Source organism: Cydia strobilella, chromosome 20 (assembly GCF_947568885.1).
Source record: "Cydia strobilella chromosome 20, ilCydStro3.1, whole genome shotgun sequence".
In the NCBI taxonomy this organism is placed as follows: domain Eukaryota; kingdom Metazoa; phylum Arthropoda; class Insecta; order Lepidoptera; family Tortricidae; genus Cydia; species Cydia strobilella.
In genome coordinates this window covers 11,919,104-12,050,919 of record NC_086060.1, presented here as the reverse complement: position 1 = coordinate 12,050,919, position 131,816 = coordinate 11,919,104, and the positions used below count along the sequence as shown (strand labels likewise).

The window sequence follows — 131,816 nt, the reverse complement described above, 5'->3', positions numbered from 1 at the left end:
TTTTACGGGATCACAAAATTCGCAACGTTGGCATACCGGCAGCCATAGAGACTACTCTAGGTTATTTAATTATGGGAGACAGCAATTGGCCGTCCTCACCACACTCCGAGACGCGCGCCTTCTGTGCGTTCACGCATGAACCGCTTAACGAAAGTTTGGAAAAGTTTTGGGCTCAAGAAGAAGTTCCAAATAAAAGGTTTTTAAGCCCTGACGATCAGGCATGTGAACAAATATTTACCACAACTACAACGCGTAACGATAATGGTTCTTACGCTGTGGACCTTCCTTTCAAAGAAAGTCCTAACGCTTTAGGCAATTCTTTTCTAACCGCAAAAAAGAGATTTTTAATGCTCGAAAATAAGTTTTCTCGCAACCCGCAACTTCATAAAAGTTATAATGAGATTATTCTCGATTATTTGGATAAGGGAATTATTTCTCTGGTTCCTCCTGAGGAGCTCCTCGGTCCAGGTTTCCATCTACCGCATCACCCGATAATTCGCAACGACAAAAGCACTACTAAAGTGCGCTTAGTACTGGATGGAAGTTGTAAGACGGACAGCGGTCTGTCCTTGAATGACCTTCTACATACTGGTTGCAACTTGCAGGCGGATATTTTTCAGATTCTTCTGAACGTCCGCATATTCCGCATTGCCTTTTTCGCCGATGTTCGGCAAATGTACTTATGTATCGAAGTACATCCTCCGCACCGCTCCTTTCAAAGGATATTATATCGCTTTTCGCCCGAAGAACCGCTAAATACCTTCTGTTTTAACCGTGTCGCTTTCGGTCTTCGATCTTCTCCATTCCTTGCATTGCGCACACTTCGTCAGCTCGCTAGCGACGAACGTGATAGGTACCCGCTCGCAGCCGATGTCCTCGAACGAGACGTTTACATGGACGATCTAGCTTCTTCTGCTTCTTCCCACGAGGAAGCAGTTACGACAGCGACCCAGTTAATTAGCCTATTCAAGGCTGGTGGGTTTGATTTAGTTAAATGGACTAGCAACTCTCCTCAGTTGCTAGAACACATTCCCGCAACCCATCGCCAGCCTGAATCCGTCTCTTTCGACGACAGCGGCTCTCTTAAGATACTTGGCCTTCAATGGCTTCCTGGGTCTGATGAGTTCGTTTTCACTGTCTCACCTCCTCCGCTTACAGGCACGAAACGAGCTATTCTTTCTGCCACCGCCCGCTTGTATGACGTTCTTGGCCTAGTAGGGCCCGCTATTCTTTATTCGAAACTCCTCATAAAGGAGTTGTGGCTGTTGAAACAAGGCTGGGATGATTTGCCTCCTCAGCACATTTTATGTTTATGGCACCAGTTTGTCAGCGAGCTGCCTCTTATTTCTGACATAAAATTTTCTCGACATCTAGGCATTGAAAAAACCTCAAAGGTAACGCTTATTGCTTTTGCTGACGCAAGTGAAAAGGCGTATGGCTGTGTCATCTACGCACACGTCGTTACGGACAATCAACATCCCGTCATACGCTTAATTTGCTCCCGCTCGAAAGTAACACCGGTGAGGACGGTGACTGTTGCGCGTCTGGAACTTTGTGCAGTTGTTTTAATGTCAAAGCTGCTTCGTGTCGTCCATGACACATTATCAGAACGCCACAGCATTAATGATGTCTACGCATTTTCAGACTCAGAGGTCGCTTTATGCTGGGTGCACTCGTCACCGCATAGGTTCGCTACCTATGTAGCCAACCGCATCGCTCAATGTCAGGCAAATTACGCACCGGAGCATTTCTATCATGTGTCCGGATCTGAGAACCCGGCAGATTGTTTGTCTCGTGGACTACTTCCCTCCCGCTTAAAGGACCATAATCTCTGGTTTAACGGTCCGTCCTGGGCATCCTTACCAGTTAACGAATGGCCTATAACTAAGTTCTCGCCCACAGCTAAGGCACTTTCTGAGGAAAAGGTTGTCTCTTTTGTTGCTACTAATGAAAGCAACAGCAGTCACTGGTTTCTGGAGTTGGGTGAAAGCTTTTCTTCATGGCACCGGTTTCTTAAATCAGTTGTCCATGTCTTAAGATTCATCAAAAAACTACCTCGAGGCGGCGAAATCACTGCCTCTGACCTGGACGCGGCAGAATTGTTCGTGGTCAAGGTCATTCAACAAATTTCATTTGCTGATGATTTACGCAATATTAAAAATGGCAAGGTATGCTCACCCTCACTTCGCAAATTATTTCCTTTTGTCACTGATGACGTTCTACGAGTGGGAGGACGTCTAGGCAACTCTTCTCTGGATTATTGTAGTAAACATCCCGCAGTGTTGCCCAAGAAAGGGCACCTTATTGAAATTTTAATTGATTTTTTCCATCGCGAACACTTGCACGCCGGCCCGCACCTTTTGCTTTCTATTTTGAGACAGAAATATTGGATTTTGTCAGCACGTCGAATTGTGAGACAGCGCTTTCACAAATGTAACGCTTGTTTCAGAGTTAATCCGACCAATACATTCCCTTCTATGGCAGACCTGCCAGAGTGTCGCGTTAATGAAAGTAAAGCATTCACGCATACGGGGGTAGATTACGCCGGTCCTTTCAACATTACCATGGTCAGAAAGCGTGGGGAAAAAAGCCAAAAGGCATGGCTGTGTCTTTTCATCTGTATGGTGACAAAGGCCGTTCATACTGAACTCGTCTCGTCGCTCAGTTCTGAGGCATTCTTAGATGCCTTCAAAAGATTTATTTCCCGCCGTGGGCCGTGTCAGGTGTTATATAGTGATCATGGAACAAACTTCGTAGGCGCTAAGGCTTATCTTAAAGAACTTTATTCTTTTCTTAACACCGAAGAATATTACAAAACGTTTCGCGAGGAGCTCTTAAAGCATCGTATAACTTGGCGCTTAAACCCTCCCAACGCACCTCACTTCGGAGGCGCTTGGGAAAGTAATATTAAAAGCTTTAAAACGCATCTTCACCGCGTCATAGGCAAACAAATTCTGACCTACCAGGAACTATTGACGGTGACAATTCAGATCGAGAGTCAGCTGAACAGTAGACCTCTTTACGTTTTGAGTTCCGATCCATCGGAACCTACTGCTCTGACCCCCGCTCATTTCATATGTACTGCACCCTTGCAGCACTTACCCGCAGCCGATTTGAGTCAGGAACGAACGGACCTTTTAACCCGGTATTCGTTGTTAGATTCAATTGTCCAATCTTTTTGGAAGCGTTTCCGAACTGAATACCTTCACAACTTGCAGAGCAGGGAAAAATGGAATACTCCAGCTAAGCCATTAGCCGTAGGAACTGTCGTACTTATCAACGTGAATAATGCACCGCCCTTGCAATGGCCTATCGGCGTTATAACGCGTGTTTTTCCTGGTCGAGACGGAGTCGTACGAGTTGCGGAGGTGCAAACGCGAGGAGTTAAATTGGAACGACCTATAGTGCGGTTATGCCCACTGCCTACTCAGTAGAGTTCCTTTATGTTAACTTTATTAGTACTAACTGTTTTTATTGATACTTAGTTTATAGTTAAGTCAAGCATAACTGGGTGGGTACTTAGTATTCATTTATTTCTATTTTTATATTAAACTTCTATTTTTTTTTGAAGGGAATCCTTCAAGCCCGGGGGGATGTTAAGTTTCGTTTTAGTAAATAGTTAGATTTTGTACGCCCTTAAAAAATCCTCCTATACCTCATCCGCTCCCTCATATTCACACTCTTGTGTATTGCTGTTTCGCTCGCACTCGTGCTGCGAGCGACATCTTGCGGAGCAATTGTCTCCAATCCAATATGGCGATTTGAGCGTTCCGTGTCGAATCCTCTCGTCTCTAATCAAGAAAAATCTGTGTAATTTATGTGTTAATCGAACAATCCGTATAATGAACGTGTGTGATGAGTGTTTTGTCGAAGACAACGAGAAAAGTCCAAGGCCTTGGTGAAAAGTCAGCTCTCATGTGGTGATCGCAAGAAACACACGTGCCGGCATTCCCAAAACGAACATTTTCAAGTAAGTGAGTGTGAATTTCCCATTTTCCCCTCTGTTTTTCCTTTCACTATTTTACATCCGCAGAATCAGTCAAATACAGTCCACTAAACGCGCTCGTGACTGAAAAGCACAAAAAAGCGCACCGCAAAAATAAAATTAACTATATGGGAAAGATTTTCAATATTTTGATTTAATATCACCCAGAACGTAACTCTGTCTGTGTCCGTTAAATTTTTTCAGGCGCAAATCGCTGAACAGATTTAAATGCAACTTTGTATGATAATAGTTTCAGTCCTGGCATAGAGTAACTTATACTAGAGCGGTACTGTCATAGTAAATTTTGTAACCAGTAAAATCACTGCCATCTGTCAACACACTTTAAAACTAAAAATAAATATTTATAAAAATACGATACATTTAAATATGGATGAATGATTTTTTTATTTGCATAAATTATTTTTATATGATTTTGACCCATGTTCTTTCACTGGTATGCGTTAAAATTATAAATAACAAACGAAACAGTCAACGCCCTCTATACGAGTGTAGGCCAAAACTAGTGGCGCCATCTGATCGAGAATCAAATTTTAGTGATTTTCGAGGCACGTTTTTTCCTTAGACTGTATCCATCTATTACGGAGTTACATCTATCTTTGGTCCAGAAAAGGATACCTAGGACGATTTTTGGATCGGATTGGTCTAGTCTGTAGTGACCTATGAAGCCGATGGTCCTAGGATCGGATCTCGTGGAATTCCGTAGAATAAAATCTTGTAAGGTTTTGATATTGATATGATACGATTGCTCGAGATTTTATTGCTGCGCGCGAGATGCACTGCGAGTCGTGTCAATGTATTATAACAAGTACAAATCAAATTGAGAACTTTACTTAGAATCGGCCTCTACGGCTGATTCTGTTGGTCCTTTCATTTCGTTCCATTTATTTCATGCAAAAAACCATGTTATAAAATGTGTTACATAGAGATTTACACCACATAAAACACATATTTTCACTAACACACACACACACACACACACACACACACACACACACACACACACACACACACACACACACACACACACACACACACACACACACACACACACACACACACACACACACACACACACACACACACACACACACACACACACACACACACACACACACACACACACACACACACACACACACACACACACACACACATTAAATGTACCTAACAATATTGGTGTTAGCTATAATAGCCACAGGGCGGACACGCTATACATCAAAAATCACTTGCGTTTCTATGTGTGAACGGACCGTCTGTACACGCGGCATGCGTCATAGTGTGAGTAAGTTTTTTTTTTTTTTTTTATACCACGTCGGTGGCAATCAAGCATACGGCCCGCCTGATGGTAAGCAGTTACCGTAGCCTATGAACGCCTGCAACACCAGAGATATTACACGCGCGTTGCTTAAAAATAGTACTGAGCGGCCGGCGTACGGCCGTCAATCTGGTGTCGCGGGGCGAGGTAATTCGAGTCAGAGCGGACTATTACTAATTCTACTATTATTATTTTTTATTAATTTTTAAGTTTAGGAAATAAGAATTGTTTGCGATACACTCACAGGGTTCATGTTTGAAGCTTCTATTGTAAACATTTGGTACATGGTCACCATGCAAGGGCGTAGCACTGTTTTAAAAACTAGTTTAAAACTAAAAAGTTTATTTATACAGAACAAGATATATTTTTTAAACATTGGCACTTGTAGTGGAGATATCGAATAATTTAATTTAAGTGGAGATATAATAATAATTAAGTCGTAACAGCTTGGGCTCTGCCCTGCTGATGGCAGCAGCATTATAAAAAACCTTACCTAGGGTTTAGGTTTTTATAATGTGTTTATATATATTTTGTATTGTTTTATAAGTGTTTTTATATTTTACTTTTATATACATATTGTAAAAACCCTAACCTAAGAAGTAAAATAAATAAAGAGAACCAATTCTTAATAAATATAGAACATTGCTGATTTATCGAGAAATAATTATAGTAAATTATAATTTATGGTTACATAATTTAGATATGCCCGATACCTCAGCCCAAATCTAATTAAAGTTCTAACTCGATTAATTCATTAAACTCTTAGCATAATAACTATTCTAGTCTTACTAACTTTATTATTTTCATATATTATTTTAATATAAACCTTATTTAACGGTTATTAAGGTAGGTAATTAAATGGGTTAATCTGTCAGTGGTGTTTTTCTATACATAATTGAAGGAATTCACTTAAGCACACGGATATTCTGATTGCTTAGGGCCACTTAACCGTTAACCATGGTAGCTCCAGGTTTAACTGGTTAACCCCGGGTTAGTGGGATGGTGCAAGTGGCCATTATAGAACGAAAGTTGGCACTGACATTGGTGCTTTATTGGAGCGCGCGAGATTGACGGCGAGTAGTGGCCAGGTCGTATCATAACAATTACAATCAGGATCAGATTTTATACTTAGAATAGGCGTCAGTTTTCGTGATCAATCTTAGGAATTGTAATTTTGGAGGTCAATATTTGGAATTAATTTTTGGACAGACAACCTAGGAGGTGTTTATCGAGTTAGGTAAAGGTGTGAGAATTAATTGGAAGAAGATCTTATAAAATATTAACCTTAAAATAAACAAGCAAAAAATTTCTTCTTAGTGCTTGAAATAAAAAAAACTTTGGTGGAGCTTCACCAAATTTAAAAAATACTATGTGTTTTAACTTTCAAGGTCTTACTCGTAGTTAATAGGGCTGTCATAATAATTAATGTAGGTTTGTAGAAAATAAAAATAGGTAGCATACCTAGGTATATTTTTATTTTCCGCCAGGATAAATTGCATTTCAAATATTTATGTGGCACATGCAACTGCAACCTACTCTAAAAATACAAGAAGTGGGTCTAGATTGAGAGCCACTTATACCATGGATGAACTCCACCAAGGAGGAGTTTTGGCCGAAGAGTGTCAAGTTTCGGCGGTTTCGCGGCCCACTCCCTGACACAGCGGGGTTGCGAAATCATCGTCATCGCAGCCATAATGTGTGTTTTAGTTTTTGAAATATATTGTATAATATGTATGCTAACTAGGTCAACGTATGGGTCAATAGTAACCTGAAAATAAAGCTTTTCCTTTTTTCTGACTGGCGAAAGCGTGCCATGAATATATGCCATGGCTCTCTAAACTCACTTTTTATATTTTTAGAGTACCTCACCTGGTGTCCTAGCTCACCTTACCTGCATATTCTATTTATTTGAGACTCCCTAAATAAAACGAAATAAAAACCAGTACAGATTTAATACATCCAATTATATTTAATCAGGAAAATGATTGAAGTCGTCGCTTTCCGTCCGTCTCGTTTCGTTCCAGTATTAGTCCAGAGTGGGATGAGGCGGGAAGCGTAGTGTTGCAACGAAAGTGCAGTACAGAATTCCCGCCACAGTCAATCAAATCAAGTTAAATATCATTTACTATGACATAATTAAGGCCCATAGATAATCCAAGCACGACGATGCCTGGTTCTCCTTACTAAAAGAGAAACGCACGAGGCACCACGAGCAGGCCTCCAACCCCCGCCCACCTGGGGGAGCATATACCTGCTGCGTGTGTGGCCGAGGGATCCTCTCTCGTATAGGGCTTTACAGCCACGAACGCAAGTGTCGTAACACTCGTAACCGCGATGCTGCTTGAAACATCTGACACAGATGACAAAGGCCTATTTATTATAGATACATATACATATCTTACAAACTAGCATAGGTAGATACCTACAGTAAAATAAAAATCTAAAGGGGCCCACTGACTATCAGTCCGCCGGACGATATCAGCCTGTTAGTTGTTCGGAATTGTCTGATTTTTGTTCTAACTGACAGGCCGATATCGTCCGGCGGACTGATAGACAGTGGGCCCTTGATAAGCTAAAAATCATGTTGGCGACACAGTTTTTTGTTGCGGTATAGGATTAGGTATGCATTGAATGTATTTTTTTTTTAATTTAGAGATATTAGAGTGGCTTTAACTATTATTTAGATAACTATACTAACTATGCTGGAGAGACGAAGTGCAGGAAAACCTCAGCGAACTCGGCGCCGTCGACTGGACAGAAACGGCTTTGGACAGAGTAGCATGGCGGTCTTTGGTGTCGGAGGCCAAGATCCACTTCGGGTCGTCGCGCCACAGCAGTAAGTAAGTAACTATACTAAAAATAACGAAAATAAAACCGCTGATTATGAAACCTCTAAAGTTTTTATATAAAGTAGGCTCGTTGAACTTAACACCGCTGTGTACGTGATAACGAGCCCGGATATTAGTGCCTCAGAATGCCTTCAAATCTAGATTTCAGGCCCTCAGACCAGATAATTTACACATCATTACTGAAATGTGTCTTACGGAGATTTGAGCGACGCTCATTAGGAAGAATAAAATTATAAATATGTTTTGAATTTTTCTGGTTTATTTCTGACTGTGACTTAAGGGGCCCACTGACTATCAGTTCGCCGGACGATATCGGCCTGTCAGTTGTTCGGAATTGTCAAATTTTTGTTCTAAGTGACAGGCTGATATCGTCCGGCGGACTGATAGTCAGTGGGCCCCTTTATTGTTGACGCCGCTCCCGGCTTTATTTGGGGCAATGTTTTACAACTTTAGGGATAACTATTATGCGCATGATTTCTATATAGAAATCATAATCATATTTTGTTATGTTAATCATTGATAAGTTAGCATGTGTCTTATTACTTTTGATAATTTATCTGTTTTCCTAGCATGTAAGTTAATTAGAGTTTTGAATGATTCACGGTTAGTTTTACTAGACTTATATTGACCGGGATATAGACCGAAGCCGTTGAAATTCACAAATACAAAAATTTCAACCGTGAAGATGGGTTTAAACTGTCAAATGTGTGGAATCCTGTGATTTGTTTGTGTAAAAAACCAGTGATATCCGAATCAAACACGCGTAGTGACACCGTGAGTGTAGTGTGTTTGGACAGACCAACGAGTGTGTACGCGATCGGACCAACAAGTGTGAATGCGACCGTTGGTAACGTTGAAAGTGAACGCAGCCGACGCGCAAGAATGAGGGTAGACAGAGCGCTGTCTACACAACTTTGACACCCACCCGCTATCTTCAGTAACCCGTGAACATGATGCATGTAACTGCGTCGAAATATCGGGAGCTCACAAATAATACAAAAGGTAATCACGGTCTATATCCCGGTCAATATAAGTCTAATGTAAGTTAATTGGTCTGAAACTGAAAGCTTGTATTGTGTTTAATCAATAAAATAAAATAAAGTATATACCGACTTTTAATAGTCGTTCGCTCTGCTACGCTATACTAGTGTCACGCGAGTGACTAAAACAATTGAGTCTAAATCGTGAAATTATTTAGGGTGGCTGCTATAGTTATTGGCCACTGCGTAGTAATTGGCCACTTCTGTAAGGCACTACAATAAGGCTTCAATTGGCTTGTGTCTTTCTGATTTCTTAGGAGTGGCCAATTACTATGTTGTGGCCAATAACTCACCCTACAAGAATTCAGAATTAAGTAGGGACATATAATTTTCAGGCAATTAACGCTGCGAGCTAGACTGTGTATTTAATTTTGTACTTTAAAATATATGTGATATTCATTTCGGGCAAAAAGAAAAAAACATGCAATTATAGGTTAAAATATATTTTACTGCACTGCACCGTGAAGTTTTTGTTCAATTCAAAGTACTTACACAAGCATTACTTCTGCAGTATTAGCTGCAAAAAGGTCATTTTATCGAGAAATTTATAACACAGTTACTTTTCCTGCAGTGTTGCAGTCAGCTGCATTGCTGCAGCAGTATTATAGCGCGAGATTGCTGACTACATTACTACCTCAAATGTCAAAATCAATATTGCTGGCCGGATATTTGACATTTGCGACAGACGAGCCGCCAGTCGGCAGTAATGTTTGCATTACTGCTAAAGTAATGCTGGTGCAGTCTAAATATGAACGGTACCTTTTCTCAGTATGACCAAAGAAAAGGAGTACCTAAAAAAAAACAACACTTTCTGACCTCTATAAAATTTTATGTTCTAACGATTCATCCATCCCAATCCAATTAAAACCAGATATCTCCACAAATACAAATTCACTAAAAACTTACATTATGTCACGAAATAAGCGACCAATCCTATCTGACCTTAATCTCTACCACACCTCCATATAATTGGAGTTCAGGGTAGACTGGGCTACGGTGCGCAGGGGTACGATCATTCAGTGTTGTATAACGCGCAGTGAGGCTTGCACGTTGCTTCTCGCCCCGCTCTCCCCACAAAAGTTTCACGAGTTTTGGATTTTGACTTTGGTGGTGTGAGTTGTGGTGAAGTTTTGTGGTTTTGGTAAGTTTTTTATTTGTATTTTTGTAGTAATTGTATTAAACTTATGTGTACTTTTAAGTACAAATTGATTGAGGTATGTATCATTTCCCTCAATATTACAAAATTGCCTAATTAAAAATTTATTCATCAGTATGTCATTGTGTAGTGTAGGCAATTTTGTAATTTTTTTTTTAAATATTTCAATTAAAAAAATATAAAAATGTTGAATTAAGTATTTGACCAAGAGGTTAAGCTTAATTAGTACTTAGATTCGGAAATATTTATGGAGTTTAGAGTTTTGTCGTCACCACACCTAAGTAGGTACATCATTCGTTAACCAACTAGCGCCCGTGACTTTGTCCGCGTGTGTCGGGATAAACCCATTATACCTAATAGTTTAAAAAGAAATTTTTAGGACGTTGAATATATATATCAAATTATTTTATTTATCTAAAAAACGAAGCTTTTACAATTATACATTAATAATTAAATATACGAAATATATTATACATTGCAAAACAAACCAGAGGCTGCACTAAAAAAAACAATTTACATTGCTAATAATGCTAATGCCTTAATCGATTCGTGTTCATTTATTTAATTCATTCTACTTTTTTTGAAAATCTACAAATTAAAATTGTATTGTACCTTTTTTCATACACATACTTAAATAAAGTAATATATATGTAAGTTTATTTAATTATAGTATGTATATGTAAGTTTATTTTCGTTAGTGTGTATTATTTATCGCTATATTTTTTGTTTTAAGTTACCTATTCTGCTTTTTTTTGTTCAATGCCTGCACCTATCACTGTTTCTGTTTAGCCTGATGGTTGACTGGTAGAGAATGCCTTTAGGCATTAAGTCCGCCATTTGTACTTTATGTGTTATATTGTGCAATAAAGTTTAAAATAAATAAATAATAAAATACTTATAAGTTTACTGATTACACCATACAATTACAAGCATAAAAATTCTTATAAAATATTCGGATATGATATTCAACTCTATTGACAATTGAACAAGTTTGGGAACAAATCAAATTATTTTATTAAATATTTTGATTTGTGTTTTTTAAGTAGTCACACTACTATATATAAATTAAAAATTGTAATAGATGTTATATATTAAAGAAAAAGTGACGAAGCCCTCCAGTGGTGAAGGCCGGATCCGAACCGGCGTCTTTAGCTATCGCGGCTAACGCCATGAACCCCTAGGCCACCTCGCCACATCTCTCGCCACAGCTCTATTGACAATTATTAAAGTTCAAATTTTAATAAATATTTTTTATTACATGCAGCATAGGGTTAATTTATCATTGTTATAAATACGCTAGCGTCATACATTACATCAAGGTTTATGGTACAAGAGCGAATGGATTTGATAAGACTACACATAAATAATTGTTTTTTTCTTAAAAATTGCTACAGTTACTACGTTTTAGTAGTACAAAATCTAATTTTGCCCTGACTATCATAAATTGTTCATAATCGAAGAAATCACACGAAATTTCTGTATATCCCAATGGTATTAGAGAATAAGTCAAGGCCTTAAGTCCGCCTTTTGTACTTTTTACTTGTTTTGGCGCAATAAAGTTTAAAATTTATAAATAAATAAATATGTTGAGGTAACCGCACACAAGTACACAGGCAAAAAAACCACAACAAAATGGTAATTTTACATCATAGTCTATTTAAGAGTTGGGCTCTTGTCGTTGTAGCAATTTCCATATATTTCCATGTCAGTCCCAAAACCTTTTCTTTCATGTTTTTAGAAGGCTCCTCTTATAATATTTAAAACTTTCGCGTTTTGAAATCATACTAAATCACATTTACAATCGGGGCATGGGTCTCTATTGTTTGACATAATTATTGAAAGTCATAATGTAATGATTGTCATATTATCATTAGTGGTAGTAGTGGTAGTAGTATCAGCGGTCCGCGAACGCTCGCTCTAATATAAAGATCCCGCTTTCTTTACATGATAAAGATAAAGATAAAGAAATATTATAATTCAAGTAGGCATATAATAATGCGCTTATGCACATAATGCGCATGACATGTCGTGTGCATAACCTAAACTTTAGAGGCCGATACGTACACCTTTGTAGATGGAATACTACTGTACATCCAATCCGTCGAAACTTAGCCAAACCGGGACTTATTTGATGACTGGCTGGTTTGCCTTTTGCCTGACCCAGATTTGTTTGTGGGCTCAAGTTTCTGGCCGATTCTTCAAGTGCTCTTCTAATGGTGAGAAGTTAAATAGGTTCAAAGTAAGATAAGTACTTGTCCGTATATTATGTATTGCTGCGAGCGAGACGCACGATAGCTATGACATCATACAGATATCATTTTGACGTTAGTGTATGTTCTAATTGGTCTGATAGTAAGCAAAGAAATGAACAATTGTTATAAGAGTTTGGAGCTTTTAAATTTTTGTACGGAATTTTTGTTTCGCTACTAACTTTTATAATAATCAAAAAAAAAAATCCAACGAAAGGCATAGCTGTGGACACTATACAATAAAATTATATAGAAATATTTTGGAAAATGGGGACTACCTTTTATGGAGAACCGGTCATCCACTATCCGTCTAAAGTTTTCAGCAGTAAGCTTAAAAAATTATGTAGACACGGACAGGCCATTTTTACTCGCGGCCATCTTGTATTCAGCATCTTGTTTGGGCCGTTAGTTTTTACGAAACGTAATGAACAAAATTTCTGTAGGGGCTTCGCATTGTATATGGTGCTATTTAAAATTGAAAACGGTATTTCCGGACCGACACGACCTTCAAACTTGCAAGAAAAGACCGTACTCCCATCTTAAATGCCGAAAACGCATTTACAACTCCTCTGGTGCTGCGGGTGTCCATCGGCGACGGTAATCGCTTACCATCAGACGATTTGTCTGCTCGTTTGCCTCCTTGATCTGTGATAAAGATTATCACAGATCAAGGAGGCAAACGTTTTTTTAACGTAGTTTTCAAAGTCATTAATATAAACGTACATAGGTATTACGTTTTATAGATAAAAGCAAATTTATGCCCTCTCTTTTTTAACTTAAGGATACAGAAGTATTGATTCTGAATGTGACTTTTACCTTTACCAAGTTGCAAAAGTGCATGTACACTTTTTAATGACACCCATTACACACATACAAGCCGGACACAACGTAGATTTTAGCCACAGACAAAAAGACAAAACGAGGACACTAAGTTTGTGTATGGCCCATAATAGTTATAAAAAAACCGGCCAAGTGCGAGTCGGACTCGTGCACCGAGGGTTCCGTGCTTTTTAGTATTAATAATATATATAGCTACAAACCGACTGATTTCATATATAGATGTTTTATTTGGAAACTACGAGGGTTACACCAAAAAAAAAAAAACTATTGTATAGAGCTCGGAAAACTTAGGTCCGGAAAAATATGGATTTTTTGGACAAGTGGAAGACGAGGATTCTGCATAAGAGCACGCCGAAACGGTAAGACTTAGTGGGGGGGTGCTCGACCAAATGTCATAGAGGACCCTGGGCAGTTTTTGAAGCCACCATTTTTTTTTCAAAATGGCGGATTCAAAATGGCGGCCAATTTTCAAGTTGGTCCTAGCGCGCTCAAATTTTGGTCACGGAATCTCGGGGTCCCCTAGATTGGTATGGAAAAAAAAAATTTGGAAAAAATTCAAAATGGCGGAAAAAATGGCCACTTTTTTTTTGTATGGAAACTTTTAAACGGTGCGAGATGGGTGGGGGGTGCTCGACCAAATGTCATAGAGGGCCCCGAGACAAGTACGACTGCATTTAAAATTTTTCAAAATGGCCGACTTTTTTTTTTTTTTTTTTTCAAGTTGGTCCGAGCGCGCTGAGATTTGGCATGCGGCGAGCCTCGGGGCCCGAGATTAGTATGTCGAAAAAATTTTTTGGAAAAATCCAAAATGGCGGCGGACAGAGGCAAAGTCAAATTTTCGAGTAGGTTAAGCGAGCCCGAAGGGCGAGCTGCAGGCCGGGAGGCCGAAGGCCGACCCCGCGACGGGCCGTCAGGCCCGGAGCTTCACCCCGAATGGCCAGGCGTGCCCAAACCCCAGTAATTTTGGGCGAGGCCGAAGGCCGAGCTGCGTTAAGGACGAACAAAGCAAAATCATATACAAAAAGTGTGTTAAGCGAGCCCGAAGGGCGAGCTTCGGGCCGGGAGGCCGAAGGCCGACCCCGGCGGAGGGCCGAAGGCCCGGAGCCTTCACCCCGACTCCCAAGCGTGCCAACCCCGAGTAATTTAAAGCGAGGCCGAAGGCCGAGCTGCGTGAATGCAGTGCTCCCAAGCGTTCTACCAAGTCAACTGTCTCGATAAGCGAAGCCGGCGGGCCGAAGGCCCGACGGCAAAGCGTCAAGGCTCGCGAAGGCCGAAGGCCGAGCTCCGCGTAGGGCCGAAGGCCCGAAGCGTCACACGAGAGGGGGAAGTTGGAGCTTAAACACGACCCAATAGTGAAAATGTCTTAGACGAGCGAAACGGCGGGCCGAAGGCCGAAGGCCGTAGGCCCGACGTGAGCTTGTCAAGACATTTTTACTATTGGGTCGTGTTTAAGCTCCAACTTCCCGCTTACCGCCCAAAGCAGAACCAACCCTCCCCAAGTGTCTTAATAAGCGAAGCCGGCGGGCCGAAGGCCCGACGGCGCAGCGTCAAGGCTTGCGAAGGCCGAAGGCCGAGCTCCGCGTAGGGCCGAAGGCCCGAAGCGTCACACGAGAGGGGGAAGTTGGAGCTTAAACACGACCCAATAGTGAAAATGTCTTAGACGAGCGAAACGGCGGGCCGAAGGCCGAAGGCCGTAGGCCCGACGTGAGCTTGTCAAGACATTTTTACTATTGGGTCGTGTTTAAGCTCCAACTTCCCGCTTACCGGCCAAAGCAGAACCAACCCTCCCCAAGTGTCTTAATAAGCGAAGCCGGCGGGCCGAAGGCCCGACGGCGGAGCGTCAAGGCTCGCGAAGGCCGAAGGCCGAGCTCCGCGTAGGGCCGAAGGCCCGAAGCGTCACACGAGAGGGGGAAGTTGGAGCTTAAACACGACCCAATAGTGAAAATGTCTTAGACGAGCGAAACGGCGGGCCGAAGGCCGAAGGCCGAAGGCCGAAGGCCGTAGGCCCGACGTGAGCTTGTCAAGACATTTTTACTATTGGGTCGTGTTTAAGCTCCAACTTCCCGCTTACCGCCTAAAGCAAAACCAACCATCCAAGTGTTTTAATAAGCGAAGCGGCGGGCCGAAGGCCCGACGCTGAGCTTCGAAACCCAGCGAAGGCCGAAGGCCGAGCTCCGCGTAGGGCCGAAGGCCCGAAGCGTCCCTTACGAATTCCCAAGCACGCGAGGCCGAAGGCCGAGCTGCGGGTATGAAGTGCTCGCATGCGGATCTTTTCTTTCTACCATAAGTACAACTTTATTACTTTTTCCATTGGAAAACAAAACTACTGCACCAACAACAGCAACAACAACAACAACACATCAACAACAGCAACAACAACAACTACACATCAACAACAGCACCAACAACAACAACACATCAACAACAGCACAAACAACGGCACCAACAACAACAACTACAGCACCAAAACAACAGCACCAAAAACAACAAGACAAACAACAACACAACAACAAGACCAACAACAAGACCAACAACAGAACAACAACAACACGATGACCGCGGGGCCCTCGGGCCCCGCGCACCGCGCAAAAAACTAGTTTGTTGTTATAGCGGCAACAGAAATACATCTGTGAAAATTTCAACTGTCTAGCTATCACGGTTCATGAGATACAGCCTGGTGACAGACAGACGGACAGACAGACAGACGGACAGAGGAGTCTTAGTAATAGGGTCCCTTTGGGTACGGAACCCTAAAAAACCAGTTGGACCCCAAATGAGTATAATAAAAAAGTAACGTTTAACAGATTTTCTTGCACCGAACATTTTCCCCACTGCATTTGATATAGGCCAGTCAGCCGCAATCTTCTCCAAGTGTCTTGGGAGAGTAAATCACTTGATACCCTTCTCAAGCCGTTCTTACCACAGACAGGGTGATTTTTATATGGTTGACCATATACTTTTTAGGTGAATATGTAGGTTAAATATGAACAACATTTACTATTTAAATATATTAAAACGAGCCACTACTTCCTGTTGTAATGTATGGATCAGAATTCTGGGTGACGAAAGTGACGGATGAAAGAAATGAAATGAGAATGTTGAGATGGATGTGTGGAGTGACAGAAAGGATCGGATTAAGAATGAGTATATTAGGGGAAATTTGAAAGTAGCACCGGTAACGGAGAAGATGAGAAGTAGTAGGTTAGCGTTGTATGGGCATGTGATGAGGAGAGATAAGTGCCATATAGGTAAAAGAATGTTAGGGATGAATGTCAATGGACGGAGAGCGAATGGTAGACCCAAAAACGATGGATGGATTGTGTGAAAGAGGATATGAGAAAGAAAGGAGTGCTGAGGTGACGAAAGATAGAGGAGAATAGAAGAAAAACATGTTATGCCGACTCCACATAAAGTGGGATAAGGGCAGGAAGAAGAAGAAGAAGAAAATGAGCCACTACTTATTTTAAGCCGAAAATTGCAAACTGCGTCGCGTCAGTCCGCCAACTTGTGCTTCCGATTATGCTTCTCGGTATGGAGTGAAACATATCGAGCAATTTTCGACTTAAAATGCGTGAGTATTCCTTAATATATTTCATATGTATGTGTTTGGAAGTTTTGTTATTCAAACATTATGTTCAAGCATTATGTTTATGGAGCCAACCAAGAAAACGCGAAAAAGAATTAGCTGGTTCATACATAGACATCGAAATTTTGGGGGCAAAGTTTAATGACAAGGTAGGGAGTTCCGATATTAATAAAACTCACGATACTTGTTCCTAATACTAGTGACCGCATTTTTTCATCACCCAGTTAACAGGCAACATTTTTAACCTCTTCTTGTCCTAAGCCTTATCCCATCATCTGGGGTCGGCTCTCCTTGTCTGCATTTTCCACTGTTCCCGGTTTTGGGCTACGTTGTTGTCTATTCCTATCTCTTTTAGGTCCTTCTGGACCGTCGTCAACCAGGTGGCGGGCCGTCTTCCGGCGACATTTTAACCGACTTTAGAAAATGTTTACCAAAAGTATACAAGATACAAGACATTTATTGGTAAAAGTTAATGTTATACAGGTCAGTAAAATAGGTAGGTATCGGTTACGTAACAGTGACAGTGACAGAGAGAACAACGGAAACAACCAGGGCTTAACGCAAGCTTGACAGTTGACACGTCTCGTCTAGCTCCACGCGGCCTTACTCGGACTTATATCGGTCCGGATGTTAATTTATGGCTCGGTTAATTAAGTTGAGGCCGGAAAAGTTTGGAAATGTCTAGAATCCTACTGAATATACATGTCGGAAGATAATGTCATGGTTGATCCCACTGGAAACATGGTGTAAGACATGAAGCTCAAGTCAGCTCCAAATAAAATAAGTAATGTTCATTAGGTACTCTTATTCCTTTATTACTCAGAAGATTATTTTATTGTATTTTATTATGAGCCCATGTTATTGCTTAAAAAAGCTCTATACATATTTCTATTTATTTCGTTGTTGTCTAATTTTTTCCTGTCTCAAAAAAATAGGACGGAAATCGAGGTTAGACACAAAGAAACAACACTACTATGAAAATATGTTTCGTACATCGCCATCTCTCAGGATTTAAAAGCAATAAAACACTTAAAATATATTAACGATCAACTCAAAACCAATGCCAACAAACTGTCAACCGGTTTGGTGAAAAAATATGTCTACTGAATGTTACTGTGTATTTTTATTGAGTAAATATTACTTTATTAAAAAAAAAGAACTGCTCTGGAATAAGTAGAACTCGGATGATAAAATCGCCTGTTGTTTGTTATTTTAAGGTATTCTTTACGAGATAAAAGTAAGTACGCTATTATTATCGTGAATGGCCTTCATACATCACTTGGGCCTCCATTTTGTAAGTCAATCAATTCTACTTGGATCTACAAAAGCCAAGCGTTACTTTTACATTCAATTACAAAAGGGAAGAGTTGATTTAAAACTTTCATCAACCTGGGAATCTGAATGGGAATCTAGATCTCTCCCTGGCGACGTCTTCAAGCCTAATACCAAGACTCGACCTGCTGGCTTTGAGGAGCCCCGACGCGTCTGGTGCATGCTGAATCGGATAAGGACCGGAGTTGGGAACTGTGCTTACTTATGGCACAAATAGAACTGGTGCGAGTCACCAGTATGCCGCTGTGGAGCACCCAAACAGACCGTACACCACACGGTATTTGATTGTCCTCTAACCAGATACCATGGGCAGGTGGAGGATTTCACCACCTTAACCAAGGAAGCGGTACAATATCTACAAACTGTAAATCTCTGAAGTAGAGTAACACAAAAAGCCATACGAAAAAAAAAAAAAAATATCCAAATGTGTCTATGCAGTTTTGCAGCTGGATGTACATGCAAACCTTGCCTTGTGCTGTAGATACTTGTGTGTGTAACTGAATTGTAATTATATTTGATCTTTGTATATTTAATTTTTTGGGAGAACCTGTAATTGGCTCTGTAATTCGTGGTAATTCTTTTGTAGCCTATAGAAATGTTTATACCTGTTGGTTTTCCATGTATGTAATAAAAAATATGTGAAATCGTAATTTGTAACGGGTGTAACCTGCGTTGAAAAGTCGGAAAAAAGAAACAAAATTTTGCAATAGACCCGTTACAAACTACGATAAAATAGAGAAGAGTCCAGTAAGGTAATTTAAGTTTTATATTATTTATAGCTACAAATCCTTCGCAAATATATCACCTAAGAGTAATTGGTCAAAAGCATCAATCTCGAGGCAGCTTGGGGGGGATTATTTCGCGTTTCAAGGGACGACGTTGATAAAGTTATGTCAAAGATAGATATAACTCCGTAATAGATGGATACAGTCTAAGGAAAAAACGTGCCTCGAAAATCAAGAAAATTTGATTCTCGTTCAGAGGGCGCTACTAGTTTTGGCCTACAGTCGTATAGATGGCGTTGACGGTTTCGTTTGTTATTTAACAATTTTAACGCATATCCGTGAAATAACATGGGTCAAAATCATAAAAATAATTAATGCAAATAAAAAAATCATTTATCTATATTTAAATACATATTATCGTATTTTTATAAATCTTCATTTTTAGTTTTAAAGTGTGTCGACAGATGGCAGTGAATTTACTGGGGTTACAAAATTTACTAAGACAGTACCGCTCTAGTATAAGTTACTCTATGCTGCCGTCTCAAGGAAAAAAACCATAACTGACAAAAAGTAAGTTTCGAGAAAAAGCCAAAAAACTTTGCGCTCCTGTTCAAATAGGTTAAATTGTAAGTACAAAGTTGAAACTTTTGTTAATGACAAAGTAATAGTGTAGAATTTTTATGCATTATAAATTATTCGATTACCTATTTATTTAAATAAGTTATTTAGAAAAAATAGTTACTACCTCGTAAAACAAATAGAATAAAAATATCTTTACTAAGATTAAATGACATAAGTGCGTACTTATGTTTTTTGTGTTAGTTTTGCACTACGATGTCTAAGAAATAAAAGCACAAGTACACAGTTGTGCTTATGTTACTAATCGATCTAGAAGCTGAAAAAGCACAATTGGGTACTTTGTGGTTTTTTTTGTTTAGTTAAAGTAATCAAATTATGATTTATCTCGTTAAAGGAATTCATAAAAATACGATGAGGAATCAAAATTATTTATTAAAAGAAAACAAATAAGATACTTTTAGAGATCTTTGAGTAATAATGTAACACAAAACTAAAATTAACCACAATTTGATTGCACTAAGTAATTACTAATTCTTTGAGATACCCTTAATAATCGCAACTCATAAAACAATTACGATCATCGCCAGGCTCAAATCTGAGTATCGTCGACTTACGAAAATTGCTTCCAGAATAAGAAAAAACCAAAAACATTAAGATGTCACACCAGTCATGCTCCCTATTATGAGTTTAGAAATTTTTTGTGGTGGAAATTGGAGGAGTTACGAGGAACAAATGAATTGTTATAATTACAAGTTATTACTTGACATTTCGGAAGAAAAAAAGGTCTCTCTCTCTTGATAACAAAATTAAATAGTAACGTTTATGACACATTGCCATTAGGTGCTCCAAATATATCCAACCCAAATTTCGTACTCTAGATGAGCTAAGGGGCTTGATTAAATGTGCCAATTTTCATATGTGCAGGTTATATAAAGGTTTCAAGTTATGAAGGGGTCAAAAGTAGCTCGAAATGGTTCGTGTAATATTACACACGGTTGCTGCTTTTTCTTTTAACTTGGCTGGACACACTGCCGCGTGTCTAGATGTTCCAACTAAACAGCTAGGCGTATCCAGAGAAAATAAAAAAAGAGCTTTTTTATTTGAACCAGGCTGGGGTAGTTTTAAAATGGCAAATATTTATAACCCTGAAATTGGAACCAAATGCCAAGCCAAAATTTTTACCTGCAAAAATGTCCTTTTGTATTAAAATCTAAGGTTGAAACAGAATGCGGTACACCAAATACACGTTAACACTTCTCATGTTTTTCAAAATAGGCAGGAGTTAATACGTGCGTACTGCGTCGTACTCGCAACCTCTTCCAAAGGAAAAAAACCGATCAAGCCGCGCGCGCCAAGTGAACCGCCTCAAATCTGTCTTTGAGGAGACCGGAGGGGGACTACCTACTAGCCTGATAAAGCATAACTGACAACAATGTTTAAGAAATAAACCACAAGTTCACTGTTTTTTAAACCGACACTAAGCAGAAAAAGCATAAGGAAGAGTCATACGAGACAGAAAAAACATAACGTGCAACTTATGTTTTTTTAGGTTCCAAGAGTTATGACTAATAATATTTTTTTACTAACAAAAATGAACATTTTTGTCAACTTAAGGGTTTTTTACATAGAAATTTTATGTAATACTAAACTATGGTTTTTCTTCTTATGAAATAGATGTTGGGCTTAAATTCAACACAAAAGGGAAAAAAAACACAAGTCGTCACTTTAGTACTTTTCTGTCTATGAATATATACTTATGCTTTTTCTTTCTCAAAAAGGAACTAACTTTACCAAAATGGCGTGTAGTTATGCTTGTCTAAATCTTGACCTGTTAGAGATAAAGAAATAACAGCTAGATAGAAAAATCACATTTTTCTTCCTGATTCCGAGGGTGTCAATAACTCAATTTCGCAAAAATTGTCACTTATGGTTTTTTTCCTTAAGGCGGCAGTATGGTTATGTATATCTGATGGGGGCTATTCTAAAGTCGTCGTCAATAGAACTTGCAAACAATATAAACGAACCGATTTACCTTCATTACTTCGTAATCTCGCTCTTTAAAAGGACAACCATGACCTTATCAACAGTTTATATACTTAAATATTTTATTTATTTAAATTTTTAGTTAAATTTAAATGTTAATTATTTATATTTCAGCGAAAATAACCTTCGTAAATATGTTAGGTTATGTGTCAAACGCTAACAAAATCTGTCATATCTGTTTGCAAGTTCTATTGACGACGACTTTACGGTCGAATGAAAATGTGCAGTGCTTTAATATTGTCCACCAGAGACAACTATAATTTATTTCTTCGTATGACATAATCTCCAACGAGATGAAGCGACGACCTGGTGAAGGTCGCGGGAATTCGGTGGTTGCGAGCGGCACAGGATCGGTCGGAGTGGCGAGCGTTGGGGGAGGCCTATGTCCAGCAGTGGACGTCTATCGGCTGACATGATGATGATGATGACATAATCGTTCAGTCGTTTATTAAAGTTTTGTCTAACGATTTAATAAACATGTAATATAATAGTTGACCAGTAAATATCATAATATTGTCTTCGGTTACCGCGATAGTTACTCATGAAATAAAACTATGAAAACGGATTATATCGCGTATATTGAATTTATAATACATCCCGACGTTTCGAACCCTTTACAGCGTTCGTGGTCAACGGGTGACTGAGGAAAAATTACAAAGTGCAAAAATACCCACATACTAAAATAATGAACAATCATAGACTATAAAATAATGAACAATCATAGACTATAAACCTTAAAGTCCTTAAAACCTTAAACCAGCCTTAAAGTTTATAGTCTATGATTGTTCATTATTTTGGTATGTGGGTATTTTTCCACGATGTAATTTTTCCTCAGTCACCCGTTGACCACGAACGCTGTAAAGGGTTCGAAACGTCGGGATGTATTATAAATTCAATATACGCGATATAATCCGTTTTCATAGTTTTATTTCATCAGTAAATATCAGTTTACTTAAGGTGTTTTTTCTACTTACTAAAAACCTAGTGGTAGGTACAAACATATTTGATGAAACCAAGATTAACGTTAAGAAATATACGCTACGCTACGGAGACTGCTTAACATTACGCGGGCCGTATGCTTGTTTGCCACTGACGTAGTACAAAAAAGTTGTAGAAAATATTGTCTTCGGTTACCGCGATAGTTACTCATGAAATAAAACTATGAAAACGGATTATATCGCGTATATTGAATTTATAATACATCCCCGAAAAATCGGGATGTATCCCCGAAAAATCGGGATGTATTATAAATTCAATATACGCGATATAATCCGTTTTCATAGTTTTATTTCAAGTTGTAGAAAGTTGCGCTTTCAATTATTTTTAAACAGTTTTATTCAAAATATTTAGATCAGTACGGTTTTTACTCACTATTATTTTTAGTCGCTTTTGGCGACAGTATTATTCAACTTTACCCCGTATATAATATACTCGTAATATGTGTGCTTCAAGTCTTGCAATCGCTTTTGCGATCACTTTTCTACTTAACCGATTCCGATGTGATATGCGTATCAAGTCCCCGTGACAAAACCTTTTTATGATATTTTTAATGATTAAAAACTATTCAGTTACTTGTAACTTTCTTTCGCCTCAGGGCTTCCTGAAAATATTCTATTAGAAAATAAAGGTCTGACGGATAACTAGTCCATATACAAGTTACATATTCTATCTTTAAATTATTGTCTCTGACTTTAATAATAGCCACCCGATCACAAACCCGCGTAATGGAAAGATGGCATCACTGTAGAATTTATTTTCTAAATTCAACTTTATCGCTACGTACGGGATGTTTCTAAAACATGACGTAGTTTTCGTGACATCTTTATGCGGCTTTGGTAGCAAGAACAATGTTGTAAAAAGATACCAAAATCCAGAGGCCGATTCAAAGTTCAAAACCTCAATTTCGTTTATTATTGTCATTAATACGACCTTGACACACTGGGCATCTCCCACCACCAATATGCGCAAGCGATCATCAGATCATAACTGATATGATTGATGAAAACTATCGGAATCAGCACGTACTTCTGACTTATTAAGACCTTAAACCTTCAAGAAAGGAGCATACACCCATCTTAAGGGCCGGTAACGCTCTTGCAGCCCCTCTGGTATTGCAGGCGTCCATGGGAGACGGAAATTGTTTATCATCGTGCGATTCCTCTGCTCGCTTGTCTCCAATATCGTTAAAAAAACCAGCCGTAACAAATTTTAAAACCTAAGACTTACCACTACCACCAGTTTTGACATTGACACATTCGCTCACGTCTACGTAACTTACTTTCTATGCATCTCGCTCGCACTCGCATATTAGTGCAAGCGAGATGTGTAGAAAGTAATTTACTAATTCTAATTTACTAAGAGGGCTATTCGAGCAATATATAAAATGAACCAGAGAGACTCACTTAGAGATAAATTTAAGGAAATTGACATAATGACAGTGCACTGTCAATATATTTATAAGAATATTCTGTATGTACATAAAAACATTGCCGGTTTTAAGAAAAACTGTGACATACATAACATTAATACTAGAAATAAGCATAAGCTTGCAGTACCCTTCACTCGGCTCCATAAAATTAAAAAATCATTCATGGGTAACTGTGTAAGATTTTATAATAAACTTCCAAATATCATCACTGAATTATCTGTTAATAAATTTGAAAAATATGTAAAACGTAAACTTATCTCTAAAGCCTATTATAGCACACAAGACTACATGAATGATGAAACACCGTGGGATTGTGATTGAAAATAATTAATTATTTATTATTGTGTTAATAATGATGAAATTGATAATTCAATGAATACCTATATTAGGTAATCCGTATTTTTTGACATTTAGATTTTTATTCTAGAAAGTTTCTAGACTAGTATTTTTTATACAATTTCGGTGTTTGACGATCCTTTTGTGAATTCTTATTATTAAGTTTGAGATATCTATAGGTATAATAATTTAATGTTTTTAAGAATAATAATAACTGCATCAATAAATTGCTCTGATATTTAGATTAAGGTAATATTTAAAACTTGACAATTTAAAAGTGCTTGTTGCTAGGCCTATTTGAATAAAGATTATATTGACTTTGACTTTGACTTTGACTAAGTAAGGTTGCCAGAGCTCAACGAGGGAGAGGAGTCTTACGGTCGGCAACGCGCGTGTAATATCTCCGGTGTTGCAGGCGTCCATAGGCTACGGTAACTGCTTACCATCAGGCGGGCCGTATGCTTGATTGCCAACGACGTGGTATAAAAAAAAAGCCATACCGCTGCTCAAAATACGGTGATTGTATGGAAATGCACGTACGTACGCGTAAACGTACCGTAAGCGTCACGATATTATCGGATGCCCTCAAAATAGGCTTACGGCACGTCAATGTGAGTCCGTACCGTCGCCGTTTTTTGGGAAGCAGTGTGACCGATCCTCATCATCATCATCATCATCATGTCAGCCGATAGACGTCCACTGCTGGACAAAGGCCTCCCCCAAGGCTCGCCACTCCGACCGATCCTGTGCCGCCCGCATCCACCGAATCCGACCGATCCTACAACCAAGAAATCGCTGAGATTTGACGCTGATGTAGCGAATGTTGTGAATCAGAATATAAAACAATTCGTATTGAATTGGTTTCCGCTTATTTGTTTTGGTAAAACAACAATTCATTGGCTTGCTAACAGACTGGAATATATTTTTGTAGAGAAAGTTTGAGTTTATTTGTTAAGGATTGTTTTAGGGTTAACAGACTTGTAGGTTTGGATAGAGTAAATAATAGGAAAACTTTTAGGCCATTATTTAACAGAGTTGTTACGAGACGAGGTCGATGAATAATTCATCAACATTTCCTATAGCTTTCGCTTCACATGATGGTTTCTATGACAGTTCCTTCAAGTCTCATTTTGGTTGAGCGTTAAAAAAAAAATTTTTTTTTTTGAAGATATATGTTTTTACTTATCTTTCCTGGCTTACCTATTTCCTAATAATGCTCAGAGAAGTCTGTTGGCAAAATCAGAAAGTTTTAAGTGATGAAAAAGTTCGTCGAGGTTCGAATGTGCGTGGGTAACTTAAGTTATTGGTTAGAGTGGTAGTTGGATCTTTGCACCGATGTACCTAAAGGTCGGAAGTTCGAATTTTGCTTGATGCAGGTTGCAGGGAGTTAAGACACTTTCTTTTAATTTTTAAAAATAAATATAGACTGCTGTTTAGTTTTTGTGTCACTTTTTGCCTTGTACAGTCACCTGCAATAATATGTTACACAACGAAGACTGTAAAAATATCTAACACGATTTTATTTGTAGAGCCATAAAAGCGTGTCACATATTTTTAGGGCCTTCCAAGAGTAACATATTATTGCAGGTGGCTGTAACAGTGACAGTTATTAAGATAAACCCACTCAAGGTAAGAAGTGACACAAAATTCAAATTCCTTGACGATACGTATTTCAAAAATAACTTAAAACTGGAAACCGCTGAATTTCTTCAGAGTATTTTCGTCTCTAATGGAATGGTGGTCTAAAAGCCCGCGAGGCCTACTTTTCAGTTTAGAATTTTAAATGACTGCTCAAAGGGATACATAACGGTCAGTGCCGCAAATAAGAAAATGGCGTATTTAAATTTTTAGAGCGCTCGTGGGAAGGTAAAAATTGCCGAATGTTTTAGGCACTAACATTGTGTAAAACACAAAATAATTATATTGCAGCACAACGAAACTGACAGCAAATAGACAAACGTTTTGTATTTTAGCAAAGTATTCTAAGCCATAAATTATAAGCTCGACGTTTAAACCATTTAAAGTCAGTTGTGCAATATTTCTGCTCACTAGAAGCAGCAATTGAATTTTTCAAATTTAATATTGTCTGCGGTTATCGCGATAGTTACTTATGAAGGTGATTTTTACAAATTTGTTATTGATGTGCTAGACGCAAAGCATCAGATCTGGCTAGTACTAATAAGTATATTATTATAAATATATTAAGGTTAGCTGGAAGAGATCCCTTAAGGGGATAAGTTCGCCTTTGTACACATTTACTGTATCCTCTCTGTTTTATGTACTTGTTTTGTGCAATAAAGTGTTTACTACTACTACTATTACTAAATATGAGTAAAATGCAGGACAAGTCGTTTCGAAATTAGTATCAATTTGTGGGCTCGAATCGACCTCGAACTATTTATTTTACGAGTTTTGGTTTCTAACTTTTTTGGAGGAATCCGTAGGATTTGACTAGGCTAGATTAAAACATTGTCACAGAATAAGTAATAGTATTATCATAACATTGTTTATTAAAAGTGCCAAAATTAAAATCAATAATGTACAAATGTTTCAAGTCTCCCATCTTGTTAAGTCTACTGAACTGATACATAAGTAATTATAATTAGCTCCATGCATGTTTTTTTTTTAATTTTTGTCATCTTAATTTATATCGTTTGAACACCGGAAAAAAATTAAATACTTTTGTAAACCTTCACATTATTTTATTAGAAAAAATTTAAAATGTTGAAAAAGTTTGAGCGGTTGAAACGCTCATAATTTTTGGCGCGAATTCGACAGAGCGTGATGACGTCACACGTTGGACGGTCCAACTGACGTTTGCTACTAATGACACTTATGTGAACTAATTTGTCGAACGCGTGACTTCACGTGACGTTTCGCGCGTTTTGCTCACTAGCTTTTCGCGGGCAAATTTTTGTACTTTTTATTTATTATTTGAAGCAATTAAATGGCAATTTAATAACGGAAATGCATTTGTAACATGATATAACGGCAACAAACATCTGAATGGAAATATTTCGTTCAAATGTAAACAGAGTTGATAGATTTTTTTGATAACAGAAATACTGAACATGTCCAGTTTAAAGAACAGGATTTAATTTTAAACATTAAAACTACGTATGTTGATCGTTGAGTTTACGCAGGACTTAAAATTTTAAAACTTTTAATTAATACATTCCGAATTTTTCCTGAATGTTTAATCAGAAAATTAAGTCAGATTTATTAGCCTTAGGTGCGGTAGGTATCGAACATTTTATTACAGTGCAAATTCCTAGTTTGGCCTTAATTCTAGATAATATTTTGTAACAAAAGCAGAAATCACAACAAGCGGACATCTAAAATCGCATCCGAATCAAATCTATTTTTATTATTCGACCTCAATAACAACTTGATGTTCAGCAATGATAAACATTACAATATAGGGCAATGTTACATCTCATCCCCTCATGTGTATAGTCGCCATCAGATATATCTGAGCGGACAACGTGTTCACAATATCTGAACACGCACTCTAACGCCCTGACAATAGAGGCGTGTTCAGATATTGTGAGCGCCTCGGCCGCTCCGATATATCTGATGGCGACTGTAGGAGCAAAATGTGATCTTTGATTATCTTCTCAATAGTATAATATATTTTTGATGTGTTATTTGAACGTAGAACTGAAACAGACAGTGATTTGGATAGAAGGTGTAAGTTAGAATCTGTCTAGTAGAATCTTATTTTCATAGAAATTCGACAGATACTATTGCCACTCCTTGTCATTGCAAATACCTACTATGCAGTTAGCTTGGTCTGACTCTAATACTGCTCGCCCTTTATGTATGTCCAAAGGCGTTTAACGCGGCGGCAAGATATCAGATACATACTCTTTCTTTCTTTTTCTTGATGGACTTCAATACTCCAATACTCCAATCCAATGGATTTTACGAGAAGCACGTGGACTACCGGCCGTTGACTCCAAAATGGTGGTTAAACACGCTTTGAGATTAATTCTCCATTCACTGCACACTACCACATTAGATTATTGTATAATAAAGCTATCGATATTACACTTTAAACAATATTAATGAGCAAAAAACAAAGGAATTAATCACGAGGCTACTAAGTCCAGATACATACTCGTACCTTCTTAAAAATTTGGGACAGTTGATTTAGTTAGATGATTAAAAAAGGATGATAGTAGTAGTAGTAATCATTTTATTGTACACAACACACTGTAGTTCCTTCTAGAACTTAAGTTCCAACTAAATCAACGGAAATAGAAAGCCACATGTAACTCCAAAATCAGAACAACAAAGTTTAAAGTTCCCCCGAGACTTGAGCGATTGCTTCGTCGAACCACGTCCAACTAAAATTACATCGCTCCCAAGAGATGGCGCCTTTATCAGTACGAAATTGGAATCTCAACTGCCAATTGTTCTTTGCAATGGACGTTTCGATTGATTCGCATAACTCAAAATTTTATCAAGGCATTCAACCGTATTATTAAAAGGGGGTGTAAAACCAGGAAATTTAAAGAAAACAAAAGATATGGTGCGCCGCGCACACAATGAAAGATTTAGCGATTGTGCGACTTTTAACGATTTCTGTTTAAAATTTTGGTTGTCAAATCCCTTGATCACTACCCATTTTATACTAAAATTATACTGGTATGGCATGCAGGATAACGATATGCAAATGAAAAAAAAAACATATTTTTGTGATTTTTGTTCTGTCGAGCCAATAATAATATTTAAAGGTTTTTCTTGAAATCTGCCAATGGTTTTGTTTCGTTTTAAAATCGAGCGAAACGAAACGAAAATAAAAAACACATTTATTAATGATTCCAATTTCAATGAAGCCAATTAGTATTAGGATGATGAATACCTAGATGATAGAGGATAAATAAACTTATTTCGAGCACCCACCTGCCGAGATAAGAAACGAGCAATGCGACGAAATATTCAGGCGTAAATTGAGAAACCTTTTGTTGAAAACCCTCTGTAGTCAACAAGTTCATGAAAATGACATTTTGATTCATTCTTATTGTTTCTTATTGACATTGTATTCTTTATCATAAAGACGATCCTTATTGGGAGATAATACTATTTCATTGTTTCTATTATTGTGTGTTGACGATTCTTATTGGGAGATATTATTTGTTCTATTTTATACCTACTGACACTGTAAGTACTGTAACCATTGTTCCCATTTGGGATTAATTGAATTTTTATTATTTGTTTCTATTTTTATTGATCTTGTGTGTTGGGTTTTTATTGTTTAGTGTAAGTTTTGACATTGTAAATTTACTTATATTTTGGATTTGTAAGTATTTACATACTTGCTTTTATTCTAATTGTGTTGACAATCCTTGTTGGAGCTATAATTTTATTTTCATTAGTATTCTTGTTATTTTCATTTTTATTTTTGCGATCATGATAGAAATTCTAATATTTTTGACATTAATGCAAACTTATAATGTAATTGTCTTTCATGAAATAAATCATCTAATCTAATCTAATCTAATGAATCAAAAACAAGAATGCATAACATGTTTTGCTCACAGCTAGTGTAAAATTCAGTACTACATAATACAGATTTCCTCAATTCAATTCAATTACAAATACAACACTAACGGTACAAATACTAAACTAAATTAATAACTAGCCTAAATCTAAAATTAACTTCAATTAGCAATTAAAATAGGATATTATTTTTAAAGACTAGGTAATACGCTGTGAAGGTTTACCTAAATCGGATTATTCTGAAATATTAACTGAGAAAACTCCATTTACCCTGGACAGTCCTAATTTTTACTAAATTCATTAATTACTCTCCAAAATACCCTAACAGAGGACCAAAGGATCGTCTCGACGTTTATTTATAAATTAGTCAGAAAAGAGGATTCCAAGAGGCTAATACGAGTAATGGCTTTTTCAATGTATTAACGCCCGCGTTCCTTATTCGAGTACCCGTACCATGAGTCACTGACAGTGTCAAAACTGACATATACTCTAACGTCTACGTAATTTACTTTCTATACATCTCGCTCGCACTAATATGTCAGTAAGAAACGAGATACATAGAAAGTTATACCTAAGTTACTATGGAGTGTAGAAGTAAAAGGAGGAAAATCTCTATATATGAAAAGTGTCTATCAATAAACAGTAAATAGGCGGCGCCACCATACACCGAGTATTTTATATAGATGTGCGCCCGTGCGACCTTGAGGGACAGAACATACGCAATGTGACAAAATTAAAAACACGTTTTAACATTCCTGACAACATACCAGAAACAACCTACGTAATTTGGTCGGGTTATTTGCTGCGCCTCCCCCATTTCATCTCTACATTATTATACCTCCATGGTTCATGTCATAGTCTCCTATATATTACAATACTCTTTGGTCTCAGAGCCTACCTAGCGCCACCGTGCACCGGAGAGATTAGTAACTATTATAGCTGGTCACTTTTGCAACAATTCTGCCGTAAGAGATTGACATCCTTTCTATACCATCCGTACCTTCAGGTGTAACCAGCTTTCAAGCTGGTCACTTTTGCAACAGTTCTGCCATAAGAGATTGTCGTCCTTTCTATACCGGCCATATAAGTGTGTGCCAAACTGGTGGTAGCGAGACAGGACGAGCCCGATTCAGATTAAAAAAACATGTTACGGTTTTGAACTGGTTCTGACACGACCTTGACGATAGTGATTGGTTTGCATCTCATGACTTTCACTTCATTTCGCATGCACTTAAATCTTTACAAAGCAAGAAATAGGTGAAAAGATACTCTTAAATCATTTGGACAAAACGTCCATTAAGAAAAATTACAAACGCCCAAAAAAAACATGAAAATCAGCATATTTCTCGCACAACATTAATTTCGTTTAAAAGACACTTCCAAAGAAATGTTTTAGCATTAAGCAGTGTTTCTTTACACATAAATGATTGTACACAAAAGTTTGTGGATGATGGATGTAATATTGTAATAAGTCATTTTCTCAACTGAGAAGCAGGTTTTAGTTATAGTGTAATTAACATAATATAGTTTGTCAAATTATACTATCTTTTTGAATGCGCTCCTTGCATCAGCCTCTCAGTGTGATTTGTTTGCAGGCAGACAGGTGGTTGTGCGTGATGAATGTTTGAGGTTTTGTGAGAAGATGGATGCACGTCCTTCAACTGTTTAAAATGTGTTAATTATTTATTTTTAAATGTTAGTATTGTAATTTGTGATTAATTGTATATTGTTTCTTTTTATTTTGGTATTTTCTGTGTAAGTTAGCAGTGGTTTGGTATTTTACTGTCGTACTGTTTAACTTGTTTGATAAAATAAATAAATAAAAATCTTTTTCTTACACTGGTACTAGCACCCAAAAGAAAACTGACAATTTGGCTTGACCAACTATACCAACGAACCAAATAAATATAATATTATTTATGTTCTCGTAGTGTGTGCATTTTTCCCATTTAAACCCGAATGCACTCAAACTCCCAAGCTGTGTATGCTGCACTTGGAAACGGCGTGCATTTTACTGGAATTGAAAACCGATTCTGCATTTATAATTTAAGATGTAGGTTATTAATGCATATACATTTTTTTAATTTAGCATTAATTTTTACACGAGATAAAACTAATAAAGTACCCATTATATAACCTTGTACAAAAACCTCGTTCTCCTCTTGAATAAACTGTTTGCTGTGCCCCCTACAGGGGGTGTCATGTTTTTTTTTTTTTTTTTTTTTTTTTTTTTTTTTTTTTTTTTTTTTTTTTTTATTATTATTCGTATATGTTGTACACAATTCTATGTTAAGTATAGGTTAAGATACAATGTGATATGCGATAAAGATTATGAGTATGAGTATGAATAAACTAAGAATAATAACTATAATAAGGCAGGGCACTTTACCTTGTTGGTAAAAAACCTTTACCTTCCTTTACGAAAGGGTTGAAAACGCTAAAGTATTGCAATAATTTCAAAACCAGCTGCGTTGTTTCAAGGGAAGGTATTCCGTACACCACTTATATTTTGCGGGACAAACTTTTTATGAAATGCCTCCGTGAATAATAGCAGTGTTTCAAAGTGTAATTTATGTACGCCGCCGTAGGAAAATAATGTTAAATACTTAAATTCCTCTTATGGAGGTTTCTTGGAAATAACGTTGTTTTTGTAAAACGTTTGCGAGAAAATAGAGGAATGTTTAAAGTAATTGAATTCAGTGGCCGTGTTTTAAGTTGATTTATGAATGTTTATTTTTGAGCTAGAATTTTTCGGGCAAATTAATGATAGGTATAATAGCTTGATAGGAATCCAGATTGCATTTCAAAATACGTTAGGTCGAAGAAAAGTTGCTCTATATTATGAAGTAAATTAATTTATTAAAAATGAAAATTTGCTTATTGTTCAAAAATATTTTACGGCAACGCAGCGAGCGTGATAGGCACCTTTATGGGACGACCCTGGGATATATGAAATTTTGTAGTTATGTATAAACATTAAATTTTGAATAGTATCATTTACATACATAAATCTTGGTTCTAGTTTAGGCACCCTTACGCAGGGATCAGATCTGGGGGACTATTTTAGTTAGTTTTAATTTAATTGTAATTTATTCTATAAGGTTATAGTTTTATGTTGTTGCGTAATTAATGTAATGATTTTATGTAATTGATGTATTGTAAAATGACATGTGATAATCTTAAGCTTAATAAAAGAAAACATTGGTTTAGGTGTGCTAATTTAAATCCAAACCATTTAGCGTGATTAAATAAACATATCAACGAGCATATTTAGTCCGTGGACCATAAATAAAGGTTATTCATACATTGCGTCCGATCAAATATATGAACGTCCAGCTTGTGGTTTGAAAATCCATACTATTAATATTATAAATGCGAAAGTCTGTCTATCTGTCTGTCTGTCTGTCTGTCTGTCTGTGTGTTCCCTCTTCACGCTTAAACCGCTGAATCGATTTAGATGAAATTTGGCATAGAGATAGGTTGAGTCCCTGAGAAGGACATAGGATAGTTTTTATCCTGAAAATCATCCCTTAAGTCCACGCAGTCGCGGGCAAAAGCTAGTAGGATAATAATTATGAAAAGTTGAGGTTAATATCAGAACTCGCATACTGAAACAATTTACAACACAGGAGCCATAATAAACAGAAAGTTATTACTCCAAAGTTGAACAAAACACGACGGAATTTAATAATCCGTGGCATCATAAACAAAACAATATAAAATGCCATTAATTTAAGAGACCACACTATTATGAATACTTAAACCTGGAGCCGGATTCAGATTTAACAACTTGTTATGGTTTTGATCTTATTTTGATACGACCTTGAAGATCGACCCTGATTGGTGCATACCATAGACATGGTATAGTAGTTATAGACATGAAACCGAGCGACCAGGGGTAAGAGAAAGACATGTTCATGTATTTACAGGTTAATGTATGGCAGCATAATCCTTTTTCTCTTTCTCTCTTATAAATTTGGGTATTTCGCCATCGCCTCCTACCTATGCTGCCATAACCCGACCATGAAAAATAACCCGGTCGGTGATAAGGACAAAGCATGGCACTATTTTCTCTTTCCTCTTATAGGAATCTCATTAAGACTATCTTTCTCTATCAAAGGGTGTCAGGCCCTTGGTGCATGCGCAATGAAGTGAAAGTAGTTCCATGAGATGCGCGCCAATCGTCAAGACGTTTCACGGTCACGTCAAAACCAGTTCAAAACCATAACAAATTGATAGATTAGAATCGACCTATTTAGGATTCGGTGCCCAAAGGGTAAAAACGTGACTCTATTACTAAGACTCCACTGTCCGTCCGTCTGTTAGTCCATATACTTGGCTGTATCTCATGAACCGTGATATTTTCACAGATGATGTATTTCTGTTGCCGCTATAACAACAGGACGCCATTTAGGGAAAAGGATCCAATCCACAAAAAACTGTCAATAGAATTTGAACTTTCTGTCAAAACGAAAAGAAATGGCAAATTTAAGAGAATGGATCCTTTTCCCTGTGAAGCCGATGGTCCTGGGTTCGAATCCCGGTAAGGGCAATTATTTGTGTGATGAGCACAGATATTTGTTCCTGAGTCTTGGGTGTTTTCTCTATGTATGTAAGTATTTATATATTATATATATCATTGTCTGAGTACGCATAACACAAGCCTCCTTGGGCTTACCGTGGGACTTAGTCAATCTGTGTAAGAATGTCCTATAATATTTATTTATTTATTTATTTATTATTTATTCCCTAAATGGCGTCCTTTACAAATACTAAAAACAGAATAAAATAAATACCTAGTTAAGTAAGTGGGGCTCCCATACAACAAACGAGATTTTTTGCCGTTTTTTACGTAATGGTACGGAACCCTTCGTGCGCGAGTCCGACTCGCACTTGGCCGGTTTTTTTATGATATAGGAGGCAAACAAGCACACGAATCGCCTGATGGTAAGCAATTATCGTCGTCCACCATCTGTATCGCTTGTCACCATGCCTGTCAAGTTCTAACAAGTATGTAAGTGAGAAGGTGACGGGCATAGTGACAGGCGATAAAAATGGAACCATGCTGCGCCCGCAGAAAGGTCGACCTTTAGAATAGTAATTTTGTCGTATCAAATAGTAAACAAAACATAAAACTACCATCAATTTGTGAAGCCAGACCTATAGTTTATGAATACTTAAAACTTGTCATTATAATACGAAAGTCATTTTAATCAAGTTACAATGTTTTAGTGCCTACATTAACCCCCGTCAAGTTTGTGACCATTGCTGAAATACTACACATTAAGTAGTAATGATTATTGACGATACAAAAGCCACAGAAAATAATTTTGCAGTAGCTTAGCTCTATGTAAAATTATGAAAGTACTTGCAAATTATTTTCAGCCCCAAATTATTCCAGCTGAAAGTCTAGAGTCTGATTTAATAAATGAACATTGGAATTGAAAAAAAAAATAACACACCAGCTCGTCAAGGCTTTCTAAATCCATCAAAAACTGATGAGAAAGTTGCTTTTCAGTTGATGCGTCATGATGGCAGGTAAAATTGACTTTTGAAAGGTTTATTTTGTTTGTTGATTTGATTTATAATATTGGTGTGGTGAAAATTTCGTGTTTCACTACTCAGTAGCAATTTTTTTAACCCTCATGCATTGAAACCCTCGCCACGCTCAAGTTATAACTATATAGTTTAACATTTGAGAATATTCGTAATCACAAGTCATTAAAATGAGTTTGAGCTCAGCTCAATCTTTACGAATACAAAATCACTCATTAAATGTTGAATACAACATGTGACTTGGAGCGGTGTTGGCTGCCAAGTACTCTACAGTCAATGATACTTCAGACACAAGTGGTAAAACTAAAGCAAAACAAAACGTGTGGATAGTGTACATTATGAAACTTTGAAATGTTTGTTATTATTCGAAAATTTTAAGGAAGTTTTGATAGCTCAGCTGGTAATCAGATGGGCCCGTGACACAGAGCCACACACACGATTGTACGATGTACGATAGTACACACGAGTAGGTAATGCAAAATGTTAGCTCATTTAGTTTGAGAAATTTTGAATTGAAAAATTGTTAATTTTGTTGTTTAATACTTATGCTTGGGTATAAACACACATGAATAAAGGGACAGATTCAATAAAATCAAATATATTACAACTATTGACAACACTTTGGTATATAATTGAAAACAAAATCGGGATAAGGGCCTATTTTTATTTCGTTGTAGATTTTTTTCTTTAGGTTTGCCGCCAAATTTTAACGAAATCTGAAGCTGAAAAAATTCAACAACAAAATAAAAGTCGGCCCATAATCTATTGTCCAGTAGCTTATAGATAAGGCTCTGGTATTATCAAATTTTCTGTGATGCCAGCCACTACAAAGCATTTGCAGAACAAATAAAAATAATTGATGTATGATAAGAATGGCCGTCACAGTAAACTAGTCGTATCCATCTTCTATAGTCTATGAGTAGAACATCAAAACATCATTATGCTGTCCTCGGCAAGGGCTACATTGCGCCGTTCGGAGTCGAAACTCTGGGATCGTGGGGGCCCAGTGCGAAATTATTACTTATATTTAAAGACATTTGCGTCTGTCTGTCTGTCTGCCTGTCTGACTGGCTGTCCGGTAAACGGGGGACGCCGGTTCGATTCCAGCTCTGGACACTGGAGGCTTTGGTCATTTTTTCTTTCGTATATGACATTTATTTCAGTTTATAGTTTAAATAGTAGTGTGTCTACTTGAAAAAAAAAACAAATTAAAATATTTTCATAGAAAATAATTTAATTTGTTCTTAGACGGATAGCGTTATTCATCAATTAGCAATTACTCGTTTGTATTATTCTGTTATATTGACTTAAATATTTGTAATAAATTTGATTTAATGTTTTATGAATAAGCAGGTTAGGTGAAATGTATTTTAGGTATAATACAGTTGCTAACAGAGAATTGATCTAGCCAGGTTTAATTCCTGAGCAAAATCACTTTTCCAAGTTACCTAGATATTTAGCTCACGTAGATATCACTTAATTTATGACGTAACTAAAGTTACTTTTATCCCTCGGCCTACGTACAAAGACGATAAGTAGTTGCCAAAAGATTGTATCCAACATTTTACCGATTTCAAGAAAGTTGTGGTCGTTAGGTGTTTGCGTGTTTCAATATAGTTACCGGTGAGGAAATTGCGATATTGAACTTACGGATACTTAATGAGCGTTCCATGACCCCACCTGAAATAAATGACAGAGAAGAATTTTACTGACAAAAATGGGAGGGGAAAGATTTTTAGCGTAATTATGTGTTAAGTTTTGAACCTTATATAAGTGGTCGTTGTACCAGATGAAATACGGCGTATCGTGAACCAAACATTTCCTCTGCAGGATTGGTCCCAAGGATGGGTTTAAGAAGTTGAGCCAGGAATATTTTTTATGGGGTCTCAATTTTATCTTGATATATATCTACATCATTTAAGCTACTAGGCCATGTTTCGTATAAATTGGGGATGCTGAAATTTAGTTCAGCGGGCGCAGCATGGTACCATTTTTATCGCCTGTCACTATGCCCGTCACTTTCGCACTCACGTACTTGTTAGAAAGTGACAGACATGGTGACAAGCGATAAAAATGCGACCGTGCTACCGCCGCTGGTATCATATTGACACCATTTCGAAGTAAAAATATATTATACTGATAAATATCCACTAAGTTATGTTATGAAAACATAAAGGTATTTTTGTAATTTAACGATTAACGCATTGAGTGCTGGGAAGTGGGAGCTCGCTCGGCGGCTTCTCTGTTCATAGTCAATATTTTTGTCCCACGTTGGCATTGAGTATTTATTCCGCCCAGAAGAAGTAAATGCCATAACCCGGATTCGAACCCGGGAACTCCTGCTTACTCCTAATACGATCTCCACTTAGCCCGGTAAAAATATTCTCAGCTTCAAGACAATTTTAACGAACCAACTAATTAAGTTTAACTAACTGCAGAAAACCATTTCAAATAATTTAAAAAATTTACCCTCACTAACGGATTAGCTCTCGAATGGAAACGAAACTTTTTCGTTCCTTTAAAAGGGCCCGTGTTGGTTAAAAACGACAGGGATTTAAGACTTTTTGTAGATGTGACATTTTGTAGCGGAAAAATACTAATGAACCAAGATTGTTTCTCGTTGCCAAACGAGCATTTGCCTCTAATTACTTAGTATTGACTAATCACATGGTAATCGAATTTAAACTATCGTGAGACATACTAACTTAAAGCTAATTAGGATTTAGGCTCTCCGAAACATGTCGCGAGGGGATTAAAGCGAAATACGTGAGTGAAACCGCAAAATTAGCTTATAATCACGTGGTCTTCTTTCCGCCTACGCGACATTTCAATCTTTACCACTTAGATAATGGCAGTCCTGATCTGTGACGATAGAAGATCTGAGATGATAGAAGATGGAGCAAGCGTGTCCTAGCGTGGAGGCCTCGCTCAAAAAGACCAGATCACAGACCTCCAACAAGATGGGAGGATGATATTTAAAAATATTGCGGGCCCACTCTGGAGGAGAGAAGCAGCAAATCGGGCTGCTTGGAGGAGTTTTAGAGAGGCGTATGCTCAACAGTGGGCGCATACTCGCTGAGGAAGAAAAGAGAAGAAGAGAGTCCTCATCTGTGCATATCTCCATAGACTTTCTGCCGCGCACAGCTACGAGCTGACAGATTTATGAAAACGAAACTTAATAGTTTCGCCATCATGTCCGGCTGTCCATCCGTCCGTATGTCACAATTTACTCAAAAAGCTATAAGGTAGGTATAATAAACTGTGAAATGAACTAAAGACCGCAGTATTTCCGGACAGGTACCTTCAAATCTACAAGATTTTTTGTAGCTTTAAAGGTGGTATCAGATCTGGTGTTGCAGGTGTCCATGGGCGACGGTGAATGCCTACCATTAAGGATGACTCACGTTAGACCGGGCCGGGGCCGGCCCGGAGGTTCCAGTGCTTCGTTTTCTATGAAAAGCACCACGTGATCACCGATCAGCCGTCATAGAAAAAGGACCCGGGTATGTCCTTAAACTACGTCCAAAAGAGAGGCATGGGCACTGTGAATGACCTCTCGCTTTGTGTGGTAGGGCACAGGACAGCGGATGTCATTCCAGATGTAGAGCAGAGCCCAACTGGGGAAGTACCTCCATCTTACAGAAAACCGCAGCCAAATAACACTAAACCCTACTCATAGTGTTGTGTTCCAGCCGGTGAGTAAGGTTGCCAGAGCTCAACGAGGGAGAGGAGTGTTAGGGTCGGCAACGCGCATGTAACTCCTCTGGAGTTGCAGGCGTACATAGGCTACGGAGACTGCTTAACATCAGGCGGGCCGTATGCTTGTTTGCCACAGACGTAGTATAAAAAAAAAATTCATGTCGGACGCCTCGGCCCGGGCCCGGCCCGGTCTAGCGTAAAGGGGCCCACTGACTATCAGTCCGCCGGACGATATCGGCCTGTCAGTTAGAACAAAAATTTGACAGTTCCGAACAACTGACAGGCCGATATCGTCCGGCGGACTGATAGTCAGTGGGCCCCTTAAGTCATCCTTTAGAGGATTCGTCTGCCCGCCTGGCTCCAATAATGTCATAAAAAATTACGAATTACTGACCTATTATGGTTGGTTGACCGTAGGTATGGTTTTACTGAGACAAATACGCGCTAAGCGATATAATATCTAGCGGTTTTTCTAGTGTTCGGAGGTAATTGGTCGCCGGAATTACTTCTTTTGTAAGCCTTTTTCTTTGGGCATTTGAATGTAACGGACTTTGCGACGGAATGCGATTTGGCTGAATGTGAAATAAAGATACGTTCCGGTAACTGCTCTCTGTGTTTGTTTTTCATACCATCTCGGTGGCAAATAATTATATAATATATTTACGGGGTCCCTTTGTTTGGCATAATTATTGAAAGTCATAATGTAATGATTTTAAGGAATGTGTCTTAGAAATTAAGTTGTTTAAGTAGTACGAGTAGTAAGGCTGATCACACACTGCGATTTGATGCAGAGAAGGAAGCAAGAGAAACAACAATGATGTCACCGTTAAAATTATTTTTCGGTGAACACGAGTTTTGCCTATAGTTCGTTTATTAGCATTAGAAAAAAAAAACCGGCTAAGTGCGAGTCGGACTCGCGCAACGAGGGTTCCGTACTTTTTAGTATTTGTGGTTATAGCGGCAACAGAAATACATCATCTGTGAAAATTTCAACTGTCTAGCTATCACGCTTCATAAGATACAGCCTGGTGACAGACAGACGGACAGACGGACAGCGGAGTCTTAGTAATAGGGTCCCGTTTGTACCCTTTGGGTACGGAACCCTAAAAAGGTAAACAATCTTGACGTGTCTTTTTATTGAAAAATATTGAAAAACGCTTTTAAAAAAATTGTTTATATTGCTTATGAAAGCAAAAGAATGTAAAAAAATCGTATATGATTGTAACATATTTGCTGTGATTTATTTTTCAAAAGTGATTTTTAATAAAAAAACACGTCAAGATCGCTTACCTTCTTTCTAATTCAAAAAGAAAACTATGGATGCCAATCTCTTATAGCAGAATTGTTGCAAAAGTGACCGCTTTCAGCTTTAAATAATAGTTCCTAATCTCTCCGGTGGCGCTAGTTAGGCTCTGGGACATGAGTATAACATGAACCATATAAGGCAACAAATAACCCGACCAAATTACGTAGGTTGTTTTTGGTAGTATTTCGGTGTATGGTGGCGCCGCCTAATTACTGTTTTTTGATGGACACTTTTCGTACATAGAGATTTGGCTCCTTTATATATTATAGTCTCCATGAAGAAAACGAACTACAGTCAAAACTAGTTTTCCGTAAGACCTCGGTGAAAATTCGTTTTACCTAACTGGCATTTTTCAGTCAAAACTCGTTTTTACTAAGTTCCTTGGTAAAAACTAGTTTTCTCTAATAGTAATTATGCAAAATAGTCATGACTACGAAAACTAGTTTTGACTAGGGAAACCGCGTTTTCGCTGACGCGATACTGAAATCCTGTTTTAACTTGGGAAAACACGTTTTCACTATAAATGCGTTTTTACGGTTTAATAATACAGATTAAGTAGTAACCCGATTCAAAATTTAGGAAGGCTTTTTGACCACTTTTACCAAGTCAAATCAAGTAAAGTCAAGTTTTTATCAAGTTCCAGAAACTTGTTTGTTAGGATTTAAGGCATTATCGTTTTTTCGAATTAATATAACGATTGTTATTTACGAAAACGGGACATAATCCGTATCTGTACCGTATCTGTATCATAACATCTCTATCTATATTCTATAGATTCTATAACATATAATAAAGTCTCGACAGAGATTTCTGTTATCGCCACCAATTGATTTAATCGTAATGTGAATAGCAATTGCTTGCTACTGTTATATTTTTATCTGTCCTCGATTTGATATATTGGAAAAACTAAAAATGACCGAAGAGCTGGCGGCTGGTGACCGAAGAGCTGGCGGCTTTCTCGCACAACGTATCAGCATTGCGATACAGCTGGGAAATGCCGCCAGCATCCTTGGTACAATGCCTCAAGGGCCTATTTTAGATTTAAGCTAGTTATTAATTTCGTTTACGTGGTACCAAAATTATTAAATAATTAGTGATAGATAGAAATCGCATTAATTTTATTTCAATTAGGATTATCAATAAAGTATGTAGTATGTTATGTACACCTCTTTGACAATACTAAACAATCCGTTATGCTCGGTATATGCAGAAATTGTACCTAAGTATATAATTATGCCACAAAAATTGTGTAGTTCTTTTTATACTGCATTGAAAAACTACACTTTTTCACCAGCTAAATAGTAAATTAAAACACATTCTAACTTAAATTAATTTTTAACAAGCAGAAACGTCTGCGATCGATGCTATTAAGCTTAGAATAAATTTAAAAGTGGAAAAATTACTGCCTTGGGTGAGACTTGAACTCACGGCCTCTGGATCGATACTCCAGCGCTCTGCCAACTGAGCCACCAAGACCTCATCCATAGTCAGCAAATCTTCCCACTATATGGGTCTAGGGGACCCTAGCGACATTACATTCTAACTTACATAAGAGCATACTTATTATAAAAATCAGAGAGCTGGCGTTGTTTTTTAATTAAGAGTAGTTTTGTTTTTTAATTTTTATTATTTATAAGTTGTTATTCTTAGTTAGTTTTAGTTTTACTTTTTATTGAATAATATTATGGTAATATGTAGTTAAATAAATTTTGAGAATTATAAAAACAAGATTACAAAAGGTACAATTGAGCTTTTATACGGTAAATGTTCTCCTGGGAATAAAAAGGGCTTGAAAAGAGTCTAAAGAGTTGCCACTCGGTGAATATATTTCCTATTCTCGTAGCTTACCGAGAGTTCGCAAGTTAAGCGAGCAGAGAATATTATTTATGAAAAAAAATCGAAACATTAACAAATATTTATGACGTGACTTATTGCTACATCTATTCTGTCATGAAGATTAAATTTAACTTTTCGATTAGCGTTTGAGTCCTTTAAATCTGCCGAATTGAGCAGAATAAAAATTTACTCAGAATTTTAAACGAAAATATAAGATCGCATAATTCAATCGTTCTTTCATCAATCAAAATATTTTTCAATTGCCATTTGTGTTTGATAAACATTGCAACTTGCAAGCCAGGTTGTAAACAGTAAATCACGAAGTAACTGTGATTGAAAATCACTTCGATCTCGGTTAACAGTTAATTGCGATTATTAATCACATTTAAAATCGGGTCTATCGCGAATTTATTTTGTTACCTTTATTTACCGACGTTTTGACACAGCTTTCACTGGTCGTGGTCGCGGCTAACTGATGTCTCAGCAAAATGTCAAAACAGAGATTTGTGTACTACCCGACGAATAGTGTATTTAAAGTTTGGGGTACATTTTCAAACCACCCACTGAATTAATCGCACGTCCTACCTCTACGTCCTCGCATAGCTAAGTTATATAATGAACAAGTCAAGGTATTTCCGACCGATACGTCAAACATTTAAGAAAATAACGTACTTGTACAGTGAGCTGCGAAATTGCATGGAGAAATTATGAATGGATTCATTTATAAAGTCGCCATGCACTTGGCGGCTGATGGTACGTTGCTTCTTATATGATAAAAATAGTACTTGACAATTTACCTAATTCATCGGGGTCGCAGTAAAGTTATTTAGTAACTTCAATTACCTAATTGAATTCCTTGAGCTCTTAACTCTGTTGCGCTTAGTAGCCATCGCGAATAGCAAGTCAGTTATATTCTTCTTTAATGTTCTGGAAAAAAATCTAATTATTATGTCTTTCTTTTCTGCTGTTTTTGCTGACTGTGTTGAGCATAATTTCATTGAAAGTAAATGGTTTGAGACTTTTTCTTGTGAGTCTGTTAAATTATCCAGATTAATTTCCTTTTTTACAATTTTTCCAAGATTTCTTAGCATAATTAAGTAACGTTTTATAGATAAAGCCACTAAGTACCTACTATAATAATTGATGTCAAAAATATACGAATTTTTATAATGATCGTCAAAAGAAAAATAGAAATAAAAATTATAATCGTAATTGTAAAGTAAACAATAGGTAAAATAATACAAATAAAATTCAAATAATATCTCCCAATAAGAATCGTCAACACACCACAATATAAAACAATGAATAAGATTCGTTTTTGTGATGAAGAAAACAATGTCAATAAGAAACAATAAAATAAAACAACTTCTGAATCAAAATATCATTGAATTTGTTACAAGATACCAAAATACTCTTATAAAAGTTCTACAATAAAATTATTACAAGCTCCCATTTAAATTTATTCAACTAAAGAACCGTTTTCAACCTGGGTTCACTCAGTTTCACGATTAAAAATACATGAGTCGCCTCAAAGATGTTGCTGTTTTAAATATTTATTTACAACACCTGAGTCATTAAAATTTCAAAGAGTCCAGTGGCTAGTTTAACTGAGTCTACCAAAGCAGCTAGTCTAATATTATAAATGCGAAAGAAACTGTCTGTCTGTTACTTCTTCGATGAAATTTGGCATGGAGAAATTTTGTTTCGAGGATCAATATCAACATTTCCATCTTCAGAAATCAGAAATCAGAAATATTTATTGTGTAAACTGTGTAGGTACAAGAAGTATAACTAGGTAAATTTTTTGATGAGTATCAAGTTTTACCCTTTTCGGGCATACAATTTATATTATCTTAAACTTAGTTTTTATATTTAATCTTAAACTAAATTTTAATATACACTAGGTTCACCACTATAAGTCACCATCTAAGTCTTAGACGGTTTGCAGTCCTCAGCTGTGCGTTTCTCCAGAAAATTTCTGTCTCGCACAACTAAACCGTGGAATTAAATAAATGGTCTGCTGTATTTCGTACCTATCGGCGACTTTCGAACTTTCAGAAAAGAACGTTGAAGGCCAGCCTCACACTTGCAATCTCTCTGGTGTTGCATGGTGTCTATGGGCGATGGTGATTGCTTACCATCAGGCTCTCATATTATGGGGGTTACAGTTTAGTACGAGAAGAGGGGTGGGAGGCAATTTAACGAATTCTACGTAAAGTCGCGGGTAGATGCTAGTATTGACTAGCTCGTATGTGGAAGGGGTCAAGCTTGAGCGGCTGCAAGTTTGAGGACTCAGATGGATAAGTGGCCACAAGTAGAGTACGCCGAAAACATTCTTTTCTTGAGGGATTTGAACTAAAAATATTAGCGATATTGCCTTTGTGGCCCCGGAGAAAGACTGTCAGAAGTTGATATCATAAATATATTTTAGCTGCCCGAGTTTTTAAGTGGTCATCAGCACTGATTCCGTTTATCAACTTTACTTATACATTTTTCACACTAGAGGGAACGTTAGAAGTATTCTTCAAGCATATTTATACACATTTAGAAACTGTTTTTAGTTATCAATAATAATGAGTAAAAATCGTAGAAGTTTTAGTCAGTGGGAACATTTGCTTTTCGTGGTCACGAGTGATACTTAATGTCACCTTAATTCGTTCCAGTTCGGTCTAAATGTCGGGATGCATTTCAATTCATTATACGCGGTATAATTCGTTTATATGCTTTTATTTCATTAAACATGTTAGCCACAAATACGCATCACCAGAGTTCCAAAGATTCAGCGGGATCTAAGCTTAAAACTTTGTCTACCATTTTGTTTCGCATTACCAAAGAGCATGGAACTTGTCTCATTGGCATTTTAATAATGTGCTTTATAAAGCCTGGCGAGTTAAAGTTTTCTTACTTAGTTCGTGTTAGCTTTTATAAATCAAACTCGTTATAATCTTTAGTGCTGGTAATATTTATTGAAGAGTATTAAGGATGACTCACGTTAGACCGGGGCGTGACCGGGCCGGAGCTTCCGGCGCGTTGTTTTCTATGGAAAGCATTACGTCATGACCGGGGCTCGGGAGTGCGACGGTGCGGGCACGGTACGGGCCCGGGCCGGTCATGCTATGTGCAAAGGCCTGACATCCCGGGGCCTCCTGACAAGCCATTGCTCTTGGGGTGGTATTCCACTTGTTGAAGTTCTGTGTCCAATGTGCATTGCGTCTCACTCTCTCATTAAGCAAAATGTGAAACGCAAATACACGTTGGACCAAGATTGGACAGATGGAATACCACCCTTCACAATATGCATGCCCGGGTGTGTCGGAATATATTTGCCAAAATAAAAAGGTTGCAAAACGTCATAAATTTGTTTCTTAAATATGATGGATTAGCTAATTCGTTACTTGGTCGGTTTATGTTCATGACATCCCGGGGCCTCCTGACTTGTCAGGCTTGTCAGGTCTCTGGCTTGCCAGAGACTCAATTCTTCTCTTGGGGTGGTATTCCACTGTTCAAGATCAGTGTCCAATGTGCATTGCGTCTCACTCTCTCATTAAGCAAAATGTGAAACGCAAATACACGTTGGACCAAGATTGGACAGATGGAATACCACCCTTCGCAATATGCATGCCCGGGTGTGTCGGAATATATTTGCCAAAATAAGAAGGTTGCAAAACGTCATAAATTTGTTTCTTAAATATGATGGTTTAGCTAATTCGTTACTTGGTCGGTTTATGTTACTTGGCGCAAAGAGAAGTTAATCAACAATGACTGTCAATCTCTTTAAAAAAGCACATTACCATAAATAAAGCTATTACACAATGCTATATATATTGCCGGTTTTATGAAAAGCAATTAAAGATTAGTACATCTATTTTAGTCACACTGGCTCTACATTTTACTTCAGATAGTTGATAGCGCCAGACAGCCAGTTGCCTAAGAATTTTTTTGCCAATTTTAATAGTTCCGTTCATCATTTGACTTAATTGCATTGAAATAAAAAATGTTCCCAAGAAGCAGAGTTTTAAGAAGTAAAGACTGCCGTTTCAAACATATACATAGTTGGAATATCATATTACAGACAATGAAATAAATTATATACTAAGTATACATGTCGTTACGTAAGATTTATTACAAGCGATTTAGCTAAGTATTAATTTGACTCTTACGTAATAAATATTTAAAATAAGGGAAAATTCCTATTTAAAATACCTTACATTTACAACGAAAACTAATTCATAAATAATATATTACCTATAAATATTTTCCAAACAACGCTGTCATCCGTTAAGATTCATGCAGTCTTTATTATTTACTTGTCCATGTTAGGTGTTGCTACATGAAAGCTAAGTCGCAACACGGGCGACTCGGACGTATACGTCAAAATTATATAGGTTAGATAATGTCTTGATTTATTTTGTGAAATATGGAGGTGTTGCTGAAATGTAATTTAGTCGGATTATATTAAATGAGATGCCTATTGATGTTACTGCTTGTAAAAATAATTCAATAATGAGCATGTAGGTTAATAGGGAATATTACACAAAACTTTGCGTAGCGAGCGTCACTAGCACAATAAAAAAATCGGTTTCTGCCTCTCTATCACTCTTGCCTATTCAATCGATAGAGAGGCAGATAAATAAATTTAGATTTTCGCGGTTCGCGGTAGACCACTTGTAAACAGACCTGAGAAACAAACCGCCTTGATCATAGACATAGTATAATATACAAGTAGTTATAAACGCGCTACCGAGCGACCGGGGGTAAAAGAAAGAATATTCATATAAAATTTGACAGCATAGGATTTTTTTCTCTTTCACTCTTATAAATTCGGTATTTCGCCATCGCCTCCTATATATGATGCTACCCAGTCGGTGATAGGGACAAAGCATGGCACTATTTTCTCTTTCCTCTTATAGGAATCGCAATAGGACTTGATGTATAATGTCAGTGAAAACTTGTCAAAAAACTGTTTAAGGGCTAGTATGTATAAGTTACTTTAAGAGTTAGTATTGTGCACCAGTGCTGCACTCTGGCGGCAGAACATTGCAGTAATACTTCCTATTAAAATGCCTGCCTGCAAAGAGTACAAACATCATATTATTTCATTGTATTACTCATAAAGGGATATTTATTGCTAACTGCGTGTATTGTACACCATAGCGTGTAAGTAACGTATACATACTATGCCTTAAACAGTTTTTGACAAGGTAATTTGTTAACAGATGGCCTACCGCGAAACGCAATAATCGAAATTTTGTTATCTGCCTCTCTGTCGATCGAATATGCAAGAATGATATACAGGCAGACCGAAATTTCGATTATCGTGTTACGCCGGTTACGCGGTAGGCCCTGTGATTGTGCTAGTGACGCCCTCTACCTATGCAGAGTTTTGCCTATTTTCTGTCTAAAATTACCCAAAGGCACTAACTACTGAAATAATACAATAGTACTCTTCGTACATTTTATTGCTCTTATTTAATATTAATGACTAAGACGTGGAACGCGTAATTTCCTTAGGGGAGCCGCCAGACATCCAAAATAAAAATTTCATCTAATGTGCCTCTCCTCCGCACAAATATATATAAGATCGATAGAGAGGCAAATAGATGAACAAATGAAGTGGTTCGCGGTTATAGCCCTGACTGTGAAGTATGAAACCAGGCATACTGCGTGTGTAACAATATTTAACTACAATTCTGCCAGGGAGTATGCTCTACAGCTGAAACATAAGAAAGCGTACAACGAAACTAGTGATAAATATAGATATTTTTTAAACTAGTCTAGAATTGTAAAGAGTCTGTGCGGAAAGAGAAGAGTCGTGGAATGTATAGGTCCCAATACATTCCACAACTCTTCTCTTTCCGAACAGACTAGACATTATATAGATATTTCCCATATATTCATTAAAGCTAAGGTGGTTCTGCTGTGGAGCATGAGTAGCATGACACGAATCCCCTAGCCTGATCCTCTAGGGATCCTGGTGAATTTGGGGCCAGAACCCTCAAGCCGTAAAGCTGCAGCGTTTACATTACGGCAAACATATGTAATTGTTAAAGGTTTTCTTGTTGTTCAAACCGCGAGTTCTTAGTCCGGTCCGGGGCGAACTACTAGTTATATATCAAACAACAAAGAATAAACATTTATTGAATATATCCTGCTTAGACGTGGCTGCTACGGTCTTCAGGATTTTATTTGCCATGTGATCATCGCTTTTTGGTTGCAACTTGATGCCATCGAGGAATGTCCATGGTACATATATGAAAAAAAAAAATGTTTATTATACCATTCATTGTACCTATCACAATACCTAATACTACTAGAGGGCACCTGTAACATTATTTTGGCTATCTGGTTGTCTATATCAGCCATTCTCAAAGTGTGCTTCGCGGACCCCTAGGGCTCCGCAAAGCCTCTGTTGGGGCTCCGTGAGAATACTTGTAATAATAAGAAAAAAAACAGTTTTTCTATAGGTATATCTGGTCCATAGTGACGAACGAAAATTTTAATTTGGGGCTCAAATATATCCTGCTTAATCGGTTCAGTAGTTTCGGAGAAAATAGGCTGTCACAGACGGATAGCCAGACAGACAGACGCACGAGTGATCCTATAAGGGTTCGGTTTTTTTCTTTTGAGGGAACGGAACCCTAAAAAATAACTTCTACTTAACATAGCGCTGTTTCTTTGTACATAATAATATTTAATGTATCTACCAATCCTATGATACGACCTCTGTTCATGGGCTCTGCTCGTTTGCCTCCTATATTAAAAAAACCGGCCAGGTGCGAACTATATTTGTATGGCGAACCGGTCATCTCCTTCCTTCTCAATACCTTTATATATGCTTCGGCACATTATTATACTTATTTGTTATACATAATACACGCATTGTATATCTTACCTTTAACAGAGAGCCAGACGATGTTTGCTGGTTATTGGTTCCTGAAATCCAGTTATTTGTTTGACCAAACGGTGTTTAATCCTGTCGTGAATGGCTTCGAAAGAGCCTTGGGTCATATGTCTTCGTAGGTCCAAAGCTGCTTAAGGAGCCCGCAGCAGCCTCTTCATCTGCCATTACGGCAGCAAGGGACAAAATTTTAATATTATTCGGCCTTTCCATTTTTTCTCCTAGTTATCACTATTAGCAAACAATTATTTGTGACATTTGTCATAAACAGTCCGTTGCTCGGATATACAACTAGTGTCGGGTGGCCCTGACGCCCCGGCCCCGGAACGCCCCGGCGACGGTGGCGCTCCTGATAGCCCCTGTGTCGGATCGCTCCGGCCCGCCCCGGTCCGGTCACGCCCCGGTCTAACGTGAGTCATCCTTTATTTTTCGACTATCGACATAGCATTACTGAAAAACGTCAAATATTGATTTATTGATTTTTGAAGTGAAAACTTTCGAAGTGAAAACTTCTTTATGCGCGTTGGGCATTTCTTGATATGGGAAAAATTTATTGAACTCAAGACACTGTGACGGTTTGACGGTTACCGACACCGACACCTCTTCATACAGGATGACTAAAAAAATATTGCTTTCCCGTTGCCAGGGAGGTTTTGTGGGACTAAATTGGAAACAACTGTTCCCTTGATTTATCTAAAAAAAGCAGTGGCACTCCGGGAGTGAACTTGAACAATTACGTTTGTATTTTTTGAACATATTACTCATGGACAAACTTAGATGAATTATTTCAAAATTAGTAATTAAACTTTATTTTGTTGCGTTCCTCTTTGGTCCATGAGTGTATGAGAGGTGAGTTTACCTACAATAATAACAAGGTGAAACTATATTTAGTATATTTTACCATATTAATGAGCAGTCAAACATTTGAACGAAATTATTCAGCTTGCTTTAACCCGAGCTAAAGGGGTACCTAATTAAAAGTTTGATTGCAAGCGACTGGTGAATAAACTCCCGCTTTTCTCCCTTGTGCGGAAAGGTCGTATTTGCAGGGAAATAGTAGGTAAATGAGATGTTCTGTAGGGTGGCGCTCGTTTATTTCTAGATGCTGTTTAATAGTTTATAAACTGTGTGTTGAAAGAGTAATATAGTGGTAACAGTGGAAAACACTATTAGTTTTGTTATGATGCTGATTCTAAACCTGTATATATACATCACACATAAACAGTACCCGTCAAGTAAAACGTCATGATCATTAACTTAAATAAACTTTTTTTAAATATTGTAGTATGTGTAAAACGGAACGCTCTCTTCTGCAGTGTCGGGTGTTGTGTATTGCTACGCTCCAATAAAATAAATCTACAAAATTAAGTAGTTTTAATCCAAGATACAATATTGGCGACGAGGACACTCGGACAGCACGGTGCAACGACTAAATTAACCAGAAGAACATAAAATCGGTCACAAGTAAGAAATAAATTACTTCAAAATATGTGATGATAATGGCGGTGGCAAACGCACTTTGAGGTTATCTACAAATTAAAAGGTACCTTGATAAATCGTTGTTACTAACATTCATGGACCGACTGAACGTGTAATGAAACGTTATTATGACAGGTGTCACTGAGGGTAAGAATAAAAATGATAATAGTTTGGCAGAAGCAGAAGACGCCGATGTTCTAATATCTTTGGTAAAACAAGGAAAAAGGAGTTACATTTACCGGTGTGGAAAAGACATTTTAATAAGAATAATAAGTGAAGAAGGTTTACAGTGCCCGGAAAATCCAACTGTGGACGCGTTAAGGAAATTGTTAAGTGATTACTACCAAAATCAAGTGCAAACTGTGCAAAGCCAACCTAAAATTTTAAAACACAAAATCATGACAAACTACGAAATAAAACCATTTAACGGAGACAATTGGGAGGTCTTCGAGCAACAGTTAGAATCTTTAATACTCTTAAATGATGTACCAGAAGAAAAAAAAGTGGCATTGCTTATTACTAAAATAACCTCAAATGTGTTTGAAACACTACAAATTCTATGTAAGACAAAAAAACCAATAACATTAACTTACAAAGAGTTATGCGACACGCTAAGAGAAAAATATAAACACACTAAGACCCCACTATTAGACAGGGCCGAGTTTAGACGACGCAACCAACTCCCTACGGAGTCAGTGGATGACTATGTGTTAAATCTCCGAAAATTATCTCGGAAATGCCAATTCAAAGATGAAGAGGACCAGATTAAAGAAAAACTTGTTGACGGAGTGTACTCTAAGCTAATTAAATTTGAATTGATGAAACAAAGTGCCGAGGCTAAATTAGAAGACCTTATAAAATTAGCAAAAACAGTAGAGTCTGCATATAAGCAAGCCAATGGAGAAGAAGAAACTAGCAATATTTCATATGTCAAACCTAATTCCAAAATGCCAAGACAGAGGTATGCACCCTCAAAGAAGAATAATAATAATAACACGAAAAGTAAGTGTTTCTGCTGCGGAAAAGATAATCACATGAAAAAAGATTGTACACTGAAGACAAAGTTTTGCTCGGAATGTGGTCAACAAGGTCACATATATAAAATGTGCCCAAAGAAGTATCGACAGACAAATATGTTGGAGGTAACAAATGAAGAAAAAACGGAGGACCAAGGATTGGAAGACATAAAAAACTTATACGAAGAATATCCAACTTATACCTTTGACAGAGTAAGTAGGATACCACCACATTTTATAGAGCTGACCATAGGTCATGGACAGAAAGTACAGTTTGAAGTGGACACGGGTTCCGAAGTGTCAGTGATGCCTCTTAAATTCCACAAAAAATATTTAAAAGAATATACTATGGAAAAATCAAAAGCCATATTTCGAAATTTCGACCAATCAGAATCCCAGCCTCTGGGCATTATTTGTAATGTACCAGTGCAGTATAATAATAAATACAAAAAATTAAATATATATGTGTCGCATGACTCAACACCTTGTTTAATGGGTCGGGATTGGTTAAGTCAATTAAATATGTGGCCTCCAACTTTTAAAAATGTAGCTTATTGTCATCCTAATATATTGGTAAAAAATGTTTCAGATGCCAAACAACTAATTGATCAGGAGTTCGCAACAGTATTCAGCCCTGGGTGGGGTACATTCAGAGGTGAAGCGATTTCATTAAAATTAAAAAAAGATGCCGTACCCAAGTTTCTGCCTGTTCGTCGTGTGCCGTATGCACTGCGAGATAAGGTAAAACATGAAATTGTTAGATTACAGCAAAATGGTCGCATAGTGCCAGTCGAACAGAGTCAATGGGGTACGCCGGTAGTACCAATTATAAAACCAGACGGCTCTGTAAGACTTTGTGGGGACTATAAAGTCACTTTAAATCCAAATTTGGAAATAGACCATTACCCCCTCCCACATGTGGAGGACATTTTTGAAACTTTAAAACAGGGAGAATACTACTGCGAGCTCGATCTTCGGGAAGCTTACTTACAAGCTGCTTTGACTGAGGAGAGCCAATTGCTAACCACCATTGTAACAGAATTTGGAACATATAAGTACAAATACTTACCCTATGGAGTTAATACTGGGCCTGGGTCTTTTCAAAGACTAATGTGTAAAAAACTGATAGGTATACCAAACACAATTGTGTTTATTGATAACATCTACGTGGCAGGGAAAAGTTTGCAAGAAACTTATGAAACCCTGGTCAAAGTGCTTAAACGACTACAAGAATGTAATTTTAAATTAAAACCAGAAAAATGTAAGCTCTTCACTAGCCACATAGATGTGTTTGGTTTTCGCATAAATAAAGAGGGAATGAGTCTCATAAAATCAAATATTGAGCCATTGTTAAATGTTCCTGCACCAACTAATCTGACAATGTTAAAATCATTTTTAGGTAAAGTTAATTATTACTCCCGGTTCCTAAAGGACATGGCCAAGATTCTTAGTCCATTATATGAATGTACTAAAATAAATAGATTTAACTGGACAGCGGACTGTCAAAAGTCTTTTGACACAATAAAAAATAAATTAGCCTCCGCAGACAATTTAAGACATTTCAACCCGGACCTCCCAATAATAGTAACTTGTGATGCCTCAAACTATGGACTAGCAGCCGTTCTATCTAACCGGGACCAAAATGGTATAGTTAAGCCCATAGCATATGCAAGCAAAAAATTAAACAATACTGAACAAAAATATGCTGCCATAGACAGAGAAGCCATGGGAATAGTGTTTGCGGTCACCAAGTTCTACAACTATATTTATGGCCGACAATTTGAATTGGAAACGGACAGTTCTGCACTAGTCAGGATTTTTGGACCAACTAAAGGTATACCAAAAATGGCTGCAAAGCGGCTACAACACTATGCTATATTCCTCTCAGCTTTTAACTACAAAATTAAACACATAAAAACTAACAATAATCCAGCAGATTATTTGTCCAGAAATCCTGACAATAAAGAATGTACCAGCCAACATGCCCATTCAATATATAATGTAGATAATTTTATGCATGTAATATATACAAACAGCTCTGAAATAGACTATTTGAATTTCAAAATAATACAAGAAAATACAGAAAAGGATCTACTTTTGAGTCAAATAATTGAATATTGTAGAACAGGTTGGCCCAATAAAAATCATATTAAGGCTGAATTTTTACCATTTTATAATAGGAAAAATGAAATAAGTGTGGATCAGGGCTGTTTACTTTGGGGACATAGAGTAATAATTCCAGAAATAAATCAAAAAGCAGTGTTAAAAAGTTTGCATAAAACACATTTTGGCATTATTCGCATGAAAGAAATAGCACGGTCATATTTTTGGTGGCCTAATTTAAATTCAGAAATAGAAAATATTGGAAAGTCATGTATAATCTGTTTATCAAATCTTAAAAATCCCATAAAATCCCCGCAAACATGGCCAACGCCACCTACAGCGTGGTATCGACTTCATGCGGACTTTTTGGGGCCATATTATAATAAAATGTATTTAGTAATTATAGACAGCTACAGTAAATGGCCCGAGGCCTTTGAAATGTCAAACATGACAGCCGCTAAAACAATTGATGTACTAGATAAATTATTCAGCCGGTTTGGATATCCGAACCAACTAGTCACAGATAATCAGACTACGTTCACATGTACGGAATTTAATAACTATTGTAAAGAGAATAACATTAAACAAACATTTGCGCCACCTTACCACCCAGCGACCAACGGAGCCGCAGAGCGATTTGTACAAACTTTCAAATCAGCCGTTACCAAAATAAGAGAGAGTGGATGCAGTATCAACTCGGCAATCAATTTATTTTTGTTTGATTATAGAACCACACCTCAAAGGACTACAGGTGAAACGCCGGCTCGTTTGTTGCTGGGGAGGGAATTAAGGAATAGATTTAGTTGCCTTAAACCTCCACCTATAATTGAAAGTTTATCTGAAAGGGAGGGGAGAGAAGCATGTAAAAGAAAAGTTAAATTTGTAACAGGGCAAAAAGTGATGGTAAGAGACTATAGAAAAGGCCATAAACCTTGGTGTGTAGGAAAAATTGTGTCAGAATCTGTTCCAGATTTAACTTATATAATTGAGGTTCAAGGTATGATGTGGAAACGTCATATTGATCAAATGGTGTATTGTAATGATGATGTCGATAGTAATTAGCGTTAAGTTTTGTATCGTAGGCCAAGTTTAACTTGTATTTATTTATAAATGATGCCAAGATATGTACTTGTTTTGAACAACTCATTATCCAAGCTATGTAGAGTGGTTCAAAGCACACTATGACTGATGTAGTTCATTTAGGACTACACTAGGATTAATAAATAATCCTCTGCCATGTAATTAGACTTAAGTAAAACTAGATTAGTTTTAGGATTAGTCCGGGAGAGTGTAGTATGTGTAAAACGGAACGCTCTCTTCTGCAGTGTCGGGTGTTGTGTATTGCTACGCTCCAATAAAATAAATCTACAAAATTAAGTAGTTTTAATCCAAGATACAATAAATATTATCATTAATTTACTTGTTCATAAATTTTGTCATTAAATTGTATAATCTTAGTTTCAGTTTTAGTTTGTAATTGCCTTGTTAATTTACGAATGTGCATGTACTGCATGTTGTTTCTCTCAGAGCAATAATTGTGTTACCTATAAGTGGAAACTGTTCTGGCTGTTGTGTCAACTCAATTTGTTAAACTATATGTGTGATTATAGGCTGTTTGTTTCCCTTTGCAATAAATTAAAATTAAATTAAAATAACTAAATCCCACTGCTGGGCACACACACACTGGCACAGTCTCACAATAAACAGGCTACGGTGACTGCTTACCGTAAAGCTGGCCATACACACTAAGGTACGCCTGCGTAGTTTTACCTGTACAGTTCAATTGCACAGGTAAAGCTGGTTAGAAAACTGCGCAGTCGAATGCCACATATGCTACGTTTTACCTGTGCAGTTGGCAAAACTGCGCAGGCATACCCTAGTGTGTATGGCCAGCTTAAGGCGGATACGTGTGCTAGCTTGCCACCGCGACGTGGTAAGCCCATTTGGATTTCATCTCAGTGGTATGTAGATTTATTTCTTCACCATGTTTTTCTGTTCAGTCTTCTTCTGGCAAATATTTATTCGTAAGTCATTTAGCGATACCAATTTTATTTGGATTGCTACAAAACAGACAAGTGTATTTGTAAGTAAACACGGAAAAAATAATATACGTAATAACATTATGCATAAGCCGGGTGGTCTAGTGGTCAAGATCTCAAGATGTTAGCCGCTGAAGAAGTTGGTTCGATTCCGGCGACGGCCCTCGGAGGGTTGGTCAGCAGATCAGCAAATCAAAAAAAAAAGATCGAGGCAGTCCCACAGTAAGCTCAATAAGACTTGTGTTGTAGGTACTAATAGACGACGATATAATTATAATAGGTGCTTAAATTCATAAAAAACACGTATGCTCAGGGACAAAATATCCTCATTACATAAATAAATGCCCTTACCAGGATATTTTATTCAATATTTTTTTTTTTGAGTGAGCGTGTTGTCGCCTTCTTGAATGCCTATTATTACTTACTTATGTATTACTCTCTCTTTATTTTGTTGTTTCTTTTTCTTGCCTCTTAGTCTTCATTGCTGTTAATTTGTATTTTAGTTACTCCCTTATTAGTTATCATTTGTATACGCTCTGTTCACATATATGGCTGCGATAGTGCGCAACCTTAGTATAGTACCTATTAGTTTGTATCATGTCACTTCCTGTGAGTTCCTATAATTGGCTTCCTGTATCAACTATAATTTTTATGTTAATTACACAGCTGTTGGATCTCCAAATAAATAAAATAAATAAATAAATAAAATGATTTGATAGGTGTGTACATTCCTTGAAGCGTTTCGGCTTAAAACAATGACAAAATGTGGAAAGTCTCCATTGACCTCGCTCATTACAAAATTAACCAAAAGGTCATGCTGTGAGCCATAATTAACATGTTAAATTTGGCCCAGTACACAACTATCCCGAGTTAAGTTGTTGCTTATGTATCTGTGTAGTTTCCTTGCGCAATTCATTCATTATGAATTAAACTTGAGTGCGCGAGTTCTGAGGTGAACTTTGGCTTATAGAATTTAAACACGTGTTCTGCTGTATTTCGCTGGATGCTGTTAGAAAATATATATGTTTCTAGTATACTTCAAAAAATACAAAGTGCTTGTAGGTATTTAGGGAAGTAGTCCAGACATTAATTTTGTAAGTAAAATGTCACATACATTTTAAAGTACCGAGTTTAGGTCGGTACCCCTAATTATGACCTACCTAGTCCGGCGCGGCGCGGCGGGCCCACGGCGTTCGCGTTCGCAACGGGATCGCTCACGTACGACACTTCTATAGGTATCAAAGGATTGATTCACCCCGCGCCGCATTGCTTCGCTTCGCGTTCGCGTTTTGTTGACCTACGTGGTACACTGCGTTAGAGGCATGTGTCAGTACAGTATATACAAAATTTTCCAAAAGATCATATCTTTGAGTAAATGTTAAATTTGGCCCAGTACATAACAACTAATCCGAGTTAAGGCAAGTTTCCTTGCGCTATTCTTTCATTATGAATTAAACTTAAGTGTCCTAGTTCTAAGGAGAACTTTGGTTAAGGATTATGGACATGCGTTGTGCTGAAATTTAACTATTATTTTGGGGTTATATTACTCTAAGTATACTTGTGTCTTGTCCGATCGAATTATTTTGTTCGTATGAAAAAAACTTCTAAGGTCAAGAAAAATAACAGTTTAATGAAAAGTACGTGCTATTAACGTGTAAAAGAAAAATGACAGGGGACTGTGCCAGGGGACTGTTGCAGATATACCAAAACCATAATTATAATAATTTATTCATATATGACCTATAGGATTAGCATTTGTATAATCATACTGTTTTAAGTGAAAATAAACAAAAAATTCAATAAATAATAGCAATAACTTTAAATATTCAATGCCTGTACGTTTTGACAGAATGAACCAGTAGGTTGATATGTGTAAAATCGTCCTATAATATTTATTTTTTATTTATTTATACTTCAGAGCGCGTAGCCAACGTGCCAATCATTTAGCGAAAGCCTTTGTTTTATCCCTTTTTGTAAAATACTGTGCCTTTTTCTTTAAGAAAAAAAAAATCGTTAACGCTCCGTTAGTTATCGTAGTCATATCTCTTATCACTCTTCCACACTAGTGCGACAGTGACAGTTGCGTTTCGTTAAAAAAAAACTTGCTCTGGTAAATGATTGAATATCTTAATACACATGGCATAACAATTTCTACCGTTCAATGCAATCATACCAGCTATTACTCGTTCTCGACCTTTTGACTGAGTGTTTGAAACAAACACACTCATTCAGTGCAGCCGTGTTGTCCCTCTCTAACTGCATTGAAAAGAAAGGGAATCAGAAACGAGAAAACAACATGTAGTAGGCTAGTAGACAACGAGGGCAGGTCAAGAGCTCTCGACGCTCGCGGCTCTGTTTTTAAATATTTTCGCAACATTTTAAACAAGTATTAACCAGAATTTTAACCCGTAAATGCATAGTGATGGATGCAGCCTACACAACAAAAACATACAATTTGATACAATTATATGTTATCGCGTAATTAATGTAATGATTTTACGTAATTAATCTGTTAAAAATATTTATCAGTACGGTTTTTACTCGCTATTATTTTTAGTCGCTTTTGGCGACATAATAGTGAGTAAAAACCGTACTGGTAAATATTTTGAAATATGTCTCACGATAGTTTAAGTGCGAATTAATCAATAAATTATTTCATTCTTTTATTTTATGCATAATTAGATAAAATCCATTTGTTCCTGTATAATTAGCGCAATATTTTAGTTTATATCGGGACGCCTGAAGCATTTATAATAATATTCGTAGGTATTAGTAAGGATTACCAGTATAATTTGTATAAGCAATCATCGCCAAACATTAGTCGCTTATCGAAAGAAGATAAACTGTCGTATCGCTCTGCTAACACGCGATAAGTCCGTCGACAGCGAGAAATAGCCCGGCTGAAGATAAATCGCGATCAATGGCGTATTACTGGACGATATAGGTGCTTACAGCGGCTTCGATAGTATAAAACTGGCTGCACAGTGTTGGCCGAAATGTTAATGCAATTAACCATTAACCAGTACAAATTGAACCGTAAACTGTAACCGTCCGTTACGGCTTACGGTTCAATTTGTACTGGTTAATGGTTAATTGCAATTAACGTTCGGCCAACACTGTGGCTGCACACCGCACATAAAAATAATTACAATTTAATTTCCTTTAGTTTTTTCTTTCGAATTTTAATAAATGTTAGGAGCTTTCAAAAAACTTACGCAATTTGTTTTTCACTAATTGCAACTCATATAATAACCATCTTAACCTATAATAAAAAACCGGCCAAGTGCGAGTCAGGCTCGCCCACCGAGGGTTCCGTACTTTTTAGTATTTGTTGTTATAGCGGCAACAGAAATACATATTCTGTGAAAATGACAACTGTATCAGACGGACAGCTGAGTCTTAATAATAGGGTCCCGTTTTTACCCTTTGGGTACGGAACCCTAAAAATTTTAAAACTTAAACGTCAGGATGCAGCTATGGTTAATATCAGGCATCGTAAACTGCGAGCGAAATCCATTGAAGATTGGTTGTAACTGGTTGTCATACGTCATTTCAATGGATTTAGCTCGCAGTTTACGATGCCTGATAATAATAATAAAAAAAAAAACATTTATTTCGACCAACTTAGGATCATATCATTGGGACATTACATTAAATAATAAAATTATAGCAAATTTAAATTTAACATTAAAATTAAATCAATCAAGAATCAATATGCATCAAATTGTATAAAAATATTTCCATAATGTCAATTTTCAGAAAGGCAAATGTCTTCGGTCGTCCAACTATCCTCTTAAAATGAATGTCTATTGCAAATAATAATATCAACCACATTTTGTCGGGTGCTAATCTACAACAAAGTACCAAAATCATATTAATTTTTCAGTTTAACTTATATTCCCTCGCGCCAAATGCTGTCCTCGCCATATGGAGTAAATGGGATATAATTCCCACGAACGAGCACATCGGTTTCGGTGACGCACTGCGTCGGTATGCTACACGTTTCTAACCGGTGGTATGAATTTAGGGACAGGAAGAGCTGTGCCGTTCCTGGTAACATTCCCATTTTGTATAGGGAAATTTCTCGCTCGGTAATATTCCTCATTATGTATGGGGAATGTTACCGAGCGACCGGGAACGGCACAACTCTAGACAGGAAGAAAAGCATCCCGGCGAGTAATACTTACTATTTACGAATAATTAAGAACATTTTTATATACATGTTATTAGGCTAAATTATACTAATTTACCACTAAACAAATAAGAAACGATGTACGTAATTGTAATCTGTAATCAGTGTGTTTATTGCTGTACTGTGCTTGTGTGATCTCTGATTTATTATTGTGGATTTTTGTTAAAAATATCTTGTTTTTACATTTTCATTTTATTTATAATTAAATTCTGAAATTATTCAATGCATGTGTTTTGAGTATGGCCAGTCAAGTAGAAAACTTCCAAGTAAGATTGAGATACTACCGAGTAATATTGGGAATATTCCCAGTAGTATTGGGAATTTATGTTGAGTTTTTGCACTTCATATGATGCATTGGTCCACACGTAATGCTTTAATGTAAATCAACATGAAATAAAACTATGAATACATGGTAAGGGTATTTTTGCACTTTGTAATTTTTCCTCAATCACCCGTTGACCACGAACGCTGTAAAGGGTTCGAAACGTCGGGATGTATTATAAATTCAATATACGCGATATAATCCGTTTTCATAGTTTTATTTCATGAGTAACTATCGCGGTAACCGAAGACAATATTATGTAAATCAACATGTTTACATGTAATAAATTTAAATATTTCCCTAAATTACTGGGAAGATTACCGGGAACGTTAATGGGAAAATATCCACCTCGGAAATATTCCTGGTAACGGCACATCACTTCATCATAGCTGATGGTGGTCCTGATTTCGAATCTTGGTAAGAGCATTTATTTGTCTTTATGACAAATATTTATTTCTTAGTTATGGATATTTTCTATGAATATATTTAAGATAGTCTAGTATCCACAACACAAGCCTTATTAACCTTACTGTGATGCTACACTACATCGATTATTTATTATTGTTATTTATTTATTTAGGCATCAGAGCCAAGTGAATGCAGTGGAAATGAGAGCGTTGAGAAGTGTGTGTGGTGTGAGATTACAAGATAGAATTAGGAACAGTGTGATAAGGGAAATGTGTGGACTGAGCGAAGATGTAGTGACAAAAATTGAGAAAGGTATGTTGAGATGGTTTGGACACGTGGAAAGAATGAGTGAAAGAAGGCTAACAAAGAGAGTGTATAAGGGAGAGGTAGAAACGGGAGTTGGAAGGGGCAGACCTCGGCGGACTTTCTCTGATCAGATCGGGGAAATCCTGAAGAAAGGCCAGGTCAAGAGCACCCTAAACCGGCGAGCGTGTATGAGGAATGTTATGAAAGTGAAGGAAGCGAAAGAGGTATGTCAGGATCGTAGCAAGTGGAAATCCGTGGTTTCTGCCTACCCCTCCGGGAAATAGGCGTGATTATATGTATGTATTTATTTATTTATTTAATAAAATACAGATAGACCCGCAAAACTCAATAAAGAGTTTGACTGTGGGGTCATCAGTCTCTAGTTACATATGTACTTAACTTTTTATAACGTAATTATATAGTAGTGCAATAACTACAGAATATTGAGGTAGTGTATTTTTAACATAGATTTAGATTGTATAAAATTGTCTCAAAGTATAAAAGTTTTTCATCAAAAATTCAACTCCGTATCATTAGACGATGACAGGTACTTTGTAAGCGTCATAAGCTTCTGTATACAATACACTCGTAATATATTTTACGAGCTTTAAACCGGATTTATCTAATGGCAGGAATTTGTATCGTAAAGCGTTTTAGAGGCAGCAAAATTGTTTTCATTTGAGTGAGGAAAGTTTGCTGGTAAAATGTACAAGCTGGTTTCGTGTAACTGGGTATTAAATTTATGCGCTGTTGTTTTGAGCATGTTTTTGTTTATAGTTTATCGCTATGGAATGCTATGGATAAGGGATTTGCCACACTGGATGCGTTCTGCGGGCAGCGGTCAGGTCAAACTTCAACTTCAAAGGTTGCTGTCAATTTTGTTCACACATAATGCGGGTTTGACCTGACCGCTGACCGCAGAATGCATCCAGTGTGGCAAATCCTTAAAGGGGCCCATTGACTATCAGTCCGCCGGACGATATTGATTTGTCAGTTAAAACAAAAATTTGACAGTTCCGAACAACTGACAGGCTGATATCGTCCGGCGGACTGATAGTCAGTGGGCCCCTTACGACAGACGGTATCTCTCAAACTTTAATCTTGTTTTATTTCTCAGGTGTTAAATGACAGTTCGATTGACACGATGTGACCAACCGATCTGTCACTTGTACAAAAGCATGCAATAGCATTGTGGTATATATTGCTACATTGTCCAATGGAAATAAACTAAGGCCAATTTTATTACTTCATATAAAATGGATAAAAATGTATAAGCAATTGCAGACAATATTTTTTCATCATTTACCACTGTATCTGCCGCCCAGGAACTACCTTCAAATAGAGATTTATCTCGACAATCAGTGCGTAAGTTAGATAAGTATGGCTGCAACTAGGGTCGTGTCGTGTGACTCAGAAGTTAAGCGAAGCGAAAGATCAAAAACTCATCGTGGGTGGGTTTCACAAAATCTGACGATCTTGAAAAGGTAGTGCCTACCATGCTGATAACTATGCTGATTATTGATGGAGGTCCTATTAGCTTATAAATCTTATAATTAAACCTTAATCTAGGTATTAAACCTTTTATCCTAAATATATATCTTACCCTAGTGTGTCGCGTGGCAAAGGCCTCCTCTAGCTTTTTCCACTGTAGTCTGGTAACCCACTCTTATCCATTTCGGGCCCGCCGTTCATCCGTTATGGCTCCTCTACACGATGGCCCAAAGAAGGCCAGTCCAAGGGACGCATTTATGCGTTAGAAGGAGAAAGTAATATTGCTATCTCATTCCACCACATAGCTGCGTCCCTTGCGCTGGGCCATCGTGTAGCCATTAGAAGTCTTCTCTGGTGCCGTGTGCAGACCCTTGGATACCAGTCTGTTAATTAGGATTGATTGTTTATATTGAGAGAAAATTAGGAAAAGTCGAACCAAATCCTAACAATTACGCTATGATGCTTCTCTAAAATTGCTATTTTTTTGTTATAAGTTAAGTTCTTATTCTAATATGGTACCTAGACATATTTTCTACTTGCTTGGACAATAATAATTATATGTTTTCAAATAAATTCATCACGTCATTTCGTTACGATCTTGTTTTCCAACAACATTTCACCACTCAAAGCCTGATTGAGTACCTTAACGTAAGCATCAAGTTTGACAAAGTCCTTCAAAGTTCACTATATAGCTTCTCAATAAATTCTCCTGTAGCTTAAGAACCTTTTCAAACTCAACGCATTAAAACCCCCAGCCTCAATCACTTTCATTACCAAAGTTTGGCGCGACTCCAACTCAATATCCAGCCAATTTCGGACCTTAGCCTACTTTTTTAGAGCTCTTTTCGGTTCTTCACTTTTTTTGAAACAATCGAACGCTCGCAAAGTGATTGCTTTGAAACAGCTGTTCAGATCTTTTGTGTTGCCGACGCAATCAATGATCCGTTAGGTAGATCAATGTTAGTTACGCGAATGGGATTTGTGTTATTTGATTTGATGAGTCTTATTTTGATCGATTCGGACACAGGACTTTTAGGACAATTTCAACTGTCTAGCTAGCTAGCTAGCAGACAGACAGACAGCGGAGTCTTAGGCTGATTTAAGTGTCACGCGGACCGTCCGTGTGGATTGCTCCGCACCGGACCAATATGTATGTATTAAGTTCAGGGAGCGTTTTAGAGTGGTCCGCGCGGACGACCGTTACAATTTGGCGGTGCGAAGCGATCCACACGGACGGTCCGCGTGACACTAAAATCAGCCTTAGTAATGGAGTCCCGTTTTTACCCGTTGGGTACGGAACCCTAAAATGCTTATGAATCATTTTTTGTTCCAGAAAATGTCAAGTACAACGCGGCTGGCGACGGCGGCGCTGCTCCTAGCGCTCGTGTCGGCGTGCGCGGCGCTGAAGTGCTGGCAATGCGGGCAATACAGCGACGGCGTAGGCAGCATCACGCCATGCGCGAACCGTAGCGCCGCGCGCTTAGACAAGTGCCCGAACAGCGCCAGATACTGTATCGTAAGTCCAAATACGTAACTAACGCAGAGAGAGAGCAGTAGGCGAACAATATGCGAACGCGAAATGAAGCGATGCGGCGCAGGGTGAATCAATCCTTTGATACCTATAGAAGTGTCCTGTGTGGGACACACTAAGGACATTTACTTATTTCGTTAACAGCTCTCGCTAAAACATGTAATAGAAATATACTACACTTAATCTACTCTTAGGGTACTAAATACAGTTATTAATTTACTAACACTAGGTTTACTAATACTTACCTAATAGTCTGTCTCAACACGTCACCCACACATTCAAGAGGCGCTTTACGTACCTAATCACACCTATAGTCCGCGCGCCAATTCCGTGCATTCGGAGGTCGAGGAAGTGGGGGGGTGTGCGCCGCGCCCGTACGTACAAAATGACACAAGTCACCATCACTCTGTCATGACACCCAACGTTCCTAACATTCCTCAGCCGTGCACGGAATTCGCGCGCGGACAGTATTTATATGGACACTGTTATTAATCACACCTATTTATATGGACGCTGTTATCCAAGTTGTGGAAGCTATCTCCAACCACCTTTTCTTGCCAAAAAACTTTTACTTAACCAATAAATCAATAGTATCTAGGTTAAATACAGGGTGCACATTTCATATGGTCAAAATATAAATAAACTAGTGGTTCGTTGAGTTCTAGAGTTCATGAATGGCTCAGCTATTTTGAAAATTTTCCAAGCCAAATCGGCAGAAACATCACACCTATAATCCGCGCGCCAATTCCGTGCATTCGGAGGTCGAGGAAGTGGGGAGGTGTGCGCCGCGCCCGTACGTACAAAATGACACAAGTCACCATCACTCTGTCATGACACCCAACATTCCTAACATTCCTCAGCCGTGCACGGAATTCGCGCGCGGACAGTATTTATATGGACACTGTTATTAATCACACCTATTTATATGGACGCTGTTATCCAAGTTGTGGAAGCTATCTCCAACCACCTTTTCTTGCCAAAAAACTTTTACTTAACCAATAAATCAATAGTATCTAGGTTAAATACAGGGTGCACATTTCATATGGTCAAAATATAAATAAACTTGTGGTTCGTTGAGTTCTAGAGTTCATGAATGGCTCAGCTATTTTGAAAATTTTCCAAGCCGAATCGGCAGAAACCAGAATTTTACGAGAATCTGACAAGAAATGCGATCTATAGAGGAGAAAATCTAAACAGACGGACGGACAGATGAAAGCATTATCGCTTAAGCTGAAACGAAGATTGTCGCTGCGCTCTGTCAATTAATTATATCATAGGTACCTACCATGCACGAAATAAAACACGAAAATTATTTTATTACACAATTTCATTTATATTCAACAAATCGGATAAATGAAGTGTAATCACGGTCTATATCCCGGTCAATATAAGTCAAATGAAGTGTTGGCAACTTGGACGTGACGTCACTGTTTTGTTTCATATAAACTACATGGCTAATGGTATAGACAGTTCGAAAAAAGAGGCTGACTTGATTTGTCAGTCAAACACTATTATAACACGTACCTAAGGTTAAAAAAACAGACCTTCTTTAAGACTTCCTTAAGGGGGCCACTGACTATCAGTCCGCCGGACGATATCGGCCTGTCAGTTAGAACAAAAATTTGACAGTTCCGAACAACTGACAAGCCGATATCGTCCGGCGAACCGGCGAAGTTAGTTGATAGTCAGTGGGCCCCTTTAGACTAAAATGACGTTTCATGTGTAAGACATGACATTTCTTAGTACCACATTAAATGTCATTATAGTCTACGGAATAAAAAAACAGAATAGTAGAATTTATCTTAAATAACTTGCATAACTAAGAGTAGAAAAACTGCGACCAAAGAAAAGTCAGTATCGCGTAACATATATCCGGTAACAGAACCCAAGTCAATTTCGTTAAAATTACCGGAAGTAACGACTTCCGGTTATTTCCGGTGTATTCAGGAAATTGATTGTATTTGTGGGCTGTAAAATTGATTTTATGGAACTTTATATCCCAGTCGTTTTAGTTACCACAAGTAACTAAATGGATAACGAATGTTGGAACGTTTTCATCGATAATTCTGTGAAATTTTTATGTCATATTTTTGATGCTATGCTTATTTCTTTGGATTAAATAAGTACAGTCGGGGAAGCGCTGGTGGCCTAGCGGTAAGAGCGTGCGACTTTCAATCTGGAGGTCGCGGGTTCAAACCCCGGCTCGTACGTTGGTACGAACTCATTGGAGCTGGATTGGAGTTTTTCGGAACTTATGTACGAAACTTATGTAATCATTTGATATTCACCGGTCGCTTTTCGATGAAGAAAAACATCGTGAGGAAACCGGACTAATCCTAACAACCTAGTTCCCCCTCTGGGTTAGAAGGTCAGATGGCAGTCGCTTTCGTAAAAACTAGTACGTACGTCAATTCTTAGGATTAGTTGTCAAGCGGACCCCAGGCTCCCATGAGCCGTGGTAAAATGCCGGGATAACGCGAGCAAGGTGAAATAAGTACAGTCGAGGTCACAAACATCCTTACAAGTCAACGTACCAAAAACATATTCACACGACTCTGAGACACTAACAATAAGGTGACGTGAATATAATTTTGAATGTTGGCTTGTTAAAATGTTTGTGATCTCGAGCGTACATGTTTATTAACATACCATAGGATAACAACCATAACTACTACCCATATACTTATGTGATACTTTGATACCTAACTATCCAAAATCGTGACATTTCACGAAACTCCACAACGAACGCGCCGTGCGTACTCAATGACTTCTACTTCTACTTTGCCTTCCATTTGTACCCATTAGTTTACTCACCCTGTATAAGCCACTTTCGAAAGCCATAAAAATGGACTCCACACACAGACAATTTGCGGGCCGATTCTGATGAAATATGACATTGCTTACAAACGATCACCTTCGCACCATCAATCTTTCTCAATACCTTGGGGAGGCTGTTTCAAATTGCCAACGATCGTAATTTCCGAACGGTGATGGTGTCGGGAGTCTAATTTTGCGGTTTTAGAAGCAGCCGTCATATAATTATTATATTTTCATTAGTGTTGTTTAAAGTAAAAATACTTTTATAAATATAAATTAAAATATATTTTATATACAAAGGCAAAAAGTTCGCAAAGTACCGAGGTCTCGGCCCACAATACCACTTTGTGGCATTTGGTGTCGAGACACTGGGGCCGTGGGGTCCAAGCGCAAATTAAGTTATTTTTAAAGAACTTAGCAAAAAGCTCGTCGACGCAACCGGTGACCAGAGAGCTGGCGGCTTTCTTTCGCAGCGCATAAGTATTGCCATTCAGCGAGGGAATGCTGCCAGCATCTTTGGCACAATGCCGCGGGGGCCTTATTTAGATGTTTTTTAATTAAGAGTAGTTTTGTTTTTTTAATATTTTTTATTTAAAAGTTGTTATTCTTAGTTACTTTTAGTTTTACTTTTAATTGAATAATAATAATTTTTATATACGGAAGTTAAAGTACCAGGTGGCCTAGAGGTTATGACGTCAGCTGAAGCTGAAGACGCTGGTTTGACTCTAGCCCTGGGCTCGGGAATAAATAATTAAATAAATAAACATACAATTATTACACAAATTGACTAAGTTAGACAACGATATATAATTATTATTTAAATACTTAAATACGTAGGAAAGACCCATGACTCAGGAACAAATATCCGTGCTCATCACACAAATAAATGCTCTTACCAGGATTTCCAACTCCATTTTTTTATCAATGCAGAAAGCGACCAAATTCACTGAGTTAGGGTATAATTCACTTTGACAAAAATAAAAAGTTGGTCGCTTTATATACAACTACGGTCAATTACCATTCAAAGGATGTGTTTTCAGACTAGATATCTTGTATTATCGCACATTAAACATCTGGGAGATCGTAACGGCCTAAGCCTTTGAACGGGGGATATCACAAAGACAAATCTTAATACCTTACCGTCCGTTCGTCAAGACGGCCATTTTAGGAACGACGCAAAATGGTGGACGGATAAGCGCGTTGATAGGTTTTTGTGGAAAGCATTTGCTAAACGATAGGTACCTAAATAATACGCAGATTGTTATACAAACATTTGACTTCTATTAATTTTAGATACTCGTATCTTATCCCTCAAATCGATATAAAACACGGAACGTAGTAAGGTTAAACTTTTTTGACAGTACTTGATTGTAAATGATTCTGGTTAGGAAAGAAACAAAAAGATGGTCACAGTTTATTTATGTCTACTTTGACCCTCTTTGCTTTTTTGGACATAATCAAGTCGAACTTTATTATAGACGGCTGATTCATCATAAACTTCTTTTTAGTTTACTTTTGATTGCGAGTTGCGACCACAAATTTAATGAGATTGTTAAATAATTCGTCAAGCTTCCCCAATTCTTACGATTGTTTGCATTCTGGATAAACGCCTGTATCGATTTTTGGCTGACCGTTAGTGTATTTTTCGGTTAGCGGTAATAGTCCCAAACTAAGCTGCTGTTTATAATTAAGTAAGAAGTGTTTCTCGGAAACGTTCTTATTCCTCGATGGCACCATCATATGATAGGTATTATATTATCAATTTATCACCCAACTTACGCAAGTAGGTATGAGAAGTTGCAGCTTAATTAAATAATGGGAAGTGGGTCCAATTTAACTTGCAAGATTTGACCCCAACATATATATGTAAATATATATTTAGGTACATACATTGTAAATTAAATAAAAGCTTGTAAAATATTGAATTAACTTACCTATCTATGATGTTGCTGCAAACAAAAAAAATTATAGGTAGATATATAACAAAATTGTTAAAATGTGTAAAAATTATATTATAAAAACTACAATTTTTAGGGTTTCGTACCCAACGGGTAAAACCGAGACCCTATTACTAAGACTCCGCTGTCTGTCTGTTCGTCTGTCACCAGGCTGTATCTCATGAACCGTGATAGTATTTCTGTTGCCGCTATAATAACAAATACTAAAAACAGAATAAAATAAAATTAAATACATTTAAGTGTATTAAAAAAAACAAACGTGATTTTTTGCCGTTTTTTTACGTAATCGTGAGTCCGACTCGCACTTGGTCGGTTTTTTCATATTGATTGACGATCCAAATGGGTATCCACGTATTTCCCCGTTCAGCTCACGTCACATATTGATGTGATGTGTTACATGTAAACGTTAGTGTTACACTGTAAGTATATATTGAAATAAATAAAATAAATGATAAAAAAACCGGTCAAGTGCGAGTCGGACTTGTCCACCGAGGGTTCCGCACTTTTTAGTATTTGTTGTTATAGCGGCAATAGAAATACATCATCTGTGAAAATTTCAACTGTCTAGCTATCACGGTTCATGAGATACAGCCTCGTGACAGACAGACAGACGGACAGCGGAGTCTTAGTAATAGGTTCCCGTTTTTACCCTTTGGGTACGGAACCCTAAAAATTATCGACATAAACCTTCGCCTTACGTGCCTACTGAAATCCTTTCTCAGGCTCATTCGATATCGGTACGCTGATTCCCTTACCGAAGCTCTATTCTGAAACGCCTTGACGTATCGAAATTGATTGATTGAAATTTTTTTACAAAAGAAAGAAAGAAAGAAAGAAAATACATTTATTTAACGCCACAATAGATTACATATATGAAAAAAAGGAAACATACAGACAAAAAACATTGGACGCTAAAATATGACCCCACTCAGCATAATGCCGCGGTAATCCGCGGCGCTGGTTTTCAGTGGGGACCCGACTTAAAACTATGAGTTGGTGGCGACACATACGCCAACGACACAAACAAAAAAAAAACCCCAAATCCTTTTTCTATCTCTCCAACTAGGGTTAGAAGTCAGTTTTTTTTTTCTTTTTTTTCTCGGTTATTGGCTAGGTTGAGGCTCAGCGGTGCTTGTGATTCCGGTATATTACCGAATAATTACGCAGCCACAATTTCTTCCCACTACCTAAACGTCTATTAGTTGTCTGCAACTATAACTATAGTCGAATATCTGTATTCGACTGTTCGTGTCAAAATGCCTATAAACATGGTCATTTAGGGTTTTGTAAGAAGGAACCCTTACAGAATCAGTTTTTGTCCATCTGTCTTTCCTTTTTTCAGGGGCGCGTGGAGGGAGTCAACACAATCAATAGTTGTCGTTTGTTTGTAGCAAAAAAAAAGCATAAAAATACTATTTTCAAAACCTATCTAGTGATAAATTTAGTATTTTCATCCAGGGGTCGGAAACCGGTATTTGCTCCATACAAAAATACCGGTATTATTACGTTCTTTTTCGTTCTTTTGTTTATAATTTCATTTTTAATGGGACGTTTTAATAATGCAAAATTGTTTCCTAAATACATGACGTAATGAGCATAAAAAAATTCAAAATATTGGGCTATTTCGGGGTTTTTAAAAAATACCGGTTCCGAGCCCTGTTTTCATCAGTAACCATTTTGATGCCAGACTAAAATCAATCGTCTGCAATAAAACATACACAGAACCAGCTAACCTGTTAATGAAATTTGTCATAAACCCGCATTGTGTCCACTCTGCGCCGTCTCCGGAAATTGAGCGCTGCCGAATAACGGATACAAACGCTGAGTGTTTAATTTGGTGTCGTTCCAAATGCTATAAAGCACGGTATGACCTCAAAAGATCCAGTATAAAGATATCGTTCAGAGGGCCTACAGCGAACCACGTTCGACGTGTTGCCACTCTGTCGCACTTGTAAATTCGTACGTAAGTGTGACAGGGAGGCAACCCGTCGAACGTGGTTCACGGTAGGCCCTCTGATTCAGACTACAACAGCATTACTGCTGCAGTAATGCTACGCGCGACATTGCTACCGCAAATGTGAAAAATCCGGGCAGTACCATCGACTTTGACATTTGCGGAGCATTGTTGTCGGCTATAATGACGCCGGTCCGGTTCGAACGCCATCTTGATATAGTGTGCAGTGAATGGAGAATTAATCTCAAAGCGTGTTTAACCACCATTTTGGAGTCAACGGCCGGTAGTCCACGTGCTTCTCGTAAAATCCAGCTATCGGTTTTACGAGTCAACTACAAATAATAACTACCGAACAACGTCGTGCTCTAAGAGCATTTGGTATTTCTACCTCTAACCGTGTCTGGCTAGAGCCCTAGAAGCCCATTATTTTATTATTTACCGTACACTGGCTGAAATATTAATTCGATCCCACGTGGATCCCACTTTGACGTTGGCGAAATCATCGACAGTATCGATGGAGCCATACTACCTAAAGATTGATTGATTGACGCACTAAAATATTAATGCATTGCTGCAGGAAGCATCAGAAAGGTCATTGTGTTGTGTAATTAGTATTTTTGAAGTTTTCTGCACCATTAGCATCTTATTTTATAACTCGTCATTTATAAGTATTTTTTGTATTGCACCTGTTGGCAAACCTAATTAAATAAATAAATTAGACAGCGTAATGCTGAAGTAATCTGAATCTGATCAGTGCCTAGCTTTAGCTCACGTGCACAGATACTGCATTTCGCGTGCTATACTTTTGGAGTAACTGTTTCTAAGATAGTTACTCCGTCTTCCCCGCACACGTCTTTGTGATGTCTGACAAGGTTGATATAAATTTTATTATATCTCTGTCACATTTCGCAAGAAATAACGGGAAAGATCATGCCCGCCGTGTCAATTTTGATCGAATTTTGTCGATTTTTATTTATTTTAAAAACGTTACCCTACAATATCGAAATTCGAAAGCTATTAAATTATTATTTAAGTAAAGATTGTTTTTTCTTCTTTTTTTGTTTATAGTATCACATAATAAATAACCGAGTAAAGTTGGATTAAAAGTCCGAGTTAGAGGTTACTTTGGGAATTAATTGTATCGAGCGAAGTGTCATAATTCGTGTATCGGAAGCTATGTTGTTAAAGATAATATAGTCAAGAACTACATATATTTTTTCCACGTCTACGAATATCAACGCCTCTTAGAAAAACAGGATCATATAAGGAGATTTTTCGCCTTCTGGCTCAGGGAACCGCCTTAAGGATTTCAAAGTCATATCGTACAACTCTTCCCAAATACTCGACTCCCCACACTCGTTTACTGATAAGAATACGACTGATACTTGATTCAAGGTCGAAACGGCAGGTTTAAGGTTACAAATGAAGGGTATTTGATATTGTAAGTGGAGTTAGAGTAGTAATGAGGGTATAGTGACTTCTGAGATTCGTTTCGAATACCTACTTAATTAGAAGCAGAGTATAAATCCAAATATTATAGGACAATCGAACACAAATCGACCTACTACAGTCAGCTCAATATCTTTCCAAAATTAATTTAAGCAAACATAAATTTTGGGCACATCACAATTATCCAAATAAAGATAAGATACGATAAGATAAGATAAGATAATCTTTATTGGTACAGTCAGCAATACTATTCGCTTGGCACCTTTGCATACGAACTTCTATGCAGGGGGGGGTACCTTTTCTCTGCAGTTGACTGTACAATACAGGTACACGTCAAATACAATTTTGTACAATAAACATAGAGATGACACAATTACAGAGTATTTCGACAGAAATATACACAACATTGTAATGTCATCAATTCATAATAAATAGAAGATAATAAACTACAAAAAAATGTATATAATTAATTATTATATTGTATAGTCATTGGCAGTTCCATTATTTCATTAGCAGTATAAAAGTTTTTTGGGGACCGCCGTTCAGCCAAAATATTTTTCGCCAAATTTCACTTCCCAACAAACTTATGGCGTCAGTTTCATTTCCCAAATGAAATTTTAGCAAGTTTTTTACTTCGCAACCATTTCATTTCCCAACCCCATACTTGCGAAATGAAAATGACGTACTAGGTTGGGTTAGGTTAGGTTGGATTATGAAAATTTGCGAAATGAAATTTTGCCAAATGATAATTTGCGTAAAATAGTTTGGGAAGTAATACTTTGGGAAACGATTTTTGGCAATACATTAGTAAACCAGTTTTTTGTGAGCAGCCACAATTCTAAATTCCTTTTAAAGGATTGGTGAGACGGTGCATCTCTTATGCTATCTGGGAGGCGGTTGTATATAATTTATACCTACAATATATAATATAATAATTTATACCTACATTTGGAAATTGTAAAATATATTCGAATTTAAACTGTAGTGAGACATAGGTACAAACATTAAAATAATTATTACGGGTTAGACTCACGTGTTTTTAGTCACTCGTGCGAAATGTTTCGGAGAGCCTAGGTCTCCTTTCTCAAGCACTGACAGTGCGAGCAGCGTTCACGACGGCCGTGCTCCGCGTTAGTGCTTGAGAAAGGAAACCTAGGCTCTCCGAAACATGTCGCGCGAGTGACTAAAAACACGTGAGTCTAAACCGTAATAATTATTTTAATATAAAATATATTTACTGGAAAAAAAATGGCCGGAAATGATTACTTCTTATATCAATATATAAAAATCTTATAAAAATACAAAATGAATTCACTGACTACTTAATTTATCCAAAGACTTTTGTCAGTTCTACTTCAAAGGGCAGATAATATCTAGGTACTGACGAATTTTATTTATTTTAAATTTTACCTTTCCAAATTGTCAAAGATAACATCAAACATTTATTCAGCAAATAGGCCAAAGGGGCACATTACATACAAAAACAATTACAAATATGGAATCAATGAAATATTAGATACTTTGTTAGAGATGTGTCTCTAATTGTCGCATTACACAAAAAGAATATAATAAAAACCGGCCATGTGCGAGGCGATCACTCGCGTTCCAAGGGTTCATTGTATAATTTTTAATATATCAATTTATATAAAATGTAAGTGAAATGTCTTTAAAAAACCTGTAGGGGTCGGATCAATAACTAAGTAATTAAATCCGACTCACGCTTGAATGCATATTTCTAATAGATTTTCATGTCATCAACATATAAGTTAGGAACTATATTATGTATTTTTTTCAAAATTTTAGACCTAGTAGTTTCGGAGATAAAGGGGAGAATGGTAATTTTTTGCCTATTTTCTTGAATAACTTCTAAAATGTTAATCCTAAAATTAAAAAGAATATATATTTGAAATTCTCACAAGGAGCTCTTTCATATGATATGTAACACGATATAGTTTAAAAAAACTTTTTTTTTATTTTCTCATTTACTCCTTTGTTTACGTTACATGTCCGTCTTTGGGTCACAAACTTACATATGCGTACCAAATTTCAACTTAATTGGTCCAGTAGTTTCGGAGAAAATAGGCTGTGACAGATGGACATACGGACAGACAGACGCACGAGTGATCCTATAAGGGTTCCCTTTTTTCCTTTTGAGGTACGGAACCCTAAAAAATATACAAACAATAGACAAGTACAAAAATTGTTTAGAGATGTAAAAGTGTCTAGGTGTCAGAGATAAAATATATATAATAAATAAACGATCATCAAATTATCCTTAGAGATGTAAAGGGTCTCCAAGACTTGAATTGTTTTATAAGTAATTAAAACGACGACCGGTCTGGCCTAGTGGATAGTGACCCTGCCTGTGAACCCGATGGTCCTGGGTTCGAATCCCGGTAAGGGCATTTATTTGTGTGATGAACACAGATATTTGTTCCTGAGTCATGGATGTTTTCTATGTATTTAAGTATTTGTATAGGTATTATATTTATCGTTGTCTGAGTACCCACAACACAAGCCTTCTTGAGCTTACCGTGGGACTTAGCCAATTTGTGTAAGAATGTCCCTATAATATTATTTATTTATATTTATTTATAAAAGATGAAATTAAATCAGACAAACATACAAGAACAGAATGAAGTGTCTCACGTTAATGTCACTTAAAAGTAAAGTTACATAGGTACTTATAACATAACATGAAGCCCGGGTCTCCACAAACAGCACCCGTTCACGAGTATGACGCGTATCTCAGCCATCGTCTCCCTCAACCTTCATTGCGGAAAGTGGCGACCCGATCAACGACGCCACCGTAAGCAGACTTTAAAGCGAGCATGATATTCCTTATCTTACTGAAACTTGCGAGTTAAGAAACTTTTCGACGTGAAGAAAATTGTTAGGATGTAAAGAGATCAACATACATGTAGGTAAGGTAGATCTATATTTTCCTTGGAGGATATAACCAAACGGAGACGCCTTGTCTGTAATTTTCTGTATAAAACAGTCTGCCGATTTTTGCGGGGGAGGGGCACGTCAAATGTATAGGTAACGTAAAAATAGCCATGTCAGATAAATGTCAGTCCATACATTGTGTATGACCATTGACCGCCTATTTTCGATAGAGGGGAACGCCTGTTAATGGCTACTCCGTTTGGTTATATCCTCTAAGATATTTTTAAACGAATTTTGGAATTTTCTGATACCCTTTTTTCATACTGCCGCCAAAAGGTAGAATACCTACCTAAAATAAGATGACAAGGTTGTACTATCAAACTGATATGATCCGATGATGAGGAAATATGTATTTATTTTTAAAACGTAAAATGATAAGTCAAAATTGCGTACATAATGGGCCAAAAATAGGCGTTTGTTATGTGCAGTCGTTATAGGAAATGCCTATTTAAACGAAAGTATTAATTGTATTTTTTTTTCATGTTAAACGTAATTATAATGTAGATACAGACGTGGCAAGTGTAGCTCTATTGGTCTTTATTGAATTCTCGTTACCATTCCTATCTCTATCAATGTCTTTTACGATTTCATTAATTCATTTATTCATTCATTATTTATTCATGAACAATATTCATTATTATTCACAATGACGGGACTTAATCGCGTAAAATAAGTTAAGTTAGTAAATAATATTGTCTTCGGTTACCGCGATAGTTACTCATGGAATAAAACTATGAAAACGGATTATATCGCGTATATTGAATTTATAATACATCCCGACGTTTCGAACCCTTTACAGCGTTCGTGGTCAACGGGTGACTGTGGAAAAATTACAAAGTGCAAAAATACCCACATACTAAAATAATGAACAATCATAGACTATAAACTTTAAGGCTGGTTGTACATGCAAAATCGGTTCATAAGGCTAGTATACACTACAATTATTTTCAAGTAAAACTACCACGAACGCTGTAAAGAGTTCGAAACGTCGGGATGTATTATAAATTCAATATACGCGATATAATCCGTTTTCATAGTTTTATTTCTAAAGTTAGTAAACTTATTTTACGCGATTAAGTCCCGTCGTTCTGAATAATAATGAGTAAAAATCGTGAAAGTTTAAATCAATATTCATTGTGTATGAAATATAAAAATACTTACTTACTTATTTCAACTAATTTATATAGGTAACTTCATTCTATAAGCAGCAACATTTATATGTTTTTAATTAAATTAAGTAAATAATAATATACATTCACTTAATTCAGCACGGTATATGCTAGAACTTTATGCTTCCATATCCTTAATTAGAATTAGCCACTCCCAGAAACACAAAAGACAAATTAGAATCTTAATCTTATTATACCCTTACCCCACAATATAATCCCTAACGAGCGAATACCTTAGACATACCCCTGATTAGAACCCTTCTCAACCTCAAGCTTGCACTCAGTAAACAAGCTTCTGTGGTTCTGAATTACAATCAACAATTATTTACCTAAACTAATTAACGCCACATAACAAACAGTATTCAATCAAAAACGAACCTTCTGTGATGGAGTTAGAGTGCAAATTAGAATGTTTGATCGTATCTCTCTAACGAATTAATGTACTTATTTAAATGATTTTGTACATCTACGATTTCGATAACTATAAGGTTTTATAATTTTAATAAATTAACGTAAGTTTTACGCGATTAAGTCACGTAAAACTACAAATTTTTGAAACTAACATAAGTTTCAAAAATTATGAGTGAAAATCGTGTTAGTTTAAATCAATCTAATGGGATAAACGATATTTATTTAATAAATAACGTACAGTGACATTCAAATGATAATCGAAATGGTGTCATTTAGTTATCACGTGTCTCGCTCGCGCCTACACATGTATGGACAAGTATGAGCGAAATGCATGATAACTAAATGACATCATTTAGACGTCATTTTGATGCCAGTGTACGTTTGGATTGGCCTATGATCTATAAGTAGTAATGTTTACATGTACTCTTCGTCAGTTGACTGTCACACTGTGCACTGATTGGTACATGTGAAACAAAGTGAAAGTCTTGCTAGAGATACGAGCCAATCACTAAGACGATCATCTAGGTCGTATCAGAACCAGTCCAAAAGCATATCAAATTGTTAAGTCAGAATTGACCTCCAGAATGGGATGAGAATTTCTAAAACAACGTATAAGTTCGTAGACCCTCTACGCGTCTACGCCGTAGCATACGTAGCTACGTAGATCGCTACGATACAATCCATGACCACTCTCTTTATCCTTCTTTGGCCACTTCTTACAAAGAAATTTAATACTACTATCAGTCCAAAATTAAAAGGTCGTAATACCCGTTTGCTTTCCTCAAATCTAAACCTTATGATAAACGTGATAAATTCTTATTTTGTATTTGGGAGAGTTTGCGAAAGTTAATCGATTTGTGGTTACAATTACATTATGTTCTGAAGTTAGGAACAAAACAAGACGATAACCATAAGTGGTTTTTGTTAATAATATTCTGTCACATTTTTGTCTATATTGAGAGATATTTTGATACATTGGCAGAGAACAGGGTTAGCCAAAAAATACGTGGTCACGACGTATATCAAAGCTAAACAAAAATATTTTGAAGAAAATACGTTTTAGTTTAGTTAAATTAAAACTACAATTTTAATTTATTTTTTAATTTTTATTCATTTATCTGTCATTCCTATTTTTCTAATTGGTACCAAGATCAAATTAACGTAAAGGCTTTCACGTCCTACTTATAATTAACTATACCTATGTACCTACTTACGAGTAACATTCCTTACAATTACATTCCAACTGAAACATCCCCAAACTCTAATATTAACCTTCCATCAAAAAACTTTGTTTTCATACGCGATTTTAACCCTGCCTTCCGTTGATTCGTGTTTGCCTACCCCGTGACCCCTTTTCCACTATTAATATACTCCCAATTTAAAAACAACCTTTCTATGCCTATATTAAAGTTTATTTTAGCTTGTCGCGATGCTGTCGATAAGGTTTTTTTGTCGTAACTCTGTGCTGCATGGTTCTAATTTTTGTCTGTTGTGAGGAAACAATGGAGGTACTATGAACGTGTAAGATGCTGGGGTTAATACGGGGTGTATGCAAACAGGGAAAATGGGGCTGTGAGAAATAGTTATTTGTTATACAAGGGTGCAAAGTTGTATTTTACCCGCGAGTGTGGAATTGAAATACGAGCAAGCGAAAGGATTCTATAGTTGAACCACGAGCGAAGCGAGTGGTTCTTAAATAGAATCCTGAGCGTAGCGAGTGTTTTAACACACGAGAAGTAAAATACATTTGCACCCGTGTGTAACACAAAACTTTTCCCCTCACTATAGCGAGGAAAGTGCAACATCCACAGGCGTTAGATCATCTTCATCACTGATTTTTTTACGATATTATAACAGAAAACACTAGAAATTCTGATTTTTACGTGAGTCGGTGAGAAGAACAGTAAAAATTTTGTTGACAATGTTGACATTTCTGTTCTGACGTATGAAATGTCAACGATGCGTTTTGAAATTGCATCGACTCAACTTGTGCGTTCAGAATTATATTTAACATCATTACAAAAAATCTAACGTTTCTTATGGAATTTGAAGGTTTATGACTTAAAATTATTAAATAAAGCTAAATTTGGTATTTTTATTAGATTCTCAAACCATTTATTTAATGATAATTAATATCGAACGAACCATTATCATGAGCGTTTTACGTTTTGTTATCTGTCAAGCTACTTAAACACGCTCCATCCAAGGTCAAATTACTTTCCCCACTAGTGGATAAAATGCGTTTTTCCCCGCTTGTTTTAAAGGATAATAGACGGCTTTCCGAGCTAGTGAAGGGAAAATATTTTTCTTACTTTCATAAGGTAAGCAAATAAAGTAACTTATGACACATTAGACACGTGAACTTGGGTCCAGTTCGCGTTCTTCAATAGATTAAATACATCATTTTTTTAACAAGTAGGTACGTCTGCGAGTGATACTACAAATTTTTATACTAAAGGAAATAAGTGTTAAACAAAAATAAATATTTTTGGTACAAGCTTTTATCGCTGACTGTACTTTTCTTTCCACATATAATTAATACTCGAAATTAAACTATCGTGAGACATATTTCAAAATCATTAGATCAGCACGGTTTCACTCACTATTGTTTTTAATAGCTTTTAGCGACATATTTCGGATTCGTCGGGAATACTTCCTCAGGCACGAGTGTCCGCGGCGGTTGTACTCCGTGCACGTGCTCATTTTCTATCTATTTAACTAGATTTAGTTATAAAATTCAACACGAGGAAACAACCCTATTTTGCAGTCACATGCAATAATATGTTGCTCTTCGTTATGGCTTTACAAATAAGATCGTGTCAGATATTTTCGCAGCCTTTATTGCAGGTACTTGATGTTGATAAAAAAACCGGCCAAGTGCGAGTCGGACTCGCGCACAAAGGGTTCCGTACCATTACGGAAAAAAACAGCAAAAAATCACGTTTGTTGTATGGGAGCCCCATTTAAATATTTATATTATTCTGTTTTTAGTATTTGTTGTTATAGCGGCAACAGAAATACATCATCTGTGGAAATTTCAACTGTCTAGCTATCACGGTTCATGAGATACAACCTGGTGACAGACAGACGGACAGCGGAGTCTTAGTAATAGGGTCCCGTTTTTACCCTTTGGGTACGGAAGCCTAAAAATGCTGAATCAGCGATTCGTCGTATCCTTATACGAGCTCTCAAATTAAGATAGATTCGAGCAGATACGAGTAAAATCAGGGCAGAAGGCCGCATGGGGCCCGGATTTTTAATTTTTTCACGTAACGGTACAAAACCAATGACAGGATGATTGGTAGCTTTATTGTGTGTAAAACAAAAGAAAAAATATATTGTTTCGCTTTTATAAAATTGACGCACTACCTATTTGTCCCTCTTGCCGTGGAAACCACTGGCTGTTGGTGTGCTGAGGCCAAGAATTTTATTGGGGAAGTGGGCAGACGGTTGCGGGAGAGTGGTCATGACCCTCGCTCCGGGTTGTTCCTTTTGCAAAGGTTGTCCATCACTGTTCAACGTGGCAACGCGGCGAGCGTGATGGGCTCCTTTGCATCTGGAGGGGCGCGGGGCGCATTTTGTGAATAGTTTTTGTGTTTGTTAGGTTCTAGTTTAGGGTAAGATTTTTGTAATGTTTTATTTTGTATGACATGTGTGTTTTAAGGAAAATATATTTTCTTTTAAAAAATAAGCTAATATATTAAAAGTATACACCCCTGGGTCGAATTGGTTTGTAAAATAAGGTATCGGACTGTTTTATCTAAATATAAAAAAACCGGTCAAGTGCGAGTCGGACTCGCGCACCGAGGGTTCCGTACGTTAGTATTTGTTGTTATAGCGGCAACAGAAATACATCATCTGTGAAAATTTCAACGGTTCGTGAGATACAGCCTGGTAACAGACAGACGGACAGCGGTCTTGGTAATAGGGTCCCGTTTTTACCCTTTTGGTACGGAACCCTAAAAAATTATAATAATGTTTTCAAATCAACTACACCTTATAAAACTTTGGGGGCACTGGAATGACCTACATATGGGTTCTAGAGGCACAGTGTATAATTTAATGTAAATAGTTAATTGTAATTTTAATTTTAATTGTAATCTTAATTTTAATTTCATTTTTAAAGTTGTTTTGTTTGTATTGTAAAACATAATGTAATTTCAATTTATTTTATGTATTTTTAAGTTTAATTTGTAATTTTTATCTATGTCTTTGACTAAAATAAACATATTGATTGATTACATTTAGAAACGGGTCTATCGCGAATTTATTTTGTTACCTTTATTTACCGACGTTTCGACACAGGTTTCACTGGTCGTGGTCGCGGCTAACTGACGTCCCAGCAAAATGTCAAAACAGAGATTTGTGTGACTACCCCACGAAAAGTGCATTTAAAGTTCGAGGTAGACATCACATTTTCAAACCACCCACTACACATAAAAGTTAATTATTGTCAATAGTCCGACACACAACACTCACAACATCCGCGCACACATCCGAAGATAGATCCCTTGGCTTTAACTTCTGGATCACTGGTCCCCAAGTTGCCGATAAGTTAAAACCATCTTCCCTATTAAAATTTCTGGGGTGCTTCTTGATTTCAATCGCTTCTCGCTCGCTTATCGCAACTCGAAATATTAATATTTTTATGCGGTTTTCACCTATCAATAGAGTGATTCTTGAGGAAGGTTTAGGTGTATAATTTGCTAAGGTTCTGTGTAACCCCGGCTTCGCACAGGGCGGGTCGCTAGTAAGCTGATAAGCCACGCGCCCGTAGCTTGTTCGGGGCTTATTATATTGGTAAATACCTCATATTTCCCAGAATCAAAGCGACATAAATCGACGAGACTTTACACACTATGTTAAACCGTATACATAGGTTGATAAGAGATAAAATCGCGTGTAAAACAAAATAAGTCTTTGGTTCTTGAGTGTTGTCGAATGCTTGTGACATCGTACATTTAGGCTCGTTGTTATGAAATATTAACATCTTTATGACTTGGTTTATTGCTTATTCAGCTCACGTTCTTGGGATAGAGCAGGAGGTGAGACAGATTTTTCCATTATTTTTCTATCGGGAATAACGGGGGTCGAGTTTCAGACATACTTACTTGTTGTAAAAGTTACGAAAAATCAAAATTGAACATTATTAAATCACATTTACAATCGGGTCTATCGCGAATTTATTTTTTATTTACCGACGTTTCGACACAGGTTTCCCTGATCGTGGTCGCGGCTAACTGACGTCCCAGCAAAATGTCAAAACAGAGATCTGTGTGACTACCCCACGAAAAGTTTAACATTATTATCAAATATTTCGGTACCTATATACAACTAAAATAACTTATTAACAACCTTAATAACACGTTACGCTATACCTACAGAAATACACTAAAATAATAACTTACTTACTTATGATGTCACAATTTTTCTTGAGAAGACCTTGAAATAAGGCGTTTTGTGATTACAATATTTTACAGAATTTGAATTGATCTAGATTTGTTTTGGAAGTGTGGAAGACATTTCTTCAACCAAAATCGTCACTTTTGACACTGAGAGATGATATCCATAACAAATCCAAATCACGATTGTCAGTCATAATTTTAAAAACTGAATACGATAAGGTCTAAGTGCACGCGATTAAGTCCCGTTTTCAGTTGTTAAAATTATAAATCCAGATCAAAAGTATAACATGTTATTATCATCTGAATACTCCTCTTAGACTATTTATTCCTCAATCTATTTGTGTTTAATCACGATATAATTAAATGGCAACATTAAGTACAGACTTTATTAAACAACAATAGGGTAAGAGCCGTCAATAAAGAACCCAATTGTCTTATTTGGGACCTTCTTTATAAACAATTATAGTCCATTTCAAATGTCGTTTACTCCAAAATGTACATAACATCCTAAGACAATCTGATTCCGCCTCAATTCTCTGAACTCAACTCAAAATATGACGCTTTTCAAGTTACAACTGTAACGCCATGATTTTAAACTTCTAATTAGCTTGTAATTTAAAGGAATGCTGTTACTAATAGGGTTGTATAAGGATACAACCCAACGTTTCTTAGCATTATTAAAGTCGCTCACCGAGGTGTCTACTTTCTTATTTACCCCATACGTTGGGACCCTTAATGATTGCATAATTATGTTAACAGAATTTCCACCGGCATAAGCGTTTGCTGTAAAATAAGTATAACACTTAAAACTCTCGCGTTTTGTACACATAATTAATGTCATTAACAGGTCTAACGCGATTAAATTTTATTATTTTACTTTTTTTCCGACGTTTTAGCCAGGTTGCACTAGCTGTAGTCACGGAAGACTGACGTCCCAGCAAAATGTCAATTGAGATATGACCAAAACTAGCGCAACCTAGCTGAAACGTCGGAAAAAGGTAAAATAATGAAATTTAATCGCGTTAGACCCGTTAATGACATTAATTATGTAAAATTAGTTCCCCACGTCTTAGCTGCTGCTCCTGCTGACAGCTGAAATAACTGATGTGGTATACTCCAACTGCGTTGATATTGCCGCTGTGTCTGTCAATTTCCTTGATAAAACGAGTGACGTTCGCGCCACGTTACTGCCGTGATTATGATGTTCAATCCGTCACTTTATCAGGGAAATTGACGGATACAGGAGCGATATCACCGTCGTCGCAGTAATTGAGCTGCAGTAGACATCCGAAAATCACCTTAAAAATTCAATAAATTATCTCTAACGTTCAAGTAACATCGATAACAGCCATCTCTATATTAATTTGACATTGCGCTCCAAAACAGGCATAGCTGACGTGGGGAAGACCGCTAGGCTGAAGTGGGACTGGGCGGGTCACGTCTGCCCCATGCATGCAGATACGTGGGCTAGTATAGCCACCAAGTGCGGACGTGGCAGGCCCAAATGGAGATGGCGGGACGACTTAGACACCTTCATTAGTAACTGGCCGGAAAAACACAACAACGGGAGTTATGGAGATCAAGGGAAGAGGCCTTTGCCCAGCAGTGGGACACTTTAACGGGCTAAGAAAAAAAAATTGTCTCGCTTGCTCGCGGTAGTCAATGTGAATATTGCAGCCTTAGGGCGCAAATGGTCGGATTGAGCCCCACTTTAATTTACTGAACGAGCTCCCGGTCTAAGAATACACAATGTTTATTTACGTGCGCCTCTTGGGTTCCGCACAGTAAAATACATCTCAGTGAAGGAAGATAATTTAACTATTTTCACTACATATCCGCATCTCAGCTTTTCTCGCTGTATTTAAAGGCTGCCTTTGGCTTGCTGACTGAGGCGTAGATGAACAGAAATGAGACACGTGCGAGAATCAAACTAACATTGGTAATTCAGCGGAGAGAAGTAAAATGGACTACAACTATTACGTTAACTACATGATATTGGCTGATTCCCGCACGTCTCCTTTTATCTCCGTCGTCATCATCATTTTGTCGCAAAGGCAGCCTAAAAAAGCCCGAGCTTCGCTCCCAATTCAGTGCACGATATAGGCATCGGTTATATTTGACTGTGAAATTTCTGTGGAGAACCTAAAACGTCGTACTAAATAAACCTGAAAATCATTTCACGTAGCTCATGCTTATGCAAAGAAAGAAAAAAACAGAGGAGTTTAATAAACACAGTGTAGAAACACTAGAGTTATACCGAAAAAAGGATGCAATGACTTGTTATTTGACGCAGTGCAAGTGTTATTTATACGTCATAATTTTATAGAACTTTGATGTTCAAAATAACACTAGCACTGCGTGTGCTATCAAAATCGTTGCAGACTTATCTTGGTCCAAAGGGGCCCACTGACTATCAGTCCACCGGACGATATCGGCCTGTCAGTTAAAACAAAAATTTGATAGTTCCGAACAAGTGACAGGCCGATATCGTCCGGCGCACTGATAGTTAGTGGGCCCCTTAACTCTAGTGTTTCTACACTGTGTTTTTAAACTCCTATGTTTTTTTCTTACAATATTCTCTTTTACCTTTAACATTTTGAAGTACTGTTCCAAATTACCCTGTGCCAGATACTTCGCCAAAGATAATGGCAGCTTATTTGGCATTTGGCACGCCGACGGTTGGCACAATCTCGTTCTGCCATTTGAAACGGAGCAATAAATCTTGTTAGGCTTTTGTTTTAATGATTTTAATCAATGTGCTTAAAACGAAACTCGGAGTTCAATAATCTGATCTAAATTTGATACGAGCGCGCGATTGTTTCGAGCGCATCTCGGCAGTAATGCAGTCGGCAGTAATCTCGCGTCGCAATACTGCTGCAGTAATGCTGGTGCCATCTAAAGCCGGTAACAGTACCTTAAAATCAATATAGGTAACCTATAAGTAAGTACTTTCTTACTTAGGTAATTGCGTAAAAGTTAGCGTAAAATAGAATAGAATAGAATAGAAATAATTTATTCGTTAGCACACACAAATAGAAAATTATACAAAACAGAGAAACCTAAAAAAGAAAAAGTGCCACGAAATTGTTTCACCTCAGCATGTTGCTGGTGACTTCCAGCATTGATCTTCCGGTGAGACCAACCGGTGAAACAATCACGACAGGTAACAAGAAAAACAACAAAATTAATATATAACATACAAAAGACAAAGATAAGTTAAAAATACATATTACAATAAAAAGTATTATTACGTACAGATGTTATATCCGGCCGAACTCAGCTTGGCCGTACATTATGCCTAAGATTATAACTAGCGCCATGCGGCAGATACGCAAACTAAACTTTCAAAAAAAGTGGTAAATATTATGTTTTCTTCGACAAGTAGGTAATCCTCGTCGCCACTGTTAGCTGTCGGTTGCGAACTAACGTTTATTGGTCCGCGCGATGCGCTATACATGCATACGTATGTAGGTAGATACATAATTATAGATATAGAATTAAATGGACACTGCGTAACAGGCTATACGCTACAACTATATGTGACGTTTTCAACCAAAAGGTACCACATTGTCGCTTGTCGATAAGGTTGATTTCTAGTTGAAGCTATATGGAAATAGCGCCTTACTGACAAGCGACAATAAGTACCCTTTTGGTTGAAAATGGCACATTTACAAAATATTAATCCTAACAGTTAAGGTAGCCCGTAGGTTCGTATTCTTCTCCCGCTCACACTGAGCGTAAGCGTGAGCGAGATGGATGGTGCACGGGACCGCGGATATCATGTTTTTGTTAAATTGTTGTTAGTTAAAAAAAACCTAAAAATATAATTCGCAACGTCCAAAACCGATTAAAAATATATACCGTTAAAATATTTCGAAGGAGCAAAATTGGCAAATAAAGTTTAAAACTGTAAACTGCTGATTACATATTTTTTTGTATACTTGCTGCCGTCAATGCCATCTAGTGACAGCTAACCATACTAGGAAGGTTCACGTATAGGTGAAAAAGAATTATTACACAAAGAACGTATAGATGGCGCTCAATCCGGCTGCAGGCGATTGTATTGCCAAAGATAGATATAACTCCGTAGTAGATGGATACAGTCTAAGGAAAACACGTGCCTCGAAAATCAAGAAAATTTTACTCTCGATCAGAAGGCGCTACTAGCTTTGGCCTACTCTCGTATAGATGGCGTTGACGGTTTCGTTTGTTATTTAACAATTTTAACGCATATCAGTGAAAGAACATGGGTCAAAATCATAAAAATAATTAATGCAAATAAAAAAAATAATTTATCCATATATAAATACATTTTATCGTATTTTTATAAATCTTCATTTTTAGTTTTAAAGTGTATCGATAGATGGCAGTGAATTTACAGTGGTTACAAAATTTACTATGGCAGTACCGCTCTATTATAAGTTACTCTATGGTATTGCTGAGATGTCCAAATAATAATAACCGCGTCTGTACAGTAATAAAATAGCTAACAAATAGAAATGTATATCAATATCTAGCACTGTTTATACTAGCATTTATAAGAATTCTTTCCCCGCCCTATATTTAACTACGCTCTTCAAAGGTGCGATTCCTGAAATAGTTAAGTTGGAAAATACTTTGAAAAGAATCTCCGCCGTAAGCTTCAAGTTTTCTACCGAGTGAAGAGTTTCGTTCCCCACAATTTTCTGTCTGAAATCCAACCCTAATTGGTTGATGAGTAAGATATTGTAGTCAGTTGCGTTATTTACCTGCCGAGGCCTACTAGGCTAAACTACTCTGTTTAAAATAAGTTTTAAAACCTATTATTTTCAGTGTTTCCAGCCGCACCAGTTTCTTGGGCGGGATTATTAAAATTATTTACCTCAGTGGCACAAAAGAAAAATAATATTCTTTTCTCCGTTAGTTTTTCCTTTGAACAGCTGTTTTGCTCCCATTTGTGAGAAACAATGGAAATGGAAATAGTAATTTGGTGTGCGGAAATGAAAAAATCCAAAAAAATCGCTATGTATAAAACAAGTGAAAATATTTAGGCTTCCGAATAGAGTACGGCTTTTGAATATATTGTGAAAAAAAAATATATATAGGCAAACGGACAAAACAGTATCACACACACACACACACACACACACACACACACACACACACACACACACACACACACACACACACACACACACACACACACACACACACACACACACACACACACACACACACACACACACACACACACACACACACACACACACACACGCACACACACACGCACACGTTTTTCATGCATTTATAGTTATTATCATAAATTATTTAAGTTACAATATCATAAGTTTGTTAAAATTTAGTGTAAGTTAAATGGTCATTTTTGTTGTTTTGGTTTTAGAAATTAATCTTTAGATTTTAAATTTTTATTTGTACAAATAGTTTGCTTTAACCTAGGGAACCTCCATCACCTAAATCATTGCAATTTGTGTTTAAAACAAATAAAGATTTTTGTATTTGTATTTTTTGTGAACGCGGACTTCTGGCCGAAGTATGTGGTATTTGGTGGACTCTTAAGGGGCCCACTGACTATCAGTCCGCCGGACGATATCGGCCTGTCAGTTGTTCGGAACTGTCAAATTTTTGTTCTAACTGACAGGCCGATATCGTCCGGCGGGCTGATAGTCAGTAGGCCCCTTTAAGCATCAAATAGATCAATCAAAATTGATAAAATATTATTACCAAAAACTTTTATCTTACCTAAGTAATTAGAATGAGATGTCACTACCTTCATTAGTGAATTTAAAGTACCTACCTAATTCTCTCGTCTTAAGCAAGTCAGATAAAACATAATTGACTTTTCCTTTAATCTAATTTCAATATCTCGAAACAAAGGCATCTAGAAGAAAGAGTCACTTAATGTGATTTAAGGATTCGATCTAATTTTGTTTTAATTTGACTTGTTTTCTAATAATAGATCGGATCGGAATGAACAGGTCAATTCGAACGTGCCTCTGACATCAAACATATATTTGAATCATATTGGAATCATACCTTCCTATCAGTTAGCTGTCATTCGCGCGGGCATCTCGTAGTCAGAGCGAAATGAAAGCGTGAATGACAGAACTAATTTGATATAACTCTCTTCGAACTGGCCTGGAAATAATCAACGTACATATTTAATATCTCGATTTAGTGAACAACCCATCGTTTGAGACTCAAGATAAATCTAAAACCGGATTGACTTAATCTGACAGCCAATAAATTATATCTCGCAAGAGATTTGGTTCAATTTGTTTGCCTGAAATTGTGTCAGTTATATTGACGATGAATATTTTCGGGAGTTCTATAAATGACAGTGCAGTTAAGAGCTATTAATATTATCGATAGATATAAATAAGACAATCCATAGGAAAACTGTCATCGTTATCTGCCAAAAAGAGGTAATCATACGATGATGTTGTTTCCCAATTACCAGATTATAATACCCGTAATTTTAATAGAATCTAAAGGTAAGTACGTTAAGAGCGCTATGAGTAACACTTTAAAGCTTAAATTAGGTTCAAGTGCTATTAGCTTTTGAGAACGAGAAGCTTTTCAGTTTGTTATATAATTAGAGAATAACATTTGAGTTTCTCCAATATTCATTTAAAGCGGGCTAAAGCAAAATCGTAGATTTTATATTGAATTATTAGAATAGAATAGAATAGAAATAATTTATTCGTTAGCACACACAAATGGAAAATTATACAAAACAGAGAAATATAAAAAAGAAAAAGTGCCACGAAATGGTCTCACCTCAGCATGTTGCTGGCGACTTCCAGCGCTGATTTTCCGGTGAGACCATCCGGTGAAACAAACACGACAATATTACGTTTTAATGAAGGGCAAGTACAAGGTACGATAGCCATATCTTCTATCGTAAGTTTCGCGCTAATTTCCTGGCCCCTATTAATCGTTATTGTACATACACCTATTTTTGATAAACAATTAAACACATCCAAAACTATATTCAAGTTAGAATGTCTTGCCTCGGAAAATTTAATGTCGAACGTGACATCACGATCTTCTTTGGCCGGAGATAGAGGTTACTGTATTTGTATTCACTACGTTCCCATTCGTTTGTCTCATTCGTTCAGTGATCACCGGTCTCTTGGGAACGATAGAAGCTTGGCCGTTCATTTTAACGTTTGGCATTGAGCACGAACGTAGGTCTCGCAATTTAGAGAGACGAATGGTACAGACAGCATCAAAAGTATTTACAATTCTCAGAAAACTTGACAAAAAGAGATACCTATGTTTCTATATAGTTAGAACAATAAAACTGTTCGTCTGCAACAGTTTTATTGTTCTAACTATATATAAACAAACGAAGAACTTTGAATGCAAACTTTAGAGATATATTATATCTGTAGGAAAAGTATTCGAGGTTGCGAGATACTTTTAGCGCGTTATTTCATACGGTACAATTGATGTTGACTTTACAAATGATGAATGGATGATAACACAAGTAAAATAATTATGAAAATAAAACTTCTGAAGGACACTATCGATTTTTGTTTGGTGGTTAAGACAGACAGACAAACGTCTACGTTATTGAAATGTGCATCAAATTAATTTCTAGATTACGAGTACAATGAGCCCATTTCGTGGTAAACACTGCAAATATGTTTTTTTTTAATTTTCCTTGTAATGCTAGTATGTAAGTTTATCACGAAATAAATGATTTATGATTTTACGATTTATGAAATTAAGAGGATCACGAAATGTAACAAGAAAATGGAGAGAAATAAGAACAAAATAAGCAATCAGTTACTGTTACTACCAAAATAGTTTCCATTAAAAGGGCGCTGACTTTCAAGGATATGTAAGCACAAGGTGCGTTCTTATGTATATACTAGCTTTTGCCCGCGACTTCGTCTGCGTGGACTTAGTAACCCCAGCTAGAGTAAGAATAGCGCCTGGAGAAAATCTTATAGCAATTATTCAATTTGAGCATATTATGCACACAAATTAGCAGACACTTCATTAATTATCTCAGTTACACCCCGCTTTTTACTTTCTTAAGGGATGATTTTCGGGATAAAAACTATTCTATGTCCTTCTCAGGGACTCAACCTATCTCTATGCCAAATTTTATCTAAATCGATTCAGCGGTTTAAGCGTGAAGAGGGAACACACAGACAGACAGACAGACAGACAGACTTTCGCATTTATAATATTAGTATGGATGTGACCTCCGCATGGTGCAATTTCTATAGAGTGGCGCATTCTGCAACAGCAACAGTATTCGAAAGATAATTTTAGATTCGAAGAAAGAGGTCTCAATATAAATACATTTTCTAATATTCAAAGCCCATATCTTACTTCAGTTTCTGGTTTTTCCCTCGCTGCCTCTGTATTTAACTCTCCGCGGTTCAGTGAAGTATGATTAATATCTTCGATACGTCTTGTATAATATGTAATGTGCGAAGCATTTAACCGAGATATGATTTGCTTAGGCATTACAGTAATCCGATCTATTATATTATAGGAAGTGAGGTTAGATGTTTCGGGTAGGTCAGCCTATTGATATGGAGTTTAGCATTAAATTTTAAAATCAACGATCGCAGACTAGAGGAAATATTCTTAGTTACAATCGAATATTTGCATAGATTTTTTTTGGTATGTGACCGCGTTTTGCTTCCTTAGTCTTCTTTTATGTAATAATCGATATTTTAGTTATTAATGCAATACAGAATATTGTCCTAAACTAGCCAGCCGGTTACGGCTGTTCTGCTTTAAAATTAATAACATCAATATCAAATATCCCAGTTATGTACATATATACTCTTATTGCACAGATATAATTATTGTATATCTTTTGTCTCAAAATCTCGACTTTGTCTCACAACTAAAACATACATCTGTATGTTTGGATATTTTTTTGGGACGGAATTAAACAAAAACAATACCTACCCAACATTGGGCACAAATCAAATTATTTTTATCAAATATTTTGATTAGTGTTTTTCAAATAGTCACACTACTTATATAAATTATAAACTGAAATAAATGTCAAAGTCACCTAGAAATTGGAACCGGTTCCGCCATAGCAAGGTGGTCTAGGGAAGGGTTCAAGGTGTTAGCCGCGATAGCTAAAGACGCCGGTTCAAATCTGGCCTTCACCACTGGACGGCTTCGTCTCTTTTTCTTTAGTGTATGACATCTATTTTATAACACAGTAGAAACGACAATAAATGAGCGTTTATAAGCACGGTTGAACAGGCTGTTTTCCTTTTCCCTACTCTATTGAATAACTAGCTTCCCCTACCTATATAATATCGCCATCCGACTTAGTCAGCCGGCGATAATCGATTACATAATAATCGGATACGGTGTAATCGATTACTGGGCAATCGAGTGATCAATTAATTCGGTAAGATTCAATCTATGTGATATCGTGTGGAAACAGTTGCTAAACGAAGTGACAAAATGACGTCAGTCAAAATATCAGATAGCAGAACGTGTTATCTCCGAATGGGCTGTTTTATGAATTTGAACCATATAAATAGAATGGTAAATTTGCTTTTTAAACAGGCTTGTTTCTGTTACTTATGTCGGGGCTATTAGCAGTAAGCAGTGTTACCACTGCGTAAAGGAAACAATACCTTTTGTTTAACAGATTAGGACCCGAGGCCGAAAAAATCATCTGAGATAAATCCATTTGTAACATTTGCGGCAGCAATGCAGTCGGCAGTACCTAATATCGCACTGCAACTGCCACAGTAAGACAACCCTCAAAGGCAAAAATCCAGTCTGTCTGTCTGTCTGTCTGTGTGTTACCTCTTCACGCTTAAACCGCTGAACCGTTTTAGTTAAAATTTGTCATTGAAATACTTTGAGTCCCAGAGAAGGACATAGGATAGTTTTTATCCCGAAAATCATCCATTAAGAGGGTGAAAAGCGGGGTGAAATTGAGATAATTAATGAACTGCCTGATAATTTGTGTGTTATGCTCAAATTAAATGATTGCCATGAGACTTTATCCAGGCGCTATTCTTACTCTAGCTGCGGTAGGCAATCCACGCAAACGAAGTCGCGGGCAAAAGCTAGTTTTATATAAGTACAATTTTACGTTAACCTAAGCTTTGCCCTATTATTTTTAAGTTACTGGAGGTTTTATTTTCTCCCGGCGGCCGCGGCCGCGGCGGACGAAGCATCAAATTCCAGCAAAATAAAACACTTTTCACTTAGTCAGTCTCTTTGCATCTCCGGTTCCGAAATTTCAAGCTAAAAGCCGCATTAGAGTTAAGAGTCGCCGGCAAGCTCGGCCGAATTTCACCTTCCCATACAAACGGAGTTTCGTTCTCATTTTAAAACTACGTGATGGATTGTAATGAAACTTTGCACATACAATCACATGGGTATAATCTAGGTCTGTAATTCGTTTATATAGCTCTAGTATATAAAACAAACGAAATAGAGCAAAAACAAGTTTTGTATGAAAAACTTAAATTCACTGTATTTTTACTTATATTTTTAATTTAGTGCCGCTCTCATTTTAAAACGACTAGCTTGATTGCTCTGAAACTTTGTACTTGCAATATCTATGTCTGTAATTAGTTTATGAGGCTTCAGATACCATAGTTGAACAAATACAGCGAATTTAAGTTTTTCATACAAAACTTGTTTCTGCTCTATTTAGTTTGTTTTATAAACTGGAGCTATATAAACTAATTTCAGACCTAGATATACCTCATGTCATTGTATGTGCAAAGTTTCATTACAATCCAACACGTAGTTTTAAAATGAGAGCTACGTTTGTATAAAAAGGTGCCGGGGACTCTTAAGGCCTTATAATAAGAGTGGCAAGTACAGGAGAATGCACTAAGCTGGGATAGTGGTTTTATTTCAGGTAACGAGTTTAGTGGGTTGGGGTCTTATACTTAATAAGCTGCATAATGCATTCTAATGGGAATGCAGAATGTACAGTACCGTGTAAAAACTCAATTATTTTCTCGTCAGAGTTGTCCGTGAGTGGCGTGATTATATTATGTTCATTTTTTTGAATTTACTGGACTTTATTATTTGACCGGTCTGGCTTAGTGGGTAGTGACCCTGCCTGTAAAGCCGATGGTCGTGGGTTCGAATCCCGGTAAGGGCATTTATTTGTGTGCTGAGCACAGATATTTGTTCCTGAGTCATGGGTACCCATAACACAAGCCTCCTTGGGTTTACTGTGGGACTTAGTCTATCTGTGTAAGAATGTCCTATTAATATTGATTTATTATTGCCTATTATAAGCTTTTATTTAACTTGAAATGTTTGTATGTTCGGGTCAAATATTTCCAGTTAAATAGACCGACTTCCCATTATTCAATTGAGTTGAAACTTAACATACATCCATAAAATGTAAGTTGGGTGACAATTTATTTATTTATTTATTTATTGACACATTTATTTACACGGCATTACAATTTACACCAATACACCGAAAATAGTTATTTACGATACAAGTGCGGAAAAGAGGAAATTCGAAACGAGTGGCGATAAATTAAAACACGATCGCAGGGAGTGTTTTAAATCGACACGAGTTGCGAATTTCCTATTAGCACGTGTATCGTACAACGTTTTACAGTACATATGGCCATTTAAACTTTCGACATATGCACGAAAAGTTCTATTTGACGCACTAGTGCGAGAAAGTAGCACCATATGTTGTACTGTAAAACAAATTTTTAACAAATTAACAAAACAAAAGAAACTGGATATGGAAATAAATTAAGAAGTCAAAAAAAATATCACAATTAGGAAAGATAGATATAACTCCGTAATAGATGGATACAGTCTAAGGAAAAAACGTGCCTCGAAAATCACGAAAATTTGATTCTCGATCAGATGGAGCCACTAGTTTTGGCCTACTCTCGTATAGGGGGCGTTGACGGTTTCATGTGTTATTTATAATTTTAACGCATATCAGTGAAAGAACATGGGTCAAAATCAGATAAAAATAATTAATGCAAATAAAAAAATCATTTTTCCATATTTAAATACATTTTAACGTATTTTTATAAATCTTCATTTTTAGTTTTAAAGTATGTCAATAGATGGCAGTGAATTTACAGTGGTTACAAAATTTACTATGACAGTACCGCTCTATCTTATTATATCCTCTTTGCAATTAGCATTCACGGTACACATATACGCGAAAAATTATTTTAGTAACCTATTTATACCTACAATTTTCATTTAATATTCTACCTTTTAGAGGGAGATTGTTGTCACAAATAACAATAAATAATTTAGAATCGCATCCCCGCCATTCCTCTGTGGCAAAAGTCAAAGATCTCATCGCCTAAGGTTCGGAACTAATAATCCAATAAGCGAAACAAGCTCCGTGTAAATAGGTTACGTCCCTATTGACTGTAATGCCATTTCTATATTAGCACTATGGTGTAACAATGTGTGCACGACGTACAACCGCCGCGGACACTCGTGCCTGAGGATGGATTCCCAAAGAATCCAAAACATGTCGCCAAAAGCGACTAAAAATAATAGTGAGTAAAAACCGTACTGATAAATATTTTGAATGTCTGGGAGACCAAATATTGCTCGGAAAACATATAAAAACTCAAAAATGCGCGTTTTCTCAGAGATAAGACCTAGCTAGATCGATTTTTCGCCCCTGAAAATGCCCATTTAGTAAAATTCATCGAAGTTAGAGCCGTTTCCGAGATCGCCGAAATATATATACAAGAATTGCTCGCTTAAAGGTATAAGATTGGAAACTCGGAAAGCCCCAGATTGAATCCCAGAGGATGGATCTCGGGGCAGAGATGGCTTAACAAAGAATTTTGAAATATTTCTGAAATCGTTACTAAAACAACCAAAACTTTGATCGAACTTATTGATTACTTTTTTTATGTTAAAACTTATAAAAAATTAAATTCAAAAATATGATCGCACAGCCATCTTGCTCACGCTTACGCTTAGTGAGAGTGAGAGATGAACCTGAACCCACGGGACCTTAATTGAAATTATGGTTTACGTATAATATTTCTGTTCTTTTGCCATACTATCGCGTATGCATAAGTGCTTCGTGCTCGTATTTTTAACTTGTTCTGTGCAAACATGCCCGGAATGCTCGACAGTGTATTATTTCTGCTTCGATAAATCAGTTTTTTGCAGATCGATTTCAATAAAAACCGGCGTTCCGTGTCGTACACTGGCGTGCACCAAATTGCTCGCCAGTTGATATTTATCTGTGTTGATTTAGGTTTTAATAGGTTATTGTTGATAATGATGGGGAGTTGATAGCAATTAAAACTGGGTGTTGTATACAGTTTTTACGTATAAAAATAGGAGCTTTTTTACAAATTACGTCGCCCTGCAGGCGTATTATAGGTCGCTTTATCCGCGTGATAAAATAACTTTAACACCGTTTTATCACACTATCACGTAGACAAGAACGGCCATACTATCCGTAATGAAGCGAATAATGTATAGATACTTCGTTCAATCTAATTCTTACGACCTTCATGGGAAAAGCGAAATCTCATATTAAAGGCCGGCAACGCAATTGTCCTTTAGGCCACTAGGCGGCAAATGTGCTCGTTTGCCTTCTATATTATTAAAAAAAACCGGCCAAGTGCGAGTCGGACTCGCGCACCGAGGGTTCCGTACTTTTTAATATTTGTTGTTATAGCGGCAACAGATATAAATCATCTGTGAAAATTTCAGCTGTCTAGCTCACGGTTCATGAGATAGAGCCTGGTGACAGACAGATAGACAGACAGAAGGACAGACGGACAGACGGACAGCGGAGTCTTAGTAATAGGGTCCCGTTTTTACCCTTTGGGTACGGAACCCTAAAAACCTTAGCAAAATCACTACAGCTGCTAGCTGTACCTAAAATTTTTAAAAAGCACTTGATTTTTCAGGAACTGATAATTACAAAATGATACATTCACACTGAATCATTTCAAGCCTAATAATTCTATTATGTTCTATTTAAGTTGCTTCGTTGTTTCTTACCTTGATAAAATGTTTGACTATACATTTTTCAGTCGTAGCAAAAATACACATTCCGCAATCAAAAGATTTCCATCAACAAAATGAACGATAAAAACTTGTCGCAATCATACCCCAGATAGCAAAGTGACGTCAGCGACGTCATAATGACGTCATTTATACGTCATAATGACGTAACGGACGACATAATGACGTATAAATGCTACTTGGGACACAACGTGATATTACTCGACTTTACATCGACCTAGTTACAATATAGGTTATACACGGTGTTTCATGACCCACTGAAAACCTAAAAATAGTTTGTTCAGAATCGATAGGAGAATCGATTGCTCTATATTTTAATGGGGGTAATTTTTTATCATTTTTTATTATTTTTACATGCCAAGTCTACAAGTTTGTAATGGGACAATATCAATAGCTAGCATTTGACCCGTTATTTGTCAATGAACAACACCCTTAACTGGGCATTGGTAAACCTTATCTCGTTGCAGTAAGGTATGCAAATGGTCAGAACAGTGTTTACGATGGTAACTAGCAATTGTTTGACGTCACTCAAACGACGAAGTATCTTGTGTAGAATTACCAGTCGAATAGAATTGTTAAGAAAAGTAAACAACGAATTTTTTTTTAATATGTATCGGATTAAAGAATAAATACTCAAGATGAGTTCAAAATAAAAAAAAATCTGTTGGGGTGTCTCAGGTTTTCAGTGGCTCAAGTAACACCGTGTATAAGTAGGTATTATATTTAACCGTACAAATTGAAATACTCACTGGGCAAACTGTCAAAATGTATGTCTCAATAAACCGTCATGACACCCGAGGGACCCTTTTCTGTTAACTCTTGAGTTACATGCCTGAAGGGACCTTAAGAATGTTTATAGGTTGGGAATATTGTATTTTCTGCCCTAGATAAAGACATATTTTTAAGTAAGAAGGGTTCTAAGAGGTGAAAGTAAGGTAAGAAATATTTTTTGAAGATAGAAAGCATTTATTTCAGTCTTAAAGCTTTATACAGTTTTAAAGGTGGTTAAGTTACTTTAATATTTTGTCTTAAAATAACACGCCATAGAATATACGTTTTCTGTCTAATATAAAAAAGCCGTGCGGGGGTAGCATGGTCGCATTTATATCGCTTGTCACCATGCCTGTCACGTTCTAACAAGTATGTAAGTGCGAAAGTGACGGGCATAGTGATAGATGACAAAAATGGAACCGTGCTGAGCCCGCTGGCCTAAAAATATTTGTGGTAACGTTTGCAGGCCGTTTCTGCTTAATACAATATTAATTTAGCCCTGGCTTAGTTTTGAAGGTAACTTTTATTTAGTGGGAAACACATATGTATAATCTTTTAGATTCAAAAATGTATTTTTAAATCTTACGAGTATATTATTTTGGCAAGTTAGCTTTACCTTATTAGTCAATATTCAGTCCGTTCAAGCAAAATACCCAGGTTGCATTTATACATCATTATGACGTCCGTTACGTCATTATGACGTATAAATGACGTCATTGTGACGTCGCTGACGTCACTTTGCTACCTGGGCAGTACTTATTGTCTTGTTAACAACACAACACGAATGATAAACAAACAACGAAATTTTCTCTATCGACAACCAACACACCTACGCCAAAAATCAGATACTTGAATTGATTTCCTGGAATTCCAAGAAAAAATTAATAGAAAAACAAAGCCAGTTATCATATATATATCCAATATCCATACCCTAGTATTAGAATAACAACAATATTATATCGCATAGAGGGTTCGACAGGCGACAAGTTTCGAAGATGAAACTTCTCGTGTCTTGGTCACAGATAGGTTATATACAGAAAGTTTACTTCTCCTTTTATAGGCATTCGAAGCTGCTGAAAGACAGTTTCCACAGGTGATCAGCGGTGAGCAATACTTTTATTTACGTGTGAATGTTTTCTCGTATGAAAAGTAGTTACCGGTAGAAAAGTCAGTCACCGGTCAATTCGAACAGCGTGATAATTAGATAGATCTAGATACGAGAACAATACGAGATCTAATAGATACGTTATAGTTTAGTTCTCAACTAGTTATCTTTTGCAGTTCGATTCGAGAAACCAATTGTCATTTCACGCTACAATTATTGTGACGTTTTGGGATGTCCATTACATATCCATTGGATGTCTAAGTAATATCTTAAGCTAATCTTAAAGAGATCGTTCAAGAGGACATTCGGAATCGCAGAAATGTCAAATTTGACATGACTTCTTTAATTACTCGTTATCGTTTCTGTTTCATATGTAGTGGATATCTAGTTGATATCTAGATCATTGTTCGAATTGGCCCCTTAGTCATAATCATCTATGTAGATCTAGGCTTTGATTTCATTTATACTGTATCTACACTAAAGTTTTTTGTACTAGGAAATAGTCGATCGAGTTGTATTCATATGTAATGTCCGAGTGACATTATCTGCTCCGTGCATAATTGGTGCCGCCCTGTGTGTGTGTGTGTGGTGGGTGTGGTACATATTGCCAATTTGACAGTTGGCAGCTTCCAAATAATATGAAGGTTCTTATTTTCACCACGTCGTGCGTTGGCGTTACTTGTATTTCCCTCACCACCAACTTCGAACGTAGCCAATACGTAAACGTTCCGAGTGTTTTATTATTATATGTATATGTATATTTATTTTTACTAGGTGCGCGATAAACGTAATTGACATCAACCCACAGATATGTATTGTCTTAATCCTTAATTTGCCTAATAAAAGTCAAGGTTTGAGACTGTCAGTTCAAGCCTGCTTGACCCTCAATAGGCCTTATAATTCTTATTCAGAAAAACATACCAAAAAAAGGGTCTATGTCTAATTATGTATATCTGACGAACACTGTCAAGCCAATGGTTAAATTTTTCAAAAACTCATTTACTATTTACAACTACGTTTTGCACCTAAATTGCCCTAGCCGTTTTACTCTGTATTCCACCCCCTCTATTACCCTAACGACATCCCTAATGTATTCAAATTGCAACCCAAACTTGGGATACGTTTGCTGAACGCTGACACCATCAATTAGTGTAAGTAATTGCCCAAGTCTGCCCTGAAGAAGTTCTTGTGGCCAGAGGGATTAATTGATGAGCCACGCATTAAGTAATGTGGAGTGAACAAAAAAGAGGTAGGCTATTTTATTTATCGACAGACGAAAAAATCTAATGACAGATGGGACGAAAAATCACATCATCATTTTCATACATAATTTATTCTTCGATTGGCATTTTCTAAGGGTTTGCTTTTACATGTTTTAGGTAGGTACCTACCTGTGTAAGGATGACTAACGCTAGAATGGTTCGGACTGCCGGCACTTTGTTTATGAAGGGTAGGTGATCACATGATGCTTTCTATAGAAAACTGAGGTATTGGAAGCCTCGGCCCCGACCCGGTCCGTTCTATCGTTAATATCAATTACTTGACAGGATCATTGATCTGAAACTCCAAAGATCTCAAACCAAACGGTGAACATTGACACGAGCATCCCAAACTTTCGAATTATTAAAATTATAGAATGTAAAACATTGCCTAAGAACTTAGAATTCTATTCATATCCATAAGAACTAGCCTCTGTCCGCGGTCCGCGACTTCATCGGCGCGGAATGATGATTAATTTTATTGATGATGATTGATAAAAGCTATCATTCCTTCTCATATAGGACAGGAAATGAATGCCCAAAAAAATTATAGAGGGAAATGCTTAGGAATGGTGTCAATGTTTTCACTATATGTTGATACCATAAATGAATTCAGCATCCCCGATTTATACGAATATGATACCAAACCCGGCCTAGCAGCTTCACTGATGTAGATAATCAAGATAAAAATTAGAGCCCTAAATAAACCTTCAAGAGCGGATATCTCAAAAACTATACAAGATATCGAAAAACCGAAAAATGGAACCTTCAAACCCCCCTCCCCCTCAGCACCGGGGTTACGGCCGGGGACTTTTGATATGTTCATCTCCTAACTAGTCCAAACAAAGCTACAGTCAAAAATTGTGTTCCTAGCATTTCCCTCTATACCTTCTTATTGCTTGGCCTAATACTTAATTTCATCTAAATCGCGTGAATTGACAGATATGTTACCGTCGCATTTATAATATTAGTAGGGATTACAAACCGAAATGATATCAAAGAGAAAATAATGTCAAAAGTAAGAAACCGATGAATAAAGCAACTTTATAACGACTCACCAAATCAATCAATCAATCAATCAAACTTTTATTGGTAAAATAGAAGTATTTGGATGTCATTCTATTTTACAATCTTAATTAGCATTAAATATTTATTACAAATTTATTTACATACAAGATATATACATTGGTACTACGTAAACGAAATTAATAACTAGTTTAAATCTAAAATAGGCCCTTGAGGCATTGTACCAAAGATGCTGGCGGCATTTCCCCGCTGTATCGCAATGCTGATACGTTGTGCGAGAAAGCCGCCAGCTCTTCGGTCACCAGTTACGTCAACCAGACGCTTCGCGATTTCTGCAAACAACTTATGCGCGCTGGGACCCCATGGACCTAGAGTTTCAACTCCAAAAGAAGTATTTTATATGTCAACACATTATTATTATCTTATACATAGAACATTACTTACACATTTCACAGGAATAATTATATTAGGTACATTATTATTTTTGGTCAAATTATTTTTATATGAATTATTTACTGATTTATTCACCGACGAAATCTAAAGAACTTCGCTAACAGACTCCAACGAAACTTCCAGGCCAATTCGAACGTGAAAACAACAATGCCGTAAAATGGGGTGAGTAGGGTTCGCGGGGAGAGTTAGGTTACGAATGGTTCTCTCCCCATTCGTAACCCAATATGAAAGGGGGGAGAGATGGGATTTTAAGGCTCCTGCTACAAAAATAATGTATTCCAATTTAAAATGGAGCTATAGACTCATAATAAAAAAAAATCGATCCAACAATCTTCCAAAATCACCTTTGTATGAAAACCCATCTCACCCCAATTACGAGGGACTACGGGGTGAGGTGGGATTTCCTGTTTATCGTCAAAGTTATGAAATGGAACTACACTACACTACACTACTAAAATATAAACTAAAATACAAACGTCCGGAACACTTATAATATACACCATTCAGTTTGCATAATATGTAAAAATAAAATGTTATCGAGGTTTGAATGTCAGTTTTGTTCCTACTCACCCCATTTTACGGTACGTTGAAACTAGGTCCATGGGGTTCCAGCGCGCACAAGTTGTTTGCAGATATCGCGAAGCGTCTGGTCATGTTGACGTAACTTGTGACCGAAAAGCAGGCGGCTTTCTCCCACAACATATCAGCATTGCGATACAACGAGGAAATATGGTTTAAGAAGACTTATATTGACCGGGATATAGACCGTGATTACCTTTTGTATTATTTGTGAGCTCCCGATATCAATTGTGTTCACACTGTGAATGCGACCGTTGGTAACGTTGAAAGTGAACGCAGCCGACGCGCAAGAATGAGGGTAGACAGAGCGCTGTCTACACAACTTTGACACCCACCCGCTATCTTCAGTCACCCGTGAACATGATGCATGTAACTGCGTCGAAATATCGGGAGCTCACAAATAATACAAAAGGTAATCACGGTCTAATATCCCGGTCAATATAAGTCTAGTGTAACTAACCGTGAATCATTCAAAACTCTAATGGTTTAAGAACTTTATTCTCAAAAAGAATTTACAAAATTCGCTTACTTGAGAATACATTTTTTTTATAATAGTATATCTTAGGACTAACGTGCAGACAATGTAAAATGAATTATCATAAAATCATTACAAAACGTTAGTTTCGTTACAAAGTGGGTAGAATTATGTTACTAACCGGCTCGGATAGCTTCTCGTGTAAGTAGATATTCGTGTAAATGCCGCCAGCATACTTGGTACAATGCTTCAAGGGCATATTTTAGATAGTTACCTATCAAGATGTGTCCCGCCGAGTTTGTTGCCGGTCCCATATTGGGATACCCTCCTACAATGAGGGAATTAAATCTTCTCGGGTCCGTGGTGTAGGGTTGGAGCCGGCGTATTTTTTATCGCGTATCTTTACTTGAAAATAATTGTAGTGTATAACTAGCCTTATGAACCGATTTTGCATGTACAACCAGCCTTAAAGTTTATAGTCTATGATTGTTCATTATTTTAGTATGCGGGTATTTTTGCACTTTGTAATTTTTCCTCAGTCACCCGTTGACCACGAACGCTGTAAAGGGTTCGAAACGTAGGGATGTATTATAAATTCAATATACGCGATATAATCCGTTTTCATAGTTTTATTTCATGTAGTTGACTATCAATTTAGTTTAGTACCACTGTACAGTCGAGTTCATAAATATGTATACATTTTTTCATCTTATTGCAATGGATTTAAGGTGAAGGTGAAATGTACACATATTTATGAACTCGACTGTACATAGTTATCTTGTATGTAAATAAATAATTATTACATATATTTTGTTGAAGGATGTTAAAAAAAACATATCAGTTAGCTGACATTCGCGCACTGTTCATTTTGCTCTGACTTGTCCATACTTACTTGTATTAGTGCGAGCGAGACGTCCGCGCGAATGCCAGCTAACTATATGATTCCAATATTAATCCAATATCATTTTGATATCACGCCAGTTCGAATTGGCTTGTTCAAATTGGATGGTCACGCCGGCAATTTAAAACATTTTTGAAGTTCATAAACTTTTATTTTTTTAGTAGATAAGTTTTAAATAAATTTGTATTTTTGTATCCACAGACCTAGCATTCGGATTTTATAAATTGATTTCGTTATGATATCGCGCTGTCTATAGGGATAGAATAAGTTATGTTATTGAATATCTAGAGTCGGACCAAGATAACTCTGCATGTCATTTGCAATGTTAAAGTGTGGCCATGTCATCATTGATGTCAACTGTCTATGAAAATATGACGTAGGTATATAATAAGTTAATAACACTATTTCATTTGGTTCTATTGGAATCGATGACAAGTTAGAATAGATTGATTCTAGCCAGGTATTTTGCGAGTTGAATAAGTGAGGCATTTTCTATGAAAAGGGACCTTATTGTCGATGGCGCTTACGCCGCACAGCGTCGCGCGGCATTGTACTCATATCAAAGCATCATTAAAAATGGCGTAAGCGCCATCGACAATAAGGTCCCTTTTTATAGAAAATACCACAAGTAAGTTATACTTACCGTTTGAACAACCTTAATTATTGTTATTGTTATTATTAAAACATTAAGGCGGTTCCCTGAGCCAGAAAGCTAAAAATCTCCTTCTATGATCATGTTTTTCTAAGAGGCGTTGATATTCGTAGACGTGGTAAAAATATATGTAGTTCTTGACTATATTATCTTTAATAACATAGCTTCCGATACACGAATTATGACACTTCGGTCGATACAATTAATTTCCAAAGTAACCTCTAACTCGGACCTTTAATCTAACTTTACTCGGTTATTTATTATGTGATACTGAAACAAAAAAAGAAGAAAAACCAATCTTAACTTAAATAGTATTTTCATAGCTTTCGAATTTCGATATTGTATGGTAACGTTTTTAAAATAAATAAAAATCGACAAAATTCTATCAAAATTGACACTTGGCGCGCATGATCTTTCCCGCTCTTTCTTGCGAAATGTGACAGTGACAGCGGCAAACCGATGGAACGGTCTTAATATAATGTTTGATTTGAACTAAATTTTTTCATAAACCCCTTTATTTTATTTTATAGCCCATCAATAAAATGTTAAACTTGGTATGCGGCCTCATTAAGTACGTCCTAAAATTAGGTACTTTCGTTACAGCCGGATTCACATTAAATTTGTCTGATGTTATGTCGTGACATTCATAACCAGGTAGCAAAGTGACGTCAGAATTTATACGTCATAATGACGTAACGGACGTCATAATGCCGTATAAATGCTACCTGGGTATTTATATGGTCGTGACGCATCAGAACAGTATAGTTAACGCTATCTCTACTGAGGCTCACACACAATGGCCACGCGCTCAAGCACAAAGGCCACGCGCTCACATAAAAGAAATAATGGCTTTTGTTTAACAGAATGCCATTGTTAGTACAGGTAACTGAACGAGCTCTGTAGAGATAGCGTTAACTATACCTAATCGGTTTCATTCATTTAATATGGTTGCGTACACATTTCTGTGATGCACGCTGTATCAGAGGCTGAGATGCAGTGCGGTCGAAATGGTGGCGCTTTTACATAAAAAAAATATAAAAAGTATTTAAAATATAAGCTCCATATGAAGTGTTTCTATACATCTGCAGTATTTACCGCAACGTACCAAAATACTTTGTCTAAAGAATTTCAAGTTAAAATTAGTTTTTTGGCCGAAAATCCACGCTGCAGATATTTCACGGTATATTCAGGAATTCGTTGTTAAACACTGCACTGAAATTGTTGGAGTTTCGTGAAATATTTACTATATAAATATTTGCTAATTAATTCTATGAAATATTCTCACGTGTTGAGGATTAAATATTTTCCACTCTGTATTGTGAAGTAAAATTAAAAGTTAAGTTAAGTTAAATTTGATCAAAGAGATGTGACGTTTTCAATCAAAAGGTACTATATATTGTCGCTTACCATAAGGACGAAAATAATCTTTATACAAAAAACCTGTCAGAGCGCAAGGCAAGCGATAATGTAATGGTACCTTTTGCTTGAAAACGACGCATAATATGATATAAAGGGGCCCACTGACTATCAGTCCGCCGGACGATATCGGCCTGTCAGTTGTTCGGAACTGTCAAATTTTTGTTCTAATTGACAGGCCGATATCGTCCGGCGGACTGATAGTCAGTGGGCCCCTTTAAAGTCCTAATAGTTTTTTACGAACATTTTTGACGATCTGTCTGGTGGTTACCCTGACTTTGAAACCGATGGTACTTGGCTCGAACCCCGGTAATGGCATTTATTTGTGTGATAAGCTCAGATATGTATTTGCTCCCGAGTCATGGGTGTTTTCTATGTATTTAAGTATTTTTACATCATATAATATTTGGTATTTTCTATAAAAAGGGACCTTATTGTCGATGGCGCTTACGCCATAATTAACGATGCTCCGATATAAATACAATGCCGCGCGACGCTGTGCGGCGTAAGCGCCATCGACAATAAGGTCCCTTTTCATAGAAAATGCCCCATATATCGTTGTCCCAAAACAGCAGCCTTCTTGAGCTTACTTTTGGGCTTCGTCAGTTTGTGTAAGGATGTCTAATAATTACCTATTTAAAAAAAATCCTATGCACTGATATTTTTAAGTAAAGTATCAGAATGAAAGTTTCTAAAATCATACCATTTTTCGAAGAAAACAAGCTTTAAACAAAATAAATGGAAATTGTTTTTAATATTAAATATAATGTCCGTAAGTTCCGTAACCCAGATTTAAAACCTACAATATGCATCTTGAATAAAGTTCAAATTTTAAAAGAAGCCGACAGCAAAATAAGTTCATATTTTTAAAACCCACCATCACAACACCGGGAATAATGCAGTTTCGTAGCTTTTCTTCATTAGAATGTAAATTAATATTAATTTCCTGTTTAGCTTTTCATTCTAGTAAAAATTTTGGCTCCAGTTTAAAGTGACCTCCAGATCTAAACGTAACTACACTCAATAGCAAAAAAACGTGTCCCTTTGTCAGTATGTTTCTACATTTCTAGTACAAGTGATCCAGTTTTGTTTATTTTACGCGTCTACTTTATGGTTAGGTAAAAACTTTTTATTAATGGTACCTATCAGCCGATCCGGTGTCTTTTGAGGATCAAAATTAATGTTTGTAATGAGGTGGTGGCCCTGCCTGTGAAGTCGATGGTCCCGGGTTCGAGTCCCGGTAAGGGCATTTATTTATGTGATGACACAGATATTTGTTTCCGAGTCATGGTTGTTTTCTATGTATTTAAGTATTTGTATTATATATATCGTTGTCTGAGTACCAACAACACAAGCCTTCTTGAGCGTACCGTGGGTTCAATTTGTGTAAGAATGTCCTATAATATTTATTTATTTATTATTTAATAATCCCATTGTATTAAAAAATGAAAGTGAAAGTCTTATGTTCGTACTCTACGCACGAAACGGCTTCATAGGCAGGGTCACTCACTAGGCCAGACCGGTCGTCAAAATAATATCAAAACCGTAACAAGTTAATCAATCTGCATCGGGGTTCCATGCTGGTTTCTCAGCGCTACTGTAAAGGGGTTACGCCTAGATGGGAGGATGTGTAATGGAAAGACTGTATTATAGCACTGCTGTTATGGATATCTTCTTTTATTTTTCTTTCAAGATTCGCTAATTTACAACTCCGTATGACTAGCTGAGATGGCTGCCTCCCAAGGAATGGCGAACACGCGCCCTCGTTCCATTTGACAGGGCGATACGATTCTAAATTCAAAACGTGGCTGTTGCCAGTTACTAATAAAAAGGCTGTAAAGGTTACAAACTTTTACATATCTCGCCTCCTTGGGTGAAAGAGGAAATCTTCTTTCACAAAACTACGTTAACTACGCCCTGACCTACTCTATCCTAACTACAGATTGGCCCTGCCTTGGCCCATTGACCCATACAAACTTTCCTTTCTGCATCCCTCAAAACTACCTCATTCAGTTCCATAGCCCTCGGATACAGGGCATAAGTCTCCTCCGTAGATTTCTGTAGCTCCCTGCAATTTTCAACGAGCTCGTTCAAGTCGGGTTTGCCGTCGAGAAACTAAATGTCTTCCTTTGTCAGTATGCTGTAGATGATTGGGATATTGTTGGATTTCTTTGCCAATTTTAGTTGCTGATTTAAAGAGTCCCGTTCTGTTCGCTCCGTTTCATGACCATAACCGCCCGCTTGACCAGTACCAGTGTCGTCAGCATCAGTGGTTATGATTTCAGGCACAATAAATCGACGCTCGAAGAAACTGGACCGACGCCGGCGCGGCTCCGAATCCGCGGAATTCTCTGCGTTTAAATTTTCCACATTGTTTGATGTTAACGCATTCATATTGTAATTTTTTTCTTTTATTTCACCACTAAATAAAATGAATAATGGTTGATAAAACTTAACAGTGTTCGATATTCGCTGACGTCCGTATGACTAGCTGAGATGGCTGCCTCCCAAGGAATGGCGAACACGCGCCCTCCTGTTATTTTATTAATCGAAATACGACTTCAATTTAACAAATTCTTTTGACAAATCACGTATGTTTCTGGATATCTAACGATATGGCAGTCTGCCCCCAACTATAGTTAATCTCTGAATTAAAAAAAATTACGGACGCGTGTCATGCGTGAAAAACTACTATTAATGCACAAAAGCTGAGTCTACAGAAGTGACAGCTTTTGTTTCGAATGACACTTTTATACATTTGATGCAAACTCAGAATAGACTGGTGAAATTGGTGAAGTACCTATACAACATTTGAAATTAATACCTACTTAATATGGGTAAGACTCCTAAATTTGTAAAATTTTTGCTTGTTTCAGAAATATGTGAGCGAGTTGACAGTGGTCCGGGACTGCGTTCCTACTTGCAGTGAGAAAGGTAAATATTTTATTCATTATAAACTGAAACGCGACGCTGTGCGGCGTAAGCGCCATCGACAATAAGGTCCCTTTTCATAGATAAAGCCCTAAATCTTTTCCAACCTTGGCTAAATTCTCGTAAAACATAAAGAAGTCAGTTCACTTATTTGATTTCAATCAAATCCCGCTCCGCTTATACGCCAATCTATAAAACTATTGGCTCTCGAAATAAAATTTAGTCTGGAAAAATGCGAACTTGAAATTTTTACCGAAGGCAAAATTTTATTACCTAATGAATAAGGTAATTTTTTTTTTTATGTTTAATAAAAGGTTTTTTAACTGATAAAAAATGGTTCAAATTTAACTTTTCAAGTTAACAAGGGACTTCGCTACCATCTTTATAAGATATATTACTTCTAGCAAAATATGATGCGCCTAGAAAAAAAACTATTTTGAGTTTATAAAACTACTTAGCGCCACTTGCAAAATCCCACTAACCCGGGGTTAACCGGTTAACGGTTTAACCGCTTAACCCCGGGTTAGTGGGATTTTGCAAGTGGCGCTTAGTGACATTGACATCTCTACCGAAACGAATACCTTTATACTATGCAGTTAGGTATTCGGCGATCAGGATATAAAATCAAATCAGAATAAAAATAGTAGAATAAGAATAATTCATTTATTCATGGCAAACTATATTTCATACAAACGTATTACAAAAAAACCGGCCAAGTGCGAGTCGGACTCGCCCACCGAGGGTTCCGTACTTCTTAGCTATCACGGTTCATGAGATACAGCCTGGTGACAGACGGACAGTGGAGTCTTAGTAATAGGGTCCCGTTTTTAACCTTTAGGTACAAACGGAACCCTAAAAAAAAGTATATTTAATAAATAAAGTATGGTAAATCAAATATTCTAATGCCAGTAGTAAGCATACATTTGCAATCAACAAAGAGAATACCCAATCCAAAACGGCGCTGTTAAAATGCCGCTGTGGAAATGCCAATTGAAATGCATTGGATTATTTGCATAATATGGCCTAATTTTGGACAAAGCTTATTGTGTGATTCTACATATTTGTGAAGTATAGATTAGCCCATTGCATAAATTTCAATGTTATTAACATTTAGGAGGCATGTTGTTCCGAATTTTGATTTATAGTAGGGTAGACTGGGGACAATTGAAACAATTTATGTTTGATTGCCTGTAACTATTTAATTTTTACAGTTAGAAAGGTGCGCCTACCTTATTTATTTCGTTCTTGAATAAAGTTTGTTTGATTGCCCTGACGGCCATGCTGGTTATGTAATGATCGGGAGTAAAAGAGAATGCGGGGGAGTGGTTCAATTGACCCCATAGGCGTGTTAATTGAAACACTATGTGAGGACGTTTGAAACGCCATAATATTTTCGGCGAAATGAATGATTTTTTTTATTATTTCTAATCTATTTTTATAACGCAGTGATGCATACCACTAGATCATAGTTGATTATGTTTGAGAAGTTTAGTAACTTCGCAAACATATTAATAAAAAAATTACATAGTATTGTCTTCGGTTACCGCGATAGTTACTCATGAAGTAAAACTATGAAAAAAATTACAATTTATCAGCATCTGAAAATCTGAAAATCTGTAAAGCCTGTTTCGCCAAGCCACTATTGACTTTATACCGCGAAATTTTTGAACGGCTCCTCAACACTACCGCGTTGCTCGCGCGCTCGAGCGCTATCGGTCTAGGATTTAAGAATAACCTACCGCATGGCATAGACTCAGTACTGCGTTACATGCATAGGTGTTGTAGTTTTCAAGAAATTTCGCTTGTTTCAATCATAACGTGTTTCAATTGTCCCCGTTCTACCCTAATCCTACGTGTGATGGATTTCATCCTAATATCTGTATTGTGTTGAAAGGATTGTGGTTGTATTTGTGGAGTGATTAGGCAGAATATTTTAGCTGTTGAATATGGCTGCTAACTTTGGACATGATTTTCAAAAGAGATTCTTAAATAGGAACTACTTATCGAAACTAATATTTTTTTTTTGTAAAGAATACGCAGGTAGGTTAGTCCAACTTAATTTTATCCGTGAGGCCGCACAAAATCCCACTAGCTTACCCTTATTATTTTTCCAATGAAAATAATACAATTATCATTCTATATGAATCTCAACGCGAGTCATCTTCGTCGCGTTGTCCCGGCATTTGGCCACGGCTCATGGGAGCTTGGGGTCCGCTTGGCAACTAATCCCAAGAATTGGCGTAGGCACTAGTTTTTTACGAAAGCGACTGCCATCTGACCTTCCAACCCAGAGGGGAAACTAGGCCTTGTTGGGATTAGTCCGGTTTCCTCACGATGTTTTCCTTCACCGAAAAGCGACTGGTAAATATCAAATGATATGATATGGTGAATCTCAACGCGAGTAAACTTTTGAAACCAAATAGGTCACCAGAAAACGTCAAGTTCAGCACTTTAAAATGACATACTCAAATCAATTAAAATTTCTGCATAAAATAAATATATTAGAGAATAAAATCTCTCCATAACTATAGTTTGGCTTAAAGGGGTAAAGAAGGCCTGTGAAATCTTGCCGATTTTTGACAGTCTTTCTTTTCAGTGCTTCTTTCAAAGTCGTCTTAGTTTTATAAAGTACTAGCTTTTGCCCGCGACTTCGTCCGCGTGGAATTAGTAATTTGGGTACCTTAATTCTTAAACAAATCTGCTTTTTAATCCATCCTTTTTTCACCCCCAAATTGGTCCACACCATACATTTCCACCCCATTTTTAAGGGATGATTTTCGGGGATAAAAGTTATTCTATATCCTTTCCCAAAGCTCACTATCCCCATACCAAGTTTCATCTAAATCGGTTCAGCGGTTATTGATTCTCCATACAAATTTCCACCCCTCTTTTCACCCCCTTGAGGGGTGAGTTCTGGGATAAAAAGTATCCTATGTCCTTCCCCGGGACTCAAACTATCTGTATACCAAATTTCAACTAATTTTGTTCAGCGGTTTAAGCGTGAAGAGGTAACACACAGACAGACAGACAGACAGACTTTCGCATTTATAATATTAGTATGGATTTTTGCAAAAAAAGAGTGATGCGAGAGGAAAGGAAGTGAAAAACCTCACTGTTAACAAATTTGTAAACGGGTGCATTCATTGGAACAAAAGGTTCCCGTAAAATGTCAAGTGCACCGTTTTCGAACAGCATCCGTCCATTCAAGGTCCTGCATAAAATATAAGGAGCTAAGAGGTCCATTAGTCTAAGCCCGTATTCGTGTTGCTTTTAGACGAAAATACGAGCTGTATATTGTGACCTGCAATGAATAATTAGTTCTTTAGATCTATTCGGCAATTTAGTTCGCTGTCGTAATTTGTTGCTATGAAATGGAGTGTCAGGACTATTTAGTGCCTTATTGCTTTTTAAATTTCTGATGAGAGGATTCTTTTATGTGTATGTAAAGCCTGAACAGTAATATATGATCATTGTCAAGAGGGCGCTGTTATTCTCGTGTATAGGGTGACAGTTCAGTATAGTATGAAAAAAAATGTTCTAGTGAAATTCCGCAACATGGCGCGTGATCATATATTCCTGGTCAGGCTTTAGTTGTAGTTAGTTCAGTGTGTACCATGCTTTAATGACCAGTATTGATTACATGCATTTAGGACCAAATTAAAGTATTAAAACAATTCCCAGCTTACTGGAAATTAATTCCTCAAAACGCTATTTTTGGACCTAATTTGATTGGCTTATTAGTTGTCAGAGTTAGATGAATAAAATTTAGGTACGTGAATAATTGGTTATTTTTAATCAATATCAAAAACTATTCTGAAAATACGATATGATACAAAATGCCAGAAGATTGGAGAATTTGACGAATGAAGAGGAACGAACCGTTCAAGAATCACGCTAGTTTTGCTAAGTTGGTATATTTTTGAACGAAAATAAAAATTCAGCCTATACGTCCCCCTGCTGGGCAGACCTCCCAAGCGCGAGAGGGCAGGCTGGAGTTCCCACGCTGGCCCAATGCGGGTTGGGGACAAGGACAACACATACACCTTTGAATTTCTTCACAGATGTATGCAGGTTTCCTCACGATGTTTTCCTTCGGCGACTTTCGCGACTTAAAAATTTGTGGTAAATATCAAACTAAATGAGTGTTTGAACAAAGATTTATTTATTTAAGAAACAAACAGTATTTTATAGTTATACATAACATTGGAAATTTTCTTAAAGCTAGACTTACAGTTTCCTTCCCAGGTAGCAAAATGACGTCAGCGACGTCTTAATGACGGCATTATTACGTCATAATGACGTCGCTGACGTCATAATGACGTATAAATGCTACTGGGGTTAACAGAGTAAAACAGAGCTATTTGTGCAAACAAGAACAAAAACAATAATAACAATAATGAAAATAAAATACAAGAGTATAAGAGTGTTAATTAATTCGTATATATGCGATTTTCAACCAAAAGGGTACTTATTGTTCGGTTGTTAATAAGGCGCTGTTTCCTTATATAGCTTCAATTTGAAATCAACCTTATCGCCAAGCGACAATGTGGTACCTTTTGGTTGAAAACGTCACATATAAACTGAATACTAAAAGGTTTTGTTATTCTTATTACTTCATTCATTCATTCATTTAAGAGCTGCGGGCTCTTGTCGGTGCAGCGTGATGAAGTCTCCACCTTGGTCCATCCGAAGCCAGCCCTTTAGTGTTCTGGTACGACACAGCCCCTGCATGCTCCTTTTCTTATTACTTATTAACGTTCAATACTGAGATTTTTTCTTAATAGCGCCAAACTAATGATTTGGGTGGGTTGGGTGATTTATAAAATAAAATAAAAACAAATCTAGCTCCGTCTGTCGTATAGAGCTAGCGACACATCAATGTACCTAGACTGTGGCGGGATAAAGTGAGATTTAAATAGTTTGTCGCTTCATGGAGATTGGCTTCTGGTTGGCTTTGCCTCCGAGCGACAGCCGGCACACACTGCTGTAAAGAGTTTTATTATTATCGTTAGTTTATTTTATTTTTCCAACATTTTGTTAAACGCTGTTTAACAAATGTTGCCACAATTTTTCACCACACCACTAAATGTCAAATTTTACAAATGAAATCCAAACGAACGAATGTTATTAAATAATTGTTCAAAATCATCACTCTTTTAGTTTAGACTTTTAGACATTTCTACTTGCTAACAACTAAATATTTCACATTAGTTTTTGAAGAATTTTAAGCATTTTCGAGCTGGTGCTATGAAAAAAGTTTACTGACTTTGTCGCTTAGGGTCTTCAGTTTTATTGCTTTAATTCATTGTTCTCTATTGCTGTAAGAAAATTTAATTTTTGACAGACATTAGTTTTCTCACTAACATTATTTGTCTAACCTAACCTAACCGTATGTCCCGAGCCAGCATTTGCGGAATCGGTCCGGATTTGGGGTTCCATTTCTATCAGCTTAAGCTATTGTGACGTCACTCGCAGACGACCAATGGGCGCCAAGTGACCTGCGTATTAAGGTTTATTGAGCTATGACCTAGGACGTTCAGCCTTCTGAGTTTATTACCGACAGATCAAACTATAAGAGTCCAAGTGTACGACTGGAGGTAGATTCAATTTTAACAATCTGTTATGTTTTTGAACTGGTTTTGATACGACCTTAACTATCGTCTTGGTAGATTAGCAATGAGCAACTTTCAGATCATGAAAAGTGGAAAATATTTGGTCCAACGCTGTTGTTTTTAAAACAGAACAAATAATAAACAAATGATAAATGGGGAAACGCATATTCACAAATAATTTTCTAGCTGATAGTTAGTCCAAATTTCTGTAATAAGAGCTGTCACCATAACAGTCAGAGGCACGAGACGACATATCAAAGCGTTCTAAGTGAAGATGGAGCAGGAATTCTGTACTGAAAATTATTCTGATGATCGCTCAAGATATACATATTATATTATATTTTTTATAACTTTTACTGTTTCCTCCATAAATTGCTCTCTCTAATAAGTAATCCGAGTTATATTGAATAAAATTTAGGTAAAATCAGTTTAGCTAGCTAGACGTCTCCGGTGCTAGTCCGGTGGTACTCTAAAATGGGCTTTTTTCACGAGTAACATTATTTCTAAATTTGGTACCTACTAAAATCCTAAATTTTATTCATACTGTTGAAGTAATTTAATCAGTATCACCTTAAAGTACAAAGGAAATGAACATCTTAATAATATTTTTTTCGTATCGTGGAAGATATTTCAGTTTAAACGAGTTTACCGATAACCATATCTTGAAAGACATTTCGTCTTTATCTGCATCTTTTTAGGGTTCCGTTACGTAGCCAAATGGCAAAAAACGGAACCCTTATAGATTCGTCATGTCTGTCTGTCTGTTTGTCCGTCCGTATGTCACAGCCACTTTTTTCCGAAACTATAAGAGCTATACTGTTGAAACTTGGTAAGTAGGTGTATTCTGTGAACCGCATTAAGATTTTCACACAAAATTAGAAAAAAAAAATTCATCAAACCCATACGTGTGGGGTATCTATGGATAGGTCTTCAAAAATGATATTGAGGTTTCTAATATAATTTTTTTTCTAAACTGAATAGTTTGCGCGAGAGACACTTCCAAAGTGGTAAAATGTGTGCCCCCCCCCCCCCCTGTAACTTCTAAAATAAGAGAATGATAAAACTAAAAAAATATATGATTATTACCATGCATACTTCCACCGAAAATTGGTTTGAACGAGATCTAGTAAGTAGTTTTTTTTTAATACGTCATAAATCATAAACCTCAATTTACCTTTCACTTACGTTTCACATAAAAAATACATTGTTTAAATTGTGTAATGTACGGAACCCTCGGTGCGCGAGTCCGACTCGCACTTGGCCGGTTTTTATTCATGTTAAGTTTTAGTAAAGCACGGTGGTGCGATTTTCAAAACGTAAGTAATTTTGGGATGGCGGGATTACCTGGAGGTATATATAGGTATCTCGATCGAGACGGATTGACACCATGTAGGTTATTAATATAATAATATACACGGTGGAAAGAGTTTATGGGCCCTGGAGGGAAAGTGCCTTATAATCTTAAGTTAGCTCATTTTCACCTCGGAAGCCCCAATTTATTCATTAATAACCCTATCGTCATTAATATTAATACCAACACCACAACACATATTTACCACTTTTACTGGTATAGAAAACCCATTAGCAATATGGTTTAACGGAAATTACCGATAGAAAGCGCCTATCACAGGTTCGTAAATAACGTCAGTTAGTTAAATGCATGAAAGTCATGAAAGCAATTAATTTATATTGTATTTAAATACGGAGAGAATGTGGAAAAGGTAACAATTACACTGTTTTAAAAAAAATGCATTAAAAAAACTGTTTTTACTAATTATCGCGTAAAACTCCACGACTAGAAACTTACTCACGAGCTTAGAGTAACCAAAGATAGATATAACTCCGTAATAGATGGATACAGTCTAAGGAAAAAACGTGCCTCGAAAATCAAGAAAATTTGATTCTCGTTCAGAGGCCGCTACTAGTTTTGGCCTACTGTCGTATAGATGGCGTTGACGGTTTTGTTTGTTATTTAACAATTTTAACGCATATCAGTGAAAGAACATGGGTCAAAATCATCAAAATAATTAATGCAAATAAAAAAAATCATTTATCTATATTTAAATACATTTTATCGTATTTTTACAAATCTTCAATTTTAGTTTTAAAGTGTGTCGACAGATGGCAGTGAATTTACTGGGGTTACAAAATTTACTATGACAGTACCGCTCTAGTATAAGTTACTCCATCTGTCGACACACTTTAAAACTAAAATTGAAGATTTGTAAAAATACGATAAAATGTATTTAAATATGGATAAATGATTTTTTTATTTGCATTAATTATTTTGATGATTTTGACCCATGTTCTTTCACTGATATGCGTTAAAATTGTTAAATAACAAACGAAACCGTCAACGCCATCTATACGACTGTAAGCCAAAACTAGTAGCGCCCTCTGAACGAGAATCAAATATTTTTGATTTTTGAGGCACGTTTTTTCCTTAGACTGTATCCATCTAATACGGAGTTATATCTATCTTTGCTCACGAGAGACAGATAGGACTGAGACGACGATACATACTGACGCTGAACAGATCAATCAACAATTCAACAGACATTAAATAATTTCACGGTTTAGACTCACTTGTTTTAGTCACTCGCGCGACATGTTTCGGAGAGCTTAGGTCTCCTTTCTCGAGCACTAATAGTGCGAGCAGCGTTCACGACGACCGTGTATTGCGTGTATTGTGTGCTGTGTGTTAGTATGTCTCACAACAGTTTAAATTCGAATTCAGCATCATCATTATCATATAAGCTAAATAAGGTCCACTGCAGGACATAGACCTGCCCCATGAAGGCCATGAATCTCCACAAGGTCGTACAAGACTGCTCCTATTAAGCGCTTCCTTAATATCTATACATAATTATAATAAAGCGGAAGAGGGTCGAAAGTCTGTACATGGAAGATATTCGAAAAAAAATTGGCTGGGGATACTTAGAATCGATAACAGAACACGTTCCAACAGTTTTTAAAATTTTTGTCTGTTTGTCTGTTTATTTGACCGCGCATCAATTGAAAACGGCTGAACGGATTTTGATGCAAACTTTACTAATCTGTCGAAAAAATCCACGGCCAGGTTATAGGCCATAAAAATTTGAGAAACTTCACCCCTAAGAGGGTTAAAAAGGGGATGAAAGTTTGTATGGGGTTCAAGATTTATTTTAATTATAAATTAATTAATTTTCACTACGTCATTGGTGTACTGTAAAGAGAGACGACCTAACGGGGAGGGCTTCGTCGATAATTAAACACACATAATTAATTAAAGTGCTTATTTCAAAAGCATTCGACCTCGTATCTTACGACGTGCTGTGGCATAAGTTACAATCTGATACGGATTTGCCGTATGAAGTTACCTCGTTGCTTAAATATTGGTACGGTAACCAAGAAAATTGTGTGAAGTGGGCTGGAGCGTATTCGATGACATATAGGTTGGAGTGCGGGGTGAGGCAAGGGGGGTTAAGTTCACCCCGCCTCTTCAACCTATATATGAATCGACTGCTGGAGGAGCTCAGCAGTGCCAGTGTGGGATGTTCCATAGACGGAGTGCGCGTTAATAACATCAGCTACGCGGATGACATGGTGCTGCTGAGCCCCTCAGTGAGTGGTTTAATTAGTTTATTGCGCAAATGTGAGTCGTATGCAGAGGCCCATGGGCTCAAATACAATGCAGACAAAAGCGAGTTTATGCTGTTTAAAGCTGGTAATAAGACCTACAGCGTGCCCCCTGTGACTCTTTGCGGAACTCCTTTGGCACAAGTTAAGCATTTTAAGTATTTGGGCCACTGGGTCACTGAAGACATGTGTGACAATATGGATATCGAGAGGGAACGCAGAGCGCTGGCGGTGCGCTGCAATATGCTGGCTCGTAGGTTTGCACGATGTACTGAAGATGTGAAGGCTACGCTTTTTAAAGCATATTGCCAGTCCTTCTACACATGCAGCCTATGGATCAGTTATACGCAGCGGGCATACAGCGCTCTGCAGGTACAGTACAACAACGCGTACAGGGTGGTATTCGGGCTGCCGCGACACTGTAGCGCATCGGGTATGTTCACGGAGGGACGGATCGATGGTTTCCACGCGATCATCAGGAAGCGGTGTAGCTCGCTGTTGAGGCGATGGCGCGCCAGCTCGAATGCCATCCTCTGCACGTTGGCCGACCGGTGGGACTCACCGTGGCTGAAGCACTGGGTGCAGCTACATGCCCCATTATGTAAAATTTTGTTTTAATATTATGTTTGTACTAACCCTAGATTTAAGTATTAGTATGTATGTTACTAACACATTATGGACTTATTTGTTCGAAATAAATTATTGATTGATTGATTGATTGATTATTCTTTCATTATTATTTTTTCACTATTTATCAGCTACAATCACTGAGTTATTATTACTTAAAATTGAAATTCATGGCGCTCACGCGTTTAGGTCGAGATTCACGCACCGCTGCTATGGTTTGATGCCAAAATGGCAGCAACTCATGGCGCAAAATACTGGTTCTCTGTGCCGGTTCTATAAGTTAGTAATTATATAATAGTTCAATGGCTACAATACAGATATCTGATCCTGATGGCTGTCTCGTCGGGAATGCCAGACTGCACATCCTTTCCATCTGATAGTGACTGCCAGTTCCAAATTGAAATAAATCTACTGCCAGTCACCGCCCATCGACAAAGAAGGCTGTAAAAGTGGCAAACCTTTTAGTTGGCGTATTTAAATTACCCGCTCGACCTTACTTCAAGTCTTGGTTTAAAGTGAAAAAGATGTACCAAAACTCGGCTTTCTTAAAATTAAATCGAAATTGTTTCTTAGACAACGGCTGTCTATTGAATTGAATTTCACGTTATTATCGTTTGCTATTATTATGAATTATCAAATAATCTAAGAAACTAAGTAACTTATATTTCTTGCTAAGAAGCAAGTAATACTGTATAAACTACTTTCACAAAATTATTTTCTCTGGCGGAAACTGTCGACAGCTGGTGTCATGTCTGAAAATTCGTACTTATATTATTTGACGGGTAAAATTCGTTGTAAAAGTTATGCGACATTAGGTTTTATTATTATATACCGTAAAGGTTATAGCCCAGTTGAAAGTTTAGCGTATTTGTGATTTTTTAGGACATCTCCCGCTGCTGCAATGCTGCAGTAACAATGCCCTGTCGCAATCGGAATATGATCTTTACCTGTACTTTATTAAAACCGAAAACATAACAAAATTAGAATAAATACCTAAAATTAAACCTACACTACAAAACTAACTTATACTTAATATTGTCTTCGGTTACCGCGATAGTTACTCATGAAATAAAACTATGAACGCTGCAAAGGGTTCGAAACGTCGGGATGTATTATAAATTTAATATACGCGATATAATCCGTTTTCAGTCTTATTTCATAACTTATACTTGTTCCAGAATGGTGGGGCGCCCGCACGTTCTGCTGCGATACCGACGAGTGTAACTCGGCGCCCGCGCACTCATCTCTGCTAGCCTCCGTGTGCGCAGGAGTGGCCGTGCTGTACGCTGCGCGCTGACCGAACAGCTAAGCCTTTCTGATGCCACGGGTCAGGCTCAAGCCTTGCAGTACTCAGATTTTAAAAGGAAGAAAACACTTATAAACACTAACAATATACTTGGTACTAATATTTACTCGTAGTTACGTGTCAACCTGTGGACCATAGTTGCAGTACTGGGCCAAAGTTCGGTTTTACGTTAGGGGAGACTGGGGTGAGTTGTGACAGAGGAGAGTTGTGACATCGTCGATTTTTGGAATCTATTAAATAATAACAAGCTCGTAATAGCGCGCGTTTGTTAGTTCAAGTTACTAGCTAACAAACGCGCATTGTTGCGAGCTCAATAACAGTTGAAAGGTTCCAAAAATGGACAATGTCACAACTCTCCTGTGTCACAAGTCACCTCGGTCTCCCCTACTTGGCGAATTCTTGCACACATTGATGCAAGCGACCCAGTCCTGTCAGCCGTGTTATCAAGCATCTCTGCGGGCACTGATAAGTGCGGGTTGTTTTAAGAATACCTATGAAAAATATAAAAGTTTAAAATCTGAATACTAGCAGTATTCTTGTTCCACTCTAGTTTAGTCTTTGTTTGACTCCGTACTGCGTCATGGACAAAAAATTGGGTCTAGAGTGGGTTCGTTTCATAACCACACTTGTATTTTAAGGCCCCTCATTATGTATCAGTTGCATAAACTACTATTATGAAAACAATATAATTTCCTTATAAAAGCAATTAGAGCAAAATAGGCAAGTTCAAAAGGAACATTTTTATTTAAATTACAATTTGAAATAAGTTGGAATCTTTTAAATAAAATGAAAGCGGAAATAAGTTTCCACGAATAAATTGAATGTTTTTAAGAAAAAAATCAAGGCATATTGAAGCTAAAAACTCTAGAAGAGTATAAATAAATAATAAAAGGATGTTTACAAAATATAAAAAAAGTTAAGCAATTATTTATCAAAACCATATCTAAACAAATAAATAAATAGTTTGAAAAAATACTGAAAATCATTATAAGTTGGAAGATTCCGATCTTTAGCTATATATTGCTGATGATATAATGAGAAAGGAATATAAAAAAATGTTGTACTTTGGTTGACAATTTAGTAAAACCATATTAACATCGATAAGTAATACTGGAACCAAAAGGACAAAATATAACTAAGGCATTGCAAATACGCTGCAAAATATGATTATTCGTTTGACGGAAAAGTAAATTTTTAATATTGTAGCAACACATTATTGACACTTTATTACATTATGAAACTATTCTAACGAAAATTGTTATTTGTAAATAGTCGCAAACGCTTTTAAATAGTTATTATCACAAAATGTTGATTGATATTAATAACATGTTTTATTATAAACTAAGAAATATCATTATTGTCTCTTGAAATCTCACGCAGTTGAATTGTGTGATTTGTGTGCAAAAATAAAAATTGACTAAAAAAAGACGCATATCACGAGAAATTTCGTAATATTGACCCGCCTGTTCCTACGCGCCTGTTGCACACGCGTAATTGGGACAAAAATATTTTCGTTGTCGTTTTTTGTCCCCAAAAAAGTGACGGAGTGGAGCTTTTCGTATGGGGTGAAATTTAGTTTGTAATTTTTTTTCAAGAGAATTATAATCTACAGCTAGAAAGACATACAATAGCACTCAATTTTTTTTTCATAAAATATAACTGCTAGCGTGACAGAGTGGTCAGAAACAAGACAACGAAAAAAATTTTGACCCAACTATTATATGTACCTGCCATGATGCCGGCGGTTCATCTGCGAGCAGGACAGCTATATGCGTGTACGATAGAGATAGGAACAGGCTATCGTACGAAATTCTACGTATTAAGCGTCCTTCCTGTAGGTACGGATAGATATATGGCATCAAGTCTTATTAAATGCATATTTTAGATGTCATTAAAGATAATGAAACGTATACAATAGTTGTACCTAACGTTAAGTACCTGTAATACAAACATTAAATTCAGGATATATAAGATGACAGCCTTTAATGAAAGTTTTTGAGTAAATCCTGCATTTCTATGTTCTAGAACATTGGTATTTTAATATTTTTTAAATTACAACCTAAAATAAACCTGCAAAAATATTATACACGTCGAAGCGTGGAAAAAAAGAGAAGCCTTGGATACCTACATCTGTTACCAAGAGCTTGTCATAAAAATACTTTATCATCATCATCATCGTATGGATGAAACTAAACAAGAACCTCTTTGTGCTCTCATGTACGCTAGTATTTAGACGAAGCGCTTTATTCCTAGAAATAAAATTATTACTAAGCAATAACTTTTCTTAAAAAATAACAAATTTACCAAATACATCTACGTAGTAAATAAATTTACGTAACAATTATCAGTAGTAAGCCTACTGTCAATATTTTATCGAATAAACTATCCAGTGCCTAGACTCAATGCAAATCCCGGGTTCAAATCTAACAAACTACTCATACCTTAAGTGCAAAATATCTCAGACATTTCAAAAATACTTTATGTTTTTTTGGGTTAAGTAATTGTTTGTTTTTCATTTCATAAAATAACAAAATGTATCGAGTGACATGGCCCAGCTAAGTCAGGTGGGATAAGAAAAATATAGTTTTAAAACACTTAAACCAAAGACATTTTTACTGGTACTTTGTTAACATGATTATTTAATTCTAAAGTATAAATTATTTAACTTTAAGCCACTGTTGTTTTTTATATTATTTCAGTTACCAATACTTGAAGGACAAATTAAATTATTACTTTCTATGAAAATATTTTAATTCAATTTGTGTCTTGTTCCAGCTCTGAACACTGGAGGCTTTGGTAATTTTTTCCTTAGTATATGACATTTATTTCGGTTTTCAGTTACCAATATAATTAACAACGAATTATTAAAATATAAAAATTCACAACTGTAAATGTTTCGGGACATTTTCTACTCTTGGTTCGTATTCTGTTATCCATGAATCAAAATTACTGTAAATAACAGCCATAATCGTTAAGGTCCCAGCTGCTGCCAGATTACTTGGCAATTTATTTTAATAGCCTCCAGGTTGTTTACTAACTAGATAAATGGCTGGTGATAACACAACAATCACACCATCCAATGTCGATGTTTATTTAAGTAAACGGCCTACGGCCTAGTGCTCGGCAGGACAATGAGCCTGATCCAGATTTAACAACTTGTTACGATATTGATCTTATTTTCCCTTATGATCCACTAAGACAATCGTATCAAAACCAGTTCAAAGCCATAACAAATTTTTTAATTGCAATCGACTTCAATGACGACGACATGTACTTATTGGGTCAGTGACGACCTTATACGGATTTTTCAGTCTTTTCTCATTATCTGTGTGGGCATTTTCATTTCCATCGATACCACCGCAGTGGATATAAATATACTTTGTAATTGTTGAAAAATGAAGAAAAAAATGCAATATGTCTATTCGAAATATACAACAAATATTTTGTTACAATTTCTCAAAAAATAGGGTTTAACAAATATTGACAACTTTTGTTACTAGAAATATTGGCTAAGAGCTAAATAGTTAAGGTTTAAAAGCTTACATTGGTTGAAAATTGTTATTTTATTTTTCACATATCAAATAGAACAGAAAATACTTTAATTTCCGTTTATCTTGTTCAAAAGCATCTTCGGAGACGCAAAAATATGAATACATTTCCTGTTAATATTTATTATATTTTATAATAAGTGTAAAAGATGACACTTCGCACTTTATACAATAACAATTCTCAACAAAGTAAGCAAAAATCATAATTAATATAATTAATTAAGTAACATAACGAACGCTTTGTAATAATTTATCACTTATTGACATCAAAAGCTGAAATATTCTAAATTATCGTAAAATATGAGTAGGAAGTAATTAAGGATAAGGTATAAAAGCTTATTTAAAATTAAATGCTTAAATAATTTCGCAGAGAAAATTTTATGAAAAAGTCGCAGAGAACAGTATTCGTTTTTATAATTAACTACCGTTTTTCTTTAATTAACAATATATACTCGTCTTCATTTTAGTAAACTGTTGGTAGAGGAAAAAAGCTAAAAGTATGTTTTTTTTTTACTGGCTGAGGATTTAAAATACAACCCCATTTTAAATGATATACAGTTCCTTTTTTGTATTTGTTTTAGCCAAAATACACAAGTATCTACTTGCTAGAGAGCATCCACAGTTTTTTATTTAAATGTACACGAAAAATATTTGTTATAAATACTGTTTTTGTAACATAACAAATTCTATAATAATTTAATTTGTAAAATAATATTTTATTACAAACTTAATAATTTTTAATTAAAAGAAACTGTTGACAATTCTTTCCACGTGCACTAATTACTTAAGAATATAGCATAGAAATGTTACAATTAGGTATCCTTTGTTTACTTTGGACAGTTTATAATAAGACACACTGTTTCTATTTCGTTTATTATAGCTAAATAAAGACCAATTTATCATTCATTGAAATTACTGAGTTTTCTTTCATACCCAAAACGCAAATAAATTTTTACAGCACCATAACATTTTCAATTTACCCTCAGACGATAACCACAAGACAATTTTAGATGTATAAAAATATACCCAGTAAAAAAGTGTTTTTAATTTCGCAATAAAAGAATACCTGTGATGTTTTAGTAATTTTACCGTCATCAGCGAAAAAGTAAATAGTCTTAATCTTTTTCCGCGGTACATAAATGGGATTTATGATAGATATTTTTTTTGCTTACCAAAAGCATACTAAGTAGTTGATTTGTTTATTTTTACATACTGAAATAAATGGTACTCAAGTGATTTCACAATGTCAAAAAGCCTAAAATGTCTTCCAGGCGTATTCTAATTTTAATAACAGGATATGAATTCAATCTGTCATTGTCAAAAGTGACGTTTTTTGTTGTCGGTCCATATCTAATCCAGATTGAATTTATAAACTATAATTAAAATTAGAATAATGCCTGTTCGTTCTTCTGATCGAAATTTTAAAAATACCTTTGCATATTGAAAGTATTTTTCGAAGCATGTTTAATTTAATCGGATTACTGTCATTTCGGAGCAAAGAATTAAATATTGGGAACGTTTTTATTTGGCACATCGTTGGCTTTTAGGATTTATCCTATCTAGTGTGAAATGTTTTCCCATTTGTTTTAATGCTTTTCAGCGTCCGACATGTTGAAGGGAATATAACTCGTCTGAGGATTTACAGATGCAGACAGGCATGTACTTTTACCAGTATAGCGTCATGCAGTTTTTAAGTGGTAAAAATGATTAAGTACAGTACATAAATCCTGTAAAACTAAGACCAACGATGTAGCTTGATTAAGTTAAAGAGACAGTTAACATATTAAATAATGTTATTATAGACGCAGCTTTTTGGAATAATATATATGGCAATAAAAAATACTCAAATTCAGTCAGTAGCAAGACAGGTGTCACGGTACCATATTATATATTATACATATTTGGCTATATGTATTTTAGGAATAAGTACATTGTATACCGTAAACCGATTTATTGTGACACTTACTTAACTATTATAACATACTATTGTAACATCTGTAAACTGATATGCATAATTTGACAATAAATTATTACTAACTTTAACATGTATTGGACCTTAGGGGGCTATTTGATTAATATCAAATTATTCTCATTTTGCGTGCGCAACTTGACTGCACAAAAATATATTTAAATATGAGCGAAATGCTTGATATGAAACAAGATCAAAATGAAACAATCACTGGTCTAATGTTAAATATTAGTTTACTTAGTTTGAACGACAATACAAAGTAATAGTTTTGCGGGATTCCTAAGTAAATATAAATTTGTTGTTTACTTAATAATAATAAAATTTGCTAAGGCCTTCTGGAGAACCAAGCTAGAATCATCATTCATCAATCAGTCTTGAATTTTAGTACGATTGGCATATAAATGTCTATAGTTTTTTATAAGGCTACTATGCGTAGCGTTACTTTTCAAACTACCACCATAACCAAAACATTGGCGCCCAACTTTCGGGCCCCACGTTGGGCGCCAACGTAGTTTTTATTTAATGAAAATAAAATAAATCAAGAAGAAGATAAAGAGATGCCGTGTGCTGACACAAGAATCTGTAAACTTTGACCAAGAAAGAATAAGAAGACAGAACAAAGAAGAAATGTGGAGAAGAAATAAGATGTCGTGTGCCGGCATTAGAATCAGTACGCTTTGTCGTCACTGCGTGTGCGTTCACAAAACGAACTGATTCTTTAGTCGACTCATGCGTAGATCTACCTAGGGCGAAGATAAAGAAGAGAAAAAAGAAGAACTAAAATGTTTTTAGTAGGTAAGTTATTATTTCATATCTCAACTTGTGCTTTGAAATGTCGCTCTTTTTGTTCTGATTATAAAAATAAAACATAAACACGTTTTGGCAAGAACATAAGTTTTTGCTAAAACGCGTTAACCTAACTTTTGTAACTTAATTATTATAAAAGGAACAAAATGTGATTATGCCAATGTCGTGGCCAGATCATAGATTTTGATCATTTAATGATATGCCGTTTTAGAATTGATCATTTCACGATATGGTTTGGTAAATAGGTTAGACTTTTCATGATCTTGCCAACCAATTAACTCATGATTCTCATGAAACGACGGCCACGACACCCATACTAAAATACTCGCAAGAGGCCTAAAATCTACTGCATTTAGTTTCGACTGAAATTGTTTAGATGGCTATCAATGTATGGAGCCAAATTTTGGTCTCCGACACCCTTTAACGGCTTTAACTATCGTTAACATAGGTACCTCTACATGGGGGACAAATTCGTGGCCAGATCATAGATTTTGATCATTTAATGATATGCCGTTTTAGAATTGATCATTTCACGATATGGTTTGGTAAATAGGTTAGACTTTTCATGATCTTGCCAACCAATTAACTCATGATTCTCATGAGACGATGGCCAAAGAAGGGGCCCAAAATCTACTACATTTAGTTTCGACTGAAATTGTTTAGATGGCTATCAATGTATGAAGCCAAATTTTGATGATTTCTCCGACACCCTTTAACGGCTTTAACTATCGTTAACATAGGTACCTCTACATGGGGGACAAATTGTAGCTTTTAAGTATTTCTATTTGCCTTCGTTTAACCCGTGTTAAACTGTAGATTACAATAAATTTCAATTCCCTGTCCATTTAATCAGCCTCAGTGGCACTTGAACTCAATTTGCATTTAATAACGTTTTAATACGTGCTAATTAATTACGCTACATAAATTACCAGCGGATAAACAAATATGACGGGGAAATGTACGAGCCATTTTACCGAGTAATTAAATAGCTATGTGCGGGTAGAGAAATGGACAAGTCCTGTAAATTAATGATTGCTCGTGATTTTTATTTTTGTTCTAATAATTCATAAAATATAGTCGTCAGAAGTAAGCGACCCAGAGGGCCTAGCCATGATGCCAATATAACATCCACAAACGCAGAAAAAATGGAAATGACATATGCTACGAAAAGCCACGTAATCATTTCCGTGCATTATTTTATTTTCATTGGTTTTTTCTATCATCAATGATCATTAATTGGTGTTCAAAACTCTTGCTTACTGAACAATAAAGGTGTGTCAAAATTTTAAACACCCGATAAGCTACTTTTGCTGGCTCTACAGCCAGCATCAAAAGAAACGAATGAATCAATGTGCCAAAAATATTTGCCTACCTCGAACACTTAGTGATATTTCTCTACACTAAATAGTGATAATAACTACGGTTGGCATTCCAAAGTATCTGTTGCAGTCTAATTGTTCTACATATTGAGCCGTCACTTTTTGTTATGTTTTAAGATAAGTAGATACTTTTGACGTATAGTCTGATACTTTACTTATGATTCTGACTGTACGTTATGTATTGGTTTTATGACGTTTGGAACTTGATATTGTATTCTACCGCTTGTACAATGGGCTGTGCTCTGAAGAATTGTTTGACATGATGCCAACGGCCGCTTTCTATCACCGGACCGCTAGCCGTCGGCAGGGTGTTCATGCTCACACCCTAGAACCTAAATGGTGCGACCACTGTGCGGTTTAAGAGGAATTTCCTCCCTCGGACGTTTCGGCTTTGGAATGAGCTCCCTGCTGAGGTTTTCCCGAGAGACTACAGTACGGGGTTCTTCAAAAAAGGAGTGTATAGGCTTTTAAAGGGGCGGCAACGCGCAATATCTCTGGTGTTCCAAACGTCCATAGGCCACGGTGAATGCTTACCTGCAGGCGGGCGGTATGCTTGTTTGCCACCGACGTGGTATAAATAATAGATTATGTAATTAGCAAGTCTGGTATAACTTGGCCAGAACTTGGCACTTCACTACCCCGCAACCGTCATCACTCGCCATGAAGCGGCGGACATTAATTTGTTTGTGGTTTCAGTGGCTTCGGCTATTTGCTGTCCGATAACACCAGTGACATATTATACCACTTGAATGGATGTCATTTATTAATTAAGTATAATAGAGTTACGAGGGTAACTAGTGAAAAACGGCGTCTCTTTGACATTATGGAAAAAACTACGCAATTTGATGTATATTAACATTAACCATAAACCATAGCTATCGCTCCTCGTTTGACTTTGACTTTTATAAGATTAAGGAGTGAAAAACAAGTCCCATACAAAAATTTAAAAGCTAACGAAGAAAAAACAAACGACGGGCATAGCTGTGGATACATCAGATTGTATAAAAATATTTTTGAAAGTATCAATATCCAGAAGAATGTATTCCATTCATATGTGTACATGCAATTTAGCAGGTCGCTATACACACGAACGTTGATCGTTGGTAGCTCTCCACAGTAAACCAGCTACTTACTATGAATATTCCTTCCTATAATTAAAATATTTTTAGGCACCTTTCAAATCCTCTAAAAGCCTATACTCAGCCTTCATTTCGCCATAATTTCTATTATACGAAATCTCGACCAACTTCACGCCTTGTAGCATCTCATACCTGGGTCCTAACTCCCAGTTCTTACTCCCACGGGCTGATGCTCAGGATTCTCCAATCGGCTATAATTTCTTAACGCTTTTGCCTTCTCTTCCTGTCTGATTCTCGTCTTCCAAATTACTCCCTGAAACTTTTGATTTAAAATGTTTACTTTCTGGCTACCATTTCTAAATTATCCCTAAAACTCCTTCTACCCTAATACGGCGCTGACCCGTCCGGTTACTTACCTTGCTGTTTTTCTAATCATTTCATGTTTTTATTATAATTTCGAAGCTAATCGACCTAAAATTCACTATAAATTTTCCTTGACATATTTGTTTCTTTGTTTTGACATTATCCGTCAAACTAATAATTTACTCAAAATTCTTTAGCATGAAGTTTAGGTCGTATAGTTTTCAAGTAGTTTGTTCTAAATTTTATCTAAAAATTGTTACTGGTGAACAAATATTTTCAAATATTTTCAAAAATAATAACAAAGTAAAGAATAATTCTAGAAAATGTTATCGCTAGCTATATAAGCGGCCCAGCGGACATCTGAATTCAGTTTGCTTCTAGTTCCCAACAAAGGAACGTCAGTTGTAAGGGTCCGTGCGGGGCCAAGCCAGGCCCCGCACCATCAAGAAACCCTCGCTCGCGCTCCTTAAAAAGTTACCTGTGTTCCTGGCGAAGTCTGGCGCTCTCTGCACGCGCCCAAGTCCGGTGGTGCTTTGCGGTTGCTCTAGCGGAGCGCCTCGTCTTCTAGGCGCGCGCTATCGGCGCGCCTCGCCTCAACAGGCGCGTGCTGTCACCGCGCCTCGCCCGCTATCGGCGTGCCTTACCTTTGCGCGTGCTATCTGCGCGCCTTACTGTGCGCGTGCTACCAGCGCGCCTCACCTTGCGTGTGCTATCTGCGCGCCTTACCTTTGCGCGTGCTATCTGCGCGCCTTACTGTGCGCGTGCTACCAGCGCGCCTCACTTTGCGCGTGCTATCTGCGCGCCTTACCTTTGCGCGTGCTATCTGCGCGCCTTACTGTGCGCGTGCTACCAGCGCGCCTCACCTTGCGCGTGCTATCAGCGCGCCTATCCGTGTGCGTGCTCCTGCCTTGCGCGTGCTACTAGCGCAACTATAAACGTATTTTTATTCTTTTTGTAATTTAAACCATCTGTTAGCGTGTCATATTTAGACTATAGCCGATAAATAAAGAACCTACCCCTGTTATATCTATCCTTTCCTTTCTACCTCCTCACACCCAGCTCCGTTACTCACTCCTCCAATATACGTGGAGGAGGGAGTAACGTGACAGTTTTGGCGCCCAACTTTTAAATTTACCGGCTTTCTTAACCCACTAAATTCTAAATTATAGACAGAATCCGTGTCTTTAAATCTTAAACAACTTTTCGGCCTCTTTCTGTTTAATTTTCTATTTCCTTAGTCAATATGGCACGTTTTTTAGATTATCTTATTAGCAATCAGACTAGATAGCTACTTTTTTTATCACTTTTATTTCTAATGATGTATTTTTCATAGGTCTTTAACTTTATAATAATTGTACTTCTTTTACTCTTCAGCTCAGCCCGTCCTCCTTCTCCCCTTTTTTCTTCTTCAAGCTCGTTTTCATTCTTCATTAACTGCCATTTTCCATTTCTTTCATTTTGAGTGAGTGTGTCATCTGTAAATATTTCTTCATATTCTCGGGTGGCTTAATAAGCCAGGTGCCCTTCTTTTTCTTTTCTTCACCCTGCAGAGCGGTAGTCCAACTCTGAAGAAAAAAATAAGCCTTATGGTCAAACACTACTTTTTTTACTCTACTGTGGTAGGTCTACCCCTACCACAACCTAAGTAGGTTCTACACCTACTCTCTATTCTCGTCGGCTCTAAACCGACTAGAACTTGTACATAACCTTATCTTCGCGGAGCGGCTGACTACTCCCTTAAAATAAGCCTTAGGTCGTTCATTATTATCTTATTATCTTTTCCAGTGGAGCGGCTGACTACTCCCTTCTATAAAGAAGCCTCAGGTCATAGCGAGGACTTCCTAGGAGTGTGCGTCATAGAGCGTGAACCACATCCCCTTCCTTTGCCAGAGACTTATGAATGCGTGATTATGACAGGCGATGTATGAGTGCAGGGAAGTTCCTCGATCTATTCATCTTCTTCTCCATTATATCACTCATCCTCTCATTCCATTTATTCATCCCCATTAACGAGCTTGCTCTTTCTTTCTTCTGACTTACCTACCTACTTAATTACTTACCTACCTACTTACTTACTTACTTACTTACTTACTTACTTACCTTACTTCCTTTACTTTCCCCTAAACTTAACTCTTCACAAAAAAAAAAAAACTTTTCCGTTTAAGATTACGACAAAGTTTTTTTTCCGTGGTTTTTGGGGTAATGTAGCATCTCATACCTGGGTCCTAACTCCCAGTTCTTACTCCCACGGGCTGATGCTCAGGATTCTCCAATCGGCTATAATTTCTTAACGCTTTTGCCTTCTCTTCCTGTCTGATTCTCGTCTTCCAAATTACTCCCTGAAACTTTTGATTTAAAATGTTTACTTTCTGGCTACCATTTCTAAATTATCCCTAAAACTCCTTCTACCCTAATACGGCGCTGACCCGTCCGGTTACTTACCTTGCTGTTTTTCTAATCATTTCATGTTTTTATTATAATTTCGAAGCTAATCGACCTAAAATTCACTATAAATTTTCCTTGACATATTTGTTTCTTTGTTTTGACATTATCCGTCAAACTAATAATTTACTCAAAATTCTTTAGCATGAAGTTTAGGTCGTATAGTTTTCAAGTAGTTTGTTCTAAATTTTATCTAAAAATTGTTACTGGTGAACAAATATTTTCAAATATTTTCAAAAATAATAACAAAGTAAAGAATAATTCTAGAAAATGTTATCGCTAGCTATATAAGCGGCCCAGCGGACATCTGAATTCAGTTTGCTTCTAGTTCCCAACAAAGGAACGTCAGTTGTAAGGGTCCGTGCGGGGCCAAGCCAGGCCCCGCACCATCAAGAAACCCTCGCTCGCGCTCCTTAAAAAGTTACCTGTGTTCCTGGCGAAGTCTGGCGCTCTCTGCACGCGCCCAAGTCCGGTGGTGCTTTGCGGTTGCTCTAGCGGAGCGCCTCGTCTCCTAGGCGCGCGCTATCGGCGCGCCTCGCCTCAACAGGCGCGTGCTGTCACCGCGCCTCGCCCGCTATCGGCGTGCCTTACCTTTGCGCGTGCTATCTGCGCGCCTTACTGTGCGCGTGCTACCAGCGCGCCTCACCTTGCGTGTGCTATCTGCGCGCCTTACCTTTGCGCGTGCTATCTGCGCGCCTTACTGTGCGCGTGCTACCAGCGCGCCTCACTTTGCGCGTGCTATCTGCGCGCCTTACCTTTGCGCGTGCTATCTGCGCGCCTTACTGTGCGCGTGCTACCAGCGCGCCTCACCTTGCGCGTGCTATCAGCGCGCCTATCCGTGTGCGTGCTCCTGCCTTGCGCGTGCTACTAGCGCAACTATAAACGTATTTTTATTCTTTTTGTAATTTAAACCATCTGTTAGCGTGTCATATTTAGACTATAGCCGATAAATAAAGAACCTACCCCTGTTATATCTATCCTTTCCTTTCTACCTCCTCACACCCAGCTCCGTTACTCACTCCTCCAATATACGTGGAGGAGGGAGTAACGTGACAGCCTCAACTCAACTCCTTCAGGCGAAGAGCTAACTCAAACGCAAAACGCCTTATTTCCATACAAATTTTCTGTCACTTACACCCTTTTAGCTTTGGCAGTTTACAGAACTATCCTAGCTCCAAAAGGGATTATGTCCATAA

General features: G+C 37.0%; 1 protein-coding gene across 1 annotated transcript; it reads left to right on the top strand.

Moving 5' to 3' along the window:
* The first annotated feature begins 10,202 nt into the window (after positions 1 to 10,202).
* LOC134750690 (uncharacterized) lies at positions 10,203 to 119,084 on the top strand. Its single transcript, XM_063685926.1, has 4 exons — positions 10,203 to 10,351; positions 63,974 to 64,156; positions 107,816 to 107,873; positions 118,906 to 119,084. Exons 2-4 carry the CDS (start codon positions 63,977 to 63,979, stop codon positions 119,022 to 119,024), a joined length of 357 nt encoding a protein of 118 aa, XP_063541996.1. The 5' UTR covers positions 10,203 to 10,351; positions 63,974 to 63,976; the 3' UTR covers positions 119,025 to 119,084.
* The last annotated feature ends 12,732 nt before the right edge of the window (positions 119,085 to 131,816 follow it).

Coding starts and splice junctions, on each gene's coding strand:
- LOC134750690 (XM_063685926.1), top strand. CDS start 63,977: ATGTCAAGTACAACGCGGCTGGCGACGGCGGCGCTGCTCCTAGCGCTC. Junction 64,157..107,815: donor ACAGCGCCAGATACTGTATC/GTAAGTCCAAAT, acceptor TGCTTGTTTCAG/AAATATGTGAGCGAGTTGAC. Junction 107,874..118,905: donor TCCTACTTGCAGTGAGAAAG/GTAAATATTTTA, acceptor TACTTGTTCCAG/AATGGTGGGGCGCCCGCACG.